This window comes from Lissotriton vulgaris, chromosome 1_2 (genome assembly GCF_964263255.1).
Source record: "Lissotriton vulgaris chromosome 1_2, aLisVul1.2, whole genome shotgun sequence".
Lineage (NCBI taxonomy): Eukaryota > Metazoa > Chordata > Amphibia > Caudata > Salamandridae > Lissotriton > Lissotriton vulgaris.
In genome coordinates, this window is record NC_141686.1 from 191,228,779 (window position 1) to 191,372,957 (window position 144,179).

The following is a 144,179-nucleotide window of genomic DNA, read 5'->3' on the forward strand; positions in this document are numbered from 1 at the left end:
CTAGAATTGAGAGCTCTTTTTCTCTGATGAAACTGGTAGAGAGAAGTGAGCTTCAAAACATGCAGCCAGATGTAGTAACCTCTATCCGAGACCATATAAGCCTCTCCAAAGGTACACTGCAAGAGCGCTGTAGATAATGTGATGTATGATTTAAACTGAAAGCGTACTCTGTCCAGTTTGAATGTCTAACTGCTACCATATCTCGGGAATGTCTCTACTTGTACATGTAGTTTGACATGTGTGCTGCACTGATGACCCTAACCTAAAACAATACAGTCTATCATTCTCCTGGACATATATTGTTAGAGCTAATTCACCTTTCACTCCCAGAAGCACAGATCTGGTTGCTAGGAAGACATCACTGAAGCACTTGAACACAGTTTCATACCAGACTCCCTGTATAATGAGCAGAAAGTGACCAATGCAGCTTCTTCTACACACATTTAGAGAGCTTGCAGTGTGACACAGATGTCGTCTAGCACTTATAGGCTTCTTTACATGTGTCATCTTGCCCCTAAAAAGGCTCTGTCATACTGAATGAGGTCTCTAGAAAGATACTGACACTCAGAAGAGCGGTATGACTAGTCAGCCTTTCATTTTAGCTTACGCCTGTCATTAAGAGCTCAGTCTCTCTGATGAAACTGGTAGAGAAACGTGAGGTTTAAAACATGTTGCCAGATGTATTAACATCAATCCAAGTCTATTAAATAATTGCAAGTTAACACTGCAAAAAGGCCTGGAGTGTGGGGTATGTGCTTTAAACTGAAACCATACTCTGTCAAGATTGAATGTCTGACTGGTACCATGTCTCAGGTATGTCTCTCCTTCTATGTGTAGTCTGACACAAGTGCTGCAGCTGATAACCCTCTCTTAAAAATGATATAGTCTATCATTCCTCTGAACAAATATTGTCAGAGCTACTTCAGCATTCAGTCCAGGAAGCACAGATCTGATTCCTAGGCAGACGTCATGGAAGCACTTGAACACACACCGTCATTCTCAGCCGCCCTGTATAATGTGCAGAAAGTGACCCATGCAGTTTCTTCTACACACATTTAGAGAGAATGCGATGTGAAACAGAGATAGTCTAGTACCCATAGGCTTATTTACATGTGTCATCTTGCCCCTAAAAGTGCACTGACACACTCATTGAATTCTCGAGAAAGATGCTGACAGAAGAGTGGCCTAAAGGGCATGAAGGGAGTTGGCCTTTCATTTTGGCATAGGCCTGGTATTGTGAGCTGTGCCTCTCTAATGAAAGTAGTAGAGAAAAGTAAGGTTTAAAACATGTTGTCAGATGTTTTAACCTCTATCAGAGTCCATAGAAGTCTTTGCAAAGGTACACTGCAAGAACGCTATAGGTAGTGAGGAGTGTGCTTTAAACTTAAAGCGTACTGTATCATTAGAAAGTGTGACTCCTATCATGTCCTAGGTATGTCTGCATTTCTACGTTTAATCTGACACTTGTGGTGTAGCTGATCACTCTAACTTAAATAGTATACAGTCTATCATACACTTGCGGAAATCTTGTTAGAGCTACTTCAGCATTCAGTTCCAGAAGCACAGATCTCTTAACTAGGCAGGAGTAAAGGAGACACTTGAACACACAGATTTATACGTGGCTGCCAAGGATAACCGCAAGTGATGCATGCAGCTTCTACTACACACATTTAGACAGCATGCGGTGTGAAATAGAGGACATCTAATATCTATAGGCGTCTTTACATATGTCACCTTGTGCCTAAAAATGCACCAACACACTCATTGAGGTCTCTAAAAAGATGCTGACACTCAGAAGAGAGGCATGATGAGAGTCAGCCTTTAATTTTGGCTTAGACCTGGCATTGAGGGCTGTGCCTCTCGGATGAAACTGGTAGAGAAAGTGAGGTTTGGTACATGTTGCCAGATGTATTAACCTTTGTCCGAGTTCATATAAGTCTCTACAAAGGTACACTGCAAGAAAGCCATAGATAGTGAGGTGTGTGCTTTAAACTGAAAGCGTACTCTGCCAAGTTTGAATGTCTGACTGCTACCATATGCCGGGTATGTTTCTACTTGTACATGAAGTCTGACACGTGTGCTGCAACTGATGGCCATAACTTAAAAACTATACAGTGTATCATTCCCCAGGAAACATATTGTCAGAGCTACTTCACCTATCAGTCCCAAAAAGACAGATCTGTTTGCTAGGAAGACCTCCTGGAAGCACTTGAACAGACCTGTTTGCCCTGTGTAATGAGCAGAAAGTGATCCATGTAGAGTCCTCTAAACACATTTAGAGAGCAGAAACAGAGGTAGTTTAGTACCTATAGACTTCTTTACATGTGTCACCTTGTCCCTAAAAAGAAAAAGGCATATTCATTGAGGTCTCTAGAAAGATGGTGACATTTAGAAGAGTGGCATGACAGGAGTCTGCCTTTCATTATGGCTTAAGCCTGGAATTGAGAGCTCTGCCCTCTAATTAAAATTGTAGAGAAAATTTGGGTTTAAAACATGTTGCCAGTTGTATTAACCTCTGTCCGAGTCCATATAAGTCTCTGCAAATGTACACTGTAAGATCGCCATGGATAGTGAAGTTTGTACTTTAAACTGAAAGCGTACTCTGTCAAGTTTGAATGTCTGACTGCTGACATGTCTCGGGTACTTCTCATGTTCCTGAAGTTTGACATGTGTGGTGCAGCTGATGGCCCTCACTTAAACACTATACAGTCTATCATATCACTGCACACAGCTTGTTAGAATTACTTCAGCATTCATTGCCAAAAGAACAGATCTCTAACCTAGGCAGACCTCATGGAAGCACTTGAACACACTGCTTCATTTCGGCTGACCTGTACTATGAGCAGAAAGTGATCAGTGCAGTTTCTTCACATTTAGAGAGCATGCGGTGTCAAACAGAGGTAGTCTAGTACATATAGGCTTATTTACATGTGTCACCTTGCACCTAAAAAGGCACTGAGATACTCGCGGGTGACTACGCGCTATATAAAAACCTAAAATAAATAAAAAAATAAATAAATAATAAATACTGACACATTCATGGAGATCGCTAGAAAGATGCTGAAACTTAGAAGAGTGGCATGACTAGAGTCGGCCTTTCATTTTGCTTAGGCCTGGCATGGAAAGCTCTGCCTCTATAATGAAACTGGTAGAAAATACGAGGATTAAAACATGTTGCTAGATGTATTAACCTCTGTGTGAGTCTATATTACTCTAAGCAAAGTTACACTGCAAGTAGGGCATTGATAGTAATGTTCATGCTTCAAACTGTAAACGTAATCTATCATATTTGAGTATGTGACTACTACCTTGTTTCAGCTATGTCTCTATTTCTATGTGAAGTGTGACATGTGTGGGACATCTGATGGCCTTAACTTAAAAAAGATATGGTCTATCATACTCCTGGACAAATATTATCATAGCTCCTTTGCCTTTCAGTCCCACAGGCACAGATCTGTTTGTAAGGCAGGCCTCATGGAAGCACTCGAACTGGAAGCTTCATACCCAGCTGCTCTGTCTAATAATTAGAAACTGATCCATGCATCTTCTTCTACACACATTTATAGGTGGTGTGAAACAAAGGTAGTGTAGTACTTATACTCTTCTTTACATGTGTCATCTTACCCTTAAAATGCACAGACACTGTCAATGAACCTCTAGGAAGATGCAGGCAGTAATATGACAGACATGACAGGACTTGCACTTTCATTTTTCGTTAGGCCTGGCACAGCGACATCTCTCTTTAAAGAAAGTGGTAGAGGAATGTGAGATTTAACATATGGTGCCAAGTGTATTAACCTCTATCCTAGTCCATATTAGTCTCTGCAAATGTACACTGCAAATAGGCCGTAGATTGTGATGTATGTGCTTGAAACTGAAAGTGTATGCTGTCAAATTTGAATATCTGACTGCTACCATATTTGAGGTATGTCTGTAGTTTTACATGTAGTCTGGCATGTGTGGTACAGCTAATGACCCTACCTTAAAAACTATATGTTCTATCATACCATTGGACATATATTGTTAGAGCTATTTCATCTTTTAGTCCCAGAATCACAGATATATTTGCTACTCAGTCCTCATGGAAGCACTTGAACTCAGTTGCATATCCTGCTGCCCTGTATAAGAACCAGAAAGTGATCAATGCAGCTCTTTTACACACATTCACAGAGCATATGGTCTGAAACAGGGATAGTCTACTACCTACAGGCTACTTTACTTGCGCCATCATATCTCTGCGTTTCCCCTTGCGCCGGTAGTACATTTTACTGCTTAGCGAGAATACAGACACCTATGCAACAAAGTACAAAGGTGCCTGTGTTGCAGATAATGATTGTTCATGTCCAGTTAAGAATAGCATCCTGCACATGAACAATCACTAATGGAAATTTGCTGTTTCATTGTATATTGCAAAATGCAGGACATAGAAACACCAAAAACAAGAAGAAATGAATAATTTCTTCTCGTTGCACCTATTTAACACCAAAGGTATCATTTATGAGATTTTGACATAGGGAAGCTGTTAAAAGAGGGTTCTTGTGTTGTAATGAGGCTCCTTATGCGTAAGTTTAGTTTGAAGACCTTTATTAGGTTTTAAGCATGGAGAAAGAAAAACCCACAACCGCTCATCCCGGTGTTCCCGCTGCAACTGTCAAACTCGCAGAAGCACAAGAGCTCCAGAACGATTGGCATATACAAATGACTACAGCGCCTGAGAACAGGCGCGTGACAGACAAATTGTCCTTAAAGGAATAAGGACAATTTGTCACCACAACATCATCCCCCTTCTTTTGACAAAAAGAAAGGAGCATTAATAACAATCAATGACAAAGTAGAATGTCATAAAATGCAACAAGAAGAATAGGCAATGCAGAGAACAGAAAAGAGATTTGGAAAATAAGTTACATGGAATGCTACTTTTTGTTTATGAGGATAAAAGGAGAAAGCAGGAAAGACAGCAGGAAAGAAAATACAAACAACTCATGCATCTTTCTCACAAAAGATAAGCACCCACTCCCTCACACAAACAAAATAAACAACAACCCAAATACAAACATAATGAGAGATGGCCAGGCTGACAAGAGTAAAGTACAGGGTTGAGGCAATATGTTGAGAAAGTGAAATGATGAAAGAAGTACAGGGAGCAGTGTACAGCAATAGTAAGAAACATGGTAAAACAGCAAAATACAGTAAAGTGTAGGAGAAACTTTAAGTGACAAATCCATAAGAGAGTGGAATGGTCAAACTACTTGTGCACCATGAAGCAATGTGTAAAATGCACAGATGTGGTGTACAATACCTATGAAGTGTGAACATGGCACACTGAACAAAGCAAAATGTACATATGGAGTGTGAACATGGCACACTGAACAAAGCAAAATGTAGGTATGAAGTGTGAACATGGCACACTGAACAAAGCAAAATTTACATATGGAGTGTGAACATGGCACATTGAAAAAAGCAAAATGTAGGTATGAAGTGTGAACATGGTACACTGAACAAAGCAAAATGTATATAATAGATGTAGGTGAAATGCACTTAACAAAATGTAATATTATGAAGAGTAAACATGGGTGTAGGCCACATGACAGATCAATGCCGTAGTAAAGAAAGGTAATACGCACTCCCATAACCATCGGTTTACTTGCATGCGAATCTGGTGTGCTGTCAATCTCTCGCTAAACTATGGCTACTATCTTGGGGCTAGCATTTGATGAGGCTGAAGTTCAATCGATTCTGGCAGACAATCCCAGTATTTTAGATACTTTGCCGTCCGTTCAGACAACAAATGACGACGGATGGGCCAAGGTCTTAGTATTAAAAAAGGATCAGGCCAGGGTCTGTCTCCATGGCATTACAATGGCAGAGTACCTGAGGGGTAACTGTGCCCCTAGCGGATTAATTGTAACCAATGCCCCTCGCCTTTTCCTTGACAACAAAGATTTCCGCAGGGATTGGTACCTCATAGCATGGAAATGCACCCAGGATTGGCTGGTGCTAATCATCAAGACCGCTAAAAAAACAGCTGATAAAATACTAGTCGAGATTCAAACCTTAGAGGGTCAGATTAGGACTACACTATCAGGAAAATTATTCTGCAATGGACAGGAGGAAGGCAATAGGACCAGCAAAGAATTCAGGGATTCTATCCTGTTTAATAAACTAGAGCAATTCAAGAAGGACTTAGCAAAGTTCTCTGCTGAGAAGGTCTATCCATATACAAGTGACACCTATGTACCTGTGCCCTTTAACAAAAATGGTCGTAAAGGGAGATCGACGTACGGAACATCAAGTTCCGATGAATCATCCACTGATTCCTCTAACCAAGGAAATACAAGAGGCGGTGCTAGAGGAAGGGGTAGCAACAGGAGAAACTTGAGGGGCTATAATCCATACTTTGGCCAACCTCAAATCCCGCCATGGTGGCAACCAACACCTTGGGGTCCACCATCCTTCCCCCCGCCATCAGGTCCTTTTAGACCACAACAACCATACCCCGAATATAACCAACAGCCTTTTTTAGGACAGGGCCAAGGACGTCCAAGAGGACGACGGAGGGCCCAACAACAGGGACAAGCCCGTTGGAATCTCCCACCCGTGACAATGGACCTGAGGAATGGGAAGAAAATCCCTCAGGATCAAGCGGGGACATCAGCGGGGCCAGCCTCGTGATAAACCTTAGCAGACATGCCCTTACTGACACTGAAGAATCGGTCCTAAACAAAGGACTAGGGTTTGTAACTACCAACAGAGGTGACCCTTTTCTTGCTGAAATCAAAATGGGAAAATTCTTTCGTAAGATTAGGTTGCATTACCCTTTTTCCAACAAACAGAGTTTCGATCTAGTGGAAGACACAAAAAATACTGGACTTAAGAGACCTACCTTTAACCCAACTACTGTTGGGCTTCCAGCTAAAGTCCTAGCCTTTGAAGAGGCGGTAGATCATGATCTGAGACAACTGTACCAACAACAATGTAACCATTTTGTTAACCAGTCAAAAAAAGAACAAGAAGCGGTGAGGACTTTGGCCAACTTAGAGTCTTTAATAGTCAAACCGGCCGATAAGGGCGGGGCGATTGTACTAATGGATTCGGACTCTTACCGAGACGAATGCCTATGCCAATTGAGTAACACCAGGGCGTACTGTAAATTGACCAATGATCCAACAGACAGACTCACCACGGTCATCAGCCACATAGTGGAGGAAGCACTAGCTGAGGGGTGGGTCACCCAAAAAGAATCTCAATATCTCTGCACTGTGAACCCGAGAATGCCGTACTTTTACATATTGCCAAAAGTACATAAGACCCAACGGCCGCCACCTGGAAGACCAATTATATCAGGCATTGGGTCATTGCTTGAACCTTTATCAACGTTTGCAGATTTATTTTTGCAACCGATAGTGAGGGAGATGCCCACCTTCTTAAAAGACACTAAAGATGTGTTGAGGATCCTCCCTGACATCGAGTATAATGAGGATTTAGATCTCCTAGTATCGGTTGACGTGGAAAGTCGTTATACTTCCATTCCACAGACAGAGACGTTGGAGGTGATTGAAGAACTGCTGACCAATAGAGACCTCAATTCCATCACACCTGTAAGACTTATCATGACCATGGCCACTTTGGCCATGAATGAGAATTTCTTCCAGTTCGAGGAGTCGATCTATCTACAGGTTAGCGGGACTAGCATGGGCAGAGTTTTTGCTCCTAGTCTCGCTAACCTGTATGTTCACAAATTTGAGCAGACCCACTTACTCGTGGACACCAACCCCCATCTTCGGTGTCTGCGGATATGGAAGAGGTATATAGACGACATCCTGGTAGTGTGGCGGGGCCCTGTTGAGGAGCTCCACCAATTCCATCTCTGGCTGAATGGTAGGAATCGTTTTCTCAACTTCACCATGGAATTTCACAAACATCAATTACCTTTCCTAGATCTACAGATCTCTTCATCTGGAGGGGGGTTACAATCAGAGTTGTACCGAAAGCAGATGGCTAGGAACTCCCTATTAAATTATGAAAGCTTCCATCCGAAAGCCCTTAGGGACAATTTGCCCTTTGGGCAATTCCTCCGTATTTTGAGGAATTGCTCCAGGAAATCTGCATTCGAAGAACACTCAAAAGCACTTGAAAAAAACTTGCTGGTCAAGAAATATCCGAGACGTCTGATTCAACATGCTAAGAAAAGGGCCTCCAATGATAACAGGGAGAGTCTTTTGGAGTTGCCACTCCCAAAACCCAAACTAGAGAGAATCCCGTGTGTCAAAACTTACTGTACATACTCTAACAGAATTAAAAAAATCGTAAAGAAACACTGGAAGATTCTAAATACGGGCACTGATACATTGCCACTTCCTTTGTTTGCTTTTAAAAGAGGACGGAATTTGAAGGATCAGCTCGTACACACCAGGCCCAAAACAACCTTCCCACGAGCAGTTGGTACTCTATGGGATCTGCCCGCCGTCATGGGACATCATCCATGTGGCCACTGTGCGGCGTGTCCACAAACCACCAGGACACACACTATCGACATAGGCACTGACCGACCATGGCAACTCAGAAGATTCACAAACTGCAATAGCTCGAATCTCATCTATTTAATTACATGTCCCTGCAAAATGAACTATGTAGGGATGACAACGAGGAAAATTAAGTTAAGAATCTCTGAGCACAAAAGCTCTATTAGATGCTGCAGACAAGCGACAAAACTAACTAATCATTTCTTAGAGGTAGGACATCAACCCTCTGATCTGTTCTGGACAGTACTTGACCAACCATGGATCCCACCAACAGTTACTGATATTCCTAAATTCCTTTTCAAATGTGAACAAAAATGGGTCTTTAGACTTAAGACAGACAAATCAGGGCTAAATGAAGAAATTCCCTGGATGTCACTCTGAGGACCCATCTCACTGTTTTACATTCTGGCCTGGTGTTTAACCCAAACATGTCTGTTAGATTCAGATTATACTTCCGGTGGGCAAATTCTTCAGTTCGATTGATCCTCATAAGGTTAAGGCCATTTTAGCAAGATGCTATACCCTATATAAGATCATGGAATAGCACATCTTGACAAATCATAACAGCCCCTTTGGTAGACGGTAACCAATCAGATAGGAGCCTTTTTTACAATTTGGAAAATAACTTGTAGTGTTCGTAATCGCTAACTCTGTTATGAGCGTGACCAACAGATAGGATTATGTAACAGTATGATATTTGTAATTCCTCACAGTGACTCTTCTCACTGGGATCGGTCCCGGGTCCCGTCTAAAATAGAAACTACATCTCCCGACTACCGCTATGCGTCGTGACGTCACTACGCCACGTAAACATACGTGGCCGACGCCCAACGCGGAAGCAGGAACCAATATAGCGGCCGCCGGTACACCGTGTCGGCACCTCCCCACGAAACAGCTTCAGAGGGACGACCGGTGTACCGACGGAGAGGTAAGAGGCTCACGCGTACTAAAGGGCACAGCTGCGCTTTTGTATGTAATCAAGTATACTCCCCTGAGACAATCCTTACTAAAGGGGGATACTGATGATTCCTTTTTGTCACTCGAGTATAACAAGAGACATCAATTCAGGTGTCATATTTAAATCAGTGACACAGAGAGGGAAACCAGCGATTCTTTAGCATTTTACGCTGTGTTTCGTAAAAGTAAACACAATCTAATTTGTGAGAGAGTATACCGCCGGATGTGGCGTGTGAGAGACCGGTGACATGTGGAGTGTGAGGAATTTTCACCCTATTTAAAGTAAAAACCTTTCAATTTTTAATGCAGAGCGGTGCACCCACTACCTGAGCTGGTGCCAGGTGAGGTGGGGTTGTTCCTTCCCAGCAAATGGGTGAGTGAGAAACAATATATATATGACAAATTGTTATTGTCCACAAGTGGCTGGTCTTTTATTACCAGCATGTTGTCTATCAAGTTGACAACATTACACTCAATGCACGTTAGGATAATTGCTGATTTTGCTTTTCTTTGGTCTTTTTTATGTATCCATACATTTCCCCTGCTGAACATCTGGATTCAAAGTTGGGAAGACAAATGTATATCACACTTACCAGGCGATATCTTTTACCTTTTTAACACATAGCAGTAGCACTAACGGTCCTGAGGAAGCAGCAGGAGACCGAGAGGCTCCAGTGACTGCAGAAACATGTCGACCTAACATTCTTGTTGGTAGTCATTTGTTATACTACCACTTGCACTGTTTTTATTGATTTGGGAGTGGAAGGAAGCATATTAAAAGTTTGTTTCCCCTACTACTATCCAATTTTAGAGCTTTTCTCTTTGTTTTTCTTTTTTCACTTCAACACTTTCACTTTTTAGCACTGCTATTCAGTTCCTCACTTGGCACACCCTATTCACATCTGAGTTAGTGTGTTTGGTACACCCTTGACCTGGTTATCAAAATCTGCCGGTCTGTTGTGGTCTACCAGTTCTCTAAATGTTTAAGAGATCCGAGATGATGAAGGGCGGTCTCGATGGTGGACTGATGGGAACTCGCTCACAGTGACGGCTCTTCCCTGTTTTTCAACACTTTGGTTGTTTTTTCTGTTGGATACATAATTCAGTTGGCCCGTTTGACTCACTGCTAATTTTTGTTGGTTTCACACTGAACAAAGCAAAATATACATATGGAGTGTGAACATTGCACACTGAATAAAGCAACATGTAGGTATAAAGTGTGAACATGGCACACTTAACAAAGCAAAATGTATATAATAGATGTAGGTGAAATGCACTTAACAAAATGTAATATTACGAAGAGTAAACATGGGTGTAGGCCACATGACAGATCAATGCAAAATGTACGTAATAAATGTGGGTGCAAGCTACATGACAAAAATGTGTGCGTAATAGTTGTGGGTGCAAGTCACATGACTAAAAGCTGCTACACTGTAAAATGCAATGTATAGAAACCAATACTGAATAAAATACAATGGGCCCGATTCACAGAATGAACTTAAGACTCAATCCTAATCTTACTACTATTACGGTATTCACAGAATGCACTTACTACTTTTGGCATCCACAGAATGATTTTACTACTTTTGGTATTCATAGAAGTTAGGATTTTGTCCTAAGTCTGTCTTAAGACAAACTTAAGACAGACTTAAGACAGACTTAAGACAAAATCCTAACTTCTGTGAATACCAAAATTAGTAAGTTCATTCTGTGAATGCCAAAAGTAGTAAGTGCATTCTGTGAATACCAAAATAGTAGTAAGTTTAGGATTGAGTCTCAAGTTCATTCTGTGAATCGGGCCCATAAAGTATATATTTAGGTGTGTTGGAAAAACAACACGGTACAAAGGATTAAATGCAAACTGTAAAACTGAGTATAAATGTAGGCCACAAAAAGTGAAGCGTATTGTATATGAAAAATGTAAAAACTGCAATGTTTAAGTAGGTGTGGCATTTTGCATATAATGCCACACATTATAATGTAACACCATAGAACTACCCCAATCACAAGCTGGAGGTATAGGTGTGACAATTGGTCACATGGCAGCGAGAACAAAAACTGAGCATGCAAATCATGAAATTACTTATTCCAAATATAAACATAAAGATATTCAGGAAATACTTGTTTAAATATAACTGCAAAGAATATCAGTTCAATCGAGATTACCTAAAGAAGATTGCGGTAAGAAATAAAGTGATCTAATCCCCATGTACAATTAGGCTTTTTCAATAGAATAATACTGAATACATAGGAAAGAAGAAATACTGTTCCCATAAAATAATACATTAAAATATTTAAAGTGGTCACCGTGGTCTGCTGGATAATTCACCCCGTCTGCTGAATAACAATGTCTCATGTTCTAGCTGAAGACAGCCGTTGCTAGGAGGCATCCATAAATAGCTGTGTTAAAATGCAAAAAATAGTTTGAGGCATTCCACTGTTTTTTTAAGGAAATCAGCATTCCGATTACCTTGAAGTAAGTCTATGTTACAGGAGGAAAAGCACTCAAGTTGAAGAAAGCGCGATATAGGGGGCGCATGGGAGGCCTCTTAATGAAAACTTTGTAAATAAATGAGGACATAGTAGTTGGCACAGCGTGACGTCTGGAAGAAGCTGGAGAAAACTCGAAGAAATATGCCAAATTAAAAATGGCGGAACGTTTTTGACGTCGTGCAGGGTGGTTCAGGGCACGGAGATGCACTAATTGATATTGCACAGTTATGCTGACGTCACAAAAGAAAGAGACATTGGAAGGAGCATCAGGCAGATTTATGGCTGCACACACTGAGTGAACGCGCAGAGTGTCAGCTCGAGCCAAATTTAAATCGAGGGAGCGGTTAGACTGCTAAAGAGGAGAGGTAGATAATGTGAATATAAATAAAATGTAACAGTACTCACATCGGAATCCGTTCCTCCCAAGAAAATAAAAGTATATATGTGTGCCAATGGCCTCATTACTCAAAGCAGGGTCACTGAGGCGTAACACATTAGTGGCAGGTCACTCCGGGATAAAAGGCAGGCAGCAAAGCGAGTGGATCTTCTGTCCTGATGGTCCTCTAATAAAGAAGCAGATTGAAGCGGTACTCGAAAATCGAGACTGTCTGGTCATTCGTAGTTCCAAGAGGCTCAGGGGAATGCCAGGATAGGCACGAACTGGCAGGCATGGACAGGTGCAGATGGGCCCGCCCTTGCCCCAGGCACGCCTGCGTGTGTCCCGCGCTGCAGGGGCCCGCAGCAGGATGAACAGCACCTCCCGGCACGAAACCATGACGCTGGTGGCTGCATGTCGCAATGAGGGCAGGCGAGAGTTGTTGGTTCCCCCCGGGTCTCCAGACTAGCGGGGTTGTGGCAGCCAGGTGAGAGCAGGACCTGCGCTGTGGGAGCCCGCAGCAGGTTTAATAGCTCCTCCCGGTGCAGAACGATGGCGCTGGCGACTGCATGCCCCAATGAGCGCAGGCGAGAGTCGTTGGTTCCCCCCAGTCTCCGGACCAGCAGGGGTGTGGCAGAGAGGTAATAGCTACTCACATAGCTACTCAATCATCCAGCCACTTACTCGCCCATATAGTTGTATACACACTCACTCACTTATTCATACAGATACTAACATGTACTCACCTATCTATACAGTCAATGGCATAAGCACCTATCTATACACTCAGCCATACAGCCACCCTCACATTCACTCACTCATCCATACAGTCACTCATATACCCTATTACTCACATATACTGCCATTCATATACCCAGTTAATCACCCATATACCACTAATACATGCACTCCACTCACTCATAGCCCACCCACACAGACACTCATACACCCCTAGGTACACTCAGACAACCAATTACTCACCCATAAAGAACCTCACATACCCACTCACAGAGCCATACAGCCACTTAGACACAAACAGACAGATACAGACATTCACACAACCAGTCACTCACTCATACCTTCACTGATACACCTAATCACTCACTTAGTCATGCACCCACTGAATAATCCTATCATGCACTGATACACCCAATGATTCACCTATACACCTTGGGCCCGATTCACAGAATGAACTTAAGACTCAATCCTAAACTTACTACTATTTTGGTATTCACAGAATGCACTTACTACTTTTGGCATTCACAGAATGAACTTACTACTTTTGGTATTCACAGAAGTTAGGATTTTTTCTTAAGTCTGTCTTAAGTCTGTCTTAAGTTTGTCTTAAGACAAACTTAAGACAAAATCCTAACTTCTGTGAATAACAAAAGTAGTAAGTTCATTCTGTGAATGCCAAAAGTAGTAAGTGCATTCTGTGAATGTCAAAACAGTAGTAAGTTTAGGATTGAGTCTTAAGTTCATTCTGTGAATCGGGCCCATTGGTAATTGATTTAATACTCACATTTTTTAAAAACACTTACAGTCACCAGAGGATGTCATCAGTGATATCGTTTGAAATGTCATCAGTGATGTCATTGGTGATATCACTGACCACGTCATGAGCGATGTAATATGTGAGGTCATAAGCAGTGCACCGCGGGGGCATGAGGTATAGTTAGCTCACTAACATTTTGGCTGAATTTACTATGATGAGTCTATTCTTTGCATAGCCAAAAAAACAACTCATTTTGGGGTGTCAAATGCCTCACTCATGGGTACGAAAGTGATGTTTGTGCCCAACAGTATTATTTCATTCTGAGGTCTTGATGAGAGGACTACTGATTCCCTTTTTATACCTAATGTATATTGATGTGCTTTTATGATTTTTATGCTCAAATCGAATAGATACTTATCTATCTATCTTTATATATATATACACACACACACACACACACACAAACACACACACACACACACTCACACACATATATATATATTTATATATATCTTCCGATGCCACTGGGTAATTATTCTGTTCTATATTAGAGTCTTTCCACAACAGTTTTGGTACCCCCCTGATATAGAGTTTTCATATTCTAGTGATACTAGACCTTGCACAACCACTCTACGTGAGGTTTCTAGCAGCCATTGCAACAGTTTTCTCAGTACCCTGAGTAGGCAGAAACAGTTTGATGCTAATTTCTTGGCCTGGACCTCTCCAGAAAGCTTCCTGTTAATCCAAAAGTCCATTCTCTTGACCTCTGATTAAGGTTGGTCTAAGTGCCGAGGTAATCCGGTCAGCTCAATTCAATCCAACGAGCAGGATGGTTTCCAACCACTGGCATTTCCGTTTTTTCTCCATTTCATTTTAGACTGATCGCAGATATCCAGTCTGCTACATGATTTAAGCGATCTTTAAGTTGGTTGGACTTCACAATTTCTGCCAGCATGAGAACATACATGTTAAACAGAATGGTGCTTAGTGATGAACCCTGAGGCACTCCACATTTTAGGAGGCGGGAGTTGGACAACATAGTTTCTTCGCACACTTGAAATTTTCTATTTAAAAAGAAAAAGAAAAAGGTGGAAAACCATTTTAGCCCCATCCCAGAGATGCCAGCCTCTTCCAACCTGTGAATCAGGTCAGGATGAGGGACGGTATCAAAGGCTGCACTCAGATCTAGTAGAATTAAAGCCACTGAAACACCTTGATTTAGAATTGATCTAGGATTGCTCTTAGTTCTTCCTTAGCTGGAAGCAATGCGGTTTCTAGACTATTATAGTTAGGTGAGCTTTTCCATAGGAAAGGCGTTTTTTGGTTTCTAATAACTTTGGCATCATCTGACAAACCTTTCCCAAAAAAGAGCAAATTTACCTCTGCTCCCTCTTGATAAGTTTCAGGTTGAACTCAAAACTTTCCATTCACAAATCAGTCAAAAAGTAGCATTTGTATTAAGGATACCTGGAGATGTGTCAAAAGATGCCAAAGTTAATGGAAACAAAAAAAAGCCATTTCCAGTTTGATGCTAATTTCTTGGCCTGAACTTCTACAGGAAGCTTCCGGTCAATCCAAAGCTGTATTATGCACAGAGCACACCGGCCCTGTTTGTGCCACGGCACACCATTCAAAAGGTGCATCAGGTGCAAACAGAGAAAGTGTACCTTATTATGCTACCCTTAGGGCAGCTGTGAACATGCGCTACCCTGGGTGCAGTGCATTCAACTGAAATACGGAGCAGCTGTTCAAAAATTGCTCAGTGTTTCACAGTGCAGGCGGCAACCTGTCTGTGCATTCAAGACAGGAGCGAGCTCCCCTTCCAGGCGGATGCAGCGGATGCAGTGAGTGATGACGTTCCCTCAAGTGGATGTCTGGGGTACATGGGACCTCCTTTCTCTCCTTCGGAGGGTTGCTATCATTTTTTGTAGCTCACTTTCAGTGCTCCTCCTGACGGCTTCTTTGTCCTCATGCATGCAAAGAGGACAAAGCCTCAACGGATAGTTTTTGCGCTGGAAAGTCTCCCTTCCTGCACAAAAACAATAGTACCTCCAACAAAGGCACCCTTGCACCATGGTGCATGGTTGCCTACACTGGTGCTAGGCTAGTGCTAGGCACTGCATTGAGAGAGCAGTAATGTGCCATGTGTTGATATACATGGTGCCTTCCTCCTCTCCCTTTAGCACAGCGCAGAAAGGTGTATTGCTGTTTTGCGTGAAAAAATGATAAATATGGCCCTTTGTTGCGCTACGTGAGTCATAGGGACAGATGGTAGGGCCCTAAGGCAATGAAATCGGGACAAGTATTTAAAGGGCTCAGTGCTTTGACCTTTGTTTACAAGCAATTAATATTTTAATTTGCCAGTCAGTGTCCCTGAGAAATAGCTGTAAGCCTGCAGATCTGCGTTGAATCTTTGCGAGTTACTTGTGAGTAACATAGCTCTGATTTCCTCAGGTTCTGTTTGTTTTCATGTGATAAGAAGGAATCAAACCATTCCATTAATTATAAGCATTATAAGCATGTACATTTCCTGCTCAGTGTTGTCAATGTATACACATTTAGTAATCTGTGTGGGCAGTTTGGCCATAAACTGTGCACTATATTATATTAATAACTGCTTCTCCTTAATGTGCCTCTGAAAGACTGATAGGGCTGGGGAGCAGTCAGTCAGTGTTCAGTGGCACCATGTCAGGTACTGTACCTTCAACTGGGCCTGGTATATTGAGAAACTACATTTCACATCCATAAAGCAAAAAAACACATCTTTACGGATGCTAGAAAGAAGGCATTGTGCTGCTGGCAAAAACGACCTTTCTGACTGACGTTGCATCACATGACCCAGCGTTACCATTTCACATGATGAAGATCAAAGAACCATAAAAACGCATACAGGAGTGTTTATAAAGCGCAGCATGGTGCTAAGATGTCTCTGGGAGCTGTTATTGTTTGTTGTTACCGCAACTCAATTGTAAACATTCTGTCCATCTTGGAGGGATGAAAGGCTGAGCAGACCTGTCAGGATCAGAACCAAAACATGAGGTGATATCCCAGAGATCTGTGGTGGTTACATTAGGAAACGGAGACACCAAGGGGCATATTTACAAGGAGTTAACACCACCAGAACTTCACTTTTTGCGACCTTCTGGTGTCGTTATGCCTTTCGCCTTATCTACAAGGTACACGTTAAGTGGTTTAATTCGACCTTGTAATTAATGCCTCTGTTCACGCGCTCTTGGAGTGAAGGGGCGAGCGATGGGTGTTGCAGTGGGCAATCCACCACAACACCCATTGCTGTTTGATGCTTCCCCATATTTACAAACTATGGGGCAGCGCCAAAAATAAGACCTGGAAATACCTGCCTTAAACAAGCGAAACGAGGAGAATATTGCTCTTTGCATTCTGCATACATGGATAGAGCAAATTACAAGTTAAGACTGTTCATGTGCAGGAAGGCGCCTCTTCATGCACCTAAACAATCACCTTGTAGCACTGTAACCCTGGCAAAATAACGCTAGGCTGCCTGCGCTGGTGCTAGGTACCTTATTTAGCACCAGCGCTAGGGGTAATGCAGGAGTGCGCCAAATATTTGTGAATAGGGCTTATCCATGCATTTTGAAACTGATGGAGCGCGGCATGACCAATTTTGGCGCCACACCGCGCTCTGCCAGTTTCTTGTACTTATCCCTAAACTATTGTTAAGGTAATAATTTTGAAAAATTAAAAAACCTACACCTAAATGTACAACACTGCTTTTTTTTTTACCAAACAGGGTCTTATTGAAACTTGGCGTACAGAAATTTAACTTTAGTAAGACACATTATAACTTTATTTAGACAATTGACTAGTCTAGTAGCAATTGATTTTCAGGCGATGCTATAGATTTTGAAGTGAAAATAATAATTGATCCAGACTAGAATCAATGACTTACTGAAGGCAGAGGTGAATTGTGAGGGTAGAGAGATAGAGGTAACACCCCCGGTGAAAAATAGAATCTTAACTCTGTAGGAGTACCACCATTCACTGCCTTTGATGTAACTTCAAAGAGACTGGTTATAGTTCTTTCACAGTCTCCTCATTTTAGATCTGAAGCATTTTCAGTATTATATACAACTAAGCCATAGCTGTTGCTTTTTTATCTTGTGCAACGAACTGCCATTGACAAACCAAAGAGTCCCGGCTTGTTGTAGGTGTAATGTTACTTGTTGTAGTAGATATCTGGATGCACTGATAGAAGCAGCAAAATACCAGTTAGGCGTCAGACTATACTAAACACAGACTTTTAGCTTAGTGTTTTCATGCCACGCCCTAAATTGCACCGGCCACGCCCTTTTGAGGGACCCCTCCCAGTTTTTTTCATCCAACTTAAAGCCCTGAGGCCTCCCGAGTATGAAGTCATTCCGCCCATCGCGGTTACTTCTTTTTCTGAGGTATTTGCACGTTTTCCAGCTCCCACACACTCACCCAATGGAGAAATTAACCATCCTCGTTGACTGTCGTGCTATACTCACTGTGATGGTGTGCGGTGGCTAAAGCGTCTCGAAGTCCTCTCAGTTTGAGTATTCCAAGGCTATGTGTTGTGGAGCAGCCTCGTCTCTCTGCAGTCCTCTGCTCACTGCTTGCAGTGATAAAGCCAGCCGAGCTTTCAGACTCTTGAAGAGATTATATTAAAAAGAACAATTTCCATATATTTACTAAAGGTCAATCCTCACTTTCCATCTAATGCTTACCCTCAGATTCCCGCGAGACTTCTTAGTGCATCGCGTCCAATCAGAGGCGGTCGCTGTGCAGGGTGCGGCTTCTCCTAGCCCATGGGTACTCACAAACTGTCTTTCGGGGGCCACATTACAGTGTGGTTTGTGGCTTAGGGCTGCACCGTTGGGACGAGGTCAGAAGGGGAGGGGGTGGGGCTGAAGCACAAAAAAAATGTGACCATGAGGTTGAACACAGGTCCCTGCAGCAGACGCCTTCGCCCACTGAGCCACCAGACCCGGCATACACACCTCTCTCTCTCTCTCTCTCTCTCTCTCTCTTTCTTTCTCTCTCTCTCTCCCTTCCCCTCTCTCTCTCTCCCTCTGTTTCACTCCATCTGTCTCCCTACATCTGTCTCCCTCTGTCTGGCTCACTCATCTGTCTCCCTCCGTCTGTTCCCTCTGTCTGTCTCCCTCTGTCTGTCACCCTCCGTCTGTCACCCTCTGTCTGTCTCCCTCTGTCTGTCTCCCTCCGTCTCTCTACCTCCTTCTGTCTCCCTCTGTCTGTCTCCCTCCATCTGTCCCCCTCTATCCCCCTCCCTCTGTCGCCCTCCCTCTGTCGCCCTCCCTCTGTCGCCCTCCTCTCTCTGTCTCCCTCCGTCTCCCTCTCTCTCTATGTCTCCCTCTCTCTGTCTCACTCCCTGTCTCCCTCTCCTTCCTCCCTCCCTCCCCCCTCCCTCCCTAAGTCTCCCTCACGCTCTGCCTCCCTCACTCTGTATCTCTTTGTCTCCCTTCCTTTCCATCCCTCTGTCACCCTCTATCTCCCTCCCTCCCTCTGTCACCCTGTATCCCTCCCTGTGTCTCCCCTGACAGTCCCTCTCTGTCTCCCTGTCTTCCTCTCTCTGTCACCCTCTGTCTCCCTCTCTCTCCCTCCCTCCCTCTGTCTCCCTCCCAGTCTCCCTATCTCTCTCCCTCGGTCTCCTGCCCTGTCTAACTCTCTCTCCCTCTCTCTCCTTCCCTCTGTCTCCCTCCCTCTCTGCCTCCCTCCCTCTCTGTCTCTCTCTGTCTCCCTTCCTCTCCCTCTTTCTCCCTCCCTCCCTCTGTCACCCTCTGTCTCCCTCCCTCGATCCCCCTCCCTCTGTCTCCCTCCCTCTGTCTCCCCCTGACTGCCTCTCTCTGTCTCCCTCTCTTTCTCCCTCCCTCTGTCACCCTCTGTCTCCCTCCCTCCCTCTGCCAACCTCTGTCTCCCTCGCTCCCTCCCTCTGTCTCCCTCCCTGTCTCCCTCTCTCTCTCCCTCTCTCTCCTTCCCTCTGTCTCCCTCCCTCTCTGTCTCCCTTCCTCTCCCTCCCTCTGTCACCCTCTATGTCCCTCCCTCTCTCTGTCACCCTCTATGTCCCTCCCTCCCTCTGTCACCCTCCCTCCCTCTGTCACCCTCTGTCTCCCTCCCTCCCTCTGTCACCCTCTGTCTCCCTCTCTCCCTCAGTCTCCCTCCCTCCCTCTGTCACCCTCTATCTCGCTCCCTTTCTTCTGTCACCCTCTCTCCCTCCCTCCCTCTGTCACCCTCTGTCTCCCTCCCTCCCTCTGCCAACCTCTGTCTCCCTCCCTCTGTCTCCCTCCCTGTCCCCCTCTCTCTCTCCCTCTCTCTCCTTCCCTCTGTCTCCCTCCCTCTCTGTCTCCCTTCCTCTCCCTCCATCTGTCACCCTCTATGTCCCTCCCTCCCTCTGTCACCCTCCCTCCCTCTGTCACCCTCTGTCTCCCTCCCTCCCTCCCTCTGTCACCCTCTGTCTCCCTCCCTCCCTCTGTCACCCTCTGTCTCCCTCTCTCCCTCAGTCTCCCTCCCTCCCTCTGTCACCCTCTGTCTTGCTCCCTCCCTCTGTCACCCTCTGTATATCTCCCTCTCCCTCTCTCTGTCTCCCTCCCACTGTCTCCCCTGACTGCCTCTCTCTCTCTCCCTCCTAGTCCCCCTCCCTCTGTCACCCTCTGTCTCCCTCCCTCCCTCTGTCACCCTCTGTCTCCCTCTCTCCCTCAGTCTCCCTCCCTCCCTCTGTCACCCTCTATCTCGCTCCCTTTCTTCTGTCACCCTCTCTCCCTCCCTCCCTCTGTCACCCTCTGTCTCCCTCCCTCCCTCTGCCAACCTCTGTCTCCCTCTCTCCCTCCCTCTGTCTCCCTCCCTGTCCCCCTCTCTCTCTCCCTCTCTCTCCTTCCCTCTGTCTCCCTCCCTCTCTGTCTCCCTTCCTCTCCCTCCATCTGTCACCCTCTATGTCCCTCCCTCCCTCTGTCACCCTCCCTCCCTCTGTCACCCTCTGTCTCCCTCCCTCCCTCCCTCTGTCACCCTCTGTCTCCCTCCCTCCCTCTGTCACCCTCTGTCTCCCTCTCTCCCTCAGTCTCCCTCCCTCCCTCTGTCACCCTCTGTCTTGCTCCCTCCCTCTGTCACCCTCTGTATATCTCCCTCTCCCTCTCTCTGTCTCCCTCCCACTGTCTCCCCTGACTGCCTCTCTCTCTCTCCCTCCTAGTCTCCCTCCCTATGTCACCCTCTGTCTTCCTCCCTCCCTCAGTCACCCTCTGTATCCCTCCCTCCCTCTGTCACCCTCTTTCTCCCTCCCTCTCCCTCTCCCTCCCTCTGTCTCTCCCTGATGGCCTCTCTCTGTCTCCCTCTCTGTTTCCCTCCCTCTGTCTCTCTCTCCCTCCCTCTCCCTCCCTCTATCTCCTTCCCTCCCTCTCTGCCTCCCTCCCTCTCTGTCTCTCTCTGTCTCCTTTCCTCTCACTCCCTCTGTCACCCTCTATAACCCTCACTCCCTCTTTCTCCCTCCCTCCTTCTGTCACCCTCTGTCTCCCTCCCTCCCCCTCCCTCTGTCTCCCTCCCTCTGTCGCCCCTGACTGCCTCTCTCTGTCTCCCTCTCTTTCTCCCTCCCTCTGTCACCCTCAGTCTTCCTCCCTCCCTCTGTCACCCTCTCTCCCTCCCTCCCTCTGTCACCCTCTGTCTCCCTCCCTCCCTCTGCCACCCTCTGTCTCCCTCTCTCCCTCCCTCTGTCTCCCTCCCTGTCTCCCTCTCTCTCCCTCTCTCTCCTTCCCTCTGTCTCCCTCCCTCTCTGCCTCCCTCCCCCTCTGTCTCCCTTCCTCTCCCTCCCTCTGTCACCCTCTATGGCCCTCCTTCCCTCTGTCACCCTCCCTCCCACCCTCTGCCACCCTGTCTCCCTCCCTCCCTCCCTCTGTCACCCTCTGTCTCCCTTCCCTCCCTCTAAAACCCTCTGTCTCCCTCTCTCCATCAGTCTCCCTCCCTCCCTCTGTCATCCTCTGTCTCGCTCTCTCCCTCTGTCACCCTCTGTATATCTCCCTCTCCCTCTCTCTGTCTCCCTCCCACTGTCTCCCCTGACTGCCTCTCTCTCTCTCCCTCTTAGTCTCCCTCCCTCTGTCACCCTCTGTCTTCCTCCCTCCCTCAGTCACCCTCTGTATCCCTCCCTCCCTCTGTCACCCTCTGTCTCCCTCCCTCTCCCTCCCTCTGTCTCTCCCTGATGGCCTCTCTCTGTCTCCCTCTCTGTGTCCCTCCCTCTGTCAACCTCTGTCTCTCTCCCTCCCTCTTCCTCCCTCTCTCTCCTTCCCTCCCTCTCCCTCCCTCTGTCATCTCACCCCGTGTGTATGTGTCAGACCTCAGCCCCGGCTGACACAGCTTCCCCAGCTTGGGACCATTTAAAAGACCATTTACTCTGGTCATTGTATACGTGTTTTTTTTGCTTTGTGGAACTCAATAAAAATATATTTGATCAAAAGACCATTTACATGTTAATTAAGCTTTGTTTTTATTTCACCTCTTAGCGCCCCTGCATCTCCACTCTGACAATCACTGGAATCCCCGGACCCCCACAGAGCAGAGTCTCTCCGAGTCCAGGGGTTTGCTGACACAATTAATTTTTTTTTTCCCTCAGGTACGATGTCTGAAAGGTCCATGGGCCACTAAGGAATGCTTGCCGGGCCTGGTGGCCCGCGGGCCGTACTAGGAGTACCGGTGTCCTAGCCTCTGCACAGTGAACGTGAAGTGAACAGTGTCTCTTTTGTCTTCCTTTGATTTTCTTTCAGTGCACTTCCTTGTTAATTATTTTGATTCACGCTACCCCAAGATAGTATCCGGCCACGTCAAGGAATATAGCATTTTACTGTCGTGTAGCCCCTTGTTTTCGTATCATCTTATTCAGGGGCTTGTGCTTAAATGTGTGAGCTACACAACAGTAAAATGCTACTATCTTGGGGTAGCGTGAAGCAAAATAATTAACAAGGAAGTACACTGAAAGAAAAACAAAGGAAGAAGAAAGAGACAAGAAGAGAAGTGTGAGAAAAAACAAAAAAGGTCAGAAAGAGAAACAAATGAAAAAGGAGGGGCTGAAGAGAAGAAAGGAGACCGCAGTCATATATTCAGGGTGACAAGATGGTGAAAATGTAAGAAGAGAGAGGAACAACATTTAGAAAGAACTGGAGTAGGGGTAAGGGTGGGCAAAGAAAACATATGAGAAGAAAGAAATTAAAATAAATAGGAAGAGAGATTATTATGAATTAGCATTTCTAGTGCGCATAGCTACCCAGAAGCATCCCAGCGCCAGACAAGAGGCGAAGTCATTTAATTTCTTTGTGACTGTCAATTGTAGATTATTAAATGGGGTGAGAGGAATGTTGAACTTCCATGAAGTCAGTCGGCCAGGGCCTTGTAAAGCAAATACAGTTTCAATGAGAAATCCTGGGCTTACACCTTGTAGCAATGTCACAAAAGCAAAGGTACGGTATTTGATTAGCATTGAAATAGCAGTACGTTCAAGTAGTCATTTAGTACAATTTCCAATACAATTTAGGAAAAAGAAGCAAAAAGTAATGAATAGCTCAATAACAAAATGCCAACAACTGGACAATGGAAATGGGGATAAGGTATTTTGAAGGTAATGTTTAAAAGCCCATAGGATGCAATGGAGATATTGAAGGTATTGTATTTGCATTTATATATCTCTTACTACACCTGACGAGGTATCGAAATGCTTTTTCAGTGAGTAGCACGCTACTCTGGAACCCATGAAGGATTATTAGAACATTGGAATGTTGGGAGCTCCATTGAAGACAATGAAGTGCTCTGGGCTTCTAATATAGCAATATAGGCCACGTAGTGGGTTATAACAGCTAATAAAGGCCTCCTGCAGCCCGAGCCGAAGGCGAGGGACTTTAACAAGGCAGCGGAACTTTAGTCGCCAGTATTGCCCTGCGAGGAGGGGCTATAAGAACATTCTGCCACTAAAGGGCAGAATGTTCTAACAAATTAAACAAAGGCTTCAGGGAGCGCGAAGGGATTGAAATCCCCTCAGGCTCCCTGAAGCCTTTGTTCACAGCCACAAAGAAGCATTAGAATGTTGGAGCTCCAGGTTTATATCAGCCATTATAAGCCCAGAGCTACTCCATTGTTTTTAATGGAGCTTCAAATGTCCTAATGGCTGGTAAAAGCTCTTCGCGCCAACATTCCAATATTTGTCGTTCACGGGTGTTGCTGTGAACAAAGGCCTCATGGACCCGGCGTAGATTTAAATCCCCTCAGGCTCATTGAGACCTTTGGTTTATTTGTTAGAACATTCAATCAATCAATCAATCAATCAATCAATCATGAACATTTGTAGAGCGCGCTACTCACCCGTTAGGGTCTCAAGGCGCTGGGGGGAGTGGGGGGCTGCTACTGCTCGAACAGCCAGGTTTTGAGTTGCTTCCTGAAGGAAAGGTGGTCTTTGGTGAGGCGTAGGTGGGTGGGGAGGGTGTTCTAGGTCTTGGCGGCCAAGTAGGTGAAGGATCTTCCTCCAGTGGTGGTTCTGTGGATCCGTGGGATGGTGGCGAGGGCAAGGCTAGCGGAGCGGACTGGCGGGTTGGCGTATTGAACGTGAGGCGGTTGTTGAGGTATTCGGGGCCCAAGTCGTGGAGACCCTTGCGTGCGTGGGTGAGGAGTCTGGACGTGATCCTCTTGCTGAGGGGGAGCCAGTGCAGGTCCCTCAGGTGGGCAGAGATGTGGCTGTGTTGGGGATGTCCAGGACGAGTCGTGCTGAGGCGTTCTGGATGCGCTGGAGTCTTTTCTGTAGTTTGGCTGTGGTCCCAGTGTAGAAGGTGTACCCGTAGTCCAGGCGGCTGGTGACGAGGGCCTGGGTGACCGTTTTCCTGGTATCCGTGGGGATCCAGCAGAATATCTTACGGAGCATGTGGAGGGTGTTGAAGCAGGAGGAAGTGACGGTGTTAACTTGCCTGGCCATCATGAGAGAAGAGTCGAGGATGAAGCCCAGGATGCGTGCATGGTCCGTGGGCTTGGGTGGGGGGCCCAGAGCAAGGGGCCACTAGGAGTCGTCCCAGGCGGAGGTGGATGGGCCGAGGATGAGGACTTCTGTCTTGTCTGAGTTCAGTTTCAGGCGGCTGAGCTTCATCCAGTCTGTGATGTCTTTCATTCCGTCCTGGAAGCTGGCTGTGGTGATGGGTCGAGGGAGCGGTTTGTCTCAAGGAAGGCTGTCAGCTGTTTGTTGACGGTTTTCTCGATGACTTTTGCGGGAAAGGGGAGGAGCGAGATGGGCGGAAGTTCTTGAGGTCTGAGGCCTCTGCGGTGGGTTTCTTCAGGAGGGTGCTGATCTCTGCATGCTTCCAACTCTCCTGGAAGGTGGTGGATGCGAAGGAGTTGTTGATTATGTCCCGAAGTTTGGGTGCAAAGATGGAGTCAGCTTTGTTGAAGATGTGGTGTGGGTAGGGATCGGTTGGGGAGCCCGATTGGATGGTGTTCATCGTGTGGGTGGTGTCTTCTGTGCTGACCGGGGTCCAGGCACACTGGGTGGTGGTGGAGGGCGACGGTTCGGTGGCAGGGTCCGAGTTCTGAGCGCCGAAGCTGTCGTGTATGTCGGTGATCTTGCGGTGAAAGAAGGCGGCGAGAGAGTTGCAGAGGTCTTGAGAGGGTGTGATGTCGTTGTTGCTGGCGTTGGGGTTGGAGAGCTCTTTCACGATGTTGAAGAGTTCCTTGCTGTTATGGGTGTTGTTGTCCAGTCGTTCTTTGAATGATGACCTATTGGTGGTGCGAATCAGCTGGTGGTGTTTACGAATGGCGTTCTTGAGGGCTGTCCTGTTCTCCGTTGACTGGTTGTGGCGCCAGCCTTTCTCGAGGTCACGGCAGGATTTCTTGGAATCTTTGAGATCGTTGGTGAACCATGCGGCTTTCTTGCTGTTGGGGTTGCTGGGAGGGTTTTTCAGTGGAGCAAGGGCATCGGCGTAGTCGGTGATCCATTGTGTGAAGTTGCGGGCTTCTTCGCTGAGGTCCGTGGTGTTGGTGGGAGGGTTTTTGCCTCAGGTAGGTGGTGAGTCGGACGGTGGTGATCTTGCTCCAGCATCTTCAAGGGGGTTAGGCGCGGGCGGTGGTGGTCGGTTGTTTTCCTGAAGTTGAAGTGTACGCACGCTGTGGTCTGTCCAGTGGATCTCGGTGGTGTGGCTGATGGAGATGTTGTTGCTGGAGGAGAAGACGGGGTCGAGCGCGTGGCCGGCGTAGTGGGTGGGGGTGTTGACCAGTTGCTTGAAACCGAGATTGGCGAGGTTGTCTAGTAGGGTGGTGGTGTTGTTGTCCTTGTTGTTCTCCAGGTGAAAGTTGAGGTCTCCTAGGAGGATGTAGTCGGGGGGAGGGGAGGGTGAGCGGGCTGATGAAGTCTGCGATGGCTTCGCTGAATTGTGTGCGCGGTCTCGGGGGTCTGTAGATGAGGGTCCCTCTGAGGGTGGTCATGGAGTCAGTGTGGATCTGGAAGTAAAGGTGCTCTGTGGCAGCGAGGCTGTCGTCGGTGTTGGTTGTGATGTGGATGGTGTTTCTATGAGCGATGGCGATGCCTCCTCCGGTCTGGTTGACGCGGTCCCTCCGGATGATCTTGTAGTCGTCCAGGATGGCTATGGTAATGTCGGGGCTGATGTGGCGTTCATCCAGATTTCCGTGAGGAAGGCGACGTCTAGTGCGGTTTTGTCCACGAGGTCCCAGAGTTCGATGGCGTGCCTGTGGACGGAGCGGGTGTTGAGCAGGATGCATTTGAGGTGGTTGTTGTTGGCGGCTGTTTTGGCTGGCGCGGTGCAGGAGCGGGTGGCGGTGAAGTTGCAGATGAAGGCTCCGTGGGTGCGTTTCGGGGTAGCTTGGTAGCAGGCTGGCTGTCGGCCGGTGTTGAGTGCATGGAGGGCGGCGGCGTCGTAGCTCAGATGGGTTGGCTGGCTCCGGCGAGGACCAGGGGTTCTGGCGCTGGGCGCGGTCCAGGCGTGGCTGGGTGCAGATGGGCTTGCCTTTGGCACGCAATCGGCGCGCCTGCTGCGCGTGGCCGCTGCGCGTACGCACGGCCCCCACCATTTATGGCCAAGTGGGAGGGAGGAGCAGCTGGGAGCGGGGGCGAATGGGGAGCGGCAGATAAGGAGGAGGGGGCGGGCCGCAGGGGAGCAGCGGCAGGGAGCGGAGGTGGTGGAAAAAGAGAAGGAAAGAGCGAGGAGAGCGAGGGCGAGCCTGGGGGGCAGGAGCCCAGGGGGAGGCAGCATGGGGAGAGGCCAAGCAGGCCAAGGAGGAGGCAGCAGGACGAGGGGCCAAGCAGGCCCAGGAGGAGGCAGCAGGAAGAGAGGCAGATGCGGCAGCAGCGGAAGATCAGGGCACACGGGGGCCATGCGGTGAGTAAAGTGACCGGGAAGGCGGAATGTTCTAATAGCCTTACAGCTATCTGTAGCGGACTATACCGGACATTAAAGTCCTGTTCCCTTGTTAAAGCCCTCGATTAGGGTCTTTAATGCTGGAGTAGGCCTTTAAAGCACTGGTGTAGCCTGCTACAGTGAGCAATATGGCTATAGCCAGACCAGTAAAGAGTCAATGACACAGACTGCATGAGTAATGTAGTGGAGGGTACAAGGGAATGAGTAAGTAGAGTTGATTATTAGGGTAGGTGGAACAAGCAGGGAATGTGGTAGAGATATTATAACTAGTGGAAGTGAGGTGTCTAATGGTAGATAAAGAAGGCAGCAAGCATGATTTTTAATATTTTTTTATTCTATTAAAATTCCAGAGAGAATATATATATTGACTATGATTACTCTGACTAAAGAAGCACACATCATTTAGAAGCCTTTGATTTATTCATGGTTAAAGACAGATTAATAGACTAGAGAAACAACATTTGCTTAACAAGGTTTTCTTTGTGCTAAAAGTGAATCGAAAAGGTAACATGAAATTTCTGAACACAGCTGACATTTCATTTACAGTTGCATGCATATTACAATAACAGATGTATTTCGAAGAGAATCTTGAGTGACTGTTACTTCTTTTTTTGATGTGGCCCATGGACATATCAGTAGTACCCTCCATTTCCGCATAGGCTACAACAAAAAAGAACAGAGAAAGATGGTTGAATAATGTAGAAAGACAAACATGGGACCATATTTTTCAAGGTGTGGTAAAAATAAGACCTGTTACCCTCAACTAACATGGCTCAGTTTAAAATGTACCTCATTTAAATAACTAATATTATTAAGATTATTATATATTCTTACCTTTTTGCAAAATGTTTTAAATGCATCGTGTCCCAAAGGTCAATATGAACAATGGACTACGTTCAGTAAATTATCTGAACCCTGTGAGATCCTTATGTAAACATCTGCAGAAGCAACAATTTAGAAGCTAGGGAACAGCAACTAAAAGGAAATGTATTACTCAACCTTCAGTCTGTTGCTTCCAATAAAAAGCCAAAACCCTGCATTGTACAATATGGCTGATAGGGATGAAATAAGGAGATAACGTTTATGAGATGCTCCCTGTATGTTTTTGAAGTGAATACCATTTCTGGCAAACTGGCTTTAGTGAATAGAGAATCCTCATCCATTTGCATATTTAAACTGTGATTATGAACTAGTGAGAGTTATTATACTTTGAGAAATTGGCTTCATGATTGTGTAAAATTCTACCATGCTTATCTATGAAAAGTGAGCAAATTAGTCATCTCTTCAACTGTTGTCTCTGGACAGAATGGGGTCTCGCCCCTCCCTGCTTTGTCAGATATAAAAAAAGCTGCAAAGAAGTTGTGATACTCCACTTAAGTGATAGCGGCATCTTCTGAATTAATTTTCTTCTACGTTTAAATCTTGCTATTTGAACCATCCTCAAAGCATATTATAAAGTGGAACAAACCTCTAACCCAAACGAGCACAGAATTAGAGAGAAAAGATGAAATATGCAGACATGTGTTACATGCATTGTAATTAACCTTAGCGCAGGGTGGTCCATTTACTTGCAATGTTGAAATACTCACCATAGGCAGATGATTAGGGGCCAAACTAATGATAAGTCCTTATGGACTGTTAAATATATTGAGGCTACTCTCAAAGTTAGTTTAGCTTTTTTATTTTAATATTTCTATAATTCTGCAAGAAATTTCATAGGTGGCTCTGGAGGTGGAACCTTAAGAAATGAAATTATACAGGTGAGGCGTAATGAGGAGAAACATGGAGGTCTCTTGCTAAATCCATTTGTAGCTGCTGCCTGAGCTTACCTTGTCTCGCCGGACCAGTCCTTGGGGACTACAACTTTGCCCTTGCTGCCACGCACCTCCCGCAACCAAGCTAGTGCAGACGCGGGTGCCAGGGACTACAATTCCCAGCGTCCCACTGTCCGTGCCTGGCCTGTCAGAGGCCGGAAGAGGCTGGGCTGGGCCACCCCTCCAACATCGACATATGAACTTTACGTAAGCTTGTGTTACTGGACTTGGGTAGAAGGGGGTGCTTATGTCTGATCAAGGGATTGTGTTTGATTAGTAAATTGATCACTTTCAACATCAAGACGGGTGCAGCTAGTGTAGATCCTACCCCCCCCCCCCCCCCCAACCCCCCCCGGGGCTCCAACAATTAAACTCCATTGAGGCTCAATCTTTCTTAAAAGGATGGAAGCTAAGTTGCTAGCCCTGATTTATCCCCTTCTGTCCAGATTCTCTGCAATAGACCAGAGATTAACCAAAATAGAGCAGCATATAACTAAAGTTTCACCCCCTCACTCTGGGAGCAGCCAGCCCGAAGTTATAGGTGCCAGTCAGGCAGACACTACAACACGTCGCGGCTTAACCCCTCCCTTCCATAGCGAGCCCCCCGAAACCCCCTGCATTACTAATGCGACCGCATAACGGTCCATTGACATGAAAGGAAGGGCCAAAGGGCCCGGTGGGGAGACTACAGGGTCAGGGTGGATATATGTTGACAAATGTTTTTCTCCATCTTCCACCCTATACTATAGTACTGGCCAACATCCCGAGACTTCAAGCCCGAGAAGAGGAACATTGGTCCTCACTTAAGAATAAGGCCCCTCACTTCTTGAATTCCAGGATTGGGCTTGGGAACCATCTTTTCTTCGAGTTCAAGATGGTTAGAAGGGTCGCTTGGGTTGGTCAATCTGAAAAAGGCCTGGTCGGGGACTGTGCAGTCTTGAGCTTCGGGTCTCTGAGCATGGTCCGGTGTATCTTAGAACAGGCAGCCTCTTTTAAGGTATGTAAAGAGGCTATTAATGTCCTTCCGCTGGGTCACTTCTTCCAATTGAGCACAAACTTCAGAGGGGTAACACAGAGGATACCTGCGCATTCGCTAGGCCCCTATAATTGTGCAGTCCCGACCTCCAACAGATATGAGGCACTTAGTTCGCTGGATTAAAACGATTGACTGGGTCCCAAATTTGACTCCCCTACTCCTGTGGATATCGCCACCAGGGACACGGAAGACCATGTGTTTAAATTGAATACTTAGAGCCAAGGGGGCCCTCCTTCAGCAATAAACAATGTCTCAGAGGGTCTAAATACTCGGGAAGACAGATTTGGGTAAGATGATAGCTCTACTGAGACACACCCAAATTAAGTGAGCCTACTGGCGGGTGTAACTGATCCCTGTGTAGTGTCCTGTGACAATTGGTTACACCCATGCATTAAATCCAGCACTAGGTTTTAAAAATTTGCTGTGGTTTACTCGAATATTGCCGGGCTAAAGAATAAATTACTATCACTAGACTGGCTATCCTTTATTGAAACCAATGAAGTTCTGGTATTTCAAGAAACATGGTCAGTGGAACCCGAGTTTAGACAATGCTTCTTACATTTTTTTTAAAGCTGCTAGTGCTGGTCAAAGGGGGAGACCGATGGGGGGACTAACTATTTGGGTGAGACAGAATGATAGGTACAAGGTCCAGCAGCAGGACGCCATTAGTAACAATATTTTATTAATCAAAATTAAAATTCCTGATGTTGAGGACCTCTTACTTTTAATGTCTATGCCAGAGGGATTCCTGGAGGGAAAGCCTCTGGCATTGTTTCCCTTCTTGATTCCAATCTCGATCAGTATAAAAGAGGGGGAAACATCCTAGTTGCTGGGGATTTCAAGTGTTCTTTTGAACCACTAGACACGAACAATGTAGACCTTGGCCTTGAGGAGGACCTTCAATGGGATATTCCACAACTAACATTAACCTCCATTAAAAAATGGACAGAAGCTGCTTTTCAGCTAAAAGTATTATGTCTGGAGCATGAGTTACGGGCTGTGAATGGATGGGCAAATTCTGATAAGCAGGGCTCTCCTACTTACAGCAACAGGTTGCGAAGTAGTCATCTAGACTACATACTCAATAAGGAACATTGGTCCTTTCTCTCCTTCCCACTATGCAACTCTGGGCAATAGCTTGCTTAATCTCCACAACGTCATCAACAGCGCTAGGATGCCTGGCTTCACCTTGGGGGTGCCCAGGAGTGGGCACTTCACAGAGAACGGCCAGGAAAGGTTCCACAGCGTAATGTATACAGCGCCTTGAGAGCCCTTCAAGGGTGATTCGTGCGCTATATAAGCACTACATTTACTTTTTTTTTACATGGTTGTTGTGGAAAGGGTGGAATCTTTTCTTCATAATGAGTGGCTTGAGCTTGTTTAATTGCAGCCTTATATTTTCCAATGGCTATCCTATATTCCTGCTTCTTAGCTACAGAGAAATCTTTCCTCCATATCCTCTATAGACGTTTGCATTTTTGTTTTAGCGCCCGCAGCTCAGGAGAGGAGATTACTTTTTATTTAATATTCTTTATTTAATTATGTAAATTGTGCATTTAATGTTTTTTATGTCAATTTTATGGGCAGGTTGTGGGATTATAGGGGTAAAGGGTGATAAGTAATTTAATTTTAATTAACTAATAATTTGTTGTTAATTGTAATTTTATATTCATAAATTATTTGATAATTAATGATGTTAATTTTGAAATTAATTTTGTAGGTGTGGGTTGTGGGGCTTAGAGGGGTAAAGGGTAGGTGGAAGTAAATAAAGTTTAATTTTTTATTAATTAGAGGCCAATTCATAGGTGTAAGGCCTCCAGATGGTGGCCGAGGGAGCACTTATGTTGCACCCCTGTTGAGCCATGTACCCGGTGGCAAGCAACATGAGGTGCCTGCCAAAGAGTGCGGGGATGAAGTACACCTCAGTTCTTTCCAATGACAGCATGCATTCCGATCAGAATGCATGCCCCCATTGTAAAGAATAGGTGTGGTTGCATCCTAATTTCAGGTTTGGTACCTCCAACAGGAAGTTGGTCGGTTCAAGTTCCAGATCGATGTACGGATGGACGTAGGTCCGTCCGACATTGAAATCGGCCCCTAAGTTGTTAAATACTTTTCATTATTTAATTGGCAATTAATAAATGTAATAGTGTCATTTAAAAAAAAAGTTTTTAGCTGTGGGTTGTGGGTTTTGTAGGGTTATGGGGTGGAAGTAACTACATTTTAAGTAATCAATAATTATTTTTTTAAATTAATAATAAATATTGATTCGATAATTATGTTAATTAAAAGAATTATCTGTTAAATTGTATGAGTGTGTTGTGTGTGTTGTGGGGGTGTATTGTTTAATGTACATCAATTACTGAAAGCACATGAATTATAATTAATTCATAATTATTATTTAATTAATGATAATTAGTCTGTTGATACATATTTATATTAATAGTGTAAAAACGCTTTTTTAAAGTTACGTTTTAGGTGCAGAGTGAGTGATTGGGGGTTATAAGGTGGGAAGTAACTAAATGTATATAATAAATATTTGTGGAGTAACAAATAATTTCAAAATGAAAATAATTATTGGTATGAAAATTATTTATGTATTTTATTAATTATAATATTTGAAGGTATTTATGATATGTATTTAACATTGTAATATGTTTTTATTTTAAAAAATTGTATTAATAAATATATTTGTATTTTTAGCAACATATTTATATTTTTTTAATTTACTTTGTTTTTAAAATAATATTACTTGTTCAAGATATTTTGCTTGATAGTTGTTGGATTTTATACTTGTTTGCCTACTGTTGTACTGACTGGAATGGGAATAGTAAATGTTTCCCCTGACTGGCTGAAATGAGTATATTAATATTACCTATTCACAATCAAACACTTTCACTACTGTTGTAATTACTGGAGAGGGAGTGTTCAATAATAACCGGGCAGCAGCAAGAAATGTAAGCAGACAAATGACAGCTTTGACAAGCACATGCCAAAATGTTGCCTGGTTCCTATTCCGAATAGCATATAGGAAATCCCCCTATATTGAAGATGTCTTGGCATCAAGACATCTAAATTGTTTACATTTTCCGCCCTTTGCTGGCTGCTGCTTCACAGCCTCAAGTGCGCATGAGTCAACAAACGCACAGGCTGAGTGCACGCAAGTCCCCAGGAATTTTGTCAAGGACTGGGGCCGTGTCAGCTTTGAGCTCCTGAATAACTTGCCATATCAACTTGGCGAGGGTGAATGACACTGTGACATTAGTCAGCTCTTGTGGTAGCCCGGGAGAGTCATCTGCTTGGATATTTAAATCAGAAGACAACATAACTCAGTCGGCCACATCCAGGTCGACATATTTAGTATTGTCTGTACTATAGAGGGATTGAAAATGGGTAACCCAGTGCTTAGGTAAGGTTTTAGTTTCAGGTCTAATCATAGTGGTTTTCTGTCACGACTAAGCACATGCCAAAATGTTGCCTGGTTCTTATTCCGAATAGCATATAGGATATCCCCCTATATTGAAGATGTCTTGGCATCTTTAAGGGGCCCTTTATATCTACCCTTTCTGCCTGGATTTGGATTGAGGGCCACTTTTAATACTTTCGAACTGAAGGGTTTATGCTTCTCTACACTCTTTATTAAACCAATAATGCTTGTGGGATTATGTCTCAATGTTGTTTTGGTAAAGCAGGTGTTCCTCAGTATCTCAAGTCAATCATAATGGAATTTCAAAACATCAAGAATCTGGTCCCCTTTTGATCTAACCAGGTGGGGCCTCAGCACAAGAGCCAAAGTGTTATAGAAATACGAAAGTGGCAGAAGATGGGTTGATTTTGGTTGGGGTAGGACCCTGTTAGCCTAGGATGGCAACCTACCCACTTGTTGGGGACTCCAGAAATTCACTGCAACACAGCCCCCTTAAACATTTTTGTGTGGCCCCACCCGCCCATTCCCTCGAACAGTTAAGATAAAATTAACAGGTCAATCAGGGCGTACTGGAAAAAATTAAGCTTGTTATTCAGACAATGAGCAATCTTATTTCTCATTTCAGTGGTTGTCTCACCAGTCCTGAAAGGTAACACAGGAACATTAGCAAAAACGACCACATAGGGACATGAAGCAGGCGGGAGATGTAATGTAGAGGGCATGTCGCTAAAAGGTATTCCACCAGGCACCGACCCCCAATTGCTGTTCACTGCCAAAGTGTATCGTCCCTTCTCTTGCCATCCTTGGTGACCTAAAGTCGATCACTGGGACTAGGCCTTCTGATTGGGGAAGGGTGGTCACCCAGACCAGAGGTAGAAAGAGTGCTAATACTACTGGAAACTGCGTTAGTGGAATGGAGCGTAGCATTTTCAGACTTTCGCTGCTCTGAAGTGGCACCCACTCCTATCCCTTTGATGTAAAAATCTTTTGAGTCCACAAGGCGCCTCAAGTTTAGCCCAATAGAAGGCAGTTGGGAGATAACCAGTTCCAGTTTACCTTTCAAAATAGCCTAAAATGTAATCTTCAGTGAGGTACTTAAATCCCCCACATCATTCAAACCATGTTTGGATGGAATCCAAGCACTAAGTCATAGTCTGTCTGGCTTGGTTTCCCTGTAGCGTCAGCGGACCTCCTCCTATCTTTTATCGCTGGACTGGAGCTTGGAAATCCACCAGGCGCCCGTATTAGCAGGATTGTGTTTGAGGGGAGTTCGGAGGACAAGTAGGGCCTCACAGGGCTAGACTGGTCAGCTGACTCTGACAACTCGCTCCTAGTCAGTAGCTTAAGATTCTTTCTGCACAGTAGGGGACCATCCCCCGACAGAGAAAATATGAGCTCATACAGCTCTATCTTTTTTAGAGACTACAACTACCGCCCAGGCCAGAAAATCATTGATAGTAGAGACTTGGGTAAGCACCAGGGAAGGTAACAGTTTGGCTGGGGCAGCCTTTCTTATCCCCTTGAATCAAGCAATAACTTGTGGAGTAGCAAAATGTTCCCAAATGTTAGCTTAGTGAATCTAGAACAGCAAATTACCTGCCTTTCCCCGGAGCTCGGAAACAAACCAAGGGGTTGGCCTAGCCCGCCTCTTCAAGTCGATAACTGGCAGAAGATGAGCTTGCCATTGGTCTGGGTGAGGCCCACGCTGCAGGAAGTAATCTGGGCTTTTGAAGCAGTACTGACTCCTTTTCCTGCCACACACTAGTGCCTTCTGGTGCGCCGGAATCTGCGGCGGGTAGCCTCCTTAGTGCTGCATAGGCATTGCGTGCCCTGCGGTTAATCGTCAATGCTTATCAAGTGCTGCAGGTTACTCCCCCTCTCAAACACAAGCACCTTCTGGTGGGCTGGTATCTGGATCAGAGAGTCCCTTTAGTGCTGCATAGGTGCCCTCTAATTCAAAGACCTATATCTGACTCTTGGGAGCTCTTCTACAGCCTAAGGTACTGCAGTCGGCATTATTAAAACTCTAACTGCAGCCTTTCAAAAAAGAGAGGACATGTGAATGCCACATTTGGAGGAGGATCTTTGTGCACTTTCTGTTTATTTAGATTGCATGACTTTGGTGGGTGCAGAATATGAAAACAGTAATTATTAGGGCTAAGTGTGCAACATGAAAAAAATATTCCAAAGCCCATATGTCTAGCTTGTATTTTCAGTTACAAGCCAAACCTACTGACCTTGTCAAGTCTTGTCAGTGCTTGTTTTTAAGTAAGACATATTGCCATTGCCAATGGGTGTTTTTTTAAAAATTATTTTTAAGCACTAATCCTTATTGCATCACTTTATGTCTTGGATGTACTGCAAAGTGTATTTTTCCAAAAAGTTCATTGTTGTTGATATCTAATAAAAAAAATAAAATAGGACAAACAAAAAGGGTAAAACTGAGACCTATGGCAAGACAAAAACTTGGAGTTTGGTGGATGGAATACTCTGTCACAAATATGACAGATATCCTGTCTTCAGTAATAGAAGTGCATTATATCCTAAGGCACTGTAATACGGCTGATAGGACATCCACTGTGATTGTAATGGAGTATCTAAGCCACACAACTCTAAATCAGGCATTATCATTTGAAGATGAAGTATAAGAACATCTGCGGCAGGCTCACTCAAACTGTTGGTGGTGTAGAAATGGCTTCCTCCTACACCATCAGTTGATGGATCTGCACTATTTACATCACCACAAACTGATGTAACAAGCTTATCAGCGGTGCTCCTAATGATTACAGAATCTAAACCTCTCTGGCAAAGGGTATACTCTAACCTATTTAAACCTCACATGATATCAAATAATAATCCCTAAAGGAAACATTAATCACAATAGATGATTTGTGTAATTTGAACTGTGCCATAAAAACACGATAAATAAAGAGATTACTATTGAAATGTAAAATGTTTCAATGTAATGAAAATCCTAATCATTATAAGATTGTGCATTTTTTTCCAGAAAATTTTAGAAATTAGGAAAGCCTTACCGATTGCCCAGATAATATTTGCAGACAAAAGGATATACATAAGGAGTCAGAGGGTAATCATTCCAGGTCACATGTCCTATTGGAAAGGAAAAATATATGTTATTGAAATTGCAACCAAAAGCATTAAAAGGTCTGCATGGATACTTGCATTCGTTTGCAGAATTATTCTGAACATGCTATATATTTTTGTGTAAACAAATGTACTAATTTTTTTAATGGCTCACCAAAGACCCCTCCAACTTCTGCAACGCCGTGACCAATGTAGCCAGCTGGATAAGAGACACTGCCTTAAACTCCACTTCGTCAAGACAGAAGTACTGATATTCAGAAACAACACCTCCATCTGGGACTACAGCTGATGGCCAGCAGAACTCGGACCAACACACACCAACCAACCAGGCTCACAATCTAGGCATCATCCTTGATGGCAAATTGACCATGAAATGACGAGTCAACGCAGTCGCCTACTCATGCTTCCACATATTTCCCATGCTCTACAGAATCTTCAGATGGATCTCAGTCAACACACGAGAGAACATCACTCAAGCCCTTATCACCTTGAGTACTGCAATGCTCTCTATGCCGACATCTCCATCCAGCTCCTCACAAGACCCCAGACAATACAAAATGCCACAGACAGACTTAAACTGGACCTCTCCAAATGGATGCACATCACCCCCCACCTCAGAAGCCACCACTGGCTCCCCTTTCAGAAGAGATGCCAGTTCAAGATCCTCACAGGCACTTGCCTACAAGGTTTTAAATGATCCAGGACAGTCTTATATCAACTATCGACTGAACTTTTATATACCTGGAAGGCACCTGAAATCCCCCTCACTTGCCCGTGCATACACATCCCACATCGCCAGAGCTAAAGCAGAGACCTCTCCTTCTCCTACATTGCTGCCCAGACCTGGAACAACCTGCCCTCTGAACAGCAGAAAGAAACTCAAGACCTGGCTTTTTTACTGAGACATCAGACCTGCAGTGCCCAAATACACCAACAGTTCTGCGCTATACAAATGCTAATTGATTGATTGATGATTTCATGTAGTTAGTTGAGTGGACCGAAAAGCCAGCCTTTATTAGTGCCTTAAGACAAATGAAATGTGCGTGAGTGAAGAGCTATGCAGAGATCAGGGGCACTTTTGCCAAATTGTACTAAGAGAATTCGAGGAGAAGGTCATGCAGGGGGCGGAATCAAGACTGTTGCACTAGGCGCCACCAACACTAAAGCTCGCCCTAGGTGTGGCGATGAATTTAACCTAGTGTTAGTTGATGGAGCGAGCTGAAGAAACAACATTTTGTATACCCCTTGGGAAGACATTTCCTCATAACTGTAACCTTTAATAATTGTGTGGTTTGGTATACTAATCAACGTAGTATAGAATGCACACATAGATACACGTGGGAATATTAATCTGCTTGCATGGAAAACTATAACTGACTAATTTAGTAATGCTGTCATGGTGTTTACTATTGCAAATCTTTAATTTAATCAAAAGCGGCATAAATGTGTTTCTGTTTATGTATGTCGTGGCAAAAATATGGAGATAGGTGAGTATATCCTGGATATGTGTTGCTTATTTGCTAGGTAACAACTAACAGGGAAAAACTTAGTATGGGGGAGGTAAACAGAAGGGTTATATTTCAATAATTAACATTTATTTGTGTTTGTTTTCAATTACTGTGACAGTGAAAGATACTGCGCATGTGTGGCTAGAGCCGAGTCTGAATGTGAGCTGCCTGTGCCTGAGCGAGAGCGGCTCAAGGACAGCTTGCCCTGAAAGTCCGGATGACTGCCAACAAAATGGGAACATCTGAATTTCAAAACGTGGGAAAGGAATCTCATATAACAAGTTGAGGATGTGACTAGGCTGGACATTCTTTAAACAATTAACTCTTTAATTTCAGCTGATGCTACAGAAAATTAATATTAGAATGATAAGGTGATGCTCATCCACCCTCAAATTGTCCAATCAGGACTTGAGTTTGTACTGACAGTTACTTTTGTTGATAGATCAAGTTAGTGAAATAGGGTATAAAAAGCTGTGATTTTTCTTAAGAAAAAACTCTCTTTTCGATTTCCTCCTGAGATGCTGTCGGAATGCTGATTTTCCTGAGATGTAAGACTTTGAATACATTTTCTATTTTCTTTGAATGAGAAATTAGTTTTAGATGAGGTTGTTAGTTGGGGAGCTAGGAAAAAATGAACTTTGGGAACGATTTGTCTTTTGCTAATACTTATGTCCTGAAACCTAAATACTAATGACTATTTCTGAATCCTTGAAATAAATGAATATAACTGTTTGAGATAAAACCTTTACCCTTTTAAGGTTATTTTTTTAATAAAGAAATAAATAAAGTGAATAAACTGTTAGACATGCTAAACTTTGCTTTCAATAAAAATTAGATAAATGGAGAATTAAGCATGGACCATAATGGTGGTGTGTCTGAATAAAATGTCTCATTAATAAAAACCATGGTAAAGTTCCTTTAAACTACAGGTGTATATTGTATAAATCTTTAGTTTTCATTTAAACACTCCGGTATGATCTCGCAGCTCTCCTTTGAATCACACTGATCCATGAAGTAGGATGAAAAGTGTTTGTGACCAACTGGCAGTGTTATGGGCCCCACTGATGAGTAATGTATGATTTGGTACTTCAGGAAAAGGTGATATGGTTTTAGAAAACATTTCGGGAGTAGCGCTGCATCAGATGAACAGGCCTTGCAGCAGTGAAAAACATGTCCTCCTTTATAAATTCAATGCACCTTGCCTTATGAGCCTTCAGCATCTACCTTAGGGGTGCCTTATAAGTATTAAAAAGAGAAGGTTTAGGCCTAGCAAAAGGTTTATTTTGCTAGGTCGATATGACAGTTTCATAACTTCACAACAGGCTGCAGTATTAAGGTGCTTTGTTAATGGCTGGCACAATACGTACTGCGGTCCACTAGTAGTATTTAGTTTACAGGCCCTGGTACATGTAGTACCATATACAAGTAAATTAAATGTACCAATTAGGTATCTGCCAATTGGACTAAGTTTTAAGTGGCACTGGTTAGGAGTGTTAAAGTGTACAGAGTTCTGAAAGCCCTAAAAAAGGGGCTCAGCAAAGGAAGGCAGTGAAGGCAAAAACTTTGGAGTGAGCCTTGAGAGAGGGCCAGGTCCAAGATAGCTAAATAAATACTTGATGTGATTATTTGTAGGCTGGTGTAAATGTTCTGATTTGAAGTTGACCACTATACTGATTAGGTATTTTGATGTCATGCAAGCAATATTGCAAATTAAATCAGATCAGCATGTTATCATGAATCATTTGTTGTCTCTATTAATATTTCACTTAAAAAAACTTCTTGGATCATAAAACTTGATTTTTGAGAAGGCTATGGCAATAGATGAACTCAATTTACAGTTTTAAATTTCTTCATCAAAATCAGCCTGATGTCCCTTTATCTAACCCAAATTGTATTTAAACTTATAACACTAAATGGTTAGTTGATTTAATTATCTTTTAGAGCATTCAAATCTTAAATCCAGGCCTTGTCTACTTCTGAATTTGAAAATATAATAGGAACCTTCTTACCATCCTCTGTGTACCAGGAGCCGATGAAGTCTTCGTTGCCAAGATTGTCAGGTTGGCCTTTGCCAAATGGCAGCATTGTAATTTTAGATCCATCGGAATTCATATACTGTCCCTCCTTCATGGAACAAAAAAACTCACAGTGGTAAATCAAATTATTGTAGCTAAAGACGTATAATAGTGAACAGCACAAGTTAACACTAGCTTGTTTGTAAGGTATTCAAGTAAACTCAACAAGTTGAGTAAGTACCTTAGACAGTGAAGTTTCAAATATACATATAAGCCTGTTTATGCCATAAATAAGTTTAATATGTTTAATTGCATTGTGTTTCATGATAAGCCTAGTTCTTAAGTTCACTATCTGCGTTAACAAAGCCTCTGGGCAAAGACCAAGGGCCTCATTTATTAGAAGTGATGCATCGCTGCGTGAAAGCACATGACTTACCTGTTTCTTCCCTGGGAGGTGGATTGTCAGGCTAAGTCCACCATGGCGTTAATGCGTAAATATCGCTGGATTTCCAGAGATATTCACACATTTAGCCGCTATCGCTGGATATTTTATGGCATTAGAGATAAACGTTGCTAATAGCATGTTATCTCCGCGATAATATCTGGCGATCACAAAAAAACCACACTAAGCGTGTTTTGCGATAATTATCGCAAGTTGTTGCTAATATCACCCTAAGTGCCAGAGAGATGGTGCTTGGTATGGAAAGGAGTCCTGCTGAGTTGAGCTCTGACAGAAATCTACCAGAATATTGAGATGTAAAAATGTGCGTGCCAAACTGTCCACTCCAGAATATCATAAAGGTCAGTAGAGGGTAACTATACTTAACAATATATATATGTACCTTGACAACATATACTTACTTTACCTTCACAATAATCTGTTAGTCAACACTTTGGCATGTCTGTCCTCGGTATGCTGACATGCCAGCTTAGAACCTAGGTCAGGTTCCTGAAAACTACTCCTCGATTTTGGAGAGGTTCATGATGAGGTTCATGATGAGGTTCATGATGCCTGAACCAGTTGCAGAGAAGAGCGGTTCTTCCCCACAGAATAAAGGCTGGGACAGTGGAAAGTTTGTGGCTGACTTATACCAATTTAACTTATGCAGTTCCAGAGGCTCTCTGTTAGGAATTATGAATACAACTATGAAAACTTTGTCGAGTATAATATTAAGGAATGATAGTGTATGTTTGAATTATTATGTGAGAGACCAGCACTTCTACAAGCTTTTTTTATGTTAAAGCCGATTGGTCTGGCTAAAGGTTTTTCAAACTGAGAGAACAAGGAATAAAAAATCCTCACGAAGACCACAGATTATGGAACACTCTTTTCCATGTAGGTTCCCTGTGGACAATAACCTGCTGATATTGGTGTCATCACAAAGATTTCTCCATGGTATTTCTGAACCAAGGCCTTTTTGAGGGCCTGATTGCACATTGCTTGACCTGCTGGATTTGTCCACAACGTTACCCACAGTAATTTTTCGGCATAATGTAAAACCGAGTATCTCACTATACAGCTTTTTGGGCAGAAACTCCTGTTACCTGCCAAATAGGTATTAAGAAGGCACTCATATTAGGAACAACAGGGAAATGGGCTACTGTCCTAATTTCTGGGCTACTCACTAGAGGAGTCTGCTGCCTGGATAGCCAGAGCATTCAGCCACGCAATGTCACCCGTCTCAGGTGGGCTTGATTCCACATCACAGTCAGAGAACTACAGGTGAATCATTTGGAATCGCTAATCTCTGCACCCCCTGACATTTTCGCAGTACATAAGATAACATAAGAAAAACATGCATCTGTCTCAGATAATGATTCTGCTGCATTCGGGAATGACGCAATAAGCAGACACAGAGGGCACAGAAAGAGGCAGGTTGCACAGAAACGCGACTGAAATAGTATGTTTGCATACGTGTGTGTGTGTGTGTCTGTGTGGGTGAGGTAGTAGGCTAACAGAGCTTGTTTTCTAAATATTTGTTTTGTGTGTACTTTATTTAGATAATCAAGTCCATTAAAGTGCCGACAAAATTATTTTAAAAGATGTACAGAATTGACACATTAAAATGGAGCGGAATTCCGACCGCAGGCAAGGGGTTAACTGCATTCAGCAGCATCTCCAGAATAAAAGGATCGGTGCTAGTGGACCCGAGAGTTTAGTTTGGTGCAATATTATATTAGGGGCTAGATGTACGAGTCGCAAAATTCAATGTACAATAGTGTCTCAGACACTGTTTGCGATTCCCAATGGGAATATTAATGAGACTGACGCAATTTGCCACCACATTGGGAATGGCTAGCACTTCTAGGGATGCTGTCCTGCTGGGCTCAGCAGACGACCATGACTGGGACTGCATTTTCAATAAAGCAGTTTCTTTTGGAATGCAGCCTGTTTTCCTTAAAGTAAAACAGGATGCATTTAAAAAAGAAAAGTTAAACTTTTCAGTTTCATTTTTTGAGGGCAGGCAGTGGTCCCAGGGACCCCTGCCTTATCTTAAAAAATATTTGCACACCCATTCACAAAGGGAAGCGGTCCCCTGGGGACTCCTTTATGTTTGTGAATGGTTTCCCACCTACTTGTAGTAGGTGGTAAACTGCGAGTTTTTTGCGACCGCTAGTGCGGTCACAAAACACTAATACATGGCATTTGCACTCGTAAAAGGAAGGGACGCACTTGGCATGCCCCTTTCTAATAGCTAGCCGCTAACCATATTTGGCGACTCGCTAATGGGTTAGCTACTTGCAAAATAGGGTTAGTACATTGGCCAGACCTTTTTTGTAGTTGCAAATGGGCAGAATACCCCTTTGCGATTGCAATAAACAGATGTACATCCGACCCAAAGTGCTGTGCTCTAAAAATGTAAAATGCTTATTCTAATACAGGCCTAACAATAAAGAGTATGCGTTTCGCCATTTATTAAGTAATTTGCTGTTAAAAATATTCTGCGATCACAACAATCCTACGGGACTATGAAATTTCAAAACTATCACCGGGACCAAAGACCTCTACTGGCCGCTGTGTTCAGGTTATTCAATATATTTTGACCTTTAAAAATTCTACCAGCATGATTAAACTTTGAGAACTGATGATATAAACCAGCAAGAACAGGCCACAGAACAATGTCACTCTAAACCTTGCCTACTCTGGGAACAGAAATTAAGCGCATTGATTGGAGTGAACAGTTGCTGGACATTGTGGGGCATATTATCAAGAAAGGGCGTTACATTATCGCCGCTTTTATCTTCACGAAACTGCCGATAAAGCGACGATAATAGGCTTGATAATATGCTCTATAAATTCCAATCGAAGCTCATGTTAGATGTCAAGACATTTAACATGGTCTTCAATAGGAATTCAATAGAGCATATTATCAAGCCCATTATCGCCGCTTTATCGGCAGTTTCCTGCCGATAAAAGCGGCGATAAATTAACACTGTGTTTCTGCTGGCGGCGCCGCAGGACAAGTTGTCACTTTAAAATAATTATTCAGTGATATTTTGGAACAAGTCATGATGAAGATGACAACCTTCCACTAAAGGCCTGACCGCTTTGTTCACACATGGTCCTTGTTCTACAAGTAGCAACATCACTAAGGAGGACAGATAACTGGAGAAGTGATTAGTGCGGAAAAGTTCCTTCATGCTTTGTCCTCTCTACTCAAGTTTTTTAATGGTTGGCTATTACTTCCAGATGGGCTTCATACAGGAGAAATTCATCAACTGTCACAATCAAAAGTAGCCCTTCATTGATCAGAGGGTGTCAAATAAACCTTCTTCATTCATTGGTTAAATAAGGGCGTATGCAAAGAAGGTGTGACAGGTTCTCCTGGGTCGTGCCGCATAAACAATCAAGAGATGGTTGGAGTGCCCAGGGTTGCAGAAAATGTAATGATTAAAACCATCCCATGTATAGCTGGCAAAACCTGGTTTTGGAAGAGGCAGGGAATGGTTGAGTGATGTACATTTGCATCCCACTTTGGTCATAGTGGTTGATTACCAGGTGAGAATTCTTTCTTCTCATGAAACTCTGATGATCCCTCATGAAGGAATCCATGTGAACCTCCTCATTTAGAACTGCCCCAAACTGCTGGTGTGACAGGTGTAGATTCCACAGAATGGCAGCGCCTTTCAGTTCCAGGGCTTTGGTGAGGCAATTGACCAAAGATTAAGGGTCTGCGGCCAATTTAAGGACATTACTTCCAGTCAGATTAAATTCTTTGGAGTTCCAGTTTTGGCTGCTCGTGTTCAGTGCATGTACTTCAGGAGGCTAGCATTCTGGAAAAAGTGTTAATCATTCGGTTTTAATTCCATCCTGATTTGAGCTGGTTAGGTGTTGTGTAGCTGTTTAACAAGGATATAAAGATAATGCTCTGCGCTTTGTTCAAGTAGGCACCTAATCCTCCTCGAAATGCTTCTGAGCCGCATGACAATGTAGGAATAAGTTTGACGTTAATTATCTTCATCATGGGTTCCAGAGTGGGCTGTTTTGTGGTTTTAAACATTATTTGGAAAGCAAATTGCAAATATACAGTTCATGGCCTCAGTGAGTTGAGATATTTAGGTGACCTCCTTTATCATTCAGCCAGCACCCAAGATATGTAAATCTGTTTGATTTGGCCAAGTGATGATTATTCAGAAACCAGGCAACTAGGGCCCGATACACAGAATGAATTTAAGACTCAATCCTAAACTTACTACTATTTTGGTATTCACAGAATGCACTTACTACTTTTGGCATTCACAGAATGAACTTACTACTTTTGGTATTCACAGAAGTTAGGATTTTGTCCTAAGTCTGTCTTAAGTCCGTCTTAAGTCTGTATAAGTCTGTCTTAAGACAAAATCCTAACTTCTGTGAATACCAAAAGTAGTAAGTTCATTCTGTGAATGCCAAAATTAGTAAGTGCATTCTGTGAATAACAAAATAGTAGAAAGTTTAGGATTGAGTCTTAAGTTCATTCTGTGAATCGGGCCCCTACCTTTTTCCTTTTTCTGCCAAATATTATGATGTTTGTTTTTTAGAAGTTTGTCATCACATTTAAAGTACTGTGCTTGTGTAGTGTGTTGATCGATCTTTGTAGCCCCATCGCCATTTCACGTAAAAGGACTACATGTTCTGCATAGAGGAGTGTAGTTATTGGCTTATTCGCTAGTTTTGGTGCATGACTGACAATGGAGTCCAGTGCTGGTACCAGGTCACACACATGCAGATTCAAGAGTGCGAAGGCTGGTATGCACCCTTGTTTGATGCTGGGTTCATTTTTTATTGTAATTGAGATTGAAGTAGTATTCCCTAGTTTTACTCTGGCCCACATATCAGAGTACAAAAATTGAGCGTCACTTAAAAGTGGTGCTGGTATTGGCCAGGCTCTGAATTTGGGCCAAAGCAACTGGCAGTTTCTGTGATCAAGGGCCATGCTTTAATCTATAAAATAGTATTAAAGAAGCTTGCCTTTCCTTATTTGTTTTACAAGAAGCATCATGATGGCTACTAGGTTATCAGATGCGCCAAGTAAGCTCCAAAGCCGGTTTGGTTGAAGGGTATCCGATTCTTAGAATTTGCCCACGGGTCATGATCTTTCAAGAGGAGCGAGGCAAAATATTTGGCATCGACATCCAGAAGGATAGGCCTTTTTTTAGGTTGAACTTAGCGGAGCGAGCATGCACTGCTCTAAGAGATGACCTTTAGAAATTGGTCACTGCTTTTCCACACACTCGTGCATGTGGCGAGATCCACCTTGAGGGAGCGAGCAGCGGCGAGTGCAGGGTCCATCTGTATGTAATCTGGGACACGTGTGTGTTTGTTTACATTAGCCTGCTCGCGGTCGCATTTTCGGCTTGACATCCTGGTGATTTCACTTTTGTTTGCGGCTGCGCGGCCCCGCGGCCACGCTTGCTTTATTAGTTGGTATCCACTGCTCCTCTCAACACAATTCACATGGGCATTCTATAGGACATGCAAACTGTCCCTAATGTAAGCCAGATAGCCGCTTCAAAAAAGCTACTTTTCATCATGCAACATTCTGTATCATTAGCCTTTGTTTCCCATCCACACGAGACGCAGCTTTTAGGGAGTGCAGAATTGCGCATAGAAGGTCATTGTGCCACTCGAATGCGGTGACATGCTTTCCTTTGCCACCTTCTACTACCGTCTCTAAACCTTTCCATGTGTCCGAGTGTACGCAGGTGGCATGTTGCTGGTGTACAGACTTTATGCTTTGGAGTAAGCACACTGCACCCCAAATGAGGCCTCCTTTGACCACAGGCCATCAGGCATCCTTCAAAGGACTGTTGCTTCGTGTGTGTTCCTCTGTGTCATTCCTCTGAGATATCAATGTCCTTCCTTCCGGTTTCCTGGGTAACTCTGATAAAGCATACTTTCCGAAGCAGAGCCTTTAGCATTGGGGCATAAAATAATGAGAAAATGATGAATTGTGAGGATAGTAAGCGGGCAGCATCTCATAATTGTGTCCTGCATTAGGTTTTCATTTGTCAGCGTTTTTGTTGATCTGAGCAGTTCATAGCAACATCGCAAACTGAACGTGTTATTTGTGTTCCTCCCATCTGTCATTTTGAAAGGACAGCATTCCTTCATCCCTCGTCATACATATTTAATTTTCCTCTATCATTCTTGTCAGATTATCCCTGCTGTCTCGCGCGGGATCTCAGCTCCAGTTGAGTTTTCATCATGCCCCAGCCGCTTCCTGCTGGTTTATACACCCCTGTGGCACTTTTATTCCTTGCACGTCTCTCCACCCTCGCGAGAAATGACTGTGGCCTCTGGCTCCTGAAGTGCACTCAGTACATACTGTTAACATGCCGTTGCGTTTCTGTGCAGTCACAATGGCGGGCTTGTTTCATGGATGGGGACCTGCTCCGTAAAGATGGCTTTGTTGGACCAGAAGCACGTCCCAAAGATAGAAGCAGCCATAGGTGGAGTGGGCCTTCCCATGGCTGCTTTATATGGTCAGATCTGCTTGTACAGTCATAATAAAAGACATCGCACTGATGGGATCAATGCGCAGCATTGTTATTAATGTGGTTCTTCACTCAATTGAGAATGAATAAACACATGCAAATCTGACTTCTAACCTGGTATTTTTCTCTTGCTCACCTGTTCACTGATTGCTAACAGTTCCTTAACAGTAGATGTGTATCCCTCCATACCAAAAGAATATGCCGCTCACATTCTGCTTAATAACAGTAGTATATTTCACCTGCCTCTCATCAAATATAGTGACAATCGTTGCAGTGCCCAATGACATAGTTGTAATCTGTAACAATAACTCAAACTTTAGGCAAGTTCTGCAACTCCTGGTTTTAGATCTACCATATATACCCTCCACACCGTGCTTAATTTGTCTTTGTTTTCACTTACAAGACTATGATATTCTTCATCTCCCGGTGACCCACAGGTTTATCCTTGTGGTTCTCTAAATTGCCTCTACATCTCATTTGACTATGAACTCTCCACCCTCCTATGCACTCGAGGTCCTTTGAAGCAAGTCCCCCAGCATAGCTTACACACATGGGCAAAGCTAATAGCTCTGGTTAAACACTTAGATGATCCCAAAGGCGAGATCTATTGGCTATGCCAATGCTTGTTTATAGATGGGATGCAAAACCGGGATGGATTTGGTAACCATACATGTTATGAAGAGATTTTCCTGTGATGTCGAACAAAACTCTGCATCCTGTTTCTAGACTGACGCTGGAATACCGTTGGGGGCCAGGGGCTTCGTCCGCTCTGCTTTTATGGATCAGTTTACACAAGAAATGTCTGATCCTGTGTGCAGGCGGTGGATGATGATCCAAAACTCTTTTGGGCTTTTGGAATGACAGGCCAGGAAAAGTTCAATCAGAAGCGAATATTAATAGTTTTCTTTTGCTTGCCAAATTTTTTTGTTGATGTGTGCGTGCGTATGCATGTGTGTGTGTGTGTGTGTGTGTGTGCATGTGTGTGTATGTGGTGTGTGTGGTGAGTGTGTGTTGTGTATGTGTGTGGTGTGTGTGGGGTTGTGTGTGGTGTGTAAGGGGTTGTGTGTGTTTGTGGTGTGTGTGGGGTTGGGTGTGAGGTTGTGTGTGGTGTGAGTGTGGCGTGTGTGGGTGTGGTTGTGTGTGTGGGTGTGGTTGTGTGTGTGGGTGTGGTGTGTGTATGTATGTGTGGGGGGTTGTGTGTGTGGCATTGTGTGTGTGTGGATGTGTGTGGGATTGTGTGGTTGTGTGTGTGGGGTTGTGTGGTTGTGTGTGTGGGGTTGTGTGTGTGTGGGGTTGTATGTGTGGAGTTGTGTGAGTGTATGGTTGTGTGTGTGTGGGGGGTTGTGTGTGTGGTGTTTTGTGTGTGTGTGTGGCTGTGTGGGGTTGTGTGTGTGTGGGGGGGGTTTGTGTGTGTTGGTGAAGTTGTGTGTGTGGGGTTGTGTGTGTGTAGTTGTGTGGCTGGTTGTGTGTATTGGGTTGTGTGTGGGTGTGTATGGGGGGTTGTGTGTTTGGGGGGGTTGTGTGTGGGGGGGTTGTGTGTAGGGGGATTGTGTCTGTGTTGTTTTGTGTGTTTATGTGGTTGGGTGTGGGGTTTCGGTGTGTTTATGGGGTTGTGTGTGGGGTTGGGTGTGTGGGGTTGTGTGTGTGTGTGGGTGGTTGTGTGTGGTGTGTGTTGGGTTGTATGTGTTTGTAGTGGGTTGTGTATGTGTGTTTTGTGTGTTTTATGTGGTTGTGTGTGGGGTTGGGTGTGTGTATGGGGTTGTGTGTGTGAGGGTTGTGTATGTGTGGGGTTGTGTGTGTGGGTGTGTGTGTTTGCGGTTGTGTGTGTGAGTGTGGGGTGATGTGTGTGTGGGGGGTGTGTGTGGGGTTGTGAGTGTGTGTGGTGTTGTGTGTGGAGTTGGTGGTTGTGTGTGTGTGTGGGGGGGGTTGTGTGTGTGGGTGGTTGTGTGTGGTGTGTGTTGGGTTGTGTGTGTTTGTAGTGTGGGTGTTGGGTTGTGTGTGGTGTGTGGGTGTGTGTGTGTGTGTGTGCATGTGTGGGTGCATGTATGTGTGTGTGTGCATGTGCGTGTGTGTGTGTGCATGTGTGTGTGCATGTGTGTGTGGGTGTGTGTGAAAATAAAACATAGATAGAGAGAGAGAGACTGAGAGACATGTAAATAATTTGTGTACATGTTTATGAGAGAGAAAGAAAGAGAATAAAAGTAAAACCATAAAAGGGGGATTGGGAAAACAATGCAGGGCAAGCAATTGAGAGAGTCATAGGGGCGGATTCATAGAACTAATCTGAGATAATATCCTAAACTTACTACTGAAAGTCTTAAAGTTGGGATTTTGTCTCAGTTTAGTAGTAGTAAAGTTAGGAGTCCTAACTTTACTATGCCTTCCGTGAATACCAAAAGTAGTACGTTTAGGATTTTATCTCAGATAACTGGATGTACTTTAGTATCATATATCGCCAATAAATTATTATACTGCTGAAAGTCGTTCATTTTTGATGGACCTGTGTTCAGTATACTATACATGAATTTCCTACAGTAAAATGTATGGTAAACTTTGTGTCCTTTCGGAGCATTATTTAACCTCTCTGGAAAAACTCATACTTTCAATCTAAAGTGATGACATACAATAAAGGTAAGGTACGGGAGAAGATGGTTGGCTCATGTTGCTTTATTTTGCTGCAACCCATCCTCGGCGTCTTCACCCACCCCGTGTAGCCATTTTCACATCCCCTTTGCCACCACACATCCCCAGTGTTTCACAACACTCACTCGAGATCTGGCGACTCCAAACGAATGGCTAAGCTTGGAGCTCCATCTAGGAGCCACTATTAGTTATGAAGGCTACTTTCTTTTGTTTCAAACCGGATTTTCTACAAGGCCCTTGGATCTACATGACCGGTTGCTTATTGTCAAGCTTGGAGCTCCATCTTGTGGTACGCTTCTCCAACATCCTATTTACGCCTTGAGTAACTATAGGCTATCTTGTTAGACTGACTTTTGCTGCAGGTACTTGAAACTACATTATATGAGTGTCTTTAGTTGTTATGCACTTTCTACAACATCGTACTTCCTTCTTGTGAAAGTGACTTACTGCCTGGGTTAAATTTACACTACCCACCTCACTAGGGCCCCTCACACTTTGTTACACTGCTCACCTCGCCAGTCTCAGACTGTGGTAGCACTCCTGTGTCTTGTACCCTCAACTGGAAACCAACCACGATCATGCTGATTACAATGCTCCACCATAAACCTCTCGACACAGCACAGGTCAGATATGGGCCCAACTTCTGGACTACCGATTATACTATAAATGTCTCAAAAAATGTGAAGAAGAATCTCAAACACAAACTTCTAATACAATACCCTGAAACTCTAATTGCGGATACCTACAACAATTTGGCCAATGGCTCCATGAAATCAAATTTTGGATTCTATTCTAAACGGCCATCAAAATGGAGAAACAGCTCCGTCTCCTCCTGCAAGTAACCAAGATCATCAAGATACCTTACGGAACTGAACTTACGACATCCCCCTCCTCTTCTTTTAAAGGTGAAATGGATATATCCATTTTCAATACAGGTAACATCCTTATAAAAGCGACCAACCCTCACCTCTCCTTATTTGACCATCACTTTCCGTCACTTTTCAAACCGCTAGCTCTGCAGGGAGATCTGATTCAGTTGCCTTCTTCCCCACGACCTCCTTCTTCCGCAACCAACGGGACCATACTACAAAAAAGGACCTGGGGACCTCTTTAACATTGTTAAACAACAAACTCCATCAGCGACCAACCCTCACCTCTCCGTGACCATCACTTTCCGTCACTTTTCAAACCGCTAGCTCCGCAGGGAGATCTGATTCAGTTGCCTTCTCCCCACGGCCTCCTTCTTCCGCAACCAACTGGACCATGCTAAAAACAGACCTAGGGAGCTCTTTAACATTGTTAAACAACAAACTACATCAGCACCCCCTCCTGCTATAATCGACACAAAAGAACGTTGTGAAGAAATCGCTAGCTTTTTCGCTGACAAAGTCGCAAAAATTAAGCAAACCTTCTTGCAAGTCTCCTCTACTCACTCCATCTTTCCCACCTTCGCTATCCCACCTCCCAAAACAGCTGATCTAGCTCCAGAGCCTGTTTTGGACCAAACAACCACGATAATAGTCAACACTACATGAATCTCGCCAAATTGATAAACAGCGCCAACTGGTCGGACTTCAAACCCTTGACTGAAAAGGAAGTCTTCAATATAATCATGAAGCTAAAGCCAATGACCCATGCCAATGATCCCCTCCCATCCATGATGGTGAAAAGTCTCAACCTCTTCATCGCCCCGTTCTGCACTCTCATCATTAACACATCTCTCACCATGGGTTGTGTGATGATTTTGCTCCAACTAGGACAAATCACACCTATCCCCAAAAATACCAGGGCTGATCTCAACGATCTCAACAACCTCAGACCTATCTCCAACTTCCGGTTCCTTGCCCAGACTTTGGAAAAATGTGTCTTATAGCAACTTAATCATCATATACAAAAATTCTCCTTCCTTGACAAAGGCTGTAGTACTGAAACCGCCATGCTGAACCTATCGGATGACATCCACGGAGACTTAGATGAGAGTGACATCTGCCTACTTATTCTACTTGACCTATCAGCAGCATTCGATACGGTCAATCACTCAGCCCTACGTGGCGTTTCAGTTTGAATGACACTGTACTAAAATGGTTCTCTTACTTCCTTCTACACCGCTCGCAACAAATCAAAATCAACTCTTGCCTGTCTAAACCCACTCGGATCAATGTCTGCATGCCTCCAGGCTCAATTCTATCCCCCTCCCTTTTAAATCTCTTTATGGAACCACCCAACTTTACTACAAAATAAAATCACGCAGTGACATTCAACATCTTAATGACACATTGAACAAATTACAATCCTGATTTCACACAAATCACTTAAAGCTGAACCCCATCAAGAAAGAAGGTATTCTTTTCTTCCCTTAAAGTAACCACCTTTCAATACACGAATAGCTCATCAACCTAAATGCTTTAAAGTGCTATCTTACTTTATCAAACTCTGCAAAATCCCTTGGCTTCGTCCTGGACAACAAAATGTCAATGAAAGAGGACATCAAGAATACAGCAAAAGGAGCACTGTACACACTCAAAAACCTCAAGAAACTTAAAGCATTTATTCCTGCAGATGATTTAAAAAATGTGGTGCAATCTCTGGTCCTCTCCAAACTAGACTATGGTAATCCCACTCTCATTGGGATGCCTAAAACTCACCTCGCCCCCTGAGATCTGTTCTTAACATGGCAGCCCGACTCATCTCAGACGTTAAACGGTTTGAGCAAATCACTCCTGTATTCAAGAGCCTCAACTAGCTTCCTACACCTAACTACTTCAAAAACAAGCTGACGAAAGCAGGAACCACAAGATCATTGAGAAGCTCCAATACTCTTCTGCCCCTACCTCCCATTCTAAAAAAAGACAGCAACCAAGTTGCGCTCTTTTTCTGGAAATGCTCCAAGAATATGGAACTCCCTACCATGTGACCTTCGATGCAAGCCTTCCCTTGCTTCAAGAGAAACCTGAAACTCCTACTCCTTTAGCTCCTAGTCTACGAATCTCAGTAAAATATCGCTTTATCAGACCTAGACCCTCTGTCTGATGCTCGGTTCCCTCTTTCTTTATTGTGCTTCTCTGACTTTTAGTTCCTCTCGAATTGTGTCTCTACTGTTGGTCACTAAACTTGCACCTTTGATGGGAACCATGTGTCTGTTGAACTACTGTCTCACATGTTCATTGCGTGCCTGCATTTACTGTTTCTTATCATGACCTTGTTAAGCATTCTGACACCTACAGGGCTAGCTTGCGCTATATAAAACTTTTATAAATAAAATAAATAGGGAAACATCTGTCTTAAGTAAAATACACTTTAGGTCAGATGTACACCATTCTGGTTGCAAATAAAGACCCAATTTGCAACCATTGTTGCGACCAGAAAATTAATTTGCAAACTGACCTATCTACTATTAAGCAGGATCACAAAATAAGGAACTGGACTAAGTTGCAGATGGATCTACCTCTTTAATATTTGTAAGGTGGGTTTCAAATGTCAGCTCCCTGCCATTGGTGATCTGTAAGGGTCAGCAGACCACCAAGCAGCCCAATTGCCATAATGGAAATATGGATGCTATAATATGAGAGTCAGTAACATTTCACTGGTTTGTGACCAGAAATGCAGTTGCACACCATTGATACATATGGTATGTGATGTGATGTGATGTGAAAGGCATTTATAAAGCGCAGCATACACTATACAGTTTCTTGGCGCTGTGGCAGAGAAGGACGGTGGGCATGGATTTATAATTTGGAAGGGACGTGCACAGTTGCCTCTTTCAAATCCATGCACAACCCATTAAAGGAGTTGATAAGACTGAGTCCTAAAATCGATCAAGTATTTAAGAAATACCATTTTGTTGTCCAATTAAATGGATTCAACTGTTTGAGACTGCAACATAGCTTAGTACATCTAGCCTTTGTTTCATAACTGCCACTGCAAGAGTGGTCAGGCCTTTCTGCATGAGAAATAAGCCTGGACGGTTAGCTATGCTCCGCCAGCATAGTTTATGTAGTTTTGCCTACTCTGTGTTCTTTTGAGAACACAGAGTTTAGGAAAATCTACAACTTCATGGCGGTGTGTAGTTATTCGGCCCCTCCACCCTCCTACAGTAATCATAAAGTAATTTAAAAGGCACTTAACCTGCCGCGGCTGCTTCCTTCTTGCCATGGACGCTCCCCTTCCTCCTCCTCGCCGTCCTTTTTCACGGATAACCCCTACGTTGTATGTCCTGTGAGTGTGCATGTGAAGAAGGACTGTGGGGACGAGGAAGGAGAGCAGCCATGGCAGGTAAGTGCCTTTTTTATTACTTTATAATTACTTTGGGAGGGGTAAGGCACGTAGTGGAGCAGAGAGAAGTTCCACTGAGTTGTTTTCCAACTCCGTGGATCTTCGTGTAGAGGCGCTACGCCTGCTCCGCCCAAGGTTAATGAGAACCTTGATCAAAGAGGTCATTGAACATCGCTGGTAATATTTGCATTCTAATGGATGGATACCATACAGTCTGGCTAAGGCGAGAGTGAGCTTATAGACAAAGAGACTACATTACCAATAGGGATGAAGTATCAAGCATAACATAGAAAACTGTATTTGTTAGACTTTTGAAATGTGCATAAAGATTGGCACACACCAAACTAATACTCATATCAAGGAGAATGAAAGACACTCACTTTGAAGCTGTCATGTATTCCTATCCAGTAGGCGCCTTTGTTGAAAGGATCGGTTGGTTTTCCCATCAGAACAAATACAAAATCATTTTCTTCTTGGCTGTGAATGGAGGCCAAGTGAGAATTGTAGGAGAGACAGGTTGACTTGAAAAGACAAACAAAATGTACATCAGATTAGACACAGGGAATGGCGCCTGATTCTATAATGTAGTGTTATTGTTATAATACAATGATAATTCTTGACTTTAATATTCAGCCAGAAAGACAGATGTGCTGCGTTGAGTGGGATAGTGAGAGGAGAAGCAGCATCATATTGATGAAGACTTGGTGCTCTCTTCCAAAAGCTCTGATGAACTTGTAGGCAGCCAAGCACCTCATATACACTTTTGCATCATAATGCAAAGCTCTGTGTGAGATGTCTAACATCGATTTTGTACTGCAAGGGTACTCTCACAGTACAAAATGCTACACTTTGACATACTTTGCATAAGTGCTATATAGTACAGCACAAACAGACATTTTGAAAAGTGTGGAGGTAAAAATTGTTTCTTCTACTTTGTATCAAAAACCATGATTGGTTGTGTGGGAATGCTCATGCAGCAACCATTGGATGCCTTCTTGATGCAAAGTAACGCAAAGTAGTGCAAAGCTTTGCTTCATGTTTCTTTTAGGCAAATTTCCAGGACAAAATACGTTTTGCACTGAAAAGTAAATACCTGAACACTTTTCCCTCATGTGCTTCACTGTTGGATACTTTGCACTGGTACACAATTACGTATTAAAAGCCATCACAACAACACCTTTCAGGACAAAGTCTTTGCAGTAAAGATATGGAAGCGGTTAAACACATGTAGACATATCATAATGATACAAGAGGCCTGGGGTTTCTTCTTAAACATAGAGAGATGGTATGTGAATACTCAACACTGATTGTATATGGCTTCTTTGATTTTCAATATCTTACAAATCACAAACAGTGGACCTTGCAGAGTACAAAATGCACTACCACTGTGTAGCAATACTGATAGCTACTGGATTTTATTGGTAAGAGATTACAAAATGCAAGATACCTATTCCATCTTAAGTCATGTTACTAAACATCTAGTTCAAGAGGACTGGAATATGCTTTGCAAACCTTACCATAAAGAAAGTGGCAGGGCTTTTTATTAACATTATGTCTGCCACCCGGCTGACACCAGCATGAGGCTGGGTTGCGCAGATAACTAATTTCTTGCCCACAATGAAATTGGTGGTAGAAAGAATAAACAATCAACAAATAAAGGACAACTGAAATGTAGGCTATGAATCCTTGTTTCTCCTCAAATGTTCCTCTTTGGAAGAGTGTGTTCTGCACCAGCTTCCAAGATCTAAGCAGTAGGTGTTGTTATCAAACGTGCAGCAGGTGTCTGGCACCGGGGCCCAGCGGTGGCTGTATTTGACTACCCAACTGAGGCAAAGTTTCCATTTTCCTTCCTTTAAGTGGGGTTTGTGATTCTCTTGCTATGCCTCAGCAAGTCCCATCGCCAGCCCCCGTACCCCCCAGTTCGAGGATTGAGAACTGTGCGCAGGGTATGTGGCGTGCCAGCTGGCCTCCTAAGACTGTTCCGCTTCCCCGATCCCTCGTTACGAGACTTTCGCGATCCCTCGATCGCTGTGTATTGCTCCTTACTTTAATCTTGATAAAGTCTTTCTTGATAAAGCATCACGGTGTAGTGTCCGTTCATAAGTGTGGTGTGTCGACAGTGTGTACGATCAGTCCTCCCCGGTGGGGACTCCCCCCTCGATAAGACTCGGCAGTACTTGTGGGAGAGGAGGTTCCAGGTGGTTAGGAGAGTCCTCTTGACCCCTGGGGTCACCGCCTTCCAACATTGGTGGCAGCGAAGCAATACGAACCTACGTCTGAAGATCGTACCACTGACACACTACCTGAACCTACACGCAGCAAACACACAAGAAAAGAGCAACAATGACGACTACAGAATCTGGTGTAAAGACAACCTTCGACAAAGACCTCCTGGAAGACTACACACATAGAGAGCTGAAGCAGTTCTGCAAAGAACTGAGTATCCCGAGTACCGGACTAAGATTTCCAGAAAGCGCTGACCGTCTGGGTGGAGTCCGGAGCATCTCTTCCCCCGATCGAAGACGAGGGAGGGAGGCCACAGACCGAACCCGGTACACCGACCGGTGAGAGAATCCAGCAACCGACCCGGAGCCCAGCCACCAGGAGAGAGCGGTCCTCGGAGGAGATGACCGATCGAGAACGTGACTGAAGCCATGAGCTCGAACTAGCACGCCTCAAATTAGAGGGTGAACTCAAACTCGCAGAAAAAAAGTTGGCGGTGGAGCAACTGCGGCTCCAGGGAGAGCTAGAGGAGAAGAAGCTCCAGAGGGAGCATGAAGGACGGAAACTTCAGCTCGAACACGAGCGCAGCCTCAAGGAAATCGAATTGAAAGCCAGAAAAGAAGCAGCCGGATCACCGGGCCTTGGGGAGCAGGTGGTCCCCAAAGAAACGAAGGTGCATATCCCCAAGGACGTTGTAAGGGAATTCTACAAAGGAGACGACATCCAGCAATGGTTCAAAGCATACGAGGTGGCCATGTCCGCTCACCGGGTCCCGGAGAAGGACTGGGGGGCCGGCCTGTGGAGCCGCTTCCTCAGCGAGGGGAGAGACACCCTGCTGGACCTACCAACGGCACACATGAACGCCTACCCACACATGAAAGACGCTCTTTTATTCCGCTACGGCCTAACGCCATAAATGTATCACCAGCGGTTTAGGGAGTGCAAGAAGATTCCTGGCACTACCTGGGTGGACTATGTGAACTACTACACCCGGGCCCTAGATGGGTGGATCAAGGGCAGCAATGTGACCACCTTCGAGGGCCTAGTCGACCTAGTGGCTTACGAACACCTGTCCGCACATTGCTTTGTGGAACTAAGACAGCATCTCCTGGACAGCAAGCTCGCTAACCCACGGAAACTGGCTGTGGAAGCCGATCGATGGGTGGCCACCCGAGTCCAGAAGGCGCCCGGGGGAGACCCCCAACGGAACGACCAAGGATCTTCCCGCCAGCGAGGTGGGGCAAGCAGCAAAATTCCCAGTCAGGGCCCCAGCGTAGTCCCCCCAGAAACCAGGCTCCCCGCTCTCCTCCCTCGACTAGAGCCGCTCCGAGTGCAGGACCCCCGGGGCTCCGCCCCAGCTCCACGTGCTTCAAGGGTCAGCAACCCGGGCACTATGCCGGTGACCCCCGATGTCCCCTGACCCCGAAATCCACTCCCACTGGGTCCTCCTCTAGACAGATATCCTCAGTAGCCTTAGAAGAGGAAGAGGTAGAAGAACAGGGGGAGTGGGAACCCGCAGCCATGGTCCTAGCCTCCCTGGGGGATAGTGAGATGATCCCCAGAGATTATCTGCCCGACAACACCGAAAAGTACCGCCAAACATTGAAGGTTAATGGGCGCAGCATAGGAGCTCTTCGTGATACAGGAGCCAGCATCACGTCTGTTAGGTACACGCTAGTTCCTGAGTCCATGATCATCCCCCACACCTCCTGTCGGGTGATAGCAGCCGATAACTCTGTCCGCACCTGCAAGATAGCCCAGGTCCCGTTTGAGTGGGAGGGGCTCTCGGGCGATCTGCGGGTCGCAGTTCGCACGGACGTGCCAGTAGACTGCCTCCTGGGGAATGACCTAGAGAGTTACCAGTGGAAAGAGGTAGAGAGAAGGACCCATTTAGCCATGTTAGGACTGCCCCAATGGGCCTGTGTGAGCACCCGGACCATGACCGCCAGAATGCCCAACCCCGAGAACGAAGAGCCTGAGTTCCCCAGTTCAGCCCCTGATGTCCCCGAGGGCGGCGATCACCCCACGGTCCTCGGCCAGCCCCACCTCGAAGAGAACGCATCCGACGAGGGTCCTCTCGGACCAGCTGTCGAACCACTCCCGACCATAGCAGATCTCCCCGAGTTGGCCCAGTGGCGCCAAGAGGGAGGACCGTCCCGAGAGGAGTTCTGCCAAGGGCAGACCTCCTGCCCTGCCCTAGAGGGTCTCCGCTGACAGGCCGCCGCCCAGGCCGCTGGAGACCAGTCCGGCTCCCATTACCTTTACTGGGAAAACGGCCTACTGTACAGTGAACAGAAGACCGCAGAACTAGGATCAGCCCGTGTGCTGGTGGTACCCCTACGTTTCCGCGGACTCCTCCTCAACTTGGCCCACGATGTGCCCCTGGCAGGGCATCTGGGCCAAGATAAGACCTTCCACCGACTAGTGACCCATTTCTACTGGCCCCACATGCGGGCTGATGTGGAACACCACCGCAAGTCCTGCCCCACGTGTCAGGCTAGAGGCAAGAGCGGAGGCAAGCGCAAGGCTCCCCTCCAACCCTTTCCAGTTGTCAGTACGCCCTTTGAGAGGGTGGGGATCGACATCGTCGGACCTCTGGACCCCCGGACCTCCTTAGGCCACCGGTTCATTCTGGTTCTGGTCGATCACGCCACCCGATACCCCGAAGCCATCCCCCTCCGGACCGTGACGGCCCCGGTCGTGGGCCGGGCCCTCATGGGGATCTTCTCCCGGGTGGGATTCCCCCGAGAAGTGGTAAGCGATCGAGGAACGAACTTCATATCCCGGTACATGAAGTCCCTCTGGCAACAGTGTGGGGTGTCCTACCGGTTCCCCACCCCCTACCATCCCCAGGGCAACGGCCTGGTTGAGCGGTTCAACCGCACCCTGAAAGGGATGATCATGGGTCTTGAGGAGCCCTTGCGACGCAAGTGGGATGTCCTCCTACCCTGCCTCCTGTTCGCCTACCGCGAGGTACCCCAGAAATCCTTGGGGTTTAGCCCTTTTGAGCTGCTCTATGGGCACCCCGTCCGGGGTCCCCTCAGCCTGGTCAAGGAAGGCTGGGAGGCAGCCCCCCCGAGCACACCCCCCGATGTATTCTCCTACGTCCTGGCCCTCCGGAACCAGACGCGGAAGTTTCGCGAGCTGGCAAAGGCCAACCTGGAAGCCAGCCAAGAGGAGATGAAACGCTGGTACGACCAGAATGCCACTCTGGTCGAGTTTCAACCAGGCCAACAGGTTTGGGTCATGTCCCCAGTGGAACCTTGTGCCTTGCAGGACAAGTGGACTGGCCCCTTTAAGGTGATAGAGCGCAAGAGCCAGGTCACCTACCTCGTTGATACGAAATCAGCCAGGAACGCCCTGAAAGTGTTAACCGTAAACCGGCTCAAACCCCATTTTGTGCGGTCTGAGTTGGGGTTCCTCCTTGCCACCGACGACGGAGAGGAAGAGGAAACGGACCCTCTACCCGATCTCCTGTGTGCCAGGGATCAAGATGGCTCCGTAGAGGGAGTGAGTCTCCCCTCCTCCCTCACCCCCTTGCAGCGTGAGGAATGTCGCCACTTGCTGGGACAATTCTCAGACCTCTTCTCCCTCACTCCCGGCGTCACCAGTTGGTGCGTCCACGATGTGGACACCCCTCCAGTACGGCACAGAGCCTACCGAGTCCCGGACCGAGTCCGAGCCTGCATCAAGGCTGAGGTCGACAAAATGTTGGATCTAGGAGTGGTGGAAGCCTCTGACAGCCCATGGGCTAGTCCCATGGTCCTGGTTCCGAAGGCAGCCGCCCCCAGCACCGTTCCTGAGCTGAGGTTCTGCGTAGACTACCGCGGACTCAACGCAGTCACCCGAACCGATGCACACCCCATCCCCCGAGCCGACGAACTGATTGACCGCCTAGGGTCGGCTCAGTAACTTAGTACCTTCGATCTCACCAGTGGCTACTGGCAGATCGGCCTCACGGAGAGGGCCCAAGAAAGGTCTGCTTTCTCCTCTCCGGATGGCCATTTCCACTACCGAGTCATGCCCTTCGGCATGAAAAACGCCCCGCCACCTTCCAGCGACTGGTCAATCAGGTCCTCGCGGGGTTGGAAAGTTTCAGTGCCGCCTACCTAGACGACATTGCGGTGTTCAGTGCTCAGTGGCCCGAGCACCTGCACCACCTCTGGGAGGTGCTGGACGCCCTGCGTCGAGCCGGGCTCACCATTAAAGCTAGTAAATGCCAAATAGGACAAAGCTCAGTGGTATACCTAGGGCACCAGGTCGGCAGCGGCCTCGTGGCCCCCCTCCAACCCAAGATAGACGCAATCAATGCCTGGGAGACCCCCTCGACCCAGACCGAAGTGCGGGCTTTTCTAGGGCTCACAGGGTACTACCGTAGATTCATCAAGGGGTACGGGAGTATTGTAGGCCCCCTCACCGAGTTGACAGCCAAGGCCAACCCCAAGAAGGTTATCTGGACCCCCGCCTGTCAGAAGGCCTTCGAAGAATTGAAACAAGCCATGTGCACCCCTCCAGTCCTACAGGCCCCTGACTACTCCCGAGAGTTCGTGGTTCAGACCGACGCCTCCGAACACGGCATCGGGCCATGCTCTCCCAAGTGGACGACAAGGGGATTGATCATCCGGTAGCCTTTATCAGCCGGAGGCTACTATCCCGGGGGCAGAGATGGAGCACCATCGAGTGAGAGGCCTTCGCAGTAGTCTGGGCCTTGAAGAAACTGAGGCCCTACCTGTTCGGGACCCACTTCCGGGTCCAGACCGACCACCGTCCTCTTCGGTGGCTCATGCAAATGAGAGGAGAAAACCCTAAACTGCTACGCTGGTCCATCTTTCTCCAAGGGATGGATTTTACTGTGGAACACAGGCCTGGTGCCGACCACGCCATCGTCGACGGCCTGTCCCGCTTTTTCCGCCTCAGCGAAGAGAACCCCCAAGAAGATGGGTAGTTCCCCTCGTCTTTCAGCTGGAGGGGACGCATGTTGGACCCGGCCTCGTGGCGTGGTCCTCGCTGATCTCCGCAGCCCCAGATCTACGGGGGGAACTGATTCCCGTCCACCCAGAACTGTACATGACACTCCTCCACTGGACCTGAGACAATCCCCAGACCGCGTGCCTGCACCCGTGCACGTGACCATCAGACTCCATGTTTGGCCACTCCGGCCGGCCGGCCGCCTTCTTTCCTTTCGGCAGCCCTGGCCTCTCCTGGCTGCAGCTAAGCCTGCGCGTCCGGCGCGCCCAGATCCACCCGGGGGGTGAACGACTCACCAAGTACCCGAAACCCAGACTTCCATCGCACCTCCGGCCCCCTTCCGAGGAACTGGTTTCCCTCACACCTCTGAACTATCCCTGGGGGCTGGTTTCGATGGCACCTTGGGCCTCCTAGTGAGCTGGCTCCAGACCTTGATGGGCGTCTGGGATTCCATGGGCGCATGGTCCAAAGCATCAAAGAACCAACCGCCGAGACGATCAGGCGCCTGGCCCTCGGACCTCCGGCCTCCTGCCTATGAGGGTCCGGACATCAAAGGACTTGTTGACTATAAGACAGCCTGCCTTCCACCTAATCGGGAGTTGTATCTTGGACAAGATAGCCATGCTGATCTGATTGCGGCTGACTTTGAGGAGAACAGACTCTGACCCACCGAGCCCTGCTGACGTCATCGCGGCTCACCCTAGAACCCACGGGACCTGAACCATCGGAGCCCTGCTGACGATGTCGCGGCTCCCTCTTGAAGCACCAGACCTGAACATCGGAAGCCCTGCTGACGCTGTCGCGGCTCCATCGGCTTACGAGTGCGACGGAGTACTCCTGCCCAAGTCCTGCTGACCTCGTCGCGGCTTGACGAACTCTCTGGTCCGGCTGGACCATCGACGCTACCCTCACGATCATCTTGAACCAGAAGTGAGTAGAACAGCAAGTCCCATCGCCAGCCCCCGTACCCCCCAGTTCGAGGATTGAGAACTGCGCAGGGTACGTGGCGTGCCAGCTGGCCTCCTAAGACTGTTCCGCTTCCCCGATCCCTTGTTACGAGACTTTCACGATCCATCGATCGCTGTGTACTGCTCCTTACTTTAATCTTGATAAAGTCTTACTTGATAAAGTATCACGGTGTAGTGTCCGTTCATAAGTGTGGTGTGTCGACAGTGTGTACGATCAGTCCTCCCCGGTGGGGACTCCCCCCACGATAAGACTCGGCAGTACTTGTGTGATAGGAGGTTTTAGGTGGTTAGGAGAGTCCTCTTGACTGGGGTCACCGCCTTCCAACAGTTTTCCAGGTGCTGATTGGAAGCCGTTTGAAAATTATCCTTAGCATCTTCAGGGCATGGAAGCATTATGCGGTGATGGCATTGACTTAAGTGATAATGTTGAGATAGCTGTTGATGATGATCCTAAGGTTCTTGATGTGAGTGGTGGTCTTAGGGGTTGGGTGTAGGTCCTAGTTCTTTTGGCCAACAGGCAAATTCCCACGGTGGAGTGCGTTTTTCAATGATCATGATTTAGGTCTTGTCAGTGTTCCGCTTCAGACTGTTGCTTTCCATCCAGTGGGTGATTTCGGTCTGTGTACTGGGCGTGTTGTCCATGAGGGAGAGAATGAGTTGAGTGTCATTGGCATAGGAGAGGACTTTGATGTTGTGAGAGAAGATGATACCAACTAGTGGGATCATGTGTGTGATGAAGGGCTCAGTGAGGATCTTTCCGGAACAACGCAGATAAGGTCACAGGCATCCAAGGTTTATGGTCCCAGGCTGACTGACAATTTCCTTTCAGTTAGGAAGGAACAGATCCATCAGATTGCATTTCCTTTGATTCAGATGTCAGTTCCACATTGCATAAGAATGGGGTGGGAGACTAGGCCAAAAGCTGTGGTGAGGTCCTGGAGGATGAGTGCTGCAATGTCACCTCCATCCAGAGTAATGTGTATGCCATCTATGGTGGCAATGAGGATTGTTTCAATGCTGTGGTTGGGTCTGAAAGCAGACTGAGTGGTGTTGGGGAGTTGTTGGCTGTTGAGGTATTTAGTTAAGCGTCTATTAATGATTTTCTGTAATTCCTTAGCCATTGAGAGATGGTCGCTGACTACTTTGTTTTCTTTTTTTCTACTATATAATTTTAATTTGTCTTCTATGTGCTTTTAGGAGTTTGTGTGTGCTTTTGGGAGTTTGTGTGTATGTTTTACTGTGCATGAGTAATTTGATGAATGAAGCATGAGTCAGTCAATGGATGAATGAATGTATCTGTGCATGGATGAGTGACAGCGTGCATGTGATCTTATCCACTGGTTGCTAGTAATTTAAGCTGGAGGGGGCATGCATCCATTGATCTACATGCATTCACAAGTGTGCACATATACACACACCATTCACAAGCACAAATGCACACACATATCACCGCACACACTCAAAAATCCACATACTTTCATACATGCACATATGTAGGCACACATCAAACATTAAAATGAAATGAATTTACCAGATGCTGCAGAGATCTTGGCCTCGAGCCTCCTGCAGGAGTGGTACTGCAGTTGTCACTTATTGGATGGAGAAATCGGCAATCCCTATCTGTCACAGAGTGGCATAGGGTCAGTGAAGCTTGCTAGCCCCACACCATTTTGTAACAATGTGACAAATAAAAGGTGCTCTGCATTGGGCACTTCATGGCTTAAAACCCCCAGGTGCGAGGCTATCAGTAATGCTACCCCTGACCATGAGAGGAGGTCCTCCCAGTGCTTTGACAGGCTGAAAAGGTCACACACACAGAGCTGTGACATCTTCAGCACTGCAAAAATCAGCTCAGGCAACTAGGTGCCTGTGCATTTAAAGCAGCATTATAGGCTCTCCGCTCTTAAGAATGGACCACTCCTGATCTTATCATTGACTCAGGATACACTTTCTGTGATAATTGAAAGCTATTGTCATTGCCAATGCTTGTTTACAGAATGTTCTACCGGAGCAGCATCATTTTGGCACCACCCTTTCATGTTCTAACAATGCCATATACATGTACACATAGTCTATGTAATTGTGTGTTTTTTATCATTAACATAAAGTTGTGCGCTTGACGGAGATACTTGCTGCATAACCTAAACACTTACATGAGTGTGTATACTAATGTTTTCTTCATATTAATACCTATTTGCAGTTCTTGTTTATATCTGCATTTGTGTAGATTAAGTGACTCTTTGGCTCAAATACATTCACATATTCAGTTAAATAGTACCCTGCATTTGTTTTATGACTACATATTGTGCATTCAATTGTGCATTGAAGTATTTTGCAATGTTAGCTTGACCAAAGGCCTGAAGCATTTGAATCTAACATTTAACCTTCAAAGCGAAAGTTGTTTGCTTTGCATGTTCTCTCCCCTGCAGGTGCAGTCTCAAGGCATTCATTACTTAGTGAAAGGCAGATTGTGTATGCAAGATTGTGAGGCTCAGAGAATAACAGTGGCAAGGACGAGAGGCACTAACAAACAAAGGAAGTAGCACCATTCACATGATATCTGGAGACTGGAATAATCCAACAGCATTTCTGATGCAGAGACCAGGAGATTGGAGTAGTAATGGAGGGCATCAAGTTTCACAGTGAGAAAGGTAAAAGTAGATGGACTCATGATTTAAGACTCTCAAATGTTCTGCAGAGTTTAACAGATGGTCATATTTTCAGTTTAGGCAGATTCCCCTTAGACTTGGAGAGGTACAGACATCCCTGCGATATCTCAGTTGTGTGGCTTTATGCTATATAAAATTATTTATTTTGGAGAAATTCTCCAGGAGTTCTACAATGCTCATACCTGCTTACCTTACTTGATTTGATTATGGTATTCCCAATTATTGTTGTCTAGGTTAGATTTAGTTTAGATTATCTAGATGTCTGCATGCATAATTGGCAAGATGACCTCATATCGTATCCAAATTATTTTCCTTATCTTCTGAAATGCTAATGCTATTACTGAATTTCTTGTATTCTTCATGCTATTGAGACTGAACTTTGCTATACAATTTGGTCTGCTGGTAGTGATTTTGTAGATTTACAATATATGTCTGAGATTTTTGTGTATGTTAGTCTGGCTTTGGATTTGTAATAAACCCACATTTAACCTCATCTATCACTTAGGTTTTCAGTGTGTACCCAAATGGGTTACCCTGTAAATTGAACTTGCGGATGTTGTCAATTCCTCTTTTCCTCAGGGGCCTAAAAAGTTTAATTGCAGGGAATTTAGAGATAAGCCCAAAGGTGCTGAAACACTATTGTATTCATGACAGTAGCTTGGGAACCTGTGTATACACCTACACACACCACATATTTAATTGGTCTCATAAATCCTACCATACTAATGGCAGTGGTGGGCATCACTAATATGCATACTTGGAATGTCATAATTGTTAATAAAACATAATTATAGCAGTGTAATAGGTTACATGGCATTATATAAAGGCCATGGAGATGTGATCAGCATTGATCATCATCCTCAACACATTGTGGCCCATTTTTACTAAAGGTTGCACCTTTTAGGTAATTTAGCACTGCATATGTGGGCCTTTAAATTGGTTAGTAAATTCATCTAGCAAGAATCCATGTAAAACCTTCGTAAATAAGAGCCTTTGTATTTGTTAGAGCATGCATGGAACTCTTACCTCTGCTTCCGGCCAAGACACTATGTCATTGAATCGCTTGTAGCAAGCATTCTTATACTGCACCCATCCCTGATCACAGGAGCCTTGAACACAGAGACACCTTTCATTGGCATTTATTTTTGAAGTTGGTGTCGGCTTGGCCGTGATCTGACAGTTACCTAGTAATATTCAAAATACAAAGCAGAGAGGGGGGGTCTTACGTTATAGAACAACACTCTTCAACAGTAAACATTTTAAATCAGTAATGGGAAAATATAAAATACCAACCGAAGTCTCTTCCTTAAATCCACATTATTGTTGCATCATATCCATTTAAAAACACATTAATCAGCACTCATCCACACGTCATAATACAAAAACAAGTTACATTTAATTCAATCTGTTAAAATCCAATGGAACGTTCGCTATCTCCCAAGCATTTCTCCTGGCATTACAGAATTGGCCATTTGTTCAACAAAGATTTGATGTAATATTCTATTAACGACTTCTCTCTCCACAAACAGCAAACATTGACAAGAACCCTTCATAATTGAACAAGTTTATCATTGAAGGAATTGCTAGACAGGATGTAATCTCTATTCTTTCCTTGCTTTAATGCTTGGGTTGAGTTGCATTGTGTTAGCAGCAACATTATTTCATGTGGTGGAAAAGCATCCAACCCAAGTAATAATCCACTTTCTTCCTGACAGGCAAATGGTACATTGATGGTGTGAGATTTAGCAATATGTATCTGCTGTCCCAGTTTGCTCATGTAGGAGACAAATCTGTTTAACAAGACTTGTAAGCTCACCCTTGTCCTGAACATCAGGGGCAGTATTATACAGAGTGCCTCGGGGGCCCAATGGGCATTTGTGCCCACTTTGTGTGCCCACAGGTCACTCTGGCATTACTGAAGGGGCCACAGTTGCTTGTGCATCCCCTTCTGTAACACAGATAGCATTGGCGCACATAAAGTGGCAGCGCTATCTGCAGGGGAAATCCCTCATTCGCATAGGGGCATGCCTTGCCTCCGCGTCCATGCCGTAATAGCGACTTTGGCGCCGGGGCAAAAAAGCCTTCAGGAGGCACACTGACAGTGCGCCACCTCAAAGGTGAAGCACTGTCACTCGGCCCCCTGATGGCACCCCTCTGGTGGGTGAAAAGGGGCCTCATATACCCCCAAACATCCCCTTGCAGGAGGGTGAAAAATCACTGACTGCACCACCCCCAAAAGGATCGCTAATCCCCTTGGAAGGCGCAGGCGGGTGCCACCTGCACAGTGAAAACACAGAGCGGCTGTAAAGCAGCCCCCAGGGCACCTGCCCGGGGGGGGCAGCACTTTCACCATAATGCATTGCATTTCCCTTCATTGCGCTGGGCGCACCTTTTTAAAGTTGCATCTGGTGCAATGAATGAAAATGCACTGTTTGCATATGTCACAGGTTCCATGAACACTCAATTCCCAAAAATCTTTTTCTTTTTATTTTAAATCTTTAGCCTATTTTCAATAAATATGTACAGATACAAATAAATGATCAATGAAACAAATACAAAAAATATAGAAACCATTCTTTCCCAATTTCATACTTATAAGAGACACCACAATCACTCAATACTCTCCTTCATCCATTCAACATTCATTCCCGACACATAACCAACTCCACACACTCACAAGTTCACCTAAGGGTTGAATCAGAATCACTCACAGTGGAAAGCTAGAACACAATAGGGAACACAACGCACACAGCCAAACAACATCAAACTTGACCACCAATTTAAATAAAGCAATGCACCAAAATATCAACAGAGTAAACAAAGAATCATGTTACAGTGCATCACAAACACCAACTTAGTTTTAAATATGTTTGTTTGACTAGAAAGTGGGCAAGGTCGACGCAGTTCGAACCCTTTGACTAGCAGGGTTCTCCTCAGGACCATAACAATCTATAACAGAAAGAGAAACACATACTCTTACTACACCGACCCCTTAGTGTCAATCAACATCATGAAAGCACCCAAGCGGTGCATATGCTTTTTACCTTACTCATAAGAGAAAAACTGTTCTAGTTCTGTCGGTCCTCAGTGTGTCTGCAAACGTAAAAATAATACAGAAAAACTCATAAAGGAAAAAAAAATAAACAAAGGAAAAAAAGGTGTAAACCTACACACCGTCAGATCTGCATATTAAAATGCACGCCGTGTATGAGTGAAATAATGGGCTTACATTGCGGTGTCATCCAAAGTCCCTGGAACTTCAAACAATATTATTGAGGCAATTAATGGAACAGTTCCAGTTGGTTGAATACCGGGACGGAGGATATTAAGTTCAGTCTCAACTCCTCCCGACATCGAATCACGTTCCTGGATGTGGAAGTATACCCCTCTGAAGGAAAATGTGCTACTACTTTCTTTAGAAAGCCTACGGATAGGAATAAGGCAACCATCCCAGGAGCCTAAAACAAAATTTGCCTTTTGGGCAATTTCTAAGAATTTGGCGAAATTGTTCGTTCAAGGACGAATATTGGCTTCATGCCAATAAGCTAGTGAATTGCCTAATTGAAAGAGGATAACCCAAAAAACTGTTGAAAAATGCCATGAAGCGGGCATGGTGGAAACCACGCGAGACACTTCTTGAAAAAAGAGTTAGAGCACACATGGGTAGACTTGTCTGTGTTTTTACTTTCTGTCCCAATTCTAATCAATTGAAGAAAATTATCAACCAATATTGGCATTTGCTGAAAAATCTGGATTAAGCACTGGCACAGGCTCCCCTTTTTGCTTTCAAAAAGGAGAAAAGCATTGCGAATCATATAGTACGGGCCGAGCTACCCAAACCACCTAAGTCCACATTAAGAAGTTATGTTGGACTGGCACCAGTGAGTGGTCACCATACATGTGGGTCCTGCACTTGTTGTGATCAAACGTTGGAAGGTTCAGTGTCCTCTCATGAGGGGGTACATTGGAAACATGAAACATTCACCAATTGTAAATCCAAAGGAGTGGTTTACGGAGTCCTCTTCCCATGTCCCAAACTGTATGTGGGTAAAACAAGCCAGGAGATCCGCAAAAGAGTGACGCAGAACAAATCCAGAATTAAGAGAAATTTTGAAAACGCTCCTCTAGTTAACCACTGGAAAGCTAAGGAACATGTGGTGGGTGATCTTAAATCAGAGTTCTTCAATCTGTGGGGCGCGCCCCCCTAGGGGGGGCGTGACACCATCTCAGGGGGGGGCGCGCACTCCACTGTAATCCCTTGGAGAATTCCGGTATGGCTGGAGGGATGAAGGCGGAGGAAGGGGAAATCGACAGGGCACGAAGTGCCAGTGCTTTTGTTATGTTAACCCTACCCGGAGGGGGTTAATCCATGAGCTTACAGCTTCAGCTGCAGTGGGAGGCAGGATGACTCCTCTGCTAAAACCGAAAGCAAACCAACAGACATGCTTTCGGTTTCAGCAGAGGAGACCCCTGCCTCCCACTGCAGCTGAAGCTGTCAGCTCGTGAATTAACCCCCTCCTGGGAGAGTTAGCTCTTCCCAGCGAGGAGAAAAATTTTCCAGGGATGTTTCAAGGCATGGGCGAAGTGGGCTCTGGGCAAGGTGGGCTCTGGCTCAGGGCCCCAGCCTTTCAAAGGGGGAGGGGTGGGTTGGGGGAGGCTGACTGAAAGAGCCAGCTCAGTTCTACAGAGTCTTGACCTCATGACCTTGACATTTTTTTAAACCCAATGTTGTAAATAGCGTTTTTCTATCATTAATTTTTAATGTCTAGGAGTCTATTACAGACACTTTGCTGACATAATGGGGCAGATTTACAATTACTGGCGCATCCCTGCAAATTAGCAGGGATGCGCCAGTAATTGTGCGCCGCAGCTCCGCCACCCATGATGCGCCGCATTTACAATGCGGCGCACCATGGGGCAAAAACGGCACAGATGCGTCACGCATCTGTGCCGTAAAGGCGGCGCATTGCTGGAGTTGCGTCACAAGCGCGACGCAGCTCCAGCAATGCTCTGGGGGGCCTATTCTTCCAGTGCTGCGTCAAGCCTTACGCCAGCTTCAAGCAGGCGCAGGGTTTTGACGCAGCATTGGCCTAAAAGTGACTGAGTGAAATCTTGTAGATTTCACTCGGCCACTTTTAGGAGGCGTTATTGCACCGGAACGCCCCCCACTGCGCCGGAACGCCTCCTTATGGCACAGGGCTTTACAACGTGACGCATCTCAGTGCGGGGGTATTTACAATGCGTCACATTGTAAATACCCCCCACCATGGCGCATCTTTTGCGCCACCACTGCGTCACAAAAGTGACGCAAGGGTGGCGTAAAAGTGGTGCAAGGGGCTTGTAAATCTGCCCCAATGTGTTTATGCGCCATGCAACATCCATATAAAAAGTTTATTTCAGATCAATGCATGACCTCACATATGAGAAATGGGAGGGTGTGACAGATTATTTGCAGTAATATTAGTGAACTGCTGGTGTGCTACATACTGAAAACACACATCACTATCCCTGAATATCAGATGTACACACATTTAGTATTTGACCAAAGAAGGCATGAAAGAGCTGAGACTGGATCATAAAATCAAAGCTGGTCTGAACTGGGGCCCCCAAAATACATTTGGCCCAGGGCCCCCAAAATCCTTAAAACGTCCCTGAAAGTTTCTTTCAAATTACACAGGCAGGCGCGCAAAATGCCAACCAGCCATGTGTTGTTTAAAGAGCCTGCATATTGCTTGCCTTGACACTAAATAGCATATATTCAGGGCCGGCTTTAGCGCTGATGGCGCCTGGTGCGAGAATCGTTTTTGGTGCCCCCACACCCAATGACTGCCTCCTCGGATTCTCTCACTACCACCAGGCATATGTGCCATTCATAAGTTATTGCTAAACACAGCGCCTCCCCATGAGGTCGGCGCCCCCTGCATAGGTCAGCGCCCAGTGCGGCCGCACCTGTTGCACTGCCCTAATGCCGGCCCTGTACGTATTAATTTGTAATGTGTCTTTTCTGTCTTTGTTCCCTTTTATTATCAGTCATGGATTATTCAGACAGCTCTAGAAAACAATTAAAAGTTCTTTCTATTTATATTTGCTGTTCAAAGTATGCTGAAAATACAGCTTTAGGTGACTGCTTATATTTATATCATCTGTGACATCAAAATAATAAGCTGGCAACCCTAATCATAAGATTGGAAGTTTGTTGAGGGATGAGCACATTATTTTCTTCCACCACCCTGATCCCTGGTTACTGCCATAATAGCAATAGTTTAACACATTTGAAACCCTACACTGCAGTCAATACCATGCTGAGTTATTTCAAGTGCCTGGGATTGTACTTTGCATTCAAACAATTCGCTCCTCATTCTCGCCCTTCACTTTCACCCTCACCCTGCACTCACACTGATCCTGATACACTCACACCATTCACCCACTTACCCGCCACTCACAGTGATCACTCTGCACTCACAGCAATCACAGTGCGCCCACACTGATCACAATGCACTCACACCATTCTCCAGCTAACCCTGCAATCACACTGATCACCATGCACTCACACATTCACCCACTTACTCTCCACTCACAGTGATCACTCTGCACTCACAATGTACTTGCGCTATTCACCATGTATCTCACCCTGCAGTCACACGAGCACTCTAATCAACCTGCACTTGTGACACTTCACTCACCTATCCCCCTCACTGCTTAATCTGCAATCTCACTCAAATAAGCCCACCACTAACCATACATTCATTCATCCCACTCGGCACTAACATGTGCACCCAAATTTATATGGTCACCTCACTCACCCCTGTACACAAGTATGGGAATGTCCTGCCCCATCAAGGTTGTTGTCCTAAATTACAAAAGGAGACATCTAAATGCAATTCAATCCAGCCTTCCGGGGGCCCCTTGATAGAATCAGTTCTGTTTGCGCCCTGATGGCCTGGAATCATTCCTGAACAGATTCTTGCAAATACTGTTTTGTTTATTTTTTTTTTTAATGTGATTGATGTGAGGGAGTCTAGTACTATTTGCAGAGAAATGTGTTTGTTTCATGCAACAACCATAAAAAAGTTAACTATAAAAAAGTTGGATCCAAGTGTGTCCTCACATATGAGTAATTGGAGGATATAACAGATATTATTCTTTGTAAAATTAGTGGGCTGCTGCTTTGTTACAACAGTGAAAACACATCACTATCTCTGAATAATAAATGTAAACGCTTTTAGAATTTCGACTACAGCGCCTGTGCACCGTTAGTAGCCTGGCTAAATAGGGTATTGCAGAGCTGAAAGTAAATCATTTAAACTCAAAGCTGTACTGAACAGGGGCCCCCAGCATAGTTTTTGCCAAGGGCACCCAAAATCTCTAACATAGCCATGTCATCACAAAGTCTGTCAGATAACATTGCTCTGAAGTAAAATAGACAACATCATTAATTTAATATTAGTTTTATTTTTTTTAAACATAAGCCTGACGTGTCCTAAACCCCCATTGCTTCAGGCAAGCAACTTATCGTACCACTAAGGAATTCTCAATTAGGTGTTCGTTCAGCACCCTCTCTGCTGACTTTCAACTGTCTAGTAAAAACAATTTGCGCACAATTTATCTTGGAAAGTGTTGTTTTGAGCTGTGTAATAAGCCTCGGTCATTTCACCACACCCACTCACAAACCTGCAGTTTACTAAACACTCTCATTGTATTGAACATTATTTGCTGGATATGCCCGGAATATGCGCGTGGGGGTCGATTCCAGACATTTCCGTCAGGTGGTGGGGGGCCCAACATCTATAAAAATTCAGCTGGGGGGGCTCAGCCTACAAAAGTTTGAATAACTATGTCTTAAATGGACCGTGATATCGAAAATCGAAGCTGATCCACGAGGAGGTGACAGTGATTTACGACTGTCCCAACGTGAGGCGACGCTCATTCTGAAATTTAATACTGCTGTCAATGGGCTAAATTAGATCTCAGAAATATTGAAACTTTAGCCTGCAGTATCTCGGAGTTGACCCGTTTAACTGTGGCATGTCATCTCTCTCCATGCACGGGGTCTGGCACATTTAGGCTGACTGTGCTTCAGTTGTTCCATTTGTTGTTTGTTGAGCATTGTAAAGAGTCCGCACCCTTCGTATAGTAATTGTTATACATGGACCCACTGGGCCCCAGCTTCAGCTTCCTTTTAAGTGGTTTAAACGTGGACTTTTTGCTTAGCATAAATGTATAGTAGTCCACATAGCTGGCATGTTTAATTGTGTTAATGGGTTTAACCACCTCCCCGCAGTCTGATTACATCCTGTGGTTTAGGCTTCAGTGTAAGTAACCTACCATAGCGGCAGTTACCATGTATGTGCGCAGAGTTTCAATAAAGTTGTGCAGTTCCCATATTTCTTTGCTGGACTTGGTGCCGCATTGCAGCGTTACCGGGGCGTCACACGCTGAGCAGAGGATCTTTAGCGGACTCCCCTTTTAAACGGGGTTTGTGCGTCTCACGTTATCTCTGGTTTCTAAACACATGCCTTCGGCATAAGCAACTATGGGCCCGATTCACAGAATGAACTTAAGACTCAATCCTAAACTTACTACTATTTTGGTATTCACAGAATGCACTTACTACTTTTGGCATTCACAGAATGCACTTACTACTTTTGGTATTCACAGAAGTTAGGATTTTGTCTTAAGTCTGTCTTAAGTTTGTCTTAAGACAAACTTAAGACAAAATCCTAACTTCTGTGAATACCAAAAGTAGTAAGTTCATTCTGTGAATGCCAAAAGTAGTAAGTGCATTCTGTGAATACCAAAATAGTAGTAAGTTTAGGATTGAGTCTTAAGTTCATTCTGTGAATCGGGCCCTATATGTTCCTTGACTGCAGTGTCGCTTAAAGTGCTTGTGATTCGGGCTTTGTTTATGTTGGTTCACAGAACAACTGAGCAGTGAATATAGTCATGTTTTGATTGACAACAGTACCGTCCATTGATTTGTCAAGTCAAGGCGGTGATAGTCTATATGGACAGATGAGGAGGCAACACACCGGGTGACCCCATGAGATCTAAGTTGCCTTTTTTGCCAGTTTCAGATTGATGTCAGAATTTCGGGAAGTGATGGGGGGTACCTAAAACAATTGGCCTTTACGCATTGGGAATCCCTTGGATTTTCGGTAAAGTGGTATGTGTGTTGATATAAAATTTGAGAATTGCCCACATCGGTTGTACAATTCGATCTGTCTAATGGGGATACCACCTGCTTCCCTCCTAGATCGACAAGAATCGTCGGAACTGATCCATTAAGTTCCTCAGTAATATTGTTTGAAGTTCCAGGGACTTTGGATGATACCGCAATGTAAGCCCATTATTTCACTCATACACGGCGTGCATTTTAATATGCAGATCTGGCGGTGTGTAGGTTTACACCTTTTTTTCCTTTTTTTAATTTTTTTTCCTTTATGAGTTTTTCATTATTATTGTTCCGTTTGCAGACACACTGAGGACTGATGGAACTAGAACAGTTTTTCTCTAAAGAGTAAGGTAAGAAGCGTATGCACCACTTGGAAGCTTTCATGCCTTTGGTTGACACTAAGTGGTCGGAGTAGTAAGAGTATGTGTTTCTCTTTCTCTTATAGATTGTGATGGTCCTGAGGAGAACCCTGCTAGTCAAAGGGTTCAAAATACATCGACCTTGCACATTTTCTAGTCAAACAAACATATTTAAAATTAAGTTGGTGTTTGTAATGCACTGTAACAGGATTCTTTGATTACTGTGTTGATATTTTGGTGAATTGCTTTATTTAAATTGGTGGTCAAGTTTGATGTTGTTTGGCTGTGTGTGTTGTGTTCCCTATTGTGTTCTGCCTTTCCAAAATCTGTGAGTGATTCTGGTTTAACCTTTATGTGAACTTGTGAGTGTATGGAGTTGGTTATGTGTTGGGAATGAATGTTGAATAGATGAAAGAGAGCATTGAGTGATTGTGGTGTCTCTTTATAAGTTGCGAAATCGGGAAGGAATGGTTTTTGTAGTTTTTGTATTTGTTTCATTGATCATTTATTTGTATCTGTACGTATTTATTGAAAATAGGCTAAAGATTAAAAAAAAAAGAAAACGTTTTTTTGAATTCAGTGTTCATGGAACCTGGGATAGACTAGCATTGGTACCAGTGATAAAGCGGATGGTAAACAGTGTTCAGTATTGGCACTTGTTTTGGTTTTTGTTATTTTGACTCAACCTTACTGAGTAGAGTCAAGGCCCTTGGTTGTTCCTTGTTTGCATAATATGGGCCCAGGACACAATCATCATATAGCAGAGCAGGGAGACTACTCGAGCCCACCCTGAGAGTGTTTGTCTCGCCCAGATTCAGCGAGGTCTCCATATCATTTAGATATAAGCAAAAAGGAAAAGGGCTAGTACACACTGGCCTCATTTTACCGGGGTTGGTACTTTTTCTTTTTCTTTTAAATCTTTAGGCTATTTTCAATAAATACATACAGATACAAATAAATGGTCAAAGGATCAAATACAAAAAAACCAGAAACCATTCTTTCCCAATTTCACAACTTAATATGTTTTTTTGACTAGAAAATGGGCAAGGTCGACACATTTCGAACCCTTTGACTAGCAGGGTTCTACTCAGGACCATAGCAATCTGTAACAGAAAGAGAAACGCATACGCTTACTACACCGACCCCTTAGTGTCAATCAACATCATGAAAGCACCCAAGCGGTGCATATGCTTTTTACCTTATTCATAAGAGAAAAACTGTTCTAGTTCTGTCAATCCTCAGTGTGTCTGCAAATGGAAAAATAATACAGAAAAACTCATAAAGGAAAAAAAAAAAAGGAAAAAAGGTGTAAACCTACACACCGTCAGATTTGCATATTAAAATGCACGCCGTGTATGAGTGAAATAATGGGCTTACATTGCGATGTCATCCAAAGTCCCTGGAACTTCAAACAATATTATTGAGGTAGGTAATGGATCAGTTCCAGTTGGTTGAATACCAGGACGGAGGATAATAAGTTCAGTCTCAACTCCTCCCGACATCGAATCACGTTCCTGGATGTGGAAGTATACCCCTCTGAAGGAAAATTTGCTACTACTCTCTTTAGAAAGCCTACGGATAGGAATAAGGCTCTGCATTTCACTAGCAACCATCCCAGGAGCCTAAAACAAAATTTGCCCTTTGGACAATTTCTAAGAATTCAGCGAAATTGTTTGTTCAAGGACGAATATTGGCTTCATGCCAATAAGCTAGTGAATTGCCTAATTGAAGAGGATAACCCAAAAAACTATTGAAAAATGCCATGAAGCGGGCATGGTGGATACCACGCAAGACACTTCTTGAAAAAAGAGTTAGACCACGCATGGGTAGACTCGTCTGTGTTTCCACTTTCTGTCCCAATTCTAATCAATTGAAGAAAATTATCAACCAAAATTGGCATTTGCTGAAAAATCTGGATAAAGCACTGGCATAGGCTCCCCTTTTTGCTTTCAAAAAGGAGAAAAGCATTGTGAATCATATAGTACGGGCCAAGCTACCCAAACCACCTAAGTCCACATTAAGAGGTTATGTTGGACTGGCACCAGTGAGTGGTCACCATAAATGTGGGTCCTGCTCTTGTTGTGATCAAATGTTGGAAAGATCAGTGTTCTCTCTTGAGGGGGTACATTGGAAACATGAAATATTCAGCAATTGTAAATTCATAGGAGTGGTTTACGGAATCTTCTTCCCATGCCCTAAACTGTATGTGGGTAAAACAAGCCAGGAGATCCGCAAAATAGTGACGCAGCACAAATCCAGAATTAAGAGAAATGTTGAAAACGCTCCTCTAGTTAACCACTGGAAAGCTAAGGAACATGTGGTGGGTGATCTTAAATGGCCGAGATATCGAAAATCTAAGCTGATCCACGAGGAGGTGACAGTGATTTACGGCTGTCCCAACGTGAGGCGACGCTCATTCTGAAATGTATTACTGCTGTCAATGGGCTAAATGAGATCTCAGAAATATTGAAACTTGAACCTGCAGTATCTCGGAGTTGACCAGTTTAACTGTGGCATGTCATCTCTCTCCATGCACAGGGTCTGGCACATTTAGGCTGACTGTGCTTCAGTTGTTCTATTTGTTGTTTGTTGAGCATTGTAAAGAGTGCGCACCCTTCGTATAGTAATTGTTATACATGGACCCACTGGGCCCCAGATTCAGCTTCCTTTTAAGTGGTTTACACATGGACTTTTTGCTTAGCATAAATGTATAGCAGTCCACATAGCTGGCATGTTTAATCGTGTTAATGGGTTTAACCACCTCCCCACAGTCTGATTACACCCTGTGGTTTAGGCTTCAGTGTCATTAACCTGCCATAGCGGCAGTTACCATGTATGTGCGCAGAGTTTCAATAAAGTTGTGCAGTTCCCATAATTCTTTGCTGGACTTGGCGCCGCGTTCTAGCGTTACCGAGGCGCCACACGCCGAGCAGAGGATCTTTAGCGGACTCCCCTTTTAAACAAGGTTTGTGCGTCTCACGTTATCTCTGGTTTCTAAACACATGCCTTTGGCATAAGCAACTATGTGTTCCTTGACTGCAGTATCGCTTAAAGTGGTTGTGATTCGGGTTTTGTTTATGTTGGTTCACAGAACAACTGAGCGGTGAATACAGTCATGTTTTGATTGACAACAGTACCGTCCATTGATTTGTCAAGTAAAGACGGTGATAGTCTATATGGACAGATGAGAGGGCAACACACCGGGTCACTCCATGAGATCTAAGTTGCCTTTTTTTGCCAGCTTCAGGTTGAAGTCCGAATGTCGGGAAGTGATGAGGGGTAACTAAAACAATTGGCCTCTACGCCTCGGGAATCCCTTGGATTTTCGGTACATTGGTATGTGTGTTGATGTAAAATTTGAGAATTGCCCACATCGGTTGTAAAATTCGATCTGTCTAATAGGGATACCACCTGCTTCCCTCCTAGATCGACAAGAATTGTCGGAACTGATCCATTAAGTGCCTCAATAATATTGTTTGAAGTTCCAGGGACTTTGGATGACACCGCAATGTAAGCCCATTATTTCACTCATACACGGCGTGCATTTTAATATGCAGATTTGACGGTGTGTAGGTTTACACCTTTTTTCCTTTTTTCATTTTTTTTTCATTTATGAGTTTTTCATTATTATTGTTCCATTTGCAAGCACACTGAGGACTGATGGAACTAGAACAGTTTTTCTTTTATGAGTAAGGTAGGAAGCGTATGCACCGCTTGGGTGCTTTCATGCCGTTGATTGACACTAAGTGGTCGGAGTAGTAGGAGTATGTGTTTCTCTTTCTCTTATAGATTGTGATGGTCCTGAGGAGAACCCAGCTAGTCAAAGGGTTCAAAACGCATCGACCTTGCACATTTTCTAGTCAAACAAACATATTTAAAATTAAGTTGGTGTTTGTGATGCACTGTAACATGATTCTTTGTTTACTGTGTTGATATTTTGGTGCATTGCTTTATTTAAATGGGTGGTCAAGTTTGATGTTGTTTGGCTGTGTGTGTTGTGTTCCCTATTGTGTTCTGCCTTTCCAAAAACTATGAGTGATTCTGGTTTAACCCTTAGGTGAACTCGTGAGTGTGTGGAGTTGGTTATGTGTTGGGAATGAATGTTGAATAGATGAAAGAGAGTATTGAGTGATTGTGGTGTCTCTTTATAAGTTGTGAAATTGGGAAGGAATGGTTTCTGTATTTTTTGTATTTGTTTCATTGATCCTTTATTTGTATCTGTACGTATTTATTGAAGATAGGCTAAAGATTTAAAAAAGAAAGAAAAAGTGTTTATGAATTCAGTGTTCATGGAACCTGGGATAGACTAGCATTGGTACCAGTTATAAAGTGTATGGTAAACAGTGTTCAGTATTGGCACTTGTTTTGGTTTGTGCTATTTTGACTCTACCTTACTGAGTAGAGTCAAGGCCCTTGGTTGTACCTAGTTTGCATAATATGGGCCCAGGACACAATCACCATATAGCAGAGCAGAGAGTCTACTCAAGCCCACCCTGCGAGTGTCTGTCTCGCCCAGATTCAGCGAGGTCTCCAGATCATTTAGATATAAACAAAAAGGAAAAGGGCCAGTACACACTGGCCTCATTTTAACGGGGTTGGTACATCCCCATAAGTGCCATACCTATTACAGCCCGCCACATCCTCGTGCATTTGTGCTACAAGTGAATCACAACCTAATTCATTACATTGCCAAGCATTTTGCGCAGGCCGATGTGTGCCAAAAGAAAAATCTATATGGCTCAGTGTTGCTCGGCTATGTTACTCTGCTATGGTCCATAGGTCTGGGGTGTGGGGTTATTGTGACACAGCCACTCTTCAGGCAAATGAAAACATGTGTGTCAAAGTTTTTTGTGCCTCTCCAAATCCTTGCCCTTATTCCTTTCTCACGTGGAACTAGGCCTGTTAAACCTAGAATATTTAATGAAGCTGGCACCACTTAAGCTCGGGCCCTCAGTGTGGGCAAACGATGAAATGTCCTTAAACCAGAACATTATAACAGATTGTCTAAGTTTGGAAAATGCCCAATATATACCCTGGTTAGGATATGTGAAAGACCAATTTCCCTTGCTAGGAGATCTGAGCTTTTAGATTGTCCACAAGCTATTATATTGTTCTCTAAACAACAACTAAAGATACATTTCCTGGCCTTTTACTGGCGGCAAAAACAAGACAGTGAGTTGGGGAAGTAAAGAGAATCTGCCTTTATCCCATTTGTGACTATGGCCCAGATGGAACTGTATGTATATTTTCCTCCACGGCATGCATAGAGATGTTATTTGATATGGTTGAGATTTAATAGAATGCACTTCCTGTCTCTAGCAAAGCTTCTCATGAATACAACACATCCCATGTCCTTGTGACTCAAGCTCTCCACAGAATACACTTTGTGAGAAAGTGATCCTGTTTGCCCTGTTCACCCCCACTTGTTTACTTATTCTGGTGGTAACTGACTCTGACTATGCCCTGGGCTCTGCTGTCCAGGCCCAGTGCACTGATAAAAAAAATGGTAATTAGGTATAATTACAATTGGCAATGAAATACCCCTGTAAGTCCCTTATATATTAACCCCTTCGATGCTCATGACGGAACGGTTCCGTCATGAGCCCGTTGGCTCATTAGAACCTTCAGCACAGCGCGAGAATTCGCGCCGCGCTGAAGGTGATATGTTAAGGCAAGGGGAATTCAAACTACCAATAAGTCCCTAGTATATAATAAGGCAGGAAGGTTTAGATACTCAGCAGAGTTCCTATACTGAAGGATGCACTGCTGTGGTGCTCACTATTATAGGCAGCACTGCTTTGCAGACTGTCTTTAAAAGTAAATTCTATGCAAATTTGTCTTTGGAATTATCGGTACTTCCCAAGAGGAATTCTACTTTATATTTACATATAACTCACAACTAAGGTCTCCCCTAAGTGCCCCAGGGGTGGGGTGCCATTTACCAATAAGAAGGGATAATCCTTGAGGAGGAAAAACTTCCAATTTAATTTTCCCCATTGTAGATATTTAGCTCTGTAGGCTTATACTGGAATATTTTATTGAAGTTTAAATATTGCTAGGAAGGAGCTAAAAAGATGTCCTTCAAGGACAATAAATATTGGTGATGGTAAATTCAAGAATGTGCCACTGTTGAATGTATCAAAACTAATATAGAAGAGAAAGGTTAGGACTTTCTTTTCCATGCGCCTCAATCCAGCCTTCAAGCAGCCTCTGATGATTAGTCAGCCTGAACAGGCTTAGCCAGACTGTTTTGAGGAGGTGATAAGTGACCTGCATAGAGCAGAGGATATCTGATGGGGGGAGCTTTATAGCTGCAGAAAGCAGGTCAGGATGAGGGATGGGTAATTCAAACTGGGCTTCAAAAAGATCAGGACAGTAAGGAATGACAGCCAGGCCTACCCCCTCTTCCAGTACCTCCCAGCCAGATGGCAGGCCCGAGAATGGAATTTCCTGAAGGTCTGTAGGGGAAGTGTTAACAGAAATGAACCACGGAAGTAGGTTTAGCCAGGACTAACTCTCCTGGGGAGGAATTCTCCATTTTGAATTTTAAATGTCAGTGCTTTGTGGGACAAGAATATGCCACACTATGGAGGAAGCTACAATGCTTTTGGGTGGCACTCTGCACCTCATTGGACAAGGGTGCCCCCTGCTTGTAGCTCCAGATCATTGAACAAATATGTGAGAGCTGCATAGCCACTTGGCTTTGCTACCTGAATCTACAAGGAGAAGTAGGACTGCCCTGCTGGAACCCTGGTCTCTACCCCAAAGGTTTGCAACCAGAAGGACTGCTCCTGCTGAATAAGTAGTGGACTCCCGGAAAGCACAGATTATCATAGCTTTCCTGCACCATCTCCATCAAAAAGTCCTCAGCCTTGGGTGCGCCCAGTGGATTTAAGGATTTGGCCAGATGCGTTGTGGGAACTGTAGCACCACACGTCCAAGGACTATCTCAGAGTTTCTAGACCTTTGGAATTGTGTTTTGAACCCTTTAAACCCTCAAGAGGAACTACAGGCAGATGTTCCTGAAGTTTAGACCGTCTTTTGTAAAAAAGCTCTATAGGTGGACTGACCTAACGTGGGGTCAAGCCATGGTGAGAATCCGGTTTGATGAAGTGCCTTGCTCACCGTCGAGAGAAAATCATCATGAAAAGTTTCTAAGTGTGAAGGTAAAATTTTGACCAGGGCCTCCCGCTTAGTATATTCAACCAGGGTTCCATTGCATTGGATTCAAACTTTGACTTTGTCCCAGTCAAGTGCGACCAGATGTCCCAGGTTAACGCTGTATGTTTTTAAGAATGTATATATCAGGTACCCTATATTGAATTTTTGTCCTTTTGGTGTCATTTTGAAGATAAAAACATTTCCTATATTTATAAATTGGTGTGAGATTTTTAATGTGATGTGGCGTACTTATTTACCTTATTGGTAATTTTAAACTATCTACATACCTGTCTCCTGAATTTAGCCTGCCTGCTTGCAGTCAGCTACCTAGGGTTGAGCCAGAGGCTAATGTATTAAAACCTTTACTGGACCTTATATTGTATTGGTGGCCTTATTGCTAGTGATACGTGCATACTCACCCTTACTAAAATCCATCTTCCACCACACTTCATTTCTTTTTCTTTCGCAAGTTATATGTTATTCCTAGGAAAAGGTTTTCACTCCCACTCTTGAGGGTCCACAATGTTAGGTTATGACAGCCCGCTGTGCACCAACTACTGCTGATCATCCCAATACACCTGTTTGAGGGTGTATAAATTCAACTCTGCGGCTGGTAGAATGAGAAAAATGGTGGGGAAATAACTGGATGTCATACTCTGGGGATAGACGTGTGTGGGGGCAACCTTGAAGGATTACCAGTGAAACGTAATTAAATTGTACCTTTTTGCATATTGTGGTATTTTCAGCATGTTTCAGTGGAAATTTCTTTTAAGTGGTATATTGAATCATCTTTGGTATTTTAAACATGATACATGGCTGTGTATGTCTTTGCTTTTATGCATATATGTTTTTCTATCAACTGAATTAAGCTTGTTATGACTGACTGATTCACCGATGGAATGGAACGTTGAGAGGGTCTATGGATGGTTAAACGATGAATGAGTACAATGACTGACACTACAGAGGATTGAAGGGTGAAAGAAACTCTTCTAGGGTGTGTTGAGCTTTACTCACATAAGCTCATGGGAGATTTGAAACAAAGTGGAGTCAAGGGTTTTTCACTCTTTCAGAATGATTCTCATGGAACAGCTTATTTGTAAAATGGAGAAAACACTTCTATAGAGCACCTGAGGCTTCAGGAGCACAAGAGGGGACAGGGGGTAGGGGGGCAGGTGTTCAGGACAGGATCATGACTGGTAGGTCTCAGGACAGGTTTGGTTTAGGGGTGGCTGAAGTTGTGAAATGTTTTCCCTTTTTTGAACTATTAGAGATTTTGAGGGTAGGAACGATCTGGTAGTTTTAAAATGTGAGGGCCAGCGTCAAACCCAGTCTGCTTCAACAAGAAACAGTTCCCAGTGCTTAAGAGAGGCTCCCAGGTCTCTTCACCTCCAGCTGAGACCCTGGAATGGAACAAGGCAACAGTAGGGACTATCAAAATCTGACATGATTGACAAAATATGATTATCTGGCCTTGGTGTCTGCCTCCTCCGGTCGTGTCTGAGGCTGGTAGGTCGATTCAGGCAGTGCTTAATTTGAGTCAGTGGTTGCCGGTGTGAGGAACCGGCATTCATTTTTGGGTAGTGGCACTTATTTTTCCCACATCACATAATTGCCTGAGGGAAATACAGAAGGAAGAGCAAGACAAAAAAGTTATTATGGGAGAAATCAGGAACCTGCAATGGTGGAATGAAGGGGCAGGAAGTGTCTGGTAGTGCATTAAAAAGGGATGAGGTGGATTGAAGACCATGTAGACTTGATATTCAGTGCACCAACGCTCAATTGCACTGGCTGTGGGCTTCTGGGCAGAGCTTGTGGCCCCGGCACTCAATCTTTTACTAATTAAGCACTGGTCTCAGGCATTAGGCAGTTGAGCGAGTACTTGACTGTGTAAGCGTAAGAGCAGAACTCCGCACTTTTCACAGGTGATGCTGCCATCTTTCTCTTTTACATTCACACTGCATGCGGAAGTACAGTGATTGCCCAGCCTCCCTCTAACAACATGACATGTGCATGTCTTTGATTGGCCAAGATGAGAGCCTCATTTCCGGCCTGACTGCATGAGCAAACATTTGCGTGGCCAACCGTCTTCTCCTTGAATAGAAATACAGCGTCTGCATGTAGCTCCACCAATTAAAAATTATAAGGGATGAAGAGGTGAGTTAACAAGAATGGGCAGATAAATCCTGGGGCCTGTAAAAAGAGATTAAAGATGTCACGCATAGATGACTTTCCAGAACCTTTGATGTAAGACAAATATGTTTGACGACTAACAACCCCACTCTGGAGTTCTTTTCTGTGGCGAGCCAGAACTTGGAATCACTGGTTTGGCAGATGCAGAACTAGCCCTTAATACCTAAACCTAAGCTCAAAGCGCAGTATACTCCTGCTACACATAAGACTTGTCAGTTGCATAATGCGAAATGATAGGGCCCCCTTCAGAACATGATATGTGGCCCGCAGGTTTTCATACCTCACAGACATCCATAGGTTTTAGACTGAATGGGGCCCTTCTGAAGGCAGATATACTCCATCATTGACACCCCCACCCCCTCTCCCCCACACTCCCAATGACACCATAGAAACACTCCTTGCGGGGCACTAGCAACATCAGACTTCATAGAGCACTAGAAGAGAGACTCAACCCAAGGGTGGAGAGACACCTTCCCTTTCATCAACGCCCCACAGTCTAACAGATATTAACTGCTTAAATATTGCTGTACCTGAATGATGCAAATAGTTAATTTAACAAATCACGTGATAGAAAATAAGCTACATTTAAAAAATTGTAACAAACCTCCCACTGCCAACAAACTAAGTAGCAGGATAAATGTCATCATGGTTTCTGGAAAGGAAAAATATAAGAAAGAAATTAGTTATTTGTTATGGTTTTGCTGTGCAGCACAATGAAAACTAAGGGGCTTATTGACGCGCCTCTTGCACCACTTTTGCATCATTTTTAACATGGAAAAAGTGACGTACCGGTGGCGCAAGGGGCTTGTAAATAAGCCAACTAGCACTTAAAAGGCAATGTCATGTTCTGAGATATTCAGAAAGGCGCCCAGTTCAAAATTGCTTTGCATTATAGGGTAGTTTTGTGAAGGACAAGGACAGGAAACTAGAGTGAGGCCTTTTAGAGCCCTGTTCACTGTCTTTTTGTGCCTCTCATTTTTAATGACCGTGAGAACAGGGGTAGCTGATACAGTGTCATGGATAGCTAAGGGCAAGGCAGGTATAGCATGTGATAGCCTGGGCTCTAAATGACAACCATGTTTCTCTGGTGTAAACCTGGGCACTTACAGCCAGATTCATCAACACAAATTGCGATCGCAATAGCTGCGAAATAGCTATTGCGATCGCAATACCAAGAATCGCAATTCATGAAACAAAACCTGACCAAAATGCGAATTGAATTCGCAAAACATTATCTGCGACTTCGCAAAAATAATCGCAGAATCAAGGTGGAACCCCCTTTGCGATTCGGAAATTGCGAGTTCCCAATGATTCTGAGATTCTAATTGTGAATTCACAAAATAACCGCAAACCAAATGCAGGAAATATCGCAATTAGCGAAAATCCTCAAAATCGCTATTTGTGAGGCGCAAATTAAGGAGAACCCAAACCAGGTGGTAACCATGAAGTTAAAAAAAAAATTATGAAAAAAAACTTCTAACTAGCCACAGGTGCGGGGCTGACCAAACACACTTAAGGAGACACAGTAGGAGCATGAGGACATTCACAATGCCAGGACTCTACATGGTGGTTAGGCGGCGAAGGCTCCAGGCTGCAGCAAGGAACAGACGCAGGATCCAGGAGCGAATTTTCCGCCAGCGGGTCACACTACTGGGCCAAACTGATGAGGAAATCTACTCAAAGTACCGGCTGAATGGGGCAATGATTACAAAGCTCATCCGGGACCTTGACCCCCTGATACAGCACCCAACGAGGAGGACCAATGCCGGGCCCACCCATGTCCAGGGATTGTGCAGCCTGCACCTCCTGGCCTCCGGAAGCTTCCAGGGGATAGTTTCCATTGCAGGGGGGATCTCCCAGAGCACCATGTGGCGCTGCCTAAGGAGTATCCTGGATGTCATGCTGACCCGGCTACACCATTACATTAAATTCCCAACCACCCAACAGGACTTGAATCAAACCAAGCTAGAATTTTACAACTTAGCGCAATTCCCCCATGTAATTGGATGCATTGACTGTACCCACATCCACATCTGCCCACCCGCAGAGACAGAATACATGTACCGGAACCGCAAGTCCTACCACTCACTGAACATCCAGATGGTGTGCAACGCTAAGACAATCATCATTGACATAGTGGCACCATACCCGGGGAGCACGCATGACTCCTTCATATTCCGGCACAGCGGCATGCACACACGACTGGCCAGGGGAGACTATGGCGAAGGACACCTTCTAGGTAAGTACACGTGCCAACAAACAGTACATCGAGACCATGTAGCTGCGCATGACAGGCACTCACCCTCTGCTCCTTTCATTCAGGTGACAGCGCCTATGGCCTCGTGAGTACCTCCTCACCCCATACCTCAACCCTGCCACACCACAGCAACGGCGTTACAATGCTGCACACATTTGCACTTGAAATTGCATTGAGCGGACATTTGGGCTTTTAAAGAGCTGATTCCGCATTCTACACAAGACTGGTGGGGCCCTCAAATACCAGCCTGAGGTCTGCTGCTGCATCGTGGCCGTGTGTGCAATACTCCACAACATTGCTACCAAGCGGAGGATACCTGTGGATATCTCTGGCAGTGAGTCGGAAGGGGACAACCGCCAACCTGCACATGTGCATTATGCAGGCGGGAAGAATCCTGCTGAAGGACACAGGCGCCGCAACCAAATCACAATGAACTGTTTCTAGTGCACCAATTCCCCTCACACAACACTGCACTCATGCATGAGAAATGTGATAATGACATGAGTCGGATTTACGTGTGACCATAAATTCTTATTGTTTATTCACAATAATGTGTACTTCATTTTCTTTGATATGACATGCGAACTGTATTCCGTCATACAGCCCCATGAAGGGGTAGAGGGCTTGCTTGTGTAATCAGCATGGCCCTGCGGGCAGAGTTCAATGTGTCACTGGCGCCTCCGGCCGGACACACCCAGTCGCCTCTCCGTGTCCTCCACAACACTGTTGGCCCGTGATGCTGCAGTGGGCCTGCTGCTGCGGCGGCGTTCCGTTACCAGCAGCAAGGACATGCTGCTGTGACTGGAAGTGCCCTCTCTGGCATCATCCCCCCCACCTGCTTGACCATGGCCAGACGCCTGCAGACTCTGCACAGCTGTTGTCACCTGATTAAGGGCCCTGGCGACGTCCTGACAACATTGGACCATTTGCACCTGCATCGCAAGGGAGCAGCGCGAAAGTTGGGAGGTGGCATTTCCAATGATGTGATTGGACCTGGTGTAGGCTGACAGGCGGGTCAGCAGCTGGCGAGGGCGGCGGCGGGTGATATCCTGCTGGGATACCAGGATCTGGCTGTTTTCACGAACAGCTGCCGTCACGCCCTGCATGCATTCTGTGAGCTGGCCCACATTTCGCGCCGTCTTAATCAGCTGCTGGTGGATGTCTGCCTAGTGACGCGCCTGCTTCTGGTGTACTGCAAGCATGCGGCGTTCTATGGTCCGGCCAGGATCCCGTACTTGTACCCCCCTGCCAGCACGTGTTGAGGCGTCACGCTGCTGGCGCGTCAGTCCGCTGGACTGGGATCGCACTGTGGCTGTGCGCCTTGTCTGCCTCCTGGCTGCTGGTGGTGTGGCCTCAACCACTTCCATGGGTGTCACTTGGGGTGGTTGCTGGGCACCTGTGGCTGCAGGGGTGGCCCTGTCCACATAGGGAGGTGGTGGTACTGCTGCTGGTGGCTGAGATGGTCTGGGTCGTGGTGCAGGATGGCTCTCACCCTCAGTGTCCTCTGGGTTTTCCTCTATGTGTAGGGCCTCACTGTCGGTGCTGGGTTGTTCAGACACACCTGTGATGTAAATGGGTGCATGATTAATGATATGTATCTTGCACATGAGATGTTGCTACATACATGCAGGTTTGCATTCCCTGACTGGCTTTAGGAATTACTTTCAATTGATTGATTATCAAATAGCTAGCTCTGGAGTCATTGGCATTGTTAGGGGACGGGGTCGCAGTCGCATGGCACTTACCCTGGGATTGTTGGGTGGGTCGGGAGGAGTCCAGCTGGGTAACCCCCACGCAGGCTGCAGGATTTAGGGTGTCCTCCTCAAGGTCTTCCAGTGGAGTGTTGGTGCAACAGTGGGCTCTCCTCCTCCGGTGGCAAGTCGCTCCCCCAGCCTCTCAGCGATACGCTCTTTGGTACGCCCTCTGAGGTCGTACCACCTCTTTTTTAAATCGTCGATGGAGCGCTGGGTCACCCCGACTGAGTTAACCTTTGCGCGGATGCGCAGCCAGATGCGGCGCTTGTCTGCCTCAGGCACCCTCCGGGAGTCCTTTCCAAAAAGGCGAGCATGGTCCTTAGAGACTCCCTCAATGAGGTACTCCAGTTCCTGCTCAGAGAATTTTATTTTCCTCTTTCTTTCTTGGGCACTGCTCCCTGCTGCTTCCTGGGACATTGTCAGTTGTTCTTTGTGTCCTGGTGTGGTGCTGCAGGTAGTCTGTAGTGGAGCTCTGGCCAGTGCTGCTTCCACTTTTGAGGCTCAGTGATCAGAATGAGGGAGGGAACAGCCTACTTCCTGGTTGTGATGTCATCATTGGGCTAGAAATGCGACTTCCCGTTTTTGCGATCTCGCAGTTAGCGAGATCGCAATTTGCGATTTCGGTAACTGCGAGTTTGCAATTTCTACATGGTCAACGGACGATTCTGTGATTTTTCTGCGATTTAGCGGAAATCGCTATCGGCAAATGCAGCCGATTGCGATTCGCTTTTTGTACTTGCTTTTCTTGATGCATCCCATTCTGCGAATTCTAAATTGCGATTCGGTATTTTTCGCAATTTAAAATTCGCAGAATATGGGATTGATGCATCTGGGGGTTAGAGAACAAAAATTTCTTTTAAATGTCTGCACTACCTTAGCATACGTCTGTGCATGGTCATTGTTTACCTGATCAACAGAATCAGCCTATAGGGAAGAAAAGGCCTATACGTGTGAGCTGTGATATTTGGAGCAGGAAAGGTTCAGTTGGCCTTTTTTGGGCTGAAAACAATTCTGTGGGAAAAGCTCATTTTAGCCAGCTTCCAGCAAATGGTTCATAAAAGAAACAGCCTGGGATCAGTCTGAAGAAAACTATAGGAAAGATGGCAGACAAAGAAATCAAGACATGAGAGGTGTGGAAAGAGACTGCAGTCTAAGTGCTAAACGAAAATATGGATCGAAAGAACAATTGTCAGAGGTTGTGGAAGAGGAGATATGGTAGCTTGAATGGTAGTAGAATAGGTGTGGTAACTTGAGGTGGTGGTAGAAAAGGTGTGGTAACTTGAAGTGGTGATAGAAGAGGAGGTAAGGTATATAGGAGAGTAGGATCGGCTTCTTATAGTTACCCCCACTTTTTGCTGATGTTTTACTGTTTTCGACTTAGACTGACTGGGATCCTGCGTTCCAGGACCCAAGTCAAGCTGCTTTCTCCTCTAAATTGATTGCATGTACTTTAGGTACACCCCAGATTGGATACTGGGGTACCCTTATCAGTCCCTTTTATATATGGCACACTATGTACCTAGGGCATAGGTACCCCAGAGGCACTTGGGCTGCAGCATGTATTGTGCCACCCCTGAAAGACCATTCAAACTCACACCACAGGTTTGCTACTGCAGCCCGTGTAAGGTGGTGCATGTTCCCCTTCCTTAGATATAGGTTCACTATATCTTTCCTATATCACTGCCCTAAGGCAGGTCTCATCAATCCTGAAGGCAGGGTGCTAGGTTTTATGTGCGAGGGTGCTCCTACATGAGCAGAGCTACTCTGCAGCCTTCGGAAACTATTTTCCGTGGTTGTTTGTGATGCAGCCAACCAGGTATATTTAAGTGCAATATAACCTTGCGGTAAATGCTAACATTTAAACGGTTGCTTGGAAACATGTTGTGTTTGGTGTCAAACACCTTGGAATCATACCTCCCCGCCAGTAACTGGCAAGGGATGTATGATTCTACCCTCCTAAAGGGACATATGGGACACACCGGCACATCTGGTGCTAGCTTTCTCGACCTCGGCATCACAAAATGTATGCTGCCAGCCACAGAAACGAGTCTAGCTTCCTGCTGCTGAGGCAAGCTCGAGCAGGGGAAGTCTTGACAATAGGTTTCCTTTTTGCTGTGACCACCTCCCAGACAGGATTTAGTGTATTGGGGCTGAGTGGGTGCACTCTGAGACTGTTTGAAGTCTGCCCTGGGGGCACATTTGGTGTCCCTGTGCATAGCCCAGTTCAAACCAGTTGCAGGAGCCAATTGCTCCTGCTCTGGTGCGAAATTGAACAAAGGACTTGGGTGTAACCATCCCTCTGTCCTGACCTCCCACAGGTGGGTCCCCAGAGTTTGTCCCACCCCTTCCTTGGATATAAAAAAGGAACCCTGATTACAGGATTTTAGATTTTACCTGGACTAAACTCTTCAAGCAGAAACCAAGTACTTCGACGATCTACACTACGCTGGATGACTGATGAATCTCCCTTGGAGTGAAGGAGTTAGTCCCCTGCGCTGCAGGCACCTTTATTGCATCTGGCCAGTTTCCATCTCCCAAGCTCCAGAGGACTTCAAAGATTTCTGAAACACAAGATGTAGGTTCCTGTGCATCTCTGGGGTTGATCTGCCCTCTCAGCAATTCTGAGACCGTGCAAACCGAATCCCTGTGCACAGTGTCCTTTTGCAGCATCATATGCTTTTTGGCAGTCCCTGGGGCTGTGCTTTGGGCTATGTGTAGTCCTGACCCAGAGCAGTAATTGCACTGAGGATTTCCGGCATACACTCCACAAGTGTTCCGTGGGATGGTATTTTGTGATTTAGCTTGAGGTACTGTTGCGATCCCTGGTTCGTTGGCCTGTGGGTCTCTGCGAAGGTAACTTTGACTTCTCTTGGGCTTTCCTGGTTGCTCCAGATGGCCCTGACTCCCCGTAGCTTGGAGAGTCCCCTGGACCTTGCTGGTCCACACAGGGCCGACTTTCCTCTTCCTGCGTGGGTTGCATTTGCCAATGCTTGTTGGTATTAAATCTGGACACTGACCCCTCAGCACTCGACATCCTTCATGGGACAGCTCACCTTCAGACTTTGGTTGTCGTCAACGTCTCTTGGTCCCCGTGGCTGCAGAGTCAAGCTCCCCGTCATCTCACCTGAAGCACCCGACAGCGGTGGGCATTTGTCTACTGAGCCCATAGTCCCCCTGAAGTGACCCAGACTCTGTCCCCTCTGCTTTCAGGTTCTTCTCACCTCAGATCCAGGCTTGGATTCCACCAGACATTTTTTCATTTTCCCGGCAGCAGCACTTCTTTGAGTCAAGCCATTTAAAAACTACAAAGGTTTCCGACATCCATTGACACCTATGCACAAGCCTCCCCTGGGATAGGTAACACGGGTACTCTGGTACTCACAAGGGTGCTGGCCTTAGAACCTTCTATGTTCCAAAGGTTTTGCTTGAAGTCCTCTCCGAAGTGTCCTTAATCATTAATTTTCCAACCGCTAGTTTCCCATAGAGTTTTACAGAGCTCGCTCTTTTGTTCTCAGACTGCACCCGTCCTCCGTTTGTCCGCTATGTCACTAGCTTGGGTGGTTCCTTGGGGTCCCAGAGATTCTATGTGCTCTAGGCACTCTGTCTAGTTAAGTCGTGGTTGTTATACCACTTTCTTAGTATATGGTTTGGTCTCCCCCTGGAGCCCACTGTTTATTGTGCTGTTGTTTTAGTGATTTAATATTGTGTGCTTTGTGCTCTAATCTCATAAAGAGGTTCGTAGAGATTGTTTAGTAATAAATACATATATTTTATATATCTCTTGTGTGGTTCTCCTTTCATTTTGTTATTCAGGCGGTTCTAATCTGGTAAAACAAGCTGCTTTACATTCCTTCGAGACTTAGCCTGAAGGCTTCTCTCCACAGCTACCACTAGGATAGCTTTCTTTAAAGGTTGTCTTTGACCTAATCATCAAGGAGGGTTGTTTGGACCAGTGCAAGGTGCCCACTTTGATTAGTGGACAGCATATACCAGGCCAACTTCTCACAAGGTAGCTCTTCCCAATTGGAAATCATACTTAGTGAAAAACGACTTTGCGGGGTTTTCACTACCAAGACATGTACAACTTAAAAGTACATGTCCTGCCTTTAAATACATTGCATCCTACCATTTGTGGTATCTAGGGTCTACCACCGAGGTGACTTATATGTATAAAAAGGGATGGCTTGGATCTGGCAAAAGGGTTATTTTGCCAGGTCGACATGGCAGTGTAAACTGCATACACAGGCTCTGCTAAGGCAGGCCTGAGGTAGGGTTAAAAGGATACTTACCTGTAGGCCCACTAATAGCATTCAATTTACTGGCCCTGGGTACAACAGGTACCAAATTACTAGAGCCTTATAGGTAAATTTAAAATACCGATTGGGGATGAACCAATATTACTACGTTTAGTGGAGCGATCACAAGCCCTTTAATATTGGTTAGCTGTGGCAAAGTGGTAAGAGTCCTTATACCAGCAAAAACAAGATCAGAAAAATGGAAGGAGGCAGGGAAAATGTTGGGTGGGGGGAGACCACCCTAAGGGGGTCAGGTCTAACAGAATCTATGCATGATGGGGCACTCGGTGAGTGACAAATGCCAATGTTACATCTTCTTATAGGGGTCCTTGAAGCATTTACATTCTGTGTACATATACAACCTAGACAGCCCTTCAAAAGGCTGCTAATCCACCCACCACGACTGCATAACCAATAGGGCTATCCAGAAGAATCCCTATGTGAAACATAAACACAACTTTCTCTGGAAAATGCCTGTAATAGACTCACACATCACACACATTAAAGATAAATGAAATGGAAGCATTATTTGAAACAATCTGTTTAAGAATTATTCAAGGTCACCAGGGCAAGACTCTCTGCAGAACAGAGCTGGCTCTATCAGGGAACCCCCTGAAAGGCTGGTACCCTGGGCCTTTCTTAAAATACCTCTGGCTGGTTTTAGATGTTGCTAGAAAGCGCATACATTAGCTAAATGGATCACATAGACTTTGGCGTGAGCTGGGCTGCCAGAGCTTGCGTTGTCTGCTATTGGACTTTACATGTTTCCCAAGTGATGTCCAAGAAGCGTGACGATCATTAATTCTGGATCTAGGCTACTAGGAGAATGCTTTAGAAGGGAGTTTAAAACCCTAGAACTCAAGTGCAAAGTCTTGCAAAGTGATACAAAGAGTGCTTAATTTGAGCTGGTGGCAGACGGTGGGTGCCAAGTGCACTTATGTTTGGGCATGAGCACTTATATCACTGCATCATATTTTTACTGATAGCAAGAAGGAAAACACACATAGCAGAAAGGAGGAGGTAGTGAAAGACGGACAAAGTATCACAAATGGAGAAAGCAGGTAATTGCAAGAATGGGATAAACTGGCAGGGAGTGTCTGGTACTAGATTACAGAGGCCGGAGGAGAATTAAAGGCTACACAGCTTGGATTTTCAATGTTCCGACATCTAGTTACATCAGCTGCGGTCTTCTGAGTGGAGCTTTGGGCACCAGCACTCAGTCATTTACAAATTAGGCACTGGACAAAAAGCAAAGCAAAGTCATGGAAGGGCATTTACTTTCCAGTGCAAAAGGTACTCTTGAATTGAAAGGTCCCATTTCTCAGCCCAAACACCTCTTTTCAGTCTAATGGATTTTTTGGGCAGTACTTGGATGGTTATGACAAGTCCCTGCACCTTTTTACCTTGATCTGCAAAGTTAGGCAGACCAGGTTTTCGTGCCATAAACGAATGCCTTCTTGAAGCACGAGCTAACCAGGAGAAATGTTGTAATTTTGTGAAATATTCCACACATTGCAGTTGTGTTGCACTGCACAGCACACATAAAATGTGTGGAATGTTTCAGAATTTGTCTCTGCATAGGATGTTCTACTGGAAGGGTAAGCTGCCTCTACAGATCCTATGCCGGAGAGCAGATATACACCTCTGCACCATGACTGAAAGGGTGTACATGGCACAAGGCTGCCTTTATAGTCACCACCACAGGATATGCCAGCAGCAGCAGGTCCTCGTCTTAATAAATATGGCTCTGCTCTGCTCCACCCTCTTGATCCACGCATAGCACCAACGTTGGTTACCGTGTTGCATTGTAGTAAACTCTTCAGGGTTGACACCTATGTTAATGATACTTTTTAAACCAGTACTGAGTTGATTCATTAGTGATGAGCTTGTAGAGAGTGATGTACAATGCGCTGTTGTGGAGTCTGACACGCACCCATTTTAAATCATCAACAGTATCATCAGTCACTCCCCTTTCCTCAGCCCTCATTCCTTATCCCTCATTTCTCAGTTGTTACTCCTCACCCCCATTCCTAACCGCTCATCCATCATTTCTCATCCCTGACTCATTAAGCATAATTCCTCGTGCCACATTCCACAGCCCTGAACCCTCTCCCATCAATCCTCATTTCTCATCCCTGAGTCCTTACACCTCATTCCTAATGCCTCATCCCTCAGCACTGATCTCTCACTCATCTCTCCTCATCCCTTCAGTTCACATCTATTTATTTCCAAATAATCCTTTTTGCAATAAATCATTACAGTCTTTTTTGTCTTACAAAGGAGGCCATTCCTGAAACACTGGTGAACATTTGCTAAGGTTTGCGTAGATACATGACAATTTCAACGTCCCGTTCTTTTCAATGATGGAGCCTCCTTACTGAAGCAGAGTGGAAGGCCTGGACGAAAACACATCCCAAAATGCACCTCGACAAGACACAACAAGCAGTTGTGTGGCACTCAGAGTAAAAAAAGAATGGGTTTTGTGAAATGGTTGTTAGCGCTGAGTCTGTTTACAAGTCATACATGCAGACAGACACACAGTCTGATGGCCACACTCCCACAAAGACGACAGACTTACCTCACAGAGCTGCCTGTACGGTGCTGCGCTCAACAACCCTTGGTCTCAGAGCTCGTGTGATCTGCAGCTCTCACTGCCTTTTTATATTTGCACTCCTGGGCACTACCTAGATTTACTTCCTCCTTCATGATTAGCTCAACCCCCTGCTCCCTAACCAGAACATAAATGCAATCACTGTTCATTTTGTATAAACAGTGACAGGTGTGCCGCATAAATGCTGTCAGGTGAGCTAAGGCGGATTCCAGAGCTCATAAACTGCGTAGGGGGGCTTAAGTGACTGTTGTTATATAAAATGCCTTCCATTCTTAAGAACGTAAATTGTGACCGTAATAATTCCCCTTCTCGTCCTTACTTCCTCTTGTGAAAACTTTAAGCTTTCTCCATGTTGAAGAGAATTTTCAATTAAGATTTTCCCAAATTGACATTTCCTTGATGCATCTCACGTTAAAACTGATATGTAGGCATTGACGTAAGTAAAAAAAGAAGCATTGGCTTGTGTGAGAATGGAAGTTAGAGCCACTCTAAGTTAGAGCAAGGTTTTTATAGACAACCATCATTAAATGTAATTTCTTTTAGAAGTGAAATTTCCTGGCATTTGACTACTGGTAGGTATCCTGTGCCACTACCCACTGTTTAAAAAGGTCACACTCTTGCCCAGGCCCTGGCACCTGCTTCAGCTAAACTCCTTCAAGATCACTAGTTTCATTTCCTTATGTCAAACCAAACACTTGGCTTGCTGCGGCTAATGCGAAGAAAGCTCCCAGCTGTGTTTAACCTCAGAGCCTGGTTTTCCTATAGTGGGTAAAAAAACAATGTATTTATTTTATTTGCAAAGTTTTATAATGTGCGAACATGACCTGTACGGGTATCAGAGTGCTGTACGAAGGAAAGGAAGCAAGGGGAGGTAAAAAACGTGAGAACACCACCAGGGCACTTAAAAAACAAGAACAAGCAACAACCTACAAAAGTAAAAACCCATCTTGTGGGACACGTAAAGAACCAGGGGCCAGATGTAGGTAAAATAGATTTACTGATTTTTAATTACCGAATTTTACTGATTCGGTAATTAAAGGGGTGGATATGTAGGTATTCCAGATGTGCTGGAATACCGATTTGGAAGAATTCGGTATTTACCGATTCGGTAAATACCGAATCGGTAATGCCCATTCATTCCTATGGGCTTCAAAGCCCATAGGAATGAATGGGCATTACCGATTCGGTATTTACCGAATCGGTAAATACCGATTTTCACAAGGGTGCAGGGGGTGTCACTTTGACACCCTCTGGCACCCCCAAAACAGGCTCGGGTGCCATGTGGCAGGCATACATGCCCTAAGGGCAGGTCTGCCTGTCACATGGCATAGGTGTGCATGCACACATGTGCATGCACACCGGAATCGGTATTTTACCATCAAATTGGATTTGATGGTAAAATACCGATTCGGTAAGGCCTCTGGGACTCTGAAGAGTCCCACCTATATCTGGGTGCCTCACAATCGGTAATATTACCGAATTTTTATTTTAACGAATCGGTAAAATTACCGATTCGGTAATTTTACCGATTCGGTAAAATAATGCCCCCTACATACCTGTCACCCATTTACCGATCGGTAACGGCCAAAATCGGCCGTTACCGCTCGGTAAATGGCCTCAAACGGCCACCTACATCTGGCCCTAGGAGAGCAGCAAGTCTAAAAGGCACATGGAAGCACAAAAATTAAAACCTATTTGCAGAGGTATAAAATAATGTCAGCGGGAAATAAAAGTTTGTGATGCTGGCTTCAGGCTATTGCTGTAGATGGTCATTCATGAGTAACCCATTGACTTGTTTCTTGAATGAGGAGGTAGAGGGGTTAGATCTGATCTCTGGAGGAAGAGCATCCAAATTCTTGAAACAAAACCAGAAAATGTACGATTGTAGATTCTTTTCTTTTTGAATTTTGGCGTTTCAGCAGTAGGGAATTAGATCTCTTAGGGTCCGTCTCAAACCTGATAGTTTAAGTTTTTTTGCCAGGTAGACGGGGTATTGTACTGAATAGCTTTGTGCGTCAAGCAATCTTGAAACTGATCCTTACTTTGATAGACAATCAGTTTAGTTGAATTAGGTCAGGTGTCATATGGTCATGTTTCCTAGAACCAGTGATGAGTCTGGCCACAAAGTTCAGAGTGGCTATTAGAGGTGCCAAACTAGCTTTAGTAACCCAGCCATGGTCACCATTCCATTCTCCATGCGTGATATAACTAGCAATTGTACTGCAGACTGAATGTCATCAGAGGGCAAGAATGGCTTGACTTTCCCAAATATGCTGAGAAGATGATTTGCTCCCCTTGTAGTTGCATTGAAGTGATCTTGCATATTCAGGTATTTGTCCAGAGTTATGCCTAAGGATGTCGCAGGGTCAACAATATGAGGGATGCAGTTGAAGGCTGTAGGTTCTTTGAACCAGTCTTGCGTGGGCACTGAGTGGTTGCGAGGGGCAAAGGAGGAATTCTGTCTGAAGACTGTTTAGCAAAAGATGATTATGAGTCCACCATTGTTGAATTATTTGTAGCGCACTGTTTAGAGTTTTTATTTCATCTGGCGAGGACATTTTACAATACAGTTGAGTGTAATCGGCAGACAAATGGTGTTGAATGTTAGAGTGGTTCAGAATTTCAGATAGTGGTTCCATGGAAAAGTTGAAAAGCATGGGGGAGAGTGCGGAGCCTTGAAGCACTCCAATAGATACCGGGGTGCTGGTTGCAAGGGAGTGGTTATGTTTGATTCTTTGCATTCTGTTTCGTAGGAAAGAGGCAAACTAATTTAAGACAGGGCCATATAGCCCCATTCTTTTTAGAATCAGATCAACCAGGTTTTCATGGTTGATTGTGTGAAACGCTGAAGACAGATCAAGAAGGATCAGTAGACAGGGAACATTCTGGTCAAGAGATCTCAAGGCATCATCAACAATGTGTGTTAGGACAGTTTCAGTACTGTGACCTGCTCTGAAACCTGACTGGTAAAGATCAAGGAACTGAAACCTTTCAATGTGAATGAAATGAAAACAATCTAATAACGCGCGACTTCGCCCGAAGGCATCAAGGCGCCTAACACAAAAACCAGAGAACAATAAAAAAAAATATCTACAAGTACGCCCTTGCAAACAGCCAAGTTTTTAGTGCTTTTCGGAAATGCAGAACAGAAGGCTGAGCTTTAATTTCACATGGAAGAGTGTTCCATAGTTTAGGGGCGATTGAAGAAAAGGCCCTACTGCCCCATCTGCTCTTGCGGAAGCGAGGTACCACCAGCAAATTCTTTGAGGAAGAACGTAGGAGTCTGCCCGAGACATAGGGAGCCAGCAGTTTCTTGACCCCTCCAGGACCATTGCCAGAAAGTGCACTATGAGTCAGGCAGAGCACCTTAAAGGTGATCCTCGCTTCAATAGGAAGCCAATGTAAGGCTTTCCTAGCTGCTGTTGAAGACGCTAGTCTGGGAGCGTCCAGAACGAATTTTGACAGCCGCATTTTGGGCGGTCTGAAGACGCTGTGTTAGGCTCTTATTCATACCGATGTATAGGGCATTACAGTAGTCAAGTCGTGAGGCGACAAGTGCTACCACCACTTGCTACTGCACCTGGGGGGACAGGTAATGTTTTATTTTCCTGAGTATTATGATGATCCCCCAGCAGGTAGCAACAGTTCTATTTACCTGCAAAGTCATGGAGAGGGCCGGTTCAATCAGTACTCCCATATTCCGCGCTGACTCCGTGGGGGTGGGACAAGACCCCAGCGAGGGCGGCCACCATTCAGGTGACCGGATGTTATTGTTGGGGCCGAACACCATGATCTCCGTTTTCTCGCCGTTCAACTTTAATGAATTGTAAATCATCCATAATGACACTGCTTCCATGCAGTTCCTAAAGTTGCACGGGGACGAGCCATCAGGGTGAGAGAGGGACACCAAGATCTGTGTGTCATCTGCATAGGAGACTACCTCCATCCCAAAAGATCTAACCAACTTGGCAAGTGGGGTCATGTAGATGTTAAACAGGGTCGGACTTAATGCCGACCCCTGAGGGACCCCACATTGCACAGGTAGGGATGGAGATAGAAAGTCTCCCAGCTTCACCCTCTGTACCCTCTGGTCAAGAAAGGAGGCCAGCAGACTCAGGGCCGCCCCTTCCACCCCTATCTCCCTCAGGCGAGATGTTAGCACCGAGGGGGACAGGGTATCAAAGGCGGCCGTGAGATCTAAAAGGACCAGGATGGTGGAATGTCCCTGGTCTACCTCCATACGGATGTTATTCAGTACGACAGTAAGGGCTGACTCAGTACTATGGTGTTTCCTGAAGCCATGCTGAGATTGGTCCAAAAGATCAGAGGAGTCAAGAAATGCCGCCAGATGTTGGTTGAGATACGTCTCAAGCATCTTAGCAGGTGCTGGGAGCAAAGAAATGGGGCGATAATTCTTGAGCACCTCTGAATCAAGTGTTGGTTTCTTTAGGAGGGGCTTGACTACCGCATTCTTCCATTCAGATGGAAAAATGTCCTCTCTCATGGCCCTATTCATGATGTCAAGTAGAAAAGTGAGCATTCCTTCAGGACTTTAAGGGGACACGGATCCAATGGGGATCCAGACCTTGTCTTACTTAAAAGCAGGTCAAGCTCCTGATAGGATAGAGGCGGAAACTCTACCAGACTCTTGGGGGTGATGGAAGAGACCTCCTTCGGGAGCGGAGAATGGGGACAGGAGGGGGAGGGGTAACAGATCTTTGTGCTTCAAGATTCAGGTAGATGTCTGTAATCTCTGAGTGGAAGAATTGTGCGATTTTATCGCAGAATTCCTGGGTGCCTGCAACAGGGTCCTGTGGCTGTAACGTGCATAGCGAGTCCACTATTTTGAAGAGATCTCTGGGAGAGGAGAGAGTCATAGTCAGGTTAGCAAAGTACTCTTGCTTAAATGTGGTTTCAGAGCTGTGTGTGAACACATTTCTCAGGCATTTGGCCAATGTCATGATACTGGTAATTGAACGGATATTGTTAGGGTCCGCTAGTCTGCATGGGGCTTTTTAGGGATGGGAGTAACTTGACCCATCTTGAGGCAATCAGGAATCTTACCTTGCTCAAGAGATTCATGGATGATCCTGGACCAGAGTGGAGGAATAGCCGATTTGAGTTTTCTGAAAAACGTGGCCAGTAGCGGGTCGTTGAAGTGATTGAAAGGTTTTAAAGAAGCCATAGATTGGAGGAGCTCTGCATCATCTGGTATTAGAAAGGAATTCCAGGATTCATTGTTTTATGGGAGGTAAACTTTGGGGTAGGAAGTAGGTGCTCTCACTACCATTGGCCAAGATGATGGTGAGATGGGGGTCAGAAGCAGCAGATTAGGTGAGGCACGTTCAAGTTCAATTTTTCTAGCCTTATCGGTGAAGTGTGCTGAGAAATCCCCCCCACTGGGGAAAGAGATCTTGGGTGCAGAGTTGGTTGGAGGAGTGTTTAGCTTGTTTTTCCTTTATTCCAAATAGTGTTTTTGGTCTGTTTTTGGTGCTGTCAAGCTGTGCCCTGAGGTGATCAGTTTTGGCAATACGGATATTCTTGTTATATGTACTTCTAGACATCCTCAACTGTTTGAGGTTTGTGATGGAGGGCGAGTTTCTCCAATGTTTCTCCGTAAGCCTTAGTTTGTGACGTTCCTCATTAAGTGAACCATTAAACCAGGGTTTGGACTGTTTGATCAGTGTCCTTCAGAGTTGCTTCAGTGCTATTGAGACAAAGATATTTGTCTTGGTGTGAATGTAATGATCGTAAGATAATCTAGGTTTGTCATGTCAGGGGGTGGTGGATATAGAATATTTCTAAAGGACGTTGGATCTTTGGTGTTAATGTCTCTCAGATTTTGAGTCAGCTGTTTAGTTTTCAGCAGTTAACTATGTCTGACCATAACCTTTACTAGGATGTGAAAAGAGATTTGGTAGTGATCCGACCAGTCGCAGGGTGAAATGTCATCCAGTTGTATGATGTTATCTTTAGCTATGATGAGCTCAAGGGTGTGGCCCGTTTAGTGTCACCCAGGTCACTAATGACCACCTCTCAGCCTTCTGTACCAAAGGAAGAGTTGGTCAGACAGTCGAAAATACAAAGCAAAACTAAAGGGGTTGATGGACGGAGTGTTGAAAATTGCAAGCACTCACCCCAGTCAACTGACCTCAGTTTAATCCATCATCATTCTTTAGCTCACTCTGCCACCCCAGTTCAGACATGGCCATATGCAAATCAGTCTAACCCTGTGAATCATGGGGACAGTCCATCCCGAACTGCCCAGCCATGTCTTCCTTGGACCGGAAACAAGCATCCTGGGACCGGTTTCTGGCTAATCAGCCGTCATCAGCCAGTTGAAAATACAAACCAATAACTGTTTATTGATATACACTCAGAGCGTGGCCCGGTCTGCCCAGCTCTAGGAGTGCTGCAGAGAGGACCGAAATCGGCAAGCATGAAGATTCATTATGTACGTTTCATAACTGGGCAAGAACACGCCCAGAATGGAATTTTCCAGGTAGGTGCAGCTAAACAGTGAATTACACAAAAAAGGTTTTGCACAGACTGTCTACAATCCAAGGTTGTTCCATCCGGGCCTGCCACTAGACAAGTGGGAGGGGGCCTCTATCTAGTGAGAAAGGTATGCGCTAATAGGAATAATGGGGTATATGTAGGTAGGCGTTTGCGATTCGCAAACGCCAGAATTCACAGAATTCCGGCGTTTACGAATCGCAAACGGCGATTTGGTATGTAGGTGCCACATATCAAAATAAGGAATCGCAAAAAATGCGATTCCTTATTTTGCTCAAGCATTTAAGGAATCGCAATTTCGCGATTCCTTAAATGCTACGTAGGAGTGCCTTTGACATGGCAAATATGTCTTAAGAAATCGCAAAATACCACCTACTCCAAGTAGATAGTATTTTGCGATTTTCTTTCAAAATTAAATTTTTTTAAAATTCAAAGTGCCATGTGGCGCACAGACATGCCCTTAGGGCATGTATGTGCACCACATGTACTTCCAGGCACATTCCAGGGCTGCAACAGGTGTCCTTTGGACACCCTGGCACCCTTGGAATTGCGATTCTCAAATTGCGATTTTCTCATAGAAAATCGCAATTTGAGAATGTATCCCCATTCATTCCTATGGGCCTCTTGGCCCATAGGAATGAATGGGACACTCATTCCTTAATTGCGATTCACAATTTGCTAATCGAAATTAAGGAATTTTTGAAATTCGAAAAAAAAACTGCGAATTTTTACCTACATTCCATTTTGCAATTCTCAAATAGCGATTCTTTAAAAATCGCTATTTGATAATCGCAAAATATGAATCACCTACATATGCCCCAATGTATCCATTACTGAAACACAACAGAAATGAAGAAAACAAAACTCTAAGGAGAGCATTTCTTGGAATTTAAACAAGATCAGTTTCAAGCAGCTTAAAATGGCGCCAAGAAAATGGTGCAGCAAATGCTAAGTTACATAGGGAATGTGCAAACGTCAACATTTGTATTCTAACAGTGGGTCCCTTGCAAGCCTGGGTGAAGTTGAGGTCAGAAAGGAAAGCTTTGAAGGAGCAAAATAAGGGATCATTTGTGTTGTTGCAATGTAGGTTAAAGTCCCCAATGAAATTATGGTTGGGCTGTTCATCAAAGTATGAGGCAATTGTCTCCATGATTTGCTCGATGAAGAGCAAATTGTCACCTAGTGGATGATAAATTATGTGGAGCAAACAGATTATTTTGCCATTGCATCCGATTTCAATGTCTAGGTGTTCAGTGGAGGAAATAATAAGAATTTTAACCAGTCTCAAAGTGAAGATGGATCGATAGATGCAAGCAATGCCATGCCCACCCCAACTTTAACAGGTCTATCGAGTCTGAAAATGTCATATTCGGGAGGGACTAAGATGTCCAGAATTGGAGAGTTGGTGTCATTAGGCCAGGTTTCAGTTAGGATGAAGAGATCCAATTCTTGTGTGAGGATGAGGTCAGAAATATCCGCTGCATGCTTTACAGCTGACCTGCAATTGTGCAACATAGATTTGATGTGAGAGTTAGTTACTAACACTCTTAGGTGAGAGGTAGCGACCAGTAGTATGTTATTCTTGTTCATAGATCTCCGATTAAAACTTGGCTTTCTAAACGGGTCGAATGATATAGTTTGGATGTTGACTGGAGAGTGTGAGGAGACATTGCAAGAGCTGTTGTAAGATAAAAGTAGAGAGAAAATGTCCTCATCAGACAAATGGTGAGTAGGCTTATGGGGTCTGGAGTGGTGGTTCAGAAGAGGCTGTGTTTTCCAACCTAGGCTGAAAGGGTTATTGGAGGAGGAAATTCAACCCCTGCAGTGTTAATCCGTTACTGGAGGTCTGGGTTGATTAGTCTCAAGGGTAGGATATGGTTTCCAAAATGTTTTCATCTTCAAAGAGAAATGTATGAGGGTCTGCAGTCTGTCCTTAACAGTTTGAAGATTCTGCTTGAGGTCAGCCAACTTATCCTCAATATAGGGCAGGCTATCACTGTCTCTGGTAATTCTGGGCTTAGATGGCAGATGGGACCCCTCATGGAGAGGGGTGTTGGAAGGCACGATAGACTCATCTAAGGTGTGAGCGAAAGCATTGAAGGTGGGGATGGAATCCAGGTTGAGTCCGCCATAATATCCTCAATGGGGGAGGGATGGCACTGTGGAAGGCAGGTTTAGGGTTGACTAGTTGAAGAGACAGCCCTTGTAGAGGAGTGGTGGTGGGAAAAATAGCGTTATCTTGTGTGAGTAGGAAAGAATTTGGGGAGGAGACGGGATGATGAGGGTTTGAGGAAGAGGTACTATAGTGTGAGGCTGGAAGCGGTGAAGGCAGGCCTCTCATTTCAAAATTCAGGCTCACTTGATATCTCCAGGTTAGGTTTGTTGGTAATACATTCACCATCAGTGTCAGATGATTTGTCAAACTGACTCATATGGCTTGATGGGGAAGCAGAGTGGGTGGAGACGTAGGAGGACAAAACAGAAGATTGAAACAGGAGACAAAACAATGGCTACCAAAGTTCATGGTTGCAACTCATTACCCTTGCAACTCATTACCCTTGCAACTCATTACCCTTTGATCCACAATATGTATATATTTGGATAAGGATCACAGTATACAGATCATAGTATTAATAGGTGTACAGCTGAATCTGAGACCACTGCCTTCATACAGTGGCCAAGAGGTTTAGCACTGACACTAACCACAATTTTGGGGACCACCATCTCTCTTATTCCCCTAATCCTCCCACAACACCTCTTGCAAACATGTGCCCATCCATCACTCTGACGCTCAGCATTTCAGTCTTGTGTCACAAGGATGCAACATAAACTACACTGGAATCTACTAGAGCTGTGTGACCAGCTAACAGAGTAATGAAAAGGATTGAATGGAAAGAACACGTTTCTAGACTACTGACCCACAGTACTAAACATCACAGATAAGCATTGAACATGTTGGGGGTCCAAGAAAAATTGTTTGAAGAATTTAGCACTTCACCAAAGATCTACCTCAGTGCGTTATTAAAGGTCATGAGTTTGAATCGCAACAAGTTACTACAATTTTAACTTTTTTTTAAATTTGGTAAAATGAGTATCACTGAAGAGATAAACATCTACTTTTTACTTTGTTGCAAAACAAGCCTGATATCTGCTTTAGACAAGTATCTAAGGCCCTTGAACCTAAACAGTCACAAATCATGTTCATGAAAATCCAAAAGAATTTCCCAGAATATTTCCTAGCACGCCCCAAAGCCAATCTGACTTTAAAAACAGTACTTCTTTTTTTCTACCTTGGTACCTCAGGACAGAAATAGCCATTTCACCACTGCAGGCTTCCTCTAAAGTCAAGCGGAACAAGGACACTATGCAGTCCTTAAACGCACGCTCAACTCAGCTTTTGGACCCTATCACCTGTGAACCATGATTTCCACCACTTCAATAGACCAACAGTACCCACATCCTCATCAAGGCCCCATTGATGAAATTGAAGATTTTGAGTGAACAGGTTTTATGGCTGCTTTATGCGTCCCTGTCACAGCATTAAAATGTAGTTTTCTTGTCTGACCTTCACGAGTAACCATCAGTCCATACACGTGAACATATACCTCTACAGCTAACTCATAGTCTCTAACCTGTGCCTTTCATGCATGATGGAATTCATCAAAGAGCCTGTAGTTGCCCACATTTTTTACTTCCCAACATGTTCCTGCTGGGAAAATGATGCAATTGAACAGCATGGCTTAGCATGCCTTCTGGTAGTCTTTGGTCCTCATTACGAATAGACTGGTTTTATGTGCTATAATTCTGGCACACAATAAAGACCAACACTGTGATCCACATAATTTATTGCGTGTGATAGTTATTCCTTATTCCGAGGGCTGTCCTTGAAATGGGGCACAATATGCCTATTGCACAGCTTACCATACACAAATCTGAATTGGCCGGCATTTAACACCCCAATAAAAGTTGGCAAGTTTGAACTTCCAAAATGTATCTTGGAATGTGTTTTTTCATACTCAGTATTTATTGGGTGCAATACATACCTCACAATTCATGAGTCTATTATGTACAGTTATAGAATTTAATGTAATATCGGAATTTATCAGGCCATTTATAAAGAGGGCCATAGTTCCAGTTTGTGAGAAGTCAACATTCTCTCCTTAAGGGGACAATTTATAGGGTGAGGATTCAATATCCCTCAAAGAGCCCCCTGTCTTCATCTGGTCCAGAGCACAGTTTCATCATCAATTGCAGATAAATGCCCATTTGCACACTTGATAAACCTACCTCACTATTGCTTACACAACTTAACTTCATCATATTTAGTAAAACACAAGACTCCATCACATTGTAGCCATTTTGTTTGAATTTAGAGCCCATCCAACTCTAACACTACAAGGAAAAAAATAATTGCATCACCCAGCAAAACATTGTTAGTTGCAGAGAATAATGCTTTCTTCTATGCATCTATTACTACCTGAAATCCCATAATTTGTTAAAGACTAGATTCACAACATGGATTGCAGATTCCACATAAACTCATGCTCCATGACTATCCTATCGTCAGGAAAAGGGATCCACAAATTGAAGACTGCTACAAGAAGACCTTTGAGGAGTTCCTTTAAGACTTGGGTGCACTGACTTTTGGTGGCTGGGTTGCTGTGTGTATAAGGCCAGTGGGACGTCCAACTCATGACAGGCAGAGGAACTATTTACACAACCTGTAAGCTTAAGGAAGCTGCCAGGCAACTATCAGTTTTGCATTAGTATTCCGCTTGCTGTATAGTTCATTCACAGTTTCACCTCCACCCCATGGTAATGTTCCCTCTGCTGTGGTTGCAGATTATAGCTACCAGAGAGCCTCATTTCATAACCATGGTGTACCCAGAAATGTAACACCTGAGAGAGTTGTCCTACAGTAGACCAGAGCATTCTGTATGCCACTCTCTTTCTATCTCTCAATCCCATTCCCCTTGCTCTCTGGTATTTGGTTGTGTCTGGTACGTCTTCCTCTGTATGCATAGACTTCCATTCTGGAAGGTGGAGCTGATTGTAATCAGAACTTTAGGAAAACACTCATACATTTTGACACATAAGCATCAAGACTTCCATAAGTAAGAATACAAATGTAATTAGTTTTCACTGTTTACAGCATTTTACGGTAGAGTAGAGATCCAGCAGTAACATGACAACAGTTCTTCCAAGCAGGACAAACGCAGATACCTCCATTGGACCACAGGGCATGATGTTTGTCACAAAATGAGGCAACCAAGTAGCATAGCAAGACTGCATTTCCTTATGTAATCTGAATGAAAGTGTTATTGTGCTGCCCAGAAAATTTGGGTTGGTTATAGCGTGGGACCTCAGTTCTGTACAGCTGAGGCAGAAAGCCCTGTGAATGGGCTAAACACCAATGCAAGTAATTAACAATGGTTGAGACACGACTCTCACTGACAGGCTTGTCCCCTGTTCTGAAAGTAGTAAGAATGACCTGTCTGCATCAAGAGCATTACTTCGTTTGGTTCCTTAAGACCAGCTTTCTGGATAGTCAGCTTGTGATGGAAAATGCACCTCCAAAGCCTACTTCACTCTTCGTGATAATGTCGCATGTTAACCTAGTTTAAAGGAGATGATTTAAATTACATGAGGTCAACTGCATTAAGATACTGCTCACAAAATGTGGTCATAAACGTCAACCAGACTTTTTGTAACCAGTATTCTAATCTGACCTATGTAATAATCGGGTAGTTGCAAAGTAGAGAACTGTAAATGTTGGAAAGTGAGTTCTTAGTAGTGGCAAATATGCATCTGCCACTAAATGTAAATGTACAGGTATTTATATAGCGCAAACCACCCATATCGCAGGCATCTAAGCGCTTGCTTAGGGAACCCGTCCTGGTATTCCCCTGTGAGATAACCCCGGCAGGGTATCCACAAGGTGAAAGCCAGGCATCCCGCCGCGAGGGGCCGTTGTGGAGATTAAGCAAGCTATTGCCCAGAGTCTGAACTCATGAGTCGAGTAGGCACCGGAGCAAGAATTATCAAGTCTGTGGAATTATTGAGCCCAAGCCCCGTCGAGGCGGGGAATTGAACCCTGGTCCAGGGCCGATCTCAGCTTCCGGGTCTGCCGCCTCTAACCCCTGAGCCACACTTCTCCACAAACAATAAGGCAGCTGAACCTCGAGTCTAGGGCTCAGATAGGTCTCAGAAAGTTATTCCCATGCTCAACCCTTGGTAGCTTGGCTGCGAGCAGGCAGACTTAACTTCAGAGACATGTATGGAAAGGATTTTAAAATGCCAATTCAGTAAATAAGACACAAAGCAATAAAAATTCAGCACCAATTTATAGAAATAGGAAATATTTATATCTTTAACATGACACCAAACCTAAAAAAATCTAATGTAGGGAACTGTAGATATTAATTTTTAAAGACCTAGCATGGAAGTTAGACTTCATGAGCTTTCCAGTGAGACAAACCAGAGATTTTGGCCGTATTTTCTCTAGAAGGTTGGCAGTTTGACTCTCACCGTTGTTCCCAGTCGTCTTTTCTACATTCAGACTTAGCAACAAGCTTTTCCTCCTGGGGTCCTCTGATGCTCTTTGCCAGGCCGAATTCAGTGAGCGTTTGCCGGCTTGGGTGTCCACCACCTCCTGGTCAAACTCTGAAAGTCGGACATCCGGAGCTTTTCAGTGGGACTCTGAGGGTCACTAGATTAGCTGGCCAGGTTTTGTTGGTCCACTTATGGAGTTTTTTTCAAAGCTCTTCAAACGTCTGGAACTTTTTCCTGAAGCTCCTTTGAGGGTCCCAAAGTGTCCAAAACTTACTCCAAGAGTCTGGAAGCTCCAAGATGGTTCTTAAAAGTTTGGGACTTCAATTCCCACAACCCTTGGACAAAACCCTTACAAATCCACTGGATGTACTCCAGGCTGGGGATTCTTGGTGATGATGGTCCAGGTGAGCTCTGTTAACCTGTAGCTTGCAAGAAGTCCACTCTTTAGTCCTTTTGAAGCAGGTGTGATCCATAGGGATGTTGTTCCAGATTGTACAGCAGGCACAGTCAGAGTGCAGGACCAGGGTGGTGCAATTCAAGCAGCAGATCTGAGAGGCACTGCTGCTCTCAGATACGTATTCAGTGTTCTCTGGAGTAAAACAGGAGGGCAGTCCTGTCCAATGAGGTGCAGGATGACACCTTAGACAATGATCATTACCTCCAAAGTGTGGCACAATGGTCTCCCAGAAAGCACTATTTCTCCAAAATTCTATCTGACTGAAGTCCCAGCAGAGAGCTAAGAGCTAACTAAACCAACCTCCAGGATGACTAATCTCCATATCCTCCCTTCCCCTGACATCGGCACATTCCTTCCTTAACCTGCCTTATGGCTGGGTTCAAAGAGTAGGGGTGTAAATGAAATTGATTTCACCTGCCTCTCTTCTCCTTCTGTTGAAGATTATTGTTTACAACACCTCCCCTGGCTCTGGCAATTCTCTATAGTAGAACTCTCTCCTCCTAGAATGGTTCCTTAACCCCAGGGGCTACTTATCACCTCTTCAAAGCAGACAGGCTAATCCCACTTAACTCTGGCCAATCAGGACAGAGCCCTGGAAGGCTGATAGCATGTTGTTGGATTCATCAATACGATTCTAGTAGTTTCTTTAATGATATTTTAGTGATTCTCCTGTCGGGTATTATTAGTTAATAACTTATTGCCATGTTAACCTTAGTGGCTGGGGTTCTGCAATGGGGTAAATGAACTGGGCAATTTCTCCAACACCAGGGCTTATAAAACATATTTTATAAGGACCCTGCCTGTATCTACAGGACCCTTCACCACGGAACACCTAGGGGAGACCTAAGATGTTCTGAATGTGCAAAAATATTGAAGATCCTCACTCCACAGTGCTCCAAGGACAAAATTCGATTTTGGGAAGCACTTTACTACAATGTAGGGAGTGAAAGGTGCAATTTCACTAAACAAAGGTATATAAAACATGTTTTCGAAGGGTCCTCCCTATACATACCGGACCACTCCACCACTGGGACACCTAGGGCAGATGCTGGGGGTAACTAAGATGCCAAAACATTGTAGTGTATTAATTCTTAGGTGTCCCAAACATCAAAGTAGAGTTTGGCACAATTTGTGTATTAAAGCAGTCCAGCAAAACTGGACTGCTTTTAAACTGACCTCTGCCCTCAGCAGTGCACTCATGCAAGTGCAGAAAGGGCTGCTTGTTGTAAATAAACGGCGATTGGGTTAAGCATTAGCAGAAGACATGCTGTATTTGACCATTATCGTAGCAAATGAACCGACTCCATTTTGTATTCGTAGTGGCCATTTTGTATGCCATACATCGCCATGTGCTCATCATGTGCTTTGTCCTACCTTGTTAACTGCGCCTGAAGTCTGCCCGGCAGCAGGCTATATTTAGCATCCCCCACTTCCAGCATGCCCTGACATGACCAGTAGGGTCTGCGGCTGTTACTAATTAGTTCCAGATAGGAATGTGCTTACTAGTTTCTGAAGACTGTTAACTCCGCCCACTTATCGATGGTGCTTTCCAAAATGTCCTTGTATGGTCATAAAACAGCTCTTGTATTCTGTACCGCCTTCTTTTGAGCCCCCTCATTGTGTATAAAAGGGGCCATGTGCTTTAGTTCGCTGTGCTACTCTATACAATACTGAAGGGTGTTATGTGGACTGTTGTACCACCTTTAAAGGTTTAATAAACTTTGCTTTTGTATTTTCCAGTTTCATTGCCAACTTCTTCCTATGGTCTGAGGACTCCGTGCAGAGAAGGGCGAACCCCTTGCACTAGTAGGCCTAGCTGAGGCTTGCTCACGACATGCTGGCTTTTAAACTGCCAGGCCCTATTTTTTACTAGGGACTTAAAGGTAATTTTGGTCCCCTTCCCTATTATGTACTAGGGCCATATAGGGGAGGTCACTGTATTCTAGGTTTCTTTTCAGCATAGCCCTGGCCCTGGTCAGGCAGAGCCCAGGGACAATCAGAGTCAGTTTCCACCAGTACCAGTCAGCAAAAAATGGGGGTGCCCAGGTTTGACTTTGAAACAGTAAGGTATAGCAGAGCGACCTGTGTAAGCTTATTAATTGGGACGACTCCTGGTGGCCGACCACACTGGGAACAGCACCAACACCCACCGACCATGCACGCAACCTAGGATTCATCCTTGACTCCTCCCTCTCCATGGCCAAGCAGGTCAGCGCCGTCTCCTCCTCCTGCTACAACACTCTCCGCATGCTCCACAGGATCTACAAGTGGATCCCGACCGAAACAAGAAGAACAGTGACACAGGCCCTCGTCAGCAGCAGACTGGACTACAGCATAGCACTCTACGCAGGAATCCCAGTCAAACACCTACAACCACTACAATGCATCCAAAACGCCTCCGCCCGACTGATCGTCAATGTCCCCCGCCGCAGCCACATCACCCCCCACCTGAGAGACCTACACTGGCTCCCCGTCGACAAGAGGATCACCTTCAGGCTCCTCACCCATGCACACAAAGTACTCCACAACACCGGACCAGCCTGCCTGAACAGCAGACTCTGCTTCTACACCCCCACGCGCCAGCTCCGCTCCGCCAGCCTCGCCCTTGCCGCTGTCCCCCGCATCCAACAAACGACCTCCGGCGGCAGATCCTTCTCCTTCCTCGCCACCAAGACCTGGAACACCCTCCCTACCCACATACGGCAGACCCAAGACCTACTCGCCTTCAGAAGACTCCTCAAGACCTGGCTCTTCGAGCAGTAGCAGCACCCCCTCCCCGCAGCGCCTTGAGACGGTCACGGGTAAGTAGCGCGCTCTACTAGTACTCTGATTGATTGATTGATTGATTGACACACACAGATGCCTGAACTTAGTTCAGTCCATCAGCACTTGAAAGCAAAAAAAAATAGGTAAATTCAGTCCCACATAAACTAACTCAGTACATAGTTGAGGTCATGCCCATGCTTTCTCGGTTACTCACAGTCCCTTACAAAGGTTTTATGGATGCAGGGGTATTTCAAACTCAATTTTGTGTTTTGCAATATCTCACACACGCACTTCAAGATGCTTTACAGTAAAAAAAGGTTTTATTTCCACACCCTCATCCTGTTATTTTGCACATGTACAATAATCCCACAGAAAATTATTAAAATAGCACTAATGCATGCTGGTGAAAGTGAAAATAGGATGAACATTTCTACCATAGTGAAATATCATCAGGCAACATAACACCCTAAACCTACTTGTATAGGCTATACTGGGAGAGCATGCAGCAGTTTAACTTGCATCTAGAGTCTCTTAGGAGGATTCAGTGCTCTGCATGCCTGTGTACAGCAAGCAGCTATAATTATAAGTAGCCAGGAGTGAGTGTTTAGCTCATCTCATACCGGACTTGACTTGGTTTCAGCTCTCTGCTTAAGACGGGATGCTACAACAGTACAGCAGTCAGGCAGTCTTTGTCAGGCTCTTCTGGCAGTATTCTGTGCAATAATCTGGGGTGAAGGACCTCTATCTCAGTGATCAATCGATGAGCCTTTTAAACCATTGATCACTGACCTTATCTGATATGGGAAATTCTTGAGAAATATTGAAATGATCTTTGTGCATGAATATACTAGTCCTACACGCATTTGTAAAATCAAATGTGGCAAATACACGTCAATTCAGACTACATTGTTTATGTTATCACTGTTATTTCTGTTGGCTGAACCTGAAGCACAGATAATAAGACGTTTGTCCAAGACTGCTTTTGTATTAACTTTTGTTTTAGGTATCTTATCAATGTCACTTAACAGCTTCCCATGTTCATGGAAATATGTGGACAGACAGCATTTACGTCAAAGGTAAACACGCTGAATTGTACTTGTGGAAAAAGGTAGGGCTATGACCTTTTTCAAGATTTGTCCGGCGCTAACCGCCTTTGTACCATTCAAATTACCAAGCAATGAGGCAGGCGCCGGAGACCAGAAGGCAGGAAACAGAAGTTTATTCCGACGGAGCAGAACACATCACATCAGACAACAAGGTATCGTCTGGAGATGCTCTAACAGCCTCTCGGAGGCCTGGCCTCTTATACACTGGTTTATGGCATGTGACCTTTCTTTATTACAATCAGAACATTGTGAAGTAAGGAAAAAGACATCCCCGTAATCCTTGTGTCAATCCCACCCCCATATACCTCCACAATAGAGGTCCTCAACCTGCTGATAAGAGGAGGGGGTCATCATGCAGCTGAGTATTCCGCCGAGTCTTAGGATGTGTGCGCCTGATCATATCCCAGGGGGTGGGGAGGCCTTGATCAATAGAGGGTCCTTTGAAGAAGATCGACTTCATACAATAAGGGGCAGTAAATGATATCTCCCGGCTTAGGCGATGGCCTCGGACCTGTGTGGACAGCTGGACACGGGGGAAGGGGTCATCAAAGGAGTGGTATTCATGCCGCGTGGACAATCTAGCGCGGAGGGAAGGTTCATCAACAGAGGGGCATTCATGGGAGGAGAGGAAGATGCTGGTCAGGCGCAGGCGTGACTCCCAAGGACAGGGTCATGCAGAAGGGTTATGCTCATGAGGGGGAGGGAGGGGGAGCCAGGGTGCGCGGAGGATGCTTGCTGGGTCAGAGGGGCGCGTTGGCGATCGATCGTGGACAGGGAGACCATGATACCTAAAATGGCTGTCGTGCACGTCGTACGTGGGTGACAAGCTGGCGCAGATGATGTTTAGCTCACAAACTAAAATTCCACAGTCCTCCCTTTTAACATGTCTCGCCAACTTGTCAGTTTGGATTTATCCCCATAAGGCCACGTATTTCTACTTCGTAGAGGGGACTCATGTGCTCAGTTCGGAAGTCCAAAGTCTTTGGGCACATACAGTTAGAAACGAAGCTGCACAAGGAGGGTAGACATTGAATACCTAAGCAACACCCACATAATATCACAACAGGTATCAGTATGAAGGAAAACAACCTCCAACCCCAGTTCCTCAAAGTGTCCCAAAACCAGCTCCCAAGCGACCATCCTTCCTGCTCTTGGTGAACCTCCGAGGAAAGTCTGTGGAGGTGTTCAATGGCTTTGTAGACTGAAGGCAAGTTATCTGGCACGTAGGTGCAGCAGCTGGATCCGATGATGCGGCATGCTCCTCCTCGATCGGCTAGGACCACATCTAGAACAAGGCGGTTTTGAAGGGTCACAAGGCGGACCGCCTGAAGCTCCGCCGTGTTGTAAGCGAGGATGCCGGCCGTGATGTTGATCGTTGTTTCTACTGCCTGGGTCAGGTGTCGGATAGCGCGGCTGTTTGCCATTGGGCCCCACAGAGGAACAAGTCCCTTTGCTGCATCTAGGAACTGTGCTCCAGTGGAGTCGGCTTGTCCAATGTCATCTGCACGCCTCTGCCGGTGATGGTTGGCAGGGGCTACATACGTGGGGGGAAGAACAAAGGCAATGTAACAGATACCCTTCCAACCTTTCGGGAGCCAGGTGTAAGCTTTGGTGCCACACACAAAGTACATATTTGGAGAAGCAACAAAAGAAGGGGGGTCAACTGAGTCCAATGTTCTGGTGATTCGGCAGGAACTGTGACCCACCAGCTGCGTTCCCTGGCCTTCTAGGCACACAAGACCGGTGACATTGATAACAGACAGAGCCACAGTCAGAGTGGCGGTGGTTTGTTTTTGCAGATGAGAGAAGGTGGATCTAGCTGGATTGTGGAGTACCTGTACTTCAACACGTTCTTTGGCTGGAATGTCTTTAAGGAAGGTGGCGCCTGTGAGCGCAGGACACAGGGGAGCAGAGGTCTTTCCGGTTTTGTTCAGCCAGAACCCAGAGTAGAAGTGCGACACTGTCTGGCTGGAAGTGGCGTTGTCCTTGTGGCTCTCTTGCATGAGGATCAACCAGGCGAGGCAGGAGCCGTGAACTGAGAAAGGAGAAGGGATGAAGGGGATGGAGTGTCCAGTGGCATGCGGGATCAACCCGCAGATCCAGCAGTTCGTAGCATTTGCAGCAAGGTTGTGTTGGTGCAACAGTTGCACGAAGGAATTGTTCCAGAATTCCCTGCGCCTTTCTCGGAGCTGAGGCGACAGGGAGATTAGGTGATGCTCCTTCATGGGGGTCGGTTGTGCAGTAGGCAGCAATGCCTCATGAGCCGGTGTGCTTTCCTCCAGAATCCAGAAGGAGGTCATGAGGAGGAGGCAGAAGAGGAAGACAATAAAGAGGGCGATTGTCTTTGATTTGTGCAAATTGTCAGTCTTTGGGTTTCTATAGTGGGTATTTCCTGTTGCTTCCATCATCTTCTTATCTGGCGCTTCCATCATCTTCTTATCTGGCGCTTCCATCACCTTCAAGGGGCTCGGTAGCGGGCAGAACCACAGACTTCGTTTAGCTTCTCTCCCGGCAACCCTTGGTTGTGCTTAGGTCACCGTTCTGAGATTCAACTTAGTCCGTGGCCTACTTAGCCGAAGCTCCCTCCTTTCGACGCAGGAAATACCCTTCTCTGGATGGCACAGTGGGATCAGAGAATTTTGCAAGTTCAAGTGCCTCAGTATCGGGATAACAGTTCAATGTCGGTCGGTCTTTGTTCAGGAGCTCTTCTTGGGTGTTGACGCTTTCTGTCGTGGCCAGGTTTGCAGAGACCTTCCGGCAGTGATGTGCGTGCAGCCAGTGCCTCTTCCCCTCCACTCGAAGCGCCGTCCGTGTGGTAATCAGCACTTGCCAGGGGCCCGTCCACCGGGGTTCCAGACTCTTGGTCCGTTGGAAATTTCGTATTAGAACGAAATCTCCCGGTTGGATGTCGTGGCCGGGGCCCCTGGAAGCATCGGGGATGGCCTGCTGCACCTGTTGATGAATGACAGACAACGTTTTAGTTAACTTGCACAAATAATCAGATAGTAGGATGTCCGGGACGTCATGAATGGAGGTTGGCTTGGGAGCAGTCCAGAGGTTCATCGGTCGCCCGAATACAACCTCGTAGGGGGTCAAATGGTGTTTGGTGGGGGTAGAGCGCATCGATAGCAGGGCCAAAGGGAGAGCGTCTGGCCATTTAAGTCCGGTGGTTGCCACTATTTTTGACAATTTCAACTTCAGTGTGGCATTATGGCGTTCCACCAGGCCGGCGGATTGGGGGTGGAAGACTGCGTGAAATCTCTGTTTCACCCCCAATCCTTTTAGGATTAGTTGGATAACCTCAGCTATGAAGTGGGGGCCATTGTCGCTCCATAAAATTCGACAAATGCCATAGCGAGGAAAGAATTCTTTCAGTAGTACTTTGGCAGTAGTCATGGCAGTGTTGTCTCGGGTTGGATAGGCCTCTACCCATTTGCTGAAGGCACATACGATGACTAGTACATACTTCAGGCTTTGGCATCTCTCTAGTTGGATGTAGTCCATCTGAAGGACCTCAAAGGGGGGATTGGGGGTCCCAAACCCTCCCCGGGGTACCACAGTTCCTTTCCCGGGGTTGTGTTGCAAACAGATAAGGCACTGCTGGACTAGGCGTCTAGCTGAGTCGGGGATTTTGTCGTTGTGCCAGACTTTGGAAATGAGTTCGATCATGGGTGCAGATCCTATGTGTGCGGGGGAATGTGCCATCGTCAGTATGGGGATCAGATATGAGTCAGGCAGCAACCATCTGTTGGCATCCTTCGTTTGCCAGCAGCCCTCATCATCCTTCAAACCCACCCCTGCCCATTTAATCAGTTCGTGAGGGGTGCTGGCCGACTGGATGTCTCTGATCATTTCCCTTGTGTCAGTCCATTTCTCTGCTTGTGACCTGGTCACATACATGCGTGTCACCGTCCTATTCTCAGCTGTGGTTCGTGCAGTGATGTCGGCCAGTGCATTCCCTTGTCCGACTAAGTCTGTCACCCTTTTGTGTGCCTGACATTTGATCACCGCTAATCGTTTGGGGAGGAGAACTGCTTCAATCAGGGCGGAGACTAGATCTCCGTGGAGGATAGGGGTGCCGTGGGACGTCAGGAATCCCCTCTCCCTCCACAGGAGCCCAAAATGGTGAACCACCCCGAAGGCATACTGGCTGTCTGTATATACGTTCGCGGTGGTCCCTGTGGCTATGATGCATGCTCGTGTGAGGGCTATCAGCTCTGCTGCCTGGGCAGATCGTTGTGTGATGCAGGCTGTTTCAACTACTGTTCGGGCTGTCGTTACTGCATAGGCAGCTGAAGTGGTGCCATCTGGGAGCTTGATGCATGAGCCATCTACCCATAGCTCTCCATCGGGGTCAGTGAAAGCAGTGTCTCGGAGGTCAACTCTACTCCTAGTTTGTTCGTCCGTGAGGGTCACACAGTCATGTATGGGAGGAACGTCGGGGTCATTTTCAGGCGGGGGCAGTAATGTGGCAGGGTTCAAAGTCGTGCATCTCTTTAGCGTGATGTGGGGTGCAAGTAGCGTCAATTCGTACCCTGTCAGTCGTGCGCTAGTCAAATGTTGAGTCTTGGTTTGGTTCAGAAGGGTGTCGACAGCATGGGGTACTAACACAGTGAAGGAGTTTGAAAGTACTATTCCTTCGCTCTGGCAGATAGAGACAGCAGCGGCAGCTACTGCTCGAAGGCAGGCAGGCAAAGCTCTGGCTACAGGATCAAGAGTGGCGGAGAAGTAGGCACAAGGGCGTTGCTTAGGACCAATTGATTGAGTTAGGACAGACAATGCACACCCCTCCCTTTCGCGGGTGAAGAGGGAGAAGGGTTTGGAGTAATCCGGGGTTCCTAGGACGGGTGCTGAACAGAGTGCATCCCGTAATTCCTTAAAGGATGCTTGACACTCAGTGGTCCAAGGAAGCGGGGAGGGGACATCTTTGGTCAACAGGGCAAGTAGTGGTTTCACAATGAGGCTGTAATTAGGTAACCACTGTCTGCAAAAGGAGGTTAGGCCAACCAAAGAGCGGACTTGCTTTTGTGTTTTTGGGACGGGGGTGTCTAGGATGGTTTGGATTCGGTCAGGTGTAAGTTTCCTCCCTTCTTTGGACAGGAGATGGCCTAGGTATGTCACTTGTGGCTGGCAGAACTGCAATTTCTTTTTGGAAACTTTATGGCCATTTTCTGCAAGAAAGTGTAGGAGTTGGACAGAGGCTGTGGTTGCGAGGGGGGTGGTGTCGGCCGCCAAAAGGATATCATCGACATATTGGATCAACACCACTCCATCTGGTAGCTGGAAGGCATCTAGCTGTCTTTTGAGGGCCTGGCTGTAAATGCTGGGGCTTTCAGTGTACCCCTGGGGAGCTCTACAAAATCGGTACGAGCAGGATTTTAAAGTGAAGCCGAAGAGATAACGGCTGTCTGGATGGATGGGGATAGAGAAAAACGCATTCTTAAGGTCGATAACAGTGAAGGTGGTGGCAGTGGACGGGATGAGGGTCAGAATGGTGGTGATATCGGAGACTACGGGGTATTGGGGTACAACCACTTTGTTAATTTCTCGCAGGTCGATGATGAAGCGGTATGCTTTCTCATCTCCTTCGCCTTGCTTCTTAACAATAGGTAGGATTGGGCTGTTGCAGACGTTGCTAACCACCTCTTCAACCACTCCCGCATCCACCAGAGATTGAATGATTGCTACCAGTGCCTTCTCGCCCTCGGGGGATATCCGATATTGTGGGAGTTTCGGGAGCATAGCGTCCTGTCTTACAGTTATATGAATGGGGTCAATCATCATTCGTCCCACATCAGAGTCATTTTTGGCCCATAGGTATGGAGGCAGGGTATCAAGCAAGGACAGGTCAGCATCAGTTATGAAGCACATGTGCCGTGCAGGGCAGGATTTGGGTATGTCTGGGTTGTCGTACAGGATGACTCGGATTCCATCTGGGGAACACCTAATGGTAGCTCGAAAATGTTTCAGTAAGTCAATGCCCATAATGGCGTCAGGGGAGTTGGAGGAGAGCAGAAATGCCGCGTCAGTGGTGTTGTTTTCTAGGTCAAAGGTGATAGGTACGGACAGGGGATTAGTGGAGGGCGTTCCATCGAAACCTATCGATGTAATGTGTGAGCCAGACAAGGGTGCCCTTGGAATCAGTCGTTTTGATAACACACTACGTGTCGCCCCAGTGTCTACCAAGAATGGAGACTCTGTACCCAGGACCTTAGCAGTGACGTAAGGACCTTGCTGGTCAACACAGAGCTCGACTGGATCCCTCCCTTGCCCCTGGCAGTCCTATGCAAAATCAGGGGCATTCTCACCATCGGACAGTTGATATTGGTTCTGTCGGGGGCGGTCAAATGTGTTCAATCTCCCTGATCTGTCATTGTTGGTGTCGTTTGTGTGCCCTCGTCCTTGTACTCTATTTCTCGGACCACCTGCCACATCCCTGGGGTCCCTATTTCTATTCATCTCTAGCAGAACCGGACACTGGGATTTCCAATGGCCGAATCCTTTGCAGAAGGCGCATTGGTCATTGCTAATGTCTCTACGTCCAGTGTGGGGTGTTGGGGTGTGATCTTTAGGAGGTAGATTTCGGGGGGTGGTCGATTGGTAGTTCCCCCTTTGGTGTTCCCGTCCTGCCGCTATACCTTGTATCTGGGCTATCATTACCCTTTCTTTTAAATCTTTCTTCTTTTTCTCGGACGCCCTATCATTCTCATTCTTTTGGTGCTCGTAATACTGAGCCATCTGAAGGATAGCTGCGGGTTTGGAGGCCCCCCAACTACTCTCACTCGTCTGCAGTTTTTGGGAGACCTCTTGTGATAGGCCCTTTACATAATTTTGTACGAACAGGTGCTGTCCGGTTGCGGTGGTCATGTCTTGGCCACTGTAGTCGGAGAACACTGTCTCGAATCGGGAGAAGTATTCTGACACATCTTCCTGGGATTTCTGTCGACAGGCCGTGACTATCGACCAATCTACCTTTTTCTCTGGGATCAGTGTCTTTAACTTCTGAACTAATTTGTCTGGGAGTTCTAATATGTCCTTTACTGGTTTCCTTCCAGGCTCTCGCTGTCTATCTAGTCTACTGAGTTGGTCCCAGGTATGTCCAAACAGATCCGTGTGGTCAGCCTTCCGGATTTGCTTCCACACGTCAGCTGGCAGGCATAACCCGAAAAACAAGTCAATGTCCGCTAAGGTCATTATCGTCGAACCCAAGGCTGTGCCTAATTCGGTATAGAATGCTGTCGGGTTCTTTCTTAAATCGGGCAGAGTTTGTTTAAAGGTTAGGATATCTTGTCGGTCCCATGGTTGGTAAACCCAATTGTACACAACCCTCCCTTTTGCATCTGCATGATTAATATCATCGCTTGTTCCCTGGCCACGTGGCGGGATCCAGTAAGGGGCCGCTTCTCTGATGGGCATCATAGTATTGGCTACTTCTACTGAGGTCGTTTCAGGGACTGTAACCTTGGCTTCTAGTTTTTGTTCCGTGAGGTGGCGGAAGACCTCAAGCATCTGCATGAAGAGCTCCGTCGCCTCACATTCAGTCCCATCTCCAACATCAACCTTTCTATATAGTGTTGTCAGGTTAGCGGGGCCCTTACTCTGATACCTATCCTCATATGCGTTCAGGGTGTGGTAGCTGAATCGCAAAATGAAATGCCGTCTATGGCTGTCGGCATGTGAGTTATACATGTTCATTGTGTATTCTTCGCTCTCCCTTCGTTCTACTAATGTCTTTGCTATTTTGTCAATCCCATCCCGTTCATCTTTGCTCAACCTATTTGGTCTGGCTGGTGGTTGCTTGCTAGCCTCGGGGCCATCTGGCGATGTTGTTAATGTGGCTGGTGCGGAGGCCGTGAGGGCTGGTGCACTAGCGCTAAGGCCGCTTTCGCTCGCACTTGGGGCTTGCAAGCTTTGTTGGCAGGGGGCATATGGAGGGGGCATATAGATGATTGGGGGACCTAGTAGTAACTCATCGTTCGTCCGTTGTTTGGAGGGCAATTCGGGGTAGAGCGCAGAGGGGGTCCTAATAGGGCATTGACCTGTCGACCCTGATTCTTGGTTTTTTGCAGCTTCTTTTCTTTCTTGTATTTCTTCTTCTAGTTGCTTAGCGGCTAGGTGGGCTGCCTTTTGTAATTCTTTCCCTATTTTTGCTTCTTCTCTTTTCTTTCGTTGTTCCGTTTCTTTGTGCCACATGCCTATACTATCGTGCATAGTGGGCGTGGTCTTATTTTTCTGGAGCGCTATTTCCAATGTTTTTATTTTATTTTCATCAAAGGAACCTATCAGTGGCCACTGACTTTCAGGGTTCTTCTTTGTATATTTATGCCATAGCTTAGTATAAGCTATAGCGACTAGTCCATGCTTAGTGAACATGTCCTTATTAGGGGTGCCTTCCAGTGGAGCTGGATGGTTCATCTCTAATAAGCGGTCCGGGCTGTACAGGCTACCAATCAGTGGGGAGAAGATAGGCATGACGGGTTACAACGGGGACAAAGGTCTGCACTACCTATCTTATCACGGCGGACAAAGACTAGACAGAATATTTCTATTCTACGTTGTTTGTAGGCCGTGAATACCTCAAAAGAACCAATACCGAACACTTAATGTACGGTCAATCAAACAATCAATGGGGAGAATAAGTGGGTACGACGTGTTAAAGTTTTGCGTTACCCACTCTTTCTCTACCTGCAAAGAGAGACCTTGTTCTTCCCTGTTTGCAGACAAAGAATCTCCAGACAACAATCCACGAACGACAGTTTGGGAAAACAGTGGGGGAGGAAGATAGGCACGACGGATTACAATGGGGACAAAAGTCTGCGTTACCTATCCTTCACTGTTTGCAAAGAGAGAGCCTGTTGTTTTCTCCGTTTGCAGACGGTGAATCTCCAGAGGGATCAACAAAGCGTAATACTAGTATTATCCAAACCAAACAATCATTTCTCAGTTTGTCGTGTTTACACGACCTTACCCGGACCGCATGGACGGTTTCCTGTCTTCCGAATCCAGCGCCCGATCGTCCTCTCTTCTTCGTGACGTTCGTGGCACTCCTGATGGTTCCCAGTCAGGACCGTAGATCACTCGAGAGAGGTCTGTTCGGAACTAGTGAAGGTCGGATGATCGGCTGTCAGACGAGGGTCTATCGGACACGAGCTCTCCCGATCGTTGCAGTCGTTCACTCTGTCGTCGGGACCTCTCCCACTGGATCCACGTGTCGCTGATGGGCCCCACGCTTTGGGACGCCAATTGTGGAAAAAGGTAGGGCTATGACCTTTTTCAAGATTTGCCCGGCGCTAACCGCCTTTGTACCATTCAAATTACCAAGCAATGAGGCAGGCGCCGGAGACCAGAAGGCAGGAAACAGAAGTTTATTCCGACGGAGCAGAACACATCAGATCAGACAACAAGGTATCGTCTGGAGGTGCTCTAACAGCCTCTCGGAGGCCGGCCTCTTATACACTGGTTTATGGCATGTGACCTTTCTTTATTACAATCAGAACATTGTGAAGTAAGGAAAAAGACATCCCCGTAATCCTCGTGTCAATCCCACCCCCATATACCTCCACAATAGAGGTCCTCAACCTGCTGATAAGAGGAGGGGGTCATCACGCAGCTGAGCATTCCGCCGAGTCTTAGGATGTGTGCGCCTGATCATATCCCAGGGGGTGGGGAGGCCTTGATCAATAGAGGGTCCTTTGAAGAAGATCGACTTCATACAATAAGGGGCAGTAAATGATATCTCCCGGCTTAGGCGATGGCCTCGGACCTGTGTGGACAGCTGGACACGGGGGAAGGGGTCATCAAAGGAGTGGTATTCATGCCGTGTGGACAATCGAGCGCGGAGGGAAGGTTCATCAACAGAGGGGCATTCATGGGAGGAGAGGAAGATGCTGGTCAGGCGCAGGCGTGACTCCCAAGGACAGGGTCATGCAGAAGGGTTATGCTCATGAGGGGGAGGGAGGGGGAGCCAGGGTGCGCGGAGGATGCTTGCTGGGTCAGAGGGGCGCGTTGGCGATCGATCGTGGACAGGGAGACCATGATACCTAAAATGGCTGTCGTGCACGTCGTACGTGGGTGACAAGCTGGCGCAGATGATGTTTAGCTCGCAAACTAAAATTCCACATACTTTTGCATCTGACTACTTGTACATATATATATATATATATATTCACAGAAAAAAACATAGGTTATAGTCCATATATAGTTAGGAATTTGCATTTACAAAACCTTGAAAATTCAATGAAAAAACCATTGGTTATAGAACATATATAGTTAGGAATTTGCATTTACAAAACCTTATTTTACTCGCATAAAACCATTGAAATTCCATATATAGTTAGATGCGCTAACTATATATCGCGCACCCGCAATCCACTGCTGATGATGTCACATATTACATCATTCATGACATGGTCAGTGACATCACTGATGACATCACTGATGACATCTCAAATGACATCACTGATGACATCACTGATGACAACACCCAGTGACTGTATGTTTCTGTAAAGTTAAAATATGTCTCACATATTAAAGAATGAGTGGATGTATAAATGTCTGGATGAAGGATTTAGTAGGTGCATGACTGATTGTATGAGGGAGTGATTAAATGTGTCTCACTGAGTGCATGGGTTAGTGATTAAACTGTATTAATTTGTGCATCATTATATCTGTTGTTCTGTAAACTGCTGCATGTGTTGATCAGTAGCTATATGAGTAACTATATGGGTTATTGATTGGTTGCCCGAGTATTTGTATGGGAGACTGAGTATGTGTGTGAGTGGCTGGGAGGTGTGTGACTCTGTGCATAGATGTGTGAACAGCTGATTCACTAGATGTATGGGTTCAAAACTGCATGTGGAAACAACTGTATGGGTGGTTGACTGTGTGCATGAGTGTATTGGTGAGTGAATGGATATCTCAGTGCTACATGTCAAAGTAAGTACATATGTAAAAGACAGTACATGTGAGAGTTGACATATATAAATAACTGTGCATAAGAGCCAGTGAATGTGTGAGTGGCTGTATGGATCATTGTGAACTTGTATCAGGGATTGTATAAGAGAGAAAATATGTGTTAGTATATATTTGAATAAGTAAAGTTTGTATAACTGTATAGTTGAGGAAATGGAGGTGTGATTGATTGTTTGCATGACTGACTAGTTGTGTGAGTAACTCCATGGATGAGTGACAGTCTGTGAGTGTCTGTTTACACTGTTTGTATCTAAGGTTATATTAGAGTCTGAAGAGGTTCATTGTATTATCACATGAATGATATCATGAGTGATGTCACCAGTGATGTCATTTGAGATGTCATCAGTGATGTCATCAGTGATGTCATTTGATATGTCATCAGTGATGTCATCAGTGATGTCATTTGAGATGTCATCAGTGATGTCATCAGTGATGTCACTGACCATGTCATGAATGATGTAATATGTGACATCATCAGCAGTGGATTGCGGGTGCGCGATATATAGTTAGCGCATCTAACTATATATGGAATTTCAATGGTTTTATGCGAGTAAAATAAGGTTTTGTAAATGCAAATTCCTAACTATATATGTTCTATAACCAATGGTTTTTTCATTGAATTTTCAAGGTTTTGTAAATGCAAATTCCTAACTATATATGGACTATAACCTATGGTTTTTTCTGTGAATTTCAATGGTTTTTTAATAGCAAATATCAAAAGCTGTCAAATGTGAAGTACGTGATAGGTAAAAACGTTTTCGTGTTTATGCACGCTGATGTGCTTTGAACGCTGCTCCCCCCCTCCCTTCTTTTCTCTTAGTAGTACTCTCTCTTTGCAGATAGTGAACGGTAGTTAACGCAGACCTTTACCCCCGTTGTAATCCGTCGTACCTGCTTGTCTCTCCATTTGATTGATTGTTATCCAAGCATTTACTGTTTTAGAATTGGTTCTCTTTGGATCATTCTCTATTTACAAACAAGCACAAAGTCGCAATACTCTGTTTAGTCTTTGCAGATAGTGAAAAATCGTGTAAAAAAATAAAAGTAATCGAGCAAAATCAGTAGACCACTAATTCGATCTCTTTTTGACCTCGGTAAAATACAAACATTAGGAACAACCCTTCATGAGAAATACGAAAATAGTGAAATGAACTGAGCTCCACACCATGAGGGCTGCAAGACAGCTCGACTCCGCCACCCACCCCGCCCAAAATAACGACAAACCCTATGCAAATATTATAAATATAGACAACACACCAGCAAAGAAACAGGGTAAAACATTTTATTAAATAACTATTTACATAACTATTTTATACTTTTTATTGCCCGATCCGGCTAGCTCAATCGATCGAGCATGAAACTCATGCACTGATAGCAAGCGTTGAGAGTTTGTAGAACGATGGCTTCAGATTTTCCACATACGGTGTAGTAGCGCGAACTGGGAGGGGGCGTTTGGATCCTGCCCCTTCCCCAAATAAGATTTTCATACGTGAATGTTCGTTCATGCTTTTTGTCCCTGAGTTGCTTCGATGTCACTGCCTTACACAAATGGCATAAGTCCTGGATGTTGAGTGCCATACTTCAGAGTTCTAAGCAGCGCTTGTAACACTGTTTAAACCTTATTTGCACCTGCTGCAGCTTCACTATTCAAAGTAAGTGGGGTCCGTTTGTGGACCTGACTGCATTGGAAAACAATGTGATACGGTGCCTCCCTAAACCGCTTGACGGAGGCCCCCGAGGGTCAGTGAGATGGCGCGGACTGAGAGGGGGCGCTTGGCTCCTGCCCCCTCCCCAAGTCGTGTTGCCCTGGTGTGGCCTGAGATCGCCCCCGACATAGGCGGCCGGCTCCCGGGGTCCGGCGGAATTTTTTCCCTTTTGATGACTCTTCCATTCTGGACCTTGTCCCACAATCCGTTTGACCTGAAGACACGCTGTAGTGGGGCGCCCCTTTACCGTTTTAGTTGCCATTCCGCCCGCTTTTGGTACTCTGTGCCTCTTCCGCCATTCAGCTGTTTACCGCCCGCTCTTGCGACTACAGCGTCTCGCTCACCATGTAGTTCAGTTGCTCCCGCTCTTAAAATTTAACCGAACTTTTTGGACTGCTGAAAGCGGTTGTATTCCGACCGCTGGTTGGTGGAGACATTTTGACTATATTCTGGATCTGCGTTCTCGCGTAATGCGTCATATGACGCGCCGCGTTAGCGCACCCGGAAGTGCTCCGGTGCGCAAGGCGCAGCTTCCCGGAAACGATCCAGAGCGCGCCGCGTAGCGCGTAACGTAAGCATAACAGGTCATGTGACTTGTTAATAAAACTTTTCATTGGTTCATTTTACTTTTGTTTTCCTAATGATGTAAGACTAGGTCATGTGACCTAAAAATAACACTTTTCATTGGATTAAAACATTTTTTTTCCCAAACGATGAAAGCCCCACCTTGTTTCTGGATGTTTCAGACTGAAGCTGGCGTCACCATGAGAGCACCACCATCTCGTAGCTCCGTCGTGGCCATTCCGCAAGCAATCATGGCAGCCGCTCCCCACCGGAAGCCTGCGGGAGTCGAGGGCCCCCAAGACTTTTGTACAATCTTCAAGGCTGAGGGGACGCTTTCGAGAATGGAACCCAAGCCCTGGCAGACAAGCGTCCGAGTTCCAAGGTGTCCCAGGGCCATTTTACTGGACCAGGCCCAAATCCGAAGAGCCGGCCGCCATTTTAAGAGTCCTGTGGCAGCCGCCTATCGCTGGACCGCAAGAGTGGGAGCAACTCAACTACATGGTGAGCGAGACGCTGTAGCCGTAAGAGCGGGCGGTAAACAGCTGAATGGCGGAAAAGGCACAGTGTAGCAAAAGCGGGCGGAATGACGACTGAAACGATAAAGGGGCGCCCGACTACAGCAGACGAGCCTCCGCCATGTGCTTCAAAACTGCATACGTATCTCGTGATATCAAGGTTGGGCAATCAGTACACAACAAGCAGTTACGAGTCCCATTTACACCGGCGCCATTTTGGGCGCGGCCGGGCAGGTCCAGGATCTAGTCAAACATAACAAATGAGGCTGACGTCTCTGAAGCAGTTGACGCACAGCAGGACATAGCAAATAAACATGAAGTCTCTAAAGCTGTTAACTCACTGCAGGACAAAACAAGTGAACCTGAAACCTCTGGAATAATTGTCGCTCAAAAGAACAACACACAAAACTCTATAGAGCCTGAAGAAAGAAAAACAAAAGGGCACTGTAGTTTCAGACACACTTAACACTAATGACTAAACAAAGATATCGTCTGTTTATGAAGCAGTTATCATGTTCACAGAATTGACAAAGAAGTGTGCAGACACCAATGCTATTAAGAAACACAAGGAAATCCCTAACGCATCAGCATTCTCGGAAGAGGTTGACACAGATAACATCTTAAGGAACAAAGAAAGACAAAATAAGGATGAGGAAGTTATCACTTTAGTTTTCTCATCAGCTAGCCACAGCAAGAAACATATTGTAATGGAGATTAGAGAGGCTACGGATGGATAAATAAATTATCAAAAGAAATGGCTACTCCCCCCTTTAGCAGATTAGCTAAATCTTTGCGTAATTTGGGCATAAAAGTTATATTATTGTTGTTGTTGTTGTTATCGTTATAGGTTCCGGAGAAGTATAATTCACCAATAGTTTTCTTTGTAGATTTTTTCCCATTAACAATCCCAGTTCCATCACCCGCCCAGGATATCACCACTGTTCCCCATGTCATAAAACCTTAGGATGTTCAATAACTGAAACAGCTAATATGGGTTTACTTACAGGGGACATCTTTTGTTCTGTTTTGTAAAGTAAAACTATTGTGAGCGCAAGTATTATACATAGTAAGTGTTTAATATAGCATTTGTCAGTCATTGGTTAAGCAGCTAGGACCTGTTCACTCTTGACACCCCAGGTGCTGTGTATGTTGCACTATAGTGCTGCATCGGGAATACGGACAACCCTATTGATGTTGATTTTTCATTATTGATTATTGTAAAGAAGTGGCGACTCCCCCCTTTAGCAGATTAGCTAAATGTTTGCGTAATTTAGGCATAAAAGTTATATTATTGTTGTTGTTGTTGTTATCGTTATAGTTCTAGTTAATTTCCATTCAGAGTGCCTACACAGCACCACTCTAGGTAAACACTACTTTATGTAAAACCTGGGACATAGCACTCATTGAAACTATAGTTGGTCACCATGGGGTTTAAAGAAGGGATGGTTCTTCACCTGGGTGCCTTCCACAACTCAGCACGTTGTGCTGCCTTGGGACTATTCGCACAAAAGACAGCTTCTGACCATTGTTGTTTTTTTTTATCAAAAAATGTTTAAATATATTTACAGTTTTTGTTGCGTTCGTTATATTTAAAAGTTAATAAAGTTTTATAATCCAACTTTCTTGGAGTACTATATATTTTTTAAAAATCGGGTGAATGGGGCCTTGAATCGGGTTATTGTCATGTGTGGGCTTTGCAAGTGTACTGCTACAGGATCGGACATTTCAAACTCAAATGCACATTCTTTTTCTTACCTTTCCGAAGCATGGAGCGCAATAGCAGGCAGAGAAAGGGTGATGCACGTGTTGAACACTGCCTGGCCTGGCAAGTTGCTGGCAGTGCCCCCCCGCCCGCTCCTGAAAGAGGGCACACACACACCGCCGCCCCGACTACTTCACAAATCTTTAAAAGACCATGCGCTTGTTCATGAGGCTTAAATGGTTTATCACCCCTTCTAGAACCCCTGCATCGACCCTCTGACGTTTCCTGGAAGAATTAGCACGTAACACAATACCAAACCCTGTCAGCTGAAACCCCCGAGGAATCGTGGGGCATATTATCAAGGGGGTTTATTTCCGCTTTTTTGGCTTTAAAAGCCAAAAAAAAGGAGATAAAATTATCTCCCTATTACCAAGCTGTCGCTAACACCAGTTAGTGACAGCTAAAAGGAGATAGCGACCATCTTGGGCCCCGCTTTGCATGTCAGTGATATTTATCACTAATGACATGCAAAGTGGGCGTGCCAAGATGTTAGCGACTGGAAACAGTCCCTAACCATCGCTATCTCCTATTACCAACTTTTGGAGATATTTGCGCTAAGCGCGAATATCTCCAAAAGCTAACACCTGCCCTGAGCAGTTTTTAGCCATGTTATCCAATGGAAGGTGGATAACATGGCTAAGAGCATTTGCTGGATAATGCATGAATATCGCTGACTTTTCAGCGATATTCATGCATTGCGGCCGTTTTTTATCGCATTTGCGATAAACCTTGCTAATAACAAGGTTTATCTGCGATAAAATTCGCCGATGTGCAGCGATAATTTTTGTCTCTAAACAAGTTAGAGACAAAAATTATCGCTAGTTGGTAATATGCCCCCGGATTTTTCCTTGCAGGAATCGGGAGGCGGAAGACTAGCACTGAAATCAGTAGTCTCACGCCTGAATCGGGAGGGTTGGCATGTCTGGATTCTCTACAGCTGGGGCCATAAACTACATCCGCAGGGCTACGTGATAGCCTGGGTCCGGCCTGGACAATCGGACACAGAGGAAGAGGAGTGTCAGAGGGTGCGGTAGTGAATAGGGTGAAAGGGAGGTGTCGGGCGGGCACAGAGTGTGATTCTCAGGGAAGAGCAGCGCAGATGGGGGGAAGTATATGGCCGATGCATGAGAGAGAGAGCGGGGGTGACCAGTGCGTGGGGGAGATGCTTGCGAGGGTGGGGAGCCGTGCTGAGAATCGACGGCGTGCAGAGAGTGGGTCTGGTCAAGGCATCTAAAATGGCTGCCGTGCACGACAAAATTGTGGCATTGGACAAAAAGGCAAGATGGCACAGACAATGTTTATCAATAAGGATTCATTTATAACAAAATATTTACTCGCAGTGACAAAATGGTGGTCAACACTTCCTGATTTCCATCGAATCGAACGCTAACAGACGTCACGCAGCAAAAAAAAAAAAAAAGCTCACGCACAGCCGCTGGAAGACATGTATCAACATATATGAGCCTCCTCAGCCACCCTCAGAAAACATAAGGGGTCAGGATACGTCTCCCGCACCCCCTTATACCTAGTAATTTAATTAAAACGAAACACAAAATGGCGAATTCCCGTTTCGCTACCAGTTTGCGGCCCAGTTCGCGGCTCGGGAAGCGCTTCTACCGTGAAAAATATATATTTTTTTATTTTCCCCACGAGACCCTTTAATAACCCCAACATCATTCCTAGGGGGTCAAGAGAGGTATACCTTGCCCCCTTTCATTAAATTCCCCCTTCGTTTTTCACCTCTTCTTCTCTCTCGATCCTACCGAGAGATAAGATGGCGGCCGCTCCGGACTGTTTAGAATGTTGACAGACACCAGAGAGCCAATCAGCTTTCTGCACGCAAAGTTCCGTTTCGCGAAAAGTAAGCGGACTGGAGCGCAGCCCGGAGCGCTGTTACAGATATATATCTTGTTTTGAACGTTAATTTCTCAAAAACTACTGGAGCACATATATTGAGACCTAGCAAAGGCACATCGGGCTAACAGTCCCTACAATTTTGCCAAGTTTCGTGCAAATCCATTCAGCCGTTCGAGCTAAAAGTGAGGCCAACCGCCCTATGGAAATTAACATGGGAAAAACGCGTTTTGGGACCCCCCCTTTTTTCTCGGCCCCCCCTTGACAAAACCCCCCCAAATTTTCAAGGGCTGCTCAGAAACAAAATGTGCCATTTTCCTGAAAATTTCAGCCGATTCCGTCCACAAACGCCAAAGTTATTGGACATAGAATTTTCAAAAGTTCCATAGAGAATTAATCCTAACTATATATACCTACTGGCGATAGCCAGTAGGTAATATATATATATATATATATATATATATATATATATATATATATATATATATATATATATATATATATATATATATATATATATATATATATATATATATATATATATATATATACATATATATATATATATACATATATATATATATATTCACAGAAAAAACCATAGGTTATAGTCCATATATAGTTAGGAATTTGCATTTACAAAACCTTGAAAGTTCACTGAAAAAACCATTGGTTATAGACCATATATAGTTAGGGATTAGCCTTTTCAAAACCTTATTTTACTCGCATAAAACCATTGAAATTCCATATATAGTTAGTTGCACTAACTATATATCGCGGACCCGCAATCCACTGTTAATGATGTCACATATTACATCATTCATGACATGGTCAGTGACATCACTGATGACATCACTGATGACATCTCAAATGACATCACTGATGACATCACTGATGACAACACCCAGTGACTGTATGTTTCTGTAAAGTTAAAATATGTCTTACATATTGAAGAATGAGTGGATGTATAAGTGTCTGGATGAAGGATTTAGTAGGTGCATGACTGACTGTATGAGAGAATGATTAAATGTGTCTCACTGAGTGCATGGGTTAGTGACTAAAGTGTCTTAATTTGGCAATCATTATATATGTTGTTCTGTAAACTGCTGCATGTTTAAATCAGTAGCTATATGAGTAACTATATGGGTTATTGAATGGTTGCCCAAGTATTTGTATGGGAGACTGAGTATGTGTGTGGGTGGCTGGGAGGTGTATGCCTCTGTGCATAGATGTGTGAACAGTTAATTCCCTAGGTGTATGGGTTCAAAAGTGCATGTAGAAACAGCTGTATGGACAGTTGACTGTGTGCATGAGTGTATTCGTTAGTGAATGGATATCTCAGTGCTACATGTCAAAGTAAGTACATATGTAAAACACAGTCCATGTGACAATTGACATATATAAATAACTGAACATAAGAGCCACTTAATGTGAGAGTGGCTGTATGGATCATTGTGATCTTGTATCAGGGATTGTATAAGAGAGTAAATATGTGTTAGTATATGTTTGAATAAGTAAGGTGTGTATAACTGTATAGTTGAGGAAATGGAGGTGTGATTGATTCTTTGCATGACTGACTAGGTGTGTGAGTAACTCCATGGATGTGTGACAGTCTGTGAGTGTCTGTTTACACTGAGTGTATCTAAGGTTATATTACAGTCTGAAGATGTTCATTGTATTATCACATAAATGATATCATCAGTGATGTGATCAATAATGTCAAATGAGATATCAGTGATGTCATCAGTGATGTCATCAGTGATGTCATTTGAGATGTCATCAGTGATGTCATCAGTGATGTCACTGACCATGTCATGAATGATGTAATATGTGACATCATTAGCAGTGGATTGCGGGTCCGCGATATATAGTTAGTGCAACTAACTATATATGGAATTTCAATGGTTTTATGCGAGTAAAATAAGGTTTTGAAAAGGCTAATCCCTAACTATATATGGTCTATAACCAATGTTTTTTTCAGTGAATTTTCAAGGTTTTGTAAATGCAAATTCCGAACTATATATGGACTATAACCTATGTTTTTTTCTGTGAATTTCAATGGTTTTTTAATAGCAAATATAAAAAGCTGTCAAATGTCAAGTACGTGATAGGTAAAAACGTTTTTGTGTTTATGCACGCTGATGTGCTTTGAACGCTGCCCCCCCCCCCTCCCCTCTTTACTCTTAGTAGTACTCTCTCTTTGCAGATAGTGAAGGGTAGTTAACGCAGACCTTTACCCCCGTTGTAATCCGTCGTGTCTGCTTGTCTCTCCATTTGATTGATTGTTATCCAAGCATTTACTGTTTTAGAATTGGTTCTCTTTGGTTCATTCTCTATTTACAAACAAGCACAAAGTCGCAATACTCTGTTTAGTCTTTGCAGATAGTGAAAAATCGTGTAAAAAAATAAAAGTAATCGAGCAAAATCAGTAGGCCACTAATTGGATCTCTTTTTGACCTCGCTAAAATAGAAACATTAAGAACAACCCTTCATGAGAAATACGAAAATAGTGAGATGAACTGAGCTCCACACCATGAGGGCTGCAAGACAGCTCGGCTCCGTCACCCACCCCGCCCAAAATAACGACAAACCCTATGCAAATATTAAAAATATATACAACACACCAGCAAAGTAACAGGGAAAAACATTTTATTAAATAACTATTTACATAACTATTTTATACTTTTTGTTGCCCGATCCGGCTAGCTCAATCGATCGAGCATGAAACTCATGCACTCTGATAGCAAGCGTTGCTACTGTTGCTATGCAGACCAAAACTGGTTTTCAGTTTGTACATTTTTCTAGATTTTTCCATCCGAGGTTGGTTGAGTTGTAGAACGATGGCTTCAGATTTTCCACATACGGTGTGGTGTTGCGGACTGGGAGGGGGCGCCTCGCTCCTGCCCCCTCCCCAAGTAAGATTTTCATACGTGAAAGTACGTTAATGGTTTTGGTCCCTGAGTTGCTTCGATGTCACTGCCATTCTCAAATGGCATAAGTTCTGGATGTTGGGTGCCATAGTTCAGAGTTCTGAGCAGCGCTTGTAACACTGTCTTAAGCTTATTTACACCTACTGCAGCTTCACTATTCTCAAAGTAAGTGAGGGTCGTTTGTGGACCTGACTGCATTTGAAAACAATGTGATATGGTACCTCCCTAAACAGCTTGACGGAGGCCCCCGAGGGGCGGTGTGATGGCACGGACTCGGAGAAGACGCTTGGCTCCGACCCCCTCCCCAAGTCTTATAGCCCTGGTGTAGCCTGAGATCGCCCCCGACATAGGCGGCCGGCTTCCGGGGTCCGGCGGAACTTTTTGCCTTTTGATGACTCTTCTATTCTGGACCTCGCTCACCATGTAGTTGAGTTGCTCCCAAGATGGAGCCCAAGCCCTAGCAGGCAAGCTAAAATATTTTGTTATAAATGAATCCTTATTGATAAACATTGTCTGCGCCATCTTGCCTTTTTTCCGATGCCACAATTTTGTCGTGCACGGCAGCCATTTTAGATGCCTTGACCAGACCCACTCTCTGCACGCCGCCGATCCTCAGCACGGCTCCCCACCCTCGCAAGCATCTCCCCCACGCACTGGTCACCCCCGCTCTCTCCCTCATGCATGGGCCATAAACTTCCCCCCATCTGCGCTGCTCTTCCCTGAGAATCACACCCTGTGCCCGCCCGACACCTCCCTTTCACCCTATTCACTACCGCACCCTCTGACACTCCTCTTCCTCTGTGTCCGATTGTCCAGGCCGGTCCCAGGCTATCACCTAGCCCTGCGGATGTAGTTTATGGCCCCAGCTGCATAGAATCCAGACATGCCAACCCTCCCGATTCAGGCGTGAGACTACCGATTTCAGTGCTAGTCTCCCGCCTCCCGATTCCTGCAAGCAAAAACCCGATTCCTCGGGGGTTTCAGCTGACAGGGCTTGGTATTGTGTTACGTGCTAATTCTTCCAGGAAACGTCAGAGGGCCGATGCAGGGGCTCTAGAAGGGGTGATAAACCATTTAAGCCTCATTAACAAGCGCATGGTCTTTTAAAGATATGTGAAGTACTCGGGGGGCGGCGGTGTGTGTGTGCCCTCTTTCAGGAGCGGGCGGGGGGGGGGGGGCACTGCCAGCAACTTGCCAGGCCAGGCAGTGTTCAACACTTGCATCACCCTTTCTCTGCCTGCTATTGCGCTCCATGCTTCGGAAAGGTAAGAAAAAGAACGTGCATTTGAGTTTGAAATGTCCGATCCTGTAGCAGCACACTTCCAAAGCCCACACATGACAATAACCCGATTCAAGGCCCCATTCACCCGATTTTTTAAAAATATATAGTACTCCAACAAAGTAGGATTATAAAACTTTATTAACTTTATAAATATATCGAACGCAACAAAAACTGTAAATACATTTAAACATTTTTTTGGCAAAAAGAAGCAACAATGGTCAGTAGCTGTCTTTTGTGCGAATAGTCCCAAGCCAGCACAACGTGCTGAGTTCTGGACGGCACCCAGGTGATGTTACCTGGGTGCCGCACTGGTTTTTGGTTTCCTACAATGCAGCTCAGAAAAACAGCGTGGGGCGTCCCGGGTGGTGCGGGGGGAGGCCTCATCAGTAGCGGTCTGTTGTGCGAATAGTCCCAAGGCAGCAGAACGCGCTGAGATGTGGATGGCACCCAGGTGATGTCCAGTAACTTGCCGCACTGGTTTTGGTATCCTACAATGCTGCTCCGAAAAACGGCGTGGGGCGCCCCGGGGGGTGGCGTGGGGGAGGCGGCGTGAACGGGCGTCCCCAGGTGGAGGCTCGTCTGCTGTACTGGGGCGCCCCTTTACCGTTTCAGTTGCCATTCCGCCCGCTTTTGCTACACTGTGCCTCTTCCGCCATTCAGCTGTTTATCGCCCGCTCTTGCGGCTACAGCGTCTCGCTCACCATGTAGTTGAGTTGCGCCCACTCTTGCGGTGCAGCGATAGGCGGCTGCCATTGGATTCTTAAAATGGCGGACGGCTCTTCGGATTTGGGCCTGGTCCACTAAAATGGCCCTGGGACACCTTGGAACTCGGACGCTTGCCTGCTAGGGCTTGGGCTCCATTCTCGAAAGCGTCCCCTCAGCCGTGAAGATTCTACATAAGTCTTGGGGGCCCTCGACTCCTGCAGGCTTCCGGTGGGGAGCGGCTGCCATGATTGCTCGCGGAATGACCACGACGGAGCCACGAGATGGTGGTGCTCTCATGCTGACGCCAGCTTCAGTCTGAAACATCCAGAAACAAGGTGGGGCTTTCATCGTTTGGGAAAAAAAAATGTTCTAAACCAATGAAAAGTGTTATTTTTAGGTCATATGACCAAGCCTTCCATCATTAGGAAACCAAAAGTAAAATGAACCAATGAAAAGTTTTATAAACAAGTCACATGAACTGTTATGCGGCATAGGGCTACAAAAAGCGTAGAAAATCCGTTGGCACGTGAGGCGGCGTCAGTAGCGGACCGATGTGCGAATAGGCCGAAGGCAGCACAACGCGCCGATATCCGGATGGCACCGAGTTGTTGTCCAGCAAGTTGCTGCACTGGTGTGGCTATCCTACAATGCTGCGCCGAAAGTCGGCGTGGGGCGCCCCGTTGGCCTGTAAGGTCGCGTCAGTCAGTGGGGGCTGTGCGTCTCCCCCAAGATGGAGGCTCCTCGGTTGCAGTGCGGCGCCCCTTAACTTTTCACTCGCCGTCCAACTGAGTTGCGTCCGCACTTGCGGCTACAGTAGGCCGAAGGCAGCACAGCGCGCCGAGATCCGGATGGCACCGAGGAGGTGTCCAGAAAGTTGCCGCACTGGTGTGGCCATCCTACAATGCTGCGCCAAAAGACGGCGTGTCCAGCTGAGTTCCGGTCACTCTTGCGGTACAGTGACTCGAACGCGCCGAGATCCGGATGGCACCGAGAAGGTGTCCAGCAAGTTGCCGCACTGGTGTGGCCATCCTACAATGCTGCGCCAAAAGTCGGCGTGGGGTGCCCCGTTGGCTTATGAGGTGATGTCAGTAGTGGACCGATGTGTGAATAGGTCGGAACCAGCACAAGGCGCCAAGATCCGGATGGCAAGTCCTGGATGTTGAGTGCCATAGTTGAGAGTTCTGAGCAGTGCTTGTAAGACTATCTGAAGCTTATTTGCACCTGCTGCAGCTTCACTATTGCCCGAGGTGGTGTCCAGCAAATTGCCGCACTGGTGTGGCCATCCTACAATGCTGCGCCGAAAGACGGCGTGTCCAGCTGAGTTCCGGTCACTCTTGCGGTACAGTGACTCGAACGCGCCGAGATCCGGATGGCACCGAGGTGGTGTCCAGCAAGTTGCCGCACTGGTGTGGCCATCCTACAATGCTGCGCCGAAAGTCGGCGTGGGGTGCCCCGTTGGCTTATGAGGTGATGTCAGTAGTGGACCGATGTGTGAATAGGTCGGAACCAGCACAAGGTGCCAAGATCCGGATGGCAAGTCCTGGATGTTGAGTGCCATAGTTGAGAGTTCTGAGCAGTGCTTGTAAGACTATCTGAAGCTTATTTGCACCTGCTGCAGCTTCACTATTGCCCTGGTGTGGCCAAAGATCGCCCATGACATAGGCGGCCGGCTCCCGAGGTCCGGCGGAACTTTTTTCCTTTTCCTTTCTGCATCTTGTCCCACAATCCGTTTGACCTGAAGACACGACCAGGTCCCTGAATGTGTGCAGGGGGACGTTATTGATTGAATCAAAATGGCGGCTTCACACAAAGCTGACTCAAGCGTTGCTGTTGATGCTATACAGACAAAAATTGGTTTTCAGTTTGTACATTCTTCAGGATTTTTTTTTCCATCCAAGGCTGATTGAGAGTTTGTAGAAAAATGGCTTCAGATTTTCAACATACTACTCTTCAACATTCTTCCTAAATGTAAAAATGTGAGACTCACTAGGAGAACGGCTGTTTATCTTTCCTTTCAAAATGCTGCCAACAATATTTTCTGAATGGAAGACACCATCTTGTAGCATAAAGGGCCGAAAGGGGTTCTGGTCTGGCCGATGGTTGGTGGAGACATTTTGACTATATCTTGGACCTGCCCGGCCTCGCCCAAAATGGCGCCGGTATAAATGGGACTCGTAACTCCTTGTTGTGTACTGGTTGAACAACCTTGATATCACGAGATATGAATGCAGTTTTGATGCTCATGGCGGGCGGGGACGAGAATTGATTGAATATTTCGACATCCGTATTGATATTAAGTTCTGATGTGTTATTGATTACTGTACTATTGAAAGTTTGAATTAACGTCACCCATGGTACTTGCCCGCAAATGTATATCTAGATGATTTTTTTGTATGTGGCTTTGTCGTATTTTAATTACAAAATGTACGTCCACCGATTCCGCAACTGTTAGACACCTTAGTTCTTGCAACCTAATGGCCCGCTCATTACGTTCCTCTACAGTGTAAATGTCTCCTCATCATATACGTTTCCAGTTTGCTCCGTGGCCGGCCCACGTGGTTATAGGCCCGTATTTGTATACTGACATTTTCACAATAAAGGTTTTTAAAACAAAACATGGTAGTAGTATTTACATTGGTAAAGTTTTTACTTTTAGTCACTGTTTTCGAATCAGGAAAAGGCAAGTGAAATAAAGCAGTCCAATTACATGACGGATAAAAGGTATAATACGTAGGAACGCAGTAAAGATAAATGGTCAAGGGCAGTTGTGTTTTCCACTCCTGCAACATAAAGTGATCGATAAGAATCTGATAATCAGGCGTATCGGCGAGTAAGACAGCAGGCCGAGCCTCTTTTACTCAACGGCCCCGTCATGAGACGAAGAAACGCCCTTTTTCTCGAAAAAGGAATATATTTTACTTGCAGGACAGTTGTAAATTTTCCGGGAAAGTACATTAGCCTGGAACATTATAACATATATGTTTAAAAAAAAAAAATGTTCGAAATCAATAAAAAGCGTATTTTTTAGGTCATATGACCAAGCTTTTCATTATTAAAATAACAAAAGTAAAATGAAACAATAAAAAGTTTTATTAACAAGTCACATGACCTGTTATGCTTACGTTACGCGCTGCGCGCCGCGCCCCGGATCACTTCCGGGTGCGCTAACGCGGCGTGTCATATAACGCATTACGCGACAACGTAGGTCAAGAATATAGTCAAAATGTCTCCACCAACCAGCGTTCGGAACACAACCCCTTTCAGCAGTCCAAAAAGTTCTGTTAAATGACAACAGAGGGGACAGGCAACAAGAACCATCAGTCAAAGAGGGGAGGGCAAGTTCTTCTCTACCGGGTCATGTTGGGGCGCTACCGGAACTGATCGAATTGGTAGTCTACAGTGTTTCTGGATGTTTCAGACTAAAGCTGGCGTCAGCATGAGAGCACCACCATCTCGTAGCTCCGTCGTGGCCATTCCACGAGCAAACATGGCAGCCGCTCCCCACCAGAAGCCTGCGGGAGTCGGGGGCCCCCAAAGCTTTTGTAGAATCTTCACGGCTGAGGGGACGCTTTCGAGAATGGGATCCAAGCCCTATCAGGGAAGCGTCCGAGTTCCAAGGTGTCCCAGGGCCATTTTAGTGGACCACGCCCAAATCTGAAGAGCCGGCCGCCATTTTGAGAGTCCTGTGGCAGTCGCTTATCGTTGCATCGCAAGAGCGGGAGCAACTCAACTACATGGTGAGCGAGACGCTGTAGTCGCAAGAGCGGGCGGTAAACAGCTGAATGGCGGAAGAGGCACAGTGTAGCAAAAGCGGGCGGAATGGCAACTAAAACGGTAAATGGGCGCCCCATTACAGCGTGTCTTCAGGTCAAACAGATTGTGGGACAAGGTCCAGAATAGAAGAGTCATCACAAGGCAAAAAGTTCCGCCGGACCACGGGAGCCGGCCGCCTATGTCGGGGGCGATCTCAGGCTACACCAGTGCTATAAGACTTGGGGAGGGGGTCGGAGCCAAGCGTCTTCTCCGAGTCCGTGCCATCACACCGCCCCTCGGGGGCCTCCGTCAAGCCGTTTAGGGAGGTACCATATCACATTGTTTTCAAATGCAGTCAGGTCCACAAACGACCCTCACTTACTTTGAGAATAGTGAAGCTGCAGTAGGTGGAAATAAGCTTCAGACAGTGTTACAAGCGCTGCTCAGAACTCTGAACTATGGCACCCAACATCCAGAACTTATGCCATTTGAGAATGGCAGTGACATCGAAGCAACTCAGGGACCAAAACCATTAACGTACTTTCACGTATGAAAATCTTACTTGGGGAGGGGGCAGGAGCGAAGCGCCCCCTCCCAGTCCGCGCCACCACACCGTATGTGGAAAATCTGAAGCCATCGTTCTACAAACTCAACCAACCTCGGATGGAAAAATGTCGAAAAATGTACAAACTGAAAACCAGTTTTGGTCTGCATAGCATCAGTAGCAACGCTTGCTATCAGAGTGCATGAGTTTCATGCTCGATCGATTGAGCTAGCCGGATCGGGCAACAAAAAGTATAAAATAGTTATGTAAATAGTTATTTAATAAAATGTTTTACCCTGTTACTTTGCTGGTGTGTTGTATATATTTTTAATATTTGCATAGGGTTTGTCGTTATTTTGGGCGGGGTGGGTGACGGAGCCGAGCTGTCTTGCAGCCCTCATGGTGTGGAGCTCAGTTCATCTCACTATTTTCGTATTTCTCATGAAGGGTTGTTCCTAATATTTCTATTTTAGCGAGGTCAAAAAGAGATCCAATTAGTGGCCTACTGATTTTGCTCGATTACTTTTATTTTTTTACACGATTTTTCACGATTTTTCACTATCTGCAAAGACTAAACAGAGTATTGCGACTTTGTGCTTGTTTGTAAATAGAGAATGAACCAAAGAGAATCAATTGTAAAACAGTAAATGCTTGGATAACAATCAATCAAATGGAGAGACAAGCAGGCACGACGGATTACAACGGGGGTAAAGGCCTGCGTTAACTACCCTTCACTATCTGCAAAGAGAGAGTACTACTAAGAGAAAAGAGAGGAGGGGGGGGGGCAGCGTTCAAAGCACATCAGCGTGCATAAACACGAAAAAGTTTTTACCTATCACGTACTTGACATTTGACAGCTTTTGATATTTGCTATTAAAAAACCATTGAAATTCACAGAAAAAACCGTAGGTTTTAGGCCATATATAGTTAGGAATTTGCATTTACAAAACCTTGAAAATTCACTGAAAAAACCATTGGTTATAGACCATATATAGTTAGGGATTAGCCTTTTCAAAACCTTATTTTACTCACACAAAACCATTGAAATTTCATATATAGTTAGTTGCACTAACTATATATCGCGCACCCGCAATCCACTGCTGATGATGTCACATATTACATCATTCATGACATGGTTAGTGACATCACTGATGACATCACTGATGACATCTCAAATGACATCACTGATGACATCTGAAATGACATCACTGATGACATCTCAAATGACATCACTGATAAAATCACTGATAACATCTCATTTGACATGACTGATCACATCACTGATGATATCATTCATGTGATAATACCATGAACCTCTTCAGACTCTAATATAACCTTAGATACAATCAGTGTAAACAGACAGTCACAGACTGTCACTCATCCATGGAGTTACTCACACACCTAGTCAGTTATGCAAAAAATCAATCACACCTCCATTTTCTCAACTATACAGTTATACACACCTTACTTATTCAAACATATACTAACACATATTTACTCTCTTATACAATCCCTGATACATGTTCACAATGATCCATACAGCCACTCACACATTCACTGGCTCTTATGCACAGTTATTTATATATGTCAACTCTCACATGTACTGTGTTTTACATATGTACTTACTTTGACATGTAGCACTGAGAATCAGAATCAGAATCAGAATCATAAACTTTTATTCGATCATAAAAATTTGCATAATCATAAAAAGTACAATTTAAGAAGAAAAAACCATCGTTTTTGTACTAAAGATTACATATTACAATTTATAATTTATAAAACAATGTTCTGTCGAGTTCTTATTACTGTTTTTAAGAAAATCACTATCATTTTGGCTTCGTGCGGGTTTGCCGGCGACTGTAGATGGGCAAGCGCTGGATATGTGTTTCTATGGCCACTTAAGCGTAGGAGAGGAAGGATCCATTTTTTCCTGGCCACACTGTAATATTTGCAGAACAGTGTGACATGGACCGTTGATTGCTTGGAGGCCCCATCACAGGGACAACGAATCATGTTCCGTGACCAATTGTTCTGTTCTGGAAATGAGACCAGGCGAAAAAAGAGATCGAACCGGAGTCTAGTCAATAGAAACTTTTCATGATTCGAGAGAAAGAACGTGAGGTAAGGCTGTATCAGTTTTTCTGTTTGCAATTGGGAGATTTTTTCATTTTGTATTTTCACTATCTCCGCTTGGTTACGAAGTTCTCTCAGGTGGCCTATGCACAGTTCTTTCAGCTGTTTCTTAGATATGTCTTCAATTGAAGGTGGGTCAGAAAAGTATTGCTCACGGTTGAGATCTTGAAAGAATTTAAAAACGTAGTTGAGCCAGGGGATTTTTCTCCAGTGAGCTAGGCTAAGACAGTCTGTGATGAGGGAGCGTGATACGTGGCTTTCTGGATTGCACCATATGCGATGCCATAGAATGAGAGGCTGGCAACGTATGGTGTCTGTCATAAATTCCATCCCTAGCTCTCGGTGAGATGCTAAAATCGGGGAGCTTTGGGGGAGGGCCAGGACGTATTTAATGAAGGCGTTCTCCGTTGCCTGTAATTGCTTAATGCACCCATAACCCCAGATGCCTGCTCCGTAACTCGCCACACTGTGGCATTTTGCGTAGTATAGGGTTAAGAGTTCTGACGGAGCTGGTTTGCCTAGTTTCCTGGAGAAAGCACAGAGTGCAGATGTTGCACGACGGAAATTAAGATTTCTGGCTTCTATGGCTTTTCGCCAGGTCATTGCGTCGTCCACGAGTATACCCAGATATGGATATACTGACGTTTTTTCCAGCTTGGTGTTGTTTATGTATATGGATTTTGAATTCCCAGGTTTGGGTCCTATGGACATTGTAAATGTTTTCTTTGTGTTTACTTTTAGTCCTAAGGAGTCCATAAATGACACATATTTGGCCAGCTGTCGTTGAAGTTGGTTGGCTGTTCGGGCCAGGATAACCGAGTCGTCGGCGTAGAGTAGGATAGGTATGGGGCGGCGTGCAATTTGCGGGAGGTCCTGGCTCCCTGCCAACATAGCTTTTTCAATCCCGTTGGTGTATAGATTGAATAGGAAGGGAGCCAGTACACACCCCTGCCTTACTCCTCGTGTGATTTTAAAAGGACGTGATAGGTCGCCGCCGATGCCATAGCGCACTCGGCCTTCTGCGTTGGTGTATAGACCCCTGAGAAAGGCCAGTATCTCTGGGTCTACTCCGAGGTTCGACATGATTTCCCACAGCTTTGAATGCTGAACGCAGTCGAAAGCCGCGCTCAGATCTACGTAGACCAGATAGATCTTCCCTTCTTTTGCGTGGGCGTATTTCCCGGCCAGGAGGGTCAAATTTAGGGCTTGCTCCACCGTACCGAGCCCCTTCTGGAAACCATATTGCAGGTCAGTGAAGATGTTGTTTACCTTGGCCCAAGTTTGTAAGCGGTCCAGGAGTAGTCGACCTGCAATTTTGCCTGTAGAATCCAGAAGGGAGATCGGCCAGTAGCACGCAGGGTCGTTGCGATCCCCTTTCTTAAATATTGGCAGGAGAGTGGATGATGACCATGATGGAAGGAGACCGATTTGGGCGGCTGCGGTCATTACCCGGGTTATTATTAACGACCAATAGTCACTGTTGTGCAAGAACAAGTCCATAGGTACCCCATCTGGGCCGGGAGCCTTGCCAGTTTTTGACGCTTGGATTGCTTTTCTAACCTCGGTAACAGTGAAGCGTATGTTAATGGGAAGAAATTGGATTTCTGCTTCGGCCTCGTATTCTGTTCGGGGTGTGTCGGATGCCAAGCCGAAGATTTTTGTGAAGTGGAGGACCCATTCGTTCTCAGTCACTGCTACATCGAGGTGGTTTGGATCGGTGTCATTTTCCAAGAATGGTGATCTAATGGTCTGCCAAAAAGTGGTGCTGTCCTTTTTTAGTGCACTCTCGTGTAATTGGCACCAAAGGTCTCTCTTAATCTGGCGCCTACGATTTTTCCTGGCTTCGTTATACGCTTTCCTCCGGGAAGAAATTAGTTGGGCGTCTCTAGGTTCCTGTCGAAGAGCTTCTTTTAAGGCCGAAAGGGCCTTTCTACAGTCTGAGTTAAACCATCTTTTGGTTTGGGGAGTTGGTTTGTTTGTCCTATATTTGACTAACTCGTCTCTTATGGCCCCTTGTATGTTATGAAAGGAGGCGATGATTAGTTCAGGGCAGGCTTCTGCGGACAGACAATCCCTTAACCAGGGGTGCGTTTTTTCGAATATCCTTTGCGAGGTCATCTCAGGGTCAACTTTAGCCCATTTAATTGCGAACCCGTTCCTCTTCTTTAGTGTTATTGTTTGTTGATCGAGAGAACTAGTTCTCGTTATGGAAGGACCTGCTTTCTCCATTGTGATCTCCACACTTAGAGGGTAGTGGTCGCTGATCGGACTGGGCCCTACTTTGTAGTTATTTAGCAAATTTTTACAGGTATTAGAAGCTAGGATGAAATCAATGGTGGATGTGCAACCTCTCCCGTGGAAGGTGGGTCGAAATTCCTGGGCCGGGTCCACTAGCTCATTTACAAAGTCTAGGTCCAGGGTAAATATAATTTCGTTCAGCTTGTTTCCACTTTGAGTGTGTGCAAAGTGGGGGATCGGGTTGCCGGATACAGATTGTAGGCCACAGATCCCAGTTTTATGGTTTGGACATATTGGATGGTTAAAATCGCCTCCCCAAATATATTTTATTGTTGCACTTATGTTCGAGTTTTGGAGTAAGGATATGTGAGCCATCATTTCATCCAGATTTGTACAACAGTCCTGGGTGCCTAAGTTATTATAGTAATTTATGAGTGTGTAAATATTCCTCGATACAGTGGTGTGATGTGTAATTTGAATGACTTGGAAGGCAGATGTTTCTTTTGTTAGTTTTACCGTGGCTGCTAGAGTGTTGGAGAAATAGGTCGTGAGGCCACCTTTGGGTCTTCCCATTGTGCTTGGCGTTGCTTTGGTAAAAAATGTCTTGTATCCCGGTAGGTGGAGAGGGGATAGACGCCAAGTCTCTTGTAAGCACAAGATTTGATGGCTTCGTGCTATTTCTAGCCATTGAGGGCATGTTATTTTGCTGGCTAGTCCAGCAACATTCCAGAAAACTGTGCCTGCGATGATGGCCTCATTCATGGTCGAGGTGGCAAGTGTGGTTTTGCTACTGGTCGTGACTTCAGTGGCTAGGCTTTGTTCAGTGAGTGGTCTTGCACTCATGGCCAGGTTCTCTGAGCAACGAAGGGTCGAGAGATTGTTTTGTTGAGTCATTGAGGACTCTGCTGCTTCAGACTGTGCAGGTGGAATTATCTGGTGCTTATCAGGGGCTGGGAAGTGTGGGGCGACATCTAAGTATTGGAAGGCAACTGTAGATTGGTTCGGATCGACCATGGGTGGTCAATCGATCATATCGAGAGACTCATAGCGGTTATGGGTCGGGAAACCCTGCCAATCTTCGTGTGCGGGGTAAGGTCTGTCCTGCCAGTATGGAACTTGGGTATCGACGTACCTTTCTCTTGGCCCTCCCCTGTCTAGGT

General features: G+C 45.3%; 1 protein-coding gene across 1 annotated transcript; it reads right to left on the reverse strand.

Moving 5' to 3' along the window:
- Positions 1-27,644: 27,644 nt before the first annotated feature.
- Positions 27,645-94,769, reverse strand: LOC147734886 (C-type lectin galactose-binding isoform-like). The gene is made up of 7 exons (XM_086953666.1): positions 94,633-94,769; positions 84,353-84,400; positions 65,893-66,050; positions 54,419-54,559; positions 40,140-40,254; positions 36,553-36,628; positions 27,645-27,900 (listed from the first exon to the last, which is right to left on the reverse strand). Exons 2-7 carry the CDS (start codon positions 84,393-84,395, stop codon positions 27,873-27,875), a joined length of 561 nt encoding a protein of 186 aa, XP_086809792.1. The 5' UTR covers positions 84,396-84,400; positions 94,633-94,769; the 3' UTR covers positions 27,645-27,872.
- Between the last annotated feature and the right edge of the window lie 49,410 nt (positions 94,770-144,179).

What these genes read in the sequence shown, in the direction of transcription:
- LOC147734886 (XM_086953666.1), bottom strand. Translation starts at nt 84,395, where the DNA reads ATGATGACATTTATCCTGCTACTTAGTTTGTTGGCAGTGGGAG. An exon ending in TAGTTTGTTGGCAGTGGGAG is followed by an intron (nt 66,051 to 84,352) that starts GTTTGTTACAAT and finishes GAATATTACTAG; the next exon opens with GTAACTGTCAGATCACGGCC. An exon ending in CTCCTGGTACACAGAGGATG is followed by an intron (nt 36,629 to 40,139) that starts GTAAGAAGGTTC and finishes CCTTTCCAATAG; the next exon opens with GACATGTGACCTGGAATGAT.